The 144,179-nt window shown below is 41.4% G+C and overlaps 4 protein-coding genes and 1 long non-coding RNA gene across 9 annotated transcripts in view; 2 read left to right on the top strand and 3 right to left on the bottom strand.

Moving 5' to 3' along the window:
- Positions 1-3,720: 3,720 nt before the first annotated feature.
- Positions 3,721-79,262, bottom strand: POLR3B (RNA polymerase III subunit B). Its single transcript, XM_069002948.1, has 28 exons — positions 79,064-79,262; positions 77,548-77,580; positions 76,953-77,009; positions 76,806-76,870; positions 76,363-76,438; positions 73,278-73,378; positions 70,566-70,657; positions 69,813-69,930; positions 68,671-68,779; positions 61,045-61,167; positions 59,443-59,559; positions 58,815-58,949; positions 53,646-53,807; positions 50,280-50,480; positions 49,469-49,631; positions 47,362-47,515; positions 46,000-46,074; positions 45,138-45,236; positions 41,472-41,599; positions 34,376-34,585; positions 32,347-32,505; positions 30,792-30,909; positions 30,203-30,345; positions 20,310-20,413; positions 19,249-19,415; positions 16,851-16,964; positions 11,579-11,752; positions 3,721-7,460 (listed from the first exon to the last, which is right to left on the bottom strand). The coding sequence occupies exons 1-28, from the start codon at positions 79,127-79,129 to the stop codon at positions 7,331-7,333; spliced, it is 3,393 nt and encodes a 1,130-aa protein (XP_068859049.1). The 5' UTR covers positions 79,130-79,262; the 3' UTR covers positions 3,721-7,330.
- A 990-nt stretch (positions 79,263-80,252) lies between these two features.
- TCP11L2 (t-complex 11 like 2) lies at positions 80,253-95,924 on the bottom strand. 4 transcript variants are annotated; one of them, XM_069002951.1, is made up of 11 exons: positions 95,832-95,924; positions 92,978-93,099; positions 90,839-91,011; positions 89,442-89,574; positions 89,084-89,204; positions 88,144-88,364; positions 87,105-87,241; positions 85,923-86,110; positions 84,408-84,589; positions 83,515-83,687; positions 80,253-82,931 (listed from the first exon to the last, which is right to left on the bottom strand). In XM_069002951.1, the coding sequence occupies exons 3-11, from the start codon at positions 90,972-90,974 to the stop codon at positions 82,687-82,689; spliced, it is 1,536 nt and encodes a 511-aa protein (XP_068859052.1). In that variant the 5' UTR covers positions 90,975-91,011; positions 92,978-93,099; positions 95,832-95,924; the 3' UTR covers positions 80,253-82,686. The 4 variants fall into 4 exon arrangements, with proteins under 4 accessions (XP_068859052.1, XP_068859053.1, XP_068859050.1 ...); XM_069002952.1 differs by having other exon boundaries at positions 83,515-83,684; positions 89,442-89,577; XM_069002949.1 differs by having other exon boundaries at positions 89,442-89,577.
- A 4,616-nt stretch (positions 95,925-100,540) lies between these two features.
- On the top strand, positions 100,541-109,328 carry CKAP4 (cytoskeleton associated protein 4). The gene is made up of 2 exons (XM_069002954.1): positions 100,541-101,791; positions 106,262-109,328. The coding sequence occupies exons 1-2, from the start codon at positions 100,916-100,918 to the stop codon at positions 107,591-107,593; spliced, it is 2,208 nt and encodes a 735-aa protein (XP_068859055.1). The 5' UTR covers positions 100,541-100,915; the 3' UTR covers positions 107,594-109,328.
- An 18,347-nt stretch (positions 109,329-127,675) lies between these two features.
- On the bottom strand, positions 127,676-132,881 carry LOC138104726 (uncharacterized). Of its 2 annotated transcripts, none has more exons than XR_011148236.1 (3): positions 132,813-132,881; positions 131,314-131,562; positions 127,676-127,875 (listed from the first exon to the last, which is right to left on the bottom strand). It is a non-coding gene; the product is annotated as an uncharacterized lncRNA (long non-coding RNA). The 2 variants fall into 2 exon arrangements; XR_011148237.1 differs by lacking the exon at positions 127,676-127,875 and adding an exon at positions 128,201-128,362.
- Positions 132,882-133,053: 172 nt separating this feature from the next.
- Positions 133,054-144,179, top strand: part of NUAK1 (NUAK family kinase 1) — a 47,170-nt gene continuing 36,044 nt past the window's right edge. Inside the window, exon 1 of the mRNA XM_069002955.1 lies at positions 133,054-133,395. Within this exon, the coding sequence (XP_068859056.1) occupies positions 133,096-133,395 (300 nt within the window). The 5' untranslated portion in view covers positions 133,054-133,095. The remainder of the gene's footprint in view (positions 133,396-144,179) is intronic.

Below are 144,179 nucleotides of genomic sequence, written 5' to 3' on the forward strand. Positions count from 1 at the left end.
TCAGATGATGCATTTTTAGTGGAGAGGGATTCTGCTGCTATTGTGAAAAGAATACTACTTCTATACAAGAAAGAATACAAACTTGTGTTGGTGCAGGAGGGAAGAGCATGATCATTAAGAGAACAGAAGACACATTCCAGGGTGCTGAACAACTGGATGCAAAGCTGACATACCATTTTAGGTGGCCGACAGAAAATGAGTTTCTTTTGATGGTTTAGCAAAGCAGAGGCAGACTGGAAGCATGATAGTTTGTATCAACTTACCATCCACATATTTTGAGATCTTTCAGAAAAACACATTTCTAAGACTGTCTTCCACTCTGCAGCTGTCTGTGCCAGTAGGGTGTGACCACACCTTTTTTGCTGTAAAAAGCTCCTTATGCTGGTATTAGACTCGGAGAATCTCTACTGAACTCTAACAAAAATTTTGCGGGAAAACACTAAGAACAGAATTTTCAACAAAACTACTGGCACAGGAACAAAAAAATATAAACTGTTATCGATTAATTTAGGTAATTCTACTTAAAGGCAACTTTAGGCTGAAGTTCTACAGAAGTTTTCCCATAGACTATCAGAGACACCGGCCCGCATTAGTTTTAGGAATGGATGGGAATTGCTTGTGAAAGGAGTTACATAAGATGGTTCTTTGCCATACCAGGGATCTGAGTTCAGTGACTCAGGGGATCCTTCTGGATCCGATGTATCTCTGTGCAGGCTGTAAGACTGCTGGCAACAGCCAAACACACAGTGACACTTCATTATTTTAGCAGTGGCTGCAGTCTGTGAGTGGTTCCATATTTTCTTGCCTGAGCCAGCAGCCTCCTCCTCTCAGTATGAACCCATGCTTCTGTCAACCCTCCTTCCCAGCTTTATTCCTGTTTCTGCTGTCTTCATCTATTGGGCAAATCCCATGGAAGAAGCAGAGAAGGATCTTGTTTCTGTACTGGCTTCTCTTTCCCACTTACTCATCTTTATTACCAGAACAGGAAATGTTAACTTTATTTTACATATATTAACACCCCGAGGAAGCTATACGTATAGGTGAAGGACAGGATATGGAGTAAGCTGACAGATGACTTCTGGAATCAACTCTGTGTCTGTGCTTGGGGAACACGATGCTGACAGATGCAGGAACTGGGAGAGGAACATCAAAAGGCTGCCTAGGTAAACACGTGCACCAATGCCTTCAAAAGCCTTTAACTGACACAAGCACCAGGAGAAAGTGGCCAGGGCAGACGCATATGCAGGTGTCTGGGAGAAAATGAGCAGAAGAGCAGAGGCATGCAAATGATGGATTGCACATGCACAGGGCAGGGGGCACCTTCCTTGTAGCTGGGAAGAAAAGTAACATGAATTACAGCTGGCATGCTGTTAACTGTAGATATTTCTGAAGCCAAGTTTTGTTGATGATGAACACAGTCAGCTTTCAATGATCTTGTTTTATTAATGTCTGTGAAAGGAATTTTGCTCAGCCCGAGCTCTCTTCTGTTTATAAAGTAGTGCAGTGACAGTGTTGCCAGAAGTGATCAGTGGAAATAGCTGGTTCATGCTGGCCACTGGTCAGTCTTCATGGAGGAAGGGAATTTACTCTCCTGGGTAGTAACAGCATCCATAGGAGTTGAGAAGAACTGCTGCCCCAAGGGGTGCTGCCCAGAATGCTCGGCCTGGGAGACACTTGCTGCCTTGAGTTTGAGAAAAGGGCAAGCAGTCATCGATTTCCGAGCTTACACCAGATTTAGCTGGCTTTTGTTGTGTGTGGCTGGTACTAGTTACCAGAGGATTTGTACTGTGTGTTGGAAGAAGAGCCAGCCCTAAAAGCTATTATAGACAACAGACACAGAAAAGATCCATTCCAGACTGCATCTCAGCTGCCGAACAACTGGATGTGAAGCTGTCATATCCTCTTAGATGATCGACTGATAATGAGCTTCTTTTGATCTGCCTGAAGCACAGAGATTACCTTCAGTGCCTGCCTCTGACTGGCAGGGGGAGGCCTGAATGCAGAGTTTAAGTTTCCAATTCACCAGGAGTTCAAGGGAAAACTGTTTCCATTATTAGAACATAATTTTAGCAAGAAATTAGAGCTTCACTATTTAGCACACCAATTTCTTTCTTAGTTCTTCAGCTACTTCTCTGTTTATAATGTTTTATTGTCAAGCAGACAATAACTACCATGCACTGTCTGGAATGGTAAAGCATATGCATAGGTCAAGGAGCTCCCCAAAACTCGGGCTAGTGAAAGACAAAGGCTCTGCTGCAGTGAGCAGCAGGGAATTGCTTTTGATTTGGATCTAACATGCTGTTTATATACTGACTGGGAGGAGGGGACAAGGACACTCACAACAAAGTTGCTGGAAAAAATACATGGTCACTGGAATCACCTCAGAGCTACCTGCCTCAGGAAACACACAAATAAATGGGTAACTGCAGTTAGGAGAAATATATAGTTGTTTTTTCTCCCAGCAGTGAGATGCAAAGAGCAATGGGCAGCTCAGGAGATTGGAAGTTTTTGGAAGATGGAACAAAGACCTAAGTCTGTTTGCTGGGTAGACAACAAAAATCTTTGCTGTTGATTTTGAGACAGAAAGAGAACAAAGCCGTATAGACCGCTTCTTTGAAAAATTCAGCTTCAAAAATTCTCTGTATTAGCTCTGACCTGGGTTAGTAGAGTTTAACTGAGAGTTCTGGTGTTTTGGGATGTATATTCCCATGTAAGGAAGGCAGAGGGAGTGTATTTGCCTCCCAGGTTCATATGGTGAATTCGTAAATGATTGCAGAGAGGCAAAACTGATTCACACAGTCTTGGCTACCTGAAAGCACAGAGTCTGACTGGGGCCACATATTCAGAGCAGAGTAAGAATGACAAAAGTAGTTGTCCTTACTCTTGGCACCTTTCTACCCCTTCCCAGAGAAAGAACCCCCCACCGAAACTGGTGGGCCCATGCTGAGATGAAAATATTTCATGACAAGGATGGACTGAAGTCAGAACTTGTGCTCAAACATGTCCAAGTTTCTAGCTGCATTTAGGTCTAAAACACGGATCCATTTTCTGGGCTTGTGAGCCTTAGACACAGAAACTGGAATCCGGATCCTCACCGTGCCTTGCACACGTTAAGCCTCTCAGCACTGGTCCAGATAATAGCAAAGAGTCACCATCTGGCTGGATTTTACGGTTTGATGAAGTGCTCAGTTTTAAGGCAAGCACGTGTCTGGCACCTGGGGACCGTGGAGCCCTGATCCCAGTTCTGGCACGGTCTTTCTGTGGCCCTGGGCAAGTCACGTCCTCTTCAGAGGAGGGAATTCATCAAGTGCCCCATGGCCCTGCTGAAATGGCAGTGGGCTGTAAAACAATCCTCAGCTCCAACGGGAGGAGAGGCCGGCTGGGGGGCGGGGGGTGCTCTCAGCAGCACTAAGCCAGCTCCCTGCCACACTCCAGAGGTGCTTGTGCTGAGACATGGCTGAGGAAGGCTCCTGTGGGTCACTGTGGGAGAGCTGCAAGCCCTTGTTTCAAGGCTTATGCTCCCTCTCACTAGAGCCATCCTCATTCTCAAGAGCCTTGGGGCAAAGTACAGACACATTTTCAGCCCCTCTCATTTTACAGCTATGTGACACCAGTCACTGTCAGGCTTTACAGGTGTGGTCTGAGCAGGACTTGCAAATCCATTGTCAGGTGCACAGCACTTTTCATTAGTTTCCCATTTGTTACCACTAACCAATGAAATAGTCTTCAGTCTTTATAGGTTTTTAATTATGACAGACTCCCATTTTGCTATAAATAAACCACAGATACTTTTCTATTCACCATTAGAAAACATGGGAAAAGACATAGAGTAAGTTTCATCATCATGAGTCTATGTTTTTCATTGGTTTTCCTCCCTGTTTAAGCAACAAGTAAGGAGTGGAACGAATTAAAAGCTCTCTTTGCAGCACATTGAAGCTTCTTTGCAAGGAAAACTCTTAACAAGATATGGGCATTACAAACAAAACCAATTGTGCTTAGTGGGAGCCCTTTCCATTACTTTCATCTTAAAATTATTACATCTCAGTATGCCTTTTCTTCATAATATATCCTCTTTGAATGCCAAAATTGGCCAGTCTGGTTTAATTTTTCTTTATAGTTTGTTTTTCTCATTTCTATGTTTGGATACATTTACCTTAAAAAAAAAAAAAAGTTAAATACCTGTAAGGGGTATGTAAATGATTTGAAGTGAAGCTGTTTTTCTGAACTCTAAACTAGTGACCTGTGTTGCCCACAGCTCCAAAACTGGCCAGAAGCCCTGTGCTTTGCTCTCTACCCCATAGCCTTCTGCAACTCAGCCCTGGCTTCACTCTGTTTCTCACAACCAAACAGTTGGGCTGGACATGTACAGAACTCAATAGGGTACACAGCATTTAACCTTTTGTCTGCAAAGCAAGTGGCAACTTAAACATACTACACGGAGTTCAGTGTCGTTTCCAACAGCAGCACTCACCTCTAGCTCGTATCAGAAAATGTATTGTATTTGGCATTTTAGCTGGGACTGATGCTCAAGACCTTCTGGCCGAACAGCATTTCTAGAAAGCTTCTCCTGGACACTATATACAAGGAATAAAGAAGTTGCAATGGAATGAAAGCCTTATGGTAGTTTTCTAGCCACAGCTCCTTGTACTACAGCCTTCAGATTTTGTCAGGTGTTGTTCAGAATATGGTATCTTAATTCGGCAGTTAGACAGTGATGGCAGGGTTGATCTGGGCAAGGCCAGCTCCAGCAGTACAGCCATGAGCTGCCATAAGACCTCTTTGTGAAGGCATTCACAGCATAAAAAGGGGGGAGGGGACGTTGTCTGGGAAGATAATTCAAAGGGCTGCAAGGATGAGGCTCACCAGAGGAAAGTAGAGTGACAGCTCTGGGGTTCTGAGAATGTATTTTACCTCATCAGTCCATGCACTGTAATTTTTTCCTGACTGCAGTAGGATTCCTTCCTTGAATTGCAACTTTAACCAACCATATTCCAGGAATCCACAGACATTTGTTCTGCTTCTGCTGCTGGTTTTGTAATGCTTATTCCATTGCCAAGAGATTACTTGCAGGTGTCAATTATGATGGGACATAGGCAGCCTCTTAGAGAGAGGTAAAAATTAAGTATCAGAGTTTCAACTCAAATCTGCACTCAAATAAGCCTCCAGTGTAGGCACAGGCTTAGATTAGGCAGCAGTGATGTGTAAATGCAACTGATGTAGGTATCACCAGAGTGGCAGATAGGGGGTAATGCTCACTTACTGCCAGACATGTCTAATTTCTATGCTCTACTGGATCCATCATTCTTAAGGCTGCCCCTTTCTTCCTAAACCTCAGCTATTACAGAGGATATCCTTCACCCTCACAAAACCCATTCATCCCCACACTTTCATCAGCTTGAGGTGAATGAGCTGCAAGGTTCCTCCTCAGGGCTGCACACAGACTTGTTCTCTCAATGGGGTTACTCATGAGCTCATTCCTTTGTTCCTCCTCCATCTCTGCTGTAACTGCTTCAATTTCCACAGGTGTAATTGTACACATTGCTTAGTCTTTCATGCCCTGCAGCTCCAACCACCCAACCTAGGAGACCACTTAGGAGAGGACTAGGGAGCAAGGACCCTTATCCTCAGTGGGTTTGCATGGTGCCCCACAGCAGCCGCAGCCTTAGAGGCTCACTCCCTCTGCTGGTGCTCCCGAGCCGCAGCTGGGCCATCTCAGGCACCAAAGCAGAGGTTGTTCATTTGGTTGGGGCTTTTGTTAACCTCTTCCTCCAGTATGAAGCAGCACATCACTCTCCTAAAACTCTTTTGTAAATAACCCTGAGCTGTTTGGATCCTGGAAGAGGTACTTCAAGAGGTTTTCCAATCCAGTTGTGCTGTGATGATATGTGTTGTCATGAGTCCAATTGCAAGAAAAAGGGGGGAAAAAAAAGAGAAGAAAAGTAGAATCTATTTCTTCAGGCTTGGTTTTTAAGCCCAAACACAAAAGTACTAGTTTAAGCATTTGGTGGAAGGCTAAAAAGAAACCTACTCAGGCTGATATTCATCTGTGTTCCTTAAGAGCTAAGAAAACAGCAGCAACATGACTGCATGAGCAGTGTCAGGACCAGCACAATCATCAGGATCAGCACACAAAGTTCAGCCATATGAGGAGCCAAAGAGCATCTCAGGACTTCTAGATCATAGGCAGTGTTCTGTATCCCCACTGACCCAGAGTGCTGCTTTTCACTGGAGGACAGGTGAAGTCTGCGCATGTTGATGTCCTTTGCTTAAAAAGTTAACTGCATGCTTTAGTTTAGGTTACTAAATGACTTTTAGTTCATCTACTGCTTTAGTTCTAGGCCTTAGACCTCATGAAAAAATCCAGCTGTTCCCTTTCTAAATCCTTTCATGTCATTCAAACCTGCTTCACTGTCAGTGAAGGATTGTTGTTCTTCATAAGTCTGGTTTTGTTTTGTTCTTAAAATGTTTTGGCTATGTCCATATTTTAAAGAAGTTCTAGAGTCCTCTGTCAGCACACATCATTACCCAGTGTCTGCAGCCTGTCTTTTCAGGGCTTTGAGCCAGTGTATTATCAGATCTACTACCCTCAGAAGGAATGGAATGGATATCTGTGTGCTGTATCATGCACTTGCTACATATGCAGTCACCTCCTCCCCTGACCTTCATGGAAACTGCATACATTTAGTTGAGAGCAGATCACCTGTACAAGCACACCACTGCTTGCACACAAATGCACCCACATGCCGAAATCTCACTCAAAATGTCTCATCTCAAGCTCTCAAGAAAGTAGTTTCATTTCTCTAACACTGACACTACTTTAGAAAATTTTAACGCTTTAACAAACTGCTTTAGGAACAGAAAATGGTTTAGACATTATAAGGCCTTACCATCCTTACACAACTATCAACATATTCAGCCAGTATTATTTAAAACTTTTATTACGTTGGTTTGGAAAACATTTTTAACCTCTGTGAATAAGATGTGTATTTAGCTCTGCTTAAGCCCTAGTCCAGCAAAGACCTTTTCAAACGCAAGCATGGGATTGTTTGAAGTGATCCAAGTGCTTTGCGGGACCATGGCCTTATTCCACAATTCCCAGATGTCCTGTTCATGACTAATCAAGGCTTCAGAACTGCTCCTAGTATATTTTACTGACAGACTTTTCCATGTCAGCTTAAAAACAAGGAGGATATGTAAGAAAATTTTCCTACTGTCTTGCACCTCCCTTCACTCAGGTTTTAGTTTGTTCCTGTTCACCAAAAAAACCTCCCAGTTAGATATGTTGAATTTCAATTTCTTAAGGTATTTTTTTGGGTCTTTTTCATCCTGTTCATTCATTGTACTTAGCTAGTTTTAGCCTAGGTATGATGTTCATGGACTGCAGTTCTTGGAATAAGAGTTTACAGGCATAAGGTATGCGCAGAGAAGACACGTGACAAGATGATTTGCAGTAGTGGCACCTAGGGAAACAAACAAAAACAAAGTTAGAGTTGGTCCATAATTTCTGCGAAAAAAAAACCAATTACCACCAGCTACTGATGTTTTGTTCATCTGCATTTAAACACTGGCCACAGTCCTAGAAGCACCAAATGCCTGAGACACATTTTAGTGCTTAAGTCATAGCTTTAAGCCCTTAAATAATTTGACTGAAGTCAATAGGAGCTTAATGTTAAACCTGCACTTTTCTTGGAGAGCAATCACAATGCTCAGGAGCTAACAGGACTGATTTCTGCTTCTTCAGCACTCACATAAATGTCAACACAAATTCAGCACTGCATAGTGACAGAAAGGAGGTGAACATAGCCAAGTGTTTATGAAAAAAATGGTTAATGGTCCAATTTCTGTGTTATATATATGTCACAAAAAGAGTAGTCAGGAAGAAAGAAGGTTTTTAATATGCAATTTCACCCTATAATGTCTCAAATTATTTCACTTTCCAGAATAGAGGCACTTCTCATCTTACATCTTTAAACTTTAGTCAGGATAGAAAGCCAGTAAAACTGCTTTAACACATATTCTTGGTGCTCTTTGCTCTAATGATCTTAAAAATCAGGGGCGAAAGGATTTTTTGTCATCTAGATATAACCTTATATATAAAGAATATATAGGCTAGTCAGCCATCTTTACAGTATTGGGACTCAAATTCAGTGGTGGTAGAAAATGTTTCTTATAAAAATCAGTTTCCAACCTCCCTATTTCTTCATTCTCCTGTCTATTCCATCTTCTGGTTTTGGAGATTTGAGAAAGACACTCCTTTGGGAACACAAAAACACAGCACTTCCTAATGGTCTAACAAAGCTCTTTTTTTGTTCCTGTGCTTCAAATTTGTATTTCTGGCATAAAGCCTTAACAGTCTGAAGATCCAATTAAGGAAGAATTAGCAAAACTCCTGCAGGTTTCTGTGGTACAGAATGAGGCTGACAGTAAATGCAGGTTTATAACTACTCCCCTAGTCTGTATTTATAAGGATAGGTACATTTTATGGTGGGAGAAGTGACCTAAACGGGAGCCGTTCTCCAATGATGGGGAGGAAGCAGCTGCTCTCAATGGGAGCAGCCTTGCAGGCCCTGGAAGCCTGATGAGACACAACCTTTCTGCTATGAGCACATGTCTGGCATCTGATTACAGCTCCTAGGGACTGAGGAGGAGAGACTACTCACTGCACCCAGGCTCAAAGCTACATGCATCATTCTGGGCCTGCTTTGTACTAGATGGGGACCACCCAGAAAGGTGCACAAAACTCCATCAAACAGAGATCACAGAAACAAGTACTTGAAAGACCATGGGGGTATTAGAATTGACACTAAACTGGTCAGGAAAAGGCAACTGTGCCATTCAAGGCTGAATCTGGACTAGTAACAAAATTTTTTCTTCTCGTATATTTTAAAATGCACATACTGGAGAGATCAGAATAACTCCTCAACTTATCATCAAAAAAGGACCAAATTCTGCTCATTGCATTCAGTGGAGTTCTGCTCCTGAGCACGTGCACAACAGCAAAGTTGGAAAATTTGCATAAACCCAGTAAATCATAATAAGTTTCAACTGCATTTTTTACAGGGATAAATTCTGTCACTGCCACAACAGCCCCCTTCCCTGTGAAAATACCAGTTCAGGCCCCAACACTGATCTGCTGTTACTATCTTGCAGAAAAACATACCCAGGGGCTAGTCCTTGTCTGAGAGGACTCATCCTCCACAAGACAAGTGCCCTTAATGCTAGCCAAACAATGTTTCTAAAAGGTTTCTTGCAGCAATGTCTTATTAATGCCTCAGTCACTGAAAAGGCCCATTTGGAAGTTTCTCTTAATGACTTCGTCTCTACTGTGATGCTCATTATAGGGCCACTTGCTTCAGCTACTGGTAGACACAGTATAAAATTTAGCAGAAACTCTCTTATTGATTACTCTCACACATCAGACAGCTTTTCACAGAATCAGATTGCAAGAATGTCTGACTCTGTCTGAAACAGTAGTTTCTTTCATGGTAATTTAAGGAGTTACTAAACTTTGCTATGAACTTCAAAAAAAGAAATATATTAGCAACACTTTAAAAATAAAATGTAGCGTTACTTCTAAAGTTCAAATTGCTAATTTTTTTCAAGGTATTTTTACATCCTGTGGACTCTGAAAATCTTGAAGGACTGCTCTGAAAGTCAAGGTCTTATTGAAAAAATAATTGAGCCACATCTGCATGTGAGAATTTTTAAATGCAATGCTTTACACAGCTACAAGTGGTTGGTTCCTTGACTTATGGCATGTCCTTCCTTTCACACTACTTCCTACAATTGTTATTTGCATTGCAGTAGTTTTAAGAGACCTGGGTCAGAAAAAAGCCTCACTTCTTACATACACTGAACACACACTAGAGAAAAACAGGACTCTCAAAAGAGTTATGGCACAAGAGCCAGTAGGACCATGCCCAGCTGAAAATAACCAATCACAACAGGATGCCCAGAGCAAGCCTCATCTCTGCTCTGGATTACACATATTTACCCACCTCCGTCTGAACCTTTGCTCCACCAGGAGCAGAACTGCTGCTGCTGTGAGCAGACAAAGGTGGTGCTTGGCTTCTGGCCAGAAGCCACATGCTTCAGAAGAAAGGTCTGACCAAGAGCAGAAACAGTAGCTGTCACTTTTACACATCTACAAACTGAGAATACACCTTACTTTCCTACTTCATTATATCATGGAAAAATCACTCTTGAGGCACTGAAGTGAATAAAGTCCAATTTCCTGCCTCTCCCAATAGATTGATACTGATATCCAAGATGCGGCATGTTTCCAACTGTGCTCTTTTGAGATTTAGAAATTAATCTTTCTCCTCCTCCTTCCAACTCTCCATCTTTCCCCAACATAAATATTAGAGTAACTTGTAACTTGAACCATTTAGTTTTTCTTCCCTTAGTGATGGGATTTCAGGTCACCTGTTTTTGCAAAGCTTGCGAGAACATTGTATCTCAAATTCCTATTGGTCTCACATGTCTGTTTTCTGCTTGGTTAGAACAAAACCAGGTTAAAGCAGAACACTTCCCTTACCTCCAAGACTATAAAAAGAAGCTTGTCTATCTTCTAATAATAGTGGTGTATTTTCAGCATGCTACAGGGCAACTTTAAATCTAACATCTCAAAATTGCTGAAGAGAAAAGATGGTTAAAGCAAAACCCAGTGTGCTGCTACCTGTGGTGAGCTCCACACAGCTTTGACATCCAGTTTTACGCTTCCCCTACATGAAAAACCAGTTTGTTTGCAGGAGACCCAACTCAGTACTGGGTTAGGTGTCAGAGTAAGACAGCAAGACCATTGGCCAGCCTAGAGAGGTTTCCTAGGGACAAGGCATTTAGGCAGAAGCCAGCTGAATTTCCAAACAGACAGCTGCTTCTCTCTCAGGCTCCAACATAGGATCAGTGCATTTGTCTGATGCTTTGAGGAGGAACTCCTTGGTTCACAAGACAACAAAGCAAAAGGCATTTGGGACGGGCACAGCTAAAGAAAGCCAAATGCATGGGATTATGAGCTCCATAGCTAGAGAACAGAAAAGCAGGGAATGTTGCTTTCTTCTATTCTTCTGTGCCCACTCTCACTCTTCAGCCCTGGGAGGTTCAACATGGGATTGTACCAGAAGATGTGTGACTAGCCCAACCAGTAACCTCATTTCTGATGGCAGAAGCATCAGGTACGTTGACACCGCTGTTTTCCCCTTTTCAAAAAATAGATGATATATGGGATTGGGTGTTTGATAATCCTTTGCAAGGGTGGGATGGAAAGTCAGCAGTGGGATGGAAGGACAGCAGACAGACTGAAGGGAACAGCCTGGCTGTGGAAGAGAATACCTGTGCCCCCACAACAGGAGAGATCCGTGGCCCATTGACTACACACTCAATTCAGTCCTAACTTCAACCAGACCACAATAAAGAATCATTCCCTGTCACCAATTTTCCAAATACCCATTTTGAACATTGACACTGCTTTTAAATGAAATGCATGGGACTGTTAATTGGTGCCTGTGAGCACTTGAAAACTGAGAAGTACTGCAACCAAGGGCAAGGTTCTATTACACAGAGGGGCTTGAAAACTTACCAGCCAGAGTACCCCAGCAAGCCACACTGTCCACAAACATCCACTTCGAAGGCATCACTTGAAATCATCAGTCTCTCCAATAAAAGCATGCTGGCTCCATAACCTATCAAACAATCCCGTTCCATCTCTCCAAGACGTAAACCACCATCACGGGATCGACCTTCAGTGGGTTGCCTTTGAAACAAGTATTTGAGAAAATGCAGTAAGCATTCAAAAACATACATTTATGACTCTAGCCTGCCTTCAAACTGCAGGAACAGCACAGCATGAATGGACTTTACCAACCAGAACTGCTGATCTCACAAATGTGTTGCTCCTGTACCTGCAATACGATGCGGTTCTGTAAAGTGGCAACTGCAGCATCAGGCCACAGCTCTTTACCTCACATAATGTAGCTGAATAAGCGAAAACAAAAAGATTTCTAAGAGTATCCAAGACAATCTGGACACAGATTTGGCACTCTTTCTTGATGAGACATTATCGTTTGTAGCTTACAAAATGAAACAATTTTCAGCAGCTAATGAATCAATCATCAACCTAATGTTTCAGCTGAACTACAGCTAAGACTAATTTCTAAAATAAAGATGGTTTTGGTATGTGAGAGAATATCAAAATAAATCAGCAAACAAATAGTACACATATTGCTAACTCATGACTGAAACACTTTTTTTTTTTAAAGTGACATTTATCTAGTTTATTTTTTTCATGTATGATGGCTAATAGACTAATTTTTGTGTTCTGTAGGTTCCTCTACACAAGTCAAACTCTTATTTACTGTCTGGGGGAACTCACTGTCCTTATGGTGCTAGAGGAAAATTTTAATAAAGCAATCAAGTATACACTAAAGATTTTGAGGTAAGAAGATAAAGTACCATGTATTATCTAACATTAAGACTGCTTAAGTCAATTTTTTTGTTGGACACAGTCAAAATTTCTATCCTCATGTTTGTCATACTGCAAGTTCATAGTATCAGTTCTACTCTTATGTACCAGCACAGTGATGTAGTACTTAGGTTGCAAATATTAGAGCAAACTATGAGGCAAAACCAGTCCTGAACTCCTGCAGCACAAATATACTGCATGCATTTTAATAAATATTTCCGTTTCAGTATATTCCCTGAAACATGACAGCAAAGAGAAGGAATTTAAAAGATGTTACTGAGCTTCACTGCTCCCTGAAACCTCATGTTTATGTGCTGTTTCTGACACCTGTAGTAGTGTAATGCACCTAAAATATTCAATGACAGATCTGGCCCAATAGTTTTGGAGTATATTTTGTTTCTATTATTTCAAACAACAGAATTTGTTAAGCTTACTAAAGATATTAATAATAAGGTTTTGCCAACTTACTGCAACTCAGAGAAAAGAATTTATAAAAGCCTTCAACATCTAATAATCTTTTGTAACATGTAAAAAGTAAGCCTAATTACCCGAACAAAATATCTTCTAAAGATGCAAGTTGTATTTGCTTTTAGGGGGAAGTAGTTTCTCTTACTCTGACCCCACTGGAACCTTAAAACTAATCTGCTTCTAATTCAAATTGTCCTTTTCATTCATATAACCCTCTGTTTTTCCCATTGTGGGGAGAATGGATAGAAGTTGTTTACATCCTGATTAAACTCCTCAGGGCCCCCTCCCCAGATGATGGCACCATCATTGCTCAGATGCTGTTTTAAAGGACTAACCCTGGGGTGAATGCAGTTTCTCTTCTGAAATGCCAAGAGGCAGATTTTAAAAGAAGTTTGGACCTCTAATGAATCAGGCATTTGCTACAGTGCTAGAAGTGCCCAAGTTATTTTTATGAACTGACTTCAATAATACTATTTAATGCACAAGTCTGCTTTCAGAAGTTTCACCAGATGCTGTTCTACAGGACAAAATGACAAAATAGCTTTATAAATGTGAGCCCAAATAAAGTCTCAACTCAATTATGAGAGGATAAAATCTCTGGAAAAATTATGGGGTCTCAACTCCATGGGTAGATATGACATGGGTCTTCAACAGATAGAGGGTGAAGATTTTTAAGGAAGATGAAATTCCATTTAAAAAAATACAAAAAGCTCCCCAAACAACAACAACAAAAAGCCACAACCAAAATAAAACCAAATTTAACCTTTAGCTGTTAAGTTTCACTCCCACTGTCAGCATGATCTCATTGTAAGAAAACAAAACAAAATCCTGCCTACCTAAAAAGTAGTTTTCTAAAGTACCAAAAATTTCAATATTATTGAGCCTTTGAAATGAGTCTATCTTCTGCTTCCTAAGATTATCAGATTCTTCTTCCAGCTCACATGAGTTTTAAAATTCCTCATACAAAAAGTTGTTTAAAATGTTAAAACAGTACTTATAAAGCATTTGTCCTTCCCCTTTCCCTCTATACACATGTACACTGCAGCTGTTGCCCTGGGCAACTAACTTCTTTCTTTACTCTAAATATAACATCAGAAAACAAAGCAGACTCCTGAAAATAATATTGGGAGTATCATTAAAAAGAGATATTTTTAATGTTAAGGAAAAATGTAAGTTCTTAAAATGCTAAATAAAATGCAGTGACTCTTTAAATAAAAAAATTAAGTGATCATTCTATTTAACTGCTGCCTTTAGAAAAAAAAATCATAAACAATTAACTTCAGTGTTTTTAAGCACATTAAGAATTTATTTGCACTAATTCTGCATTTTCTGCAAGAACAGTGGGTTCAGCTGAATGGTCTTATTCCTTGTTTCACTAGCCAGTGGGGGAAATAAGACCCCCATGGTCTCAGCAGATCTCCCTTGTGCCTGCCAGGGATAGCTAGTGGCTAGCTTGAAATGGAGTTGTTTGCTGAAATACTGATCTCCAAGAAGTGGAACATTACCTAAAAAACACTGCCTGAAGGAGGAGGGCATCCTGTGCTTGCAGAGCCCCAGAGCACAGAGAGGAGCCCTGACCGGTGCTTGTCCCATTGCTCCCCTGCAGCACAACAGGACCTGGCACATCTGACATGTCCAAAGGACACACAGGTGGCAGCTCTGACAGTGTCCATCGAAACAACTACACACACAGAAAGCTGATATTGCTCTCTTGTAAGAAACATTAACAGCAGCTTATCTATTAAAAAGATTTAGCAGGACTGTGTATCAGGGCAACACCACCACTGTTACACATTAATTGTCAACTACCCACAGCATTGAAATTGAGGATTGCATTTCAAGTACCAGTCCAGAGGGCAACATCCTGGTGGGTTTTGACCGTGTTAACAAAGAGTTCTGCTTTGCAATTCTGCAAAGTCTTGTTTTCATCAGAACAATAGTTAGAATCAGTGATGATCAAGAAGCTCCAGTATTCTGCCTTATTCCAGATGGAAATACAGCTTTGCTCTGTCACTTAAGGTACATTTGATATATAATAAAATGCATTTCAAGGCAATGACAGCCAAATTCCACATTGGAAGCTGTTATATGATTACTTTTAAAATCAAAAAAGAATGTTAGATGGAATCTACTCTCCAGGAAGTGCAAAGGATGATAAAACAATAGCGAATATGAAAGCTGGCAATGCAGACTCTCAAGCAGAGGCAATGGCAATAACAAATGTTTAATTATTTGAGGAGAAAAAAGAAAATTCCTGAAAGACTAGTCAAGAGGCAGCATAAATTGAACATCCACTAGCTTTCCTGAAAGTCAAATAAGGAGGCCTAGTTACATAGTATGATGCCAGTGACTGAACAAAGAGTCTGCAGAAAGTAAGGGGTGGGGGAAATCACACAACCTTCATCTTTACATATAAACATTACATTGACTTGGTATTTAAGTTTCATTTAAATTCAGTATCTCTAAACAGCTGAGAAGTTGGGGAGGCAATACAAAGGCAGATCAAGGGATTTGGGTAAGCCAGGAGTTCCAGTAAATCCTGTGTACTGTAAGCTAAGACAGGGAGTTTTCATTTTCATGTGAAGGACCAATATAATGCTTAACACACTGAAGAACAGAAAATGGGGCAGACAGCCTATTATTTGGGAATATAATTTATGTTTATCTAAGCAAGCAGCTGTGCTTGTGCTACACCTGCTTTTCTCAATGCGGTTGATGAAAAAGTTCAGACAAGAATTACAAAACCTTTTCATGATTTCTTTCCCAGTTCAACCATTGGTATTTACTTCCATGGAAAGCATGAGTTTGTCCTATAGACAGTGTGAGGTTGGAAAGCAAAAAGGCATGGGAAATATGCAATGAAAAGCCAAAGAGGAAGATACCTCTGTATCAGGTACAGCAGAGACCTGCCCCTCCATTCTCTAATAGCACATCAACAGATAGAAGCTGCATTTATCAAGAGCTGTTGTGCAACCAGGCAAAGCAAAAGAAGTGGATCCTCACATGGCAAGAGGCATAAAAATAAACTGAAAATTAAAAAATATGAATCACGTTTGTTATAGGGAAGAGTAAGGGTGGGATAGACATGACTGTGCTTGCATCTTAAAAGCAGTACAAAGATTTCTATGGTCAGAATCAGTAGAAATTTTGACTGGTCACAAAGAAGAGTACCACCATGCAGGAGGTGAGGTATAAGGGTGTACATAATAACCCAGAAAGACTGTCAAAGCACATTTGGAATAATCTTTGCTAGAATATTCAAGATTAGCTGGAATTTAATTTTCTGTCAAGTTTTAGTAAATAATCCTATTGTGACAGAGAGAGGTGAACTAAATGACCACTTAGAAGCATCCCCAAAGCAAAGCCTGTGGCACTAAACTCTTTTTTGTGAGCAAGGAACATCAGAAACTTAGAACGTAAGTGCAAGAAGACATAGACCTTGGCTTTAAGGAGAAAAAGTAAGTAGCACCAGTAAAAACAGGAGGCTTCAATTTCCCCAAAGGGTTTATCAAAAGTATGTTGAAATAGTAGACCATACTTAAAAATTTCTCCTTCTACTCATAAGTGATTTTGTAAAAGCACAAATGTTAAAATACCACCTAAAATACCTACGATATGAGCAATTTGACAGGAAGGGCCCACAGTGTGTACTGTGAATCAGCAGATGGTGTTTTTACCAGCTGCTAGCAGAAGCTTGAGAAGCAAACTCAAGTTTTGGATCACATAGAGCACACCTGGGCCTTTAGAACAACCTCCTGCCACAGTCTACTGGGAGAATTTTTTGTCCGCAACAGTGTAATAACAGTTCTTAGCATTTTGTGCCAAGTATCACAAGGTAAACAAACTTTGTTCTATAGCCATCAGTCAGCCGGGTGTACTTCTGGATGTACACAAGAATTTTGTGCTTAGCCTGTAACAATACCTGGTGAGCACTGCTCTGGGTCCTCGAGCTCTTGCATGCATTTTATCCAACACCATGTGCTTCAGTTTCTGGTAATACACAGGACCAAAATAAATATATGCTTCCAAAGGTTCTCTGAAAGAATAAAAACCAAACAAAACCAATATCCACAGTTAGCACACATTTACCTTAAGAGAGGCAAGAGTGTCATGTACAGGAGAAATATTAAACCATTTGGAAATCATGAGTCCTAGAAAAATGTGTTTGGACCTTCTGGGCAATCATTCTGAAATCCCTTCCAGGGAAATCTTCTGAACACAGGGGCAGTACAGTGCCAGCACCACATGCTGCTGTCTCCACTGCAGCAAGGAACACGCTCCTGAACTCTGGTCTTACGTTGTGCAGACATGCTGCTACAGCTGCAGGTACCTGTTTCAGCTGTCCCATGGTAAGTCCCTCCTCCGTCTGTATCCATACAGGAGTGTTTCAACAGTGTCATCAGTAGCCAGGAAGGACTGTAAATGTGTCAGACCCTGAAGAGTGACTTAGGCTATTTCTGTTTACATTCCTTCACAAAGGGAAGCATATATGTAAACAAATACATCCAGCATAAAGGCTCAAACCATTCTTTTTGTAGGAGCACTTTAAGAAATTTGCATTTGCAGGAATCGCTTAGCACTGGCACACTATGAGCCTGACAGTGTTCTCATCCACTAATTCTCCCTGCACAGCACTCTGAGGCACAGCCCAAAACCCAGATGGGTGAAAGCCCTCCTTGAGTGGCTGTACATCAGCACAGCTGCCCCGGCAGCACTGCTCAGCAGCTGCATCCAGGGGACAAAGATCACCGCCCTGGCTGGCACTGGGGGCTCAGATGAGCTGGGTTAAGGGCTCTTGAGAACTGTATTTAGGCACTTTCATCAGCTTGAGAACATCTGTAAGCAATACAGAGGGTGTTACTCCATTCTGTGAGCTGGAGTAATGGCTAAAGATTTCTGTGTTTAAAACACCCCCAACTGTAAGAAGAGTGTAAGTGCCTAAAGATCAGAAAGCAACAATGAAAAGCACTCAGTCATTTCCCAGCTACCACCTTCACCCAGCTACCACCTTCAGCACTAAGAATGTCCAAATTTAATGCAGACAGACAGACAGACTCAGCATGGCCACTGATTTGTTAGAGAAAAAAAAAAAAGGTATGTGCAATGTAAAAACAAGCAGGAGACAACAGCATTGCACTTCCCTTTCAGAGTCATTACTGACATTATGCAGTGTTATTCCAAAAGTTGACCATTGAAGAAAATAATAAAACTTCATTAAACATTTGAAATCTGAAAACTTTCACATTGTTATGAAATCTGCCTTCAAATTTCATAACAAACAGATTAAGCCTGTGTAATTTGCTTGGAAAAAAGTATCAGTGTCCTTAAGCAAAGTCTCTAAATAGGGCACTACAAAGTTGAAGTTGGGGGATTTTTAGAGCTAGATGATTTTATTCTCCCTAGGGATCATGATTAGTCAGATTTTTTAAAAGCTATCATGATATACCAACAGGAAGTGTTTCGAGCACCAGGATATATATGTTGACATACAATTTATGGAATATGGAGTGAATAAGGAAAATAAAATCGTATCTACGAAACAAAAAGAGAAGCAACATATGGAATAAGTTGGTAGGAAAGGCAATTAAAATAAAAAGTATATAAAAAAAACTTGCAAAAGAGATCTAAACTTGCTCCTTGAGAAGAAGGGGACTGGAAGGATAATAAAAATAGCAGGAAGGTAGGATTAAGATACATTTTGGAAGGGCAGGCATGTGAAGCCATATGGCCTTTTCCTGTTCCTAAACTATCTTAAGTTCTTTGAACTCTGTGTCTCAGAAGCCAGTCTGATAAACACAGCAGGAAGTTTGCAGATTAGAGTATTATGCCAGACTGAAACATTGTGTAATCAAAAGAAAAAAAAAGAAAAAAGGAAAAAAGAGCACACAAAGAATATTGCCAAGGAACAGACGCTTGCCTCCAAATCCATATTTACAGTACTATTAAAGTCAACATGAACATGCTTATCTGATTCCAAGCATATGTAAGACTTTCTGCTGACAGAAACCTGAAATTTCTTACTATCTCTCAGAAAGAAAGTCTTGATTTTAGCTTTTTTGCCAGGCAGTAAAACTTGGGAAATTTTCATATGTACCACAAGGGCCATTCCCATTACAGCCACACGTACACTAGCGTGGAACCACAAAATGCTTCTAAGAAAAATGCACAGTACTCTTCAGCCCCTTTTCTCAGTCTCACAGAGCAGTTTGCATACAAGAGAAAGTTCTCGAGCTCTGAGACATGAGAAGATTCTTCAGATGTGTCTCAACAGGATTTCCCCACTTTCCTGAAACACCTTAATCTAAACAGCAGATTCTTACCCAGTGATCCCAGATGTTACGTAGTCCTTCCCTAGGTAGTTATAACCATGGCGAATAAGATCTTCACACACATCCTTAACTTTACTGCCGCCAAAAGCTGTTCCATAGTGAAATCTGCCATCAAGCACCCCAGCCTTTCCAGCCAGGAGTTCAATCAACTTTCCTACCTGTGAAAGAAAAGCAGAGTTATGTTGCTTCTCAGCCTGGTCATTAGGACAGGCACATTTCTGGATTGGGCACAGCACAAGTTAGTCAGGCAAAGTGACCCAGATGGCAGCCTGGGCTATTGCATGCAACAGGAGGAGTGGAAGAAGCCCAAGAACTGGGAATATTCCTGTGTAAAGGGGGAAAACTGGACTCATCACATGGTCTGGGAACATCTTTAAGGTCCCAAGTCAGGCAGTTCCACTTCTTCCAGTTATCTGAAAAATGGGCAGGATCCAGCGTGGCCATCTGCTGTAGGAAACAGCCTTGGAGACTGACTCGCTGCAGTGCAGCAGGGGGAACAGAAGGGAAGATGCTAACAAAGGAAGAAAGGTCAGAGGCTCTATAAAGGAAGCACTGAGGTCCCACACAAAGGCCAGGTATTCAGTGTGACCCTGAAGCACAGGTGCAAAACTTGCCTCAGTTTCAGGGAGGCGTGTATAATTTAAGAAGTTTTATAGGTCTGGACCTATAACTGAAGCTCCTCTACAACCTTCACCTCACGGTCTGCCCCAGCCAGACTAGTGGGCACAGGCAATAGGGAAGGAAGAGGAAGAGCAAGAAATTTACAAACAGAAGGGGTGTAAGTGAAGTATTCAGTTGCATTCCTCTTAGCTTGACACAGAACAAAATGAGAACGATGCACAAAGAGCCTGCAACCCTACTCCTTTTACAGTAGGATGTTTCAAAACAGTGAAACAGAGGGCTGACTCCTCATAGCAGAACAAATGTATGGCATGATGACTGGGGAATATTCTCAGTGAAATCACGCTTCAAGCTTTTTTGTCTCTAGTGGCTGATCCCCTTCTCTTTCCGTCTTGGGGGACGTGTCTCTTGAATCGAGCAGCACCACTCACCGTCATACGCGATGGGAAGCCATGAGGGTTCATTATGATATCTGGGCAGATCCCTGTATCACAGAATGGCATGTCCTCCTGAGGAACAATCAGTCCACACACCCCTGCAGAAGAGAAAACATTTCAATTCACAAAACAGCAAACCACCAGCAGGGCTGACGCTCATCACCAGATTTTCTTCAGTGTTTTCCTCCTCCTCTCTTTCTCATGGATCACTTTTTACCCGGATTCATTATCATGACCAGTACTCCCAAACTGCAGAGTAGAGGAGAGCCCTTGTGACAGGACTGACAAAATTAGCATACCCTTGCATAATGCTCCCAGTGATTTGTGAGTGAGCAAATTAGGGAAGAAAGCTTTGGGTCCTATTTTCAGAAGCAACTAGAAACTTCTATCCAGTCAAACTGGAATATCTCAAGGGGGACCTAGTTTTTAAAGCTGATGCTATAATTTCCTGAAAGAAAATAATTAAGAAATTTGGCCTCTTAGGTTACATCTTTGGACATACAAAATTATTATTGATTTGAAATTTATTTATCATATGTATCCCTGCTAAATACTGTCAATAAAAACATATCAAATGGGACGTTGACAGGGACTGAGAAGAGGTAAGTAGCGGAAAATGAATAAAAAAACAACAAAGATTTTTTTCTGGTAACATCTGTTTGCTGAGCAAAGGCTGCTATCGATGAATTACCAAGTACAATCCACTCCACAGACTGATTTTACTTTGTCAGTCCATGAACACAAACTGTCCCTTTAAAAGTTTTGGAGGCTTTTTTCAGTCTCTATCAGTATTGGATATAAAACAAAGAAAATCCTCCAAACTCTAAAACTATTGCAGAAAGAATAAATAGGAACACGAAAACTCATTTAAAATGGTCTATCGTGCATCTCAAAACTTTCCTTCCAACCCTTACAACTTTCTATAGTAAATTCTGCAGATCAACATACTGCAGCCATAAATGATCAAGGGATCTAACATTCAAATTCAGGTGCTAAAATGCAGCTGCTTAAGCCCATACTCCTTTGAACCAAAGCTACTGTTTCAGCTGGACAATTTCTTCCAGAAGCCCTTAGAGCTGAAAAAGTCTGCAAGCTATTTGAGATCAGCCTGCTGCAACTGTGCCAGAGCACGCTTTGGGAACAGTCTTGGAGTGGAGGGGGCTCCTGGAAGACTGAGGGTACTGGTTACATCCCTAAAAAGGCATCCCCTGACCAGCCAGTTCACAGGGGGATATTGGCGTCTGCTCAGGAGGGAGCTCCTCTTCCACTGTCCAAGCAAGACAGGGATAGGTGTATGGGACAGTAGTTAATAGAATGAGAATGGTAAGTATGGGGGAAGGGAGCAGAAAAAAAACCGTCTGGGGCAAGGGTGTGTGTGCTGTTGTATTTAGTTTTTAAACCTATTGAAACTAATTTTCATTGTTCTACTGTGATAAATCAATAACATCCTTCCAGCCCTCCCTGCCAAGCAGGAATCATTTGCTGAAAATAAAAAAAACCCAACTCAAACCAACCCACTATCTCTTCCTTGCACAGCTTTTTTTGTCCTGAAATTTTATACATAAATACTCCCTTATATGTGTATTATTGTGCATGCATTCTGCCTTATTTGCATTTACTTCTAAGAAAGCATTATGTTGCATCTGGACTTCACGGCACCTGTAAGCCAAAAATTAAATCTTAGCTAACTTAAAATTACTTTAGGCTCTGAAAACCTTTTATATGCCAAGCTGGTTCCCATAGCAGACAGCCACTGTGTTGTTTGTTTTGTGTGAAAGTGAATGATAAAAGATCCATGAAATCGACACAGAAAGGCAGAACACCAGAAAGAACTGAGGGCTCTCCATCATAGCGGCTTCTACCCTCCGCTGACTTGTGTAACAATAGGACCTACACACCCAACTGCAGATCTAACACAGCTGTGCATTTCATTAGATGAAGAGCACTAGTGACACAAGTAAATAATTAACTTATTCTGGTCCGCTGACTGTGGTTATGAGACCAGTCATAGCTGACAGATTTTAATACAAGTTAACACAAAGACAGCATAATGAGCTTAGAAGTTAAAAACAAAATATTTAGACAGAATCCAGCAATGTGAAGCTCACTAGGCCATTTATAAAGTTTCTATTTTACAGAGAGGGAAAAAAAAAGGGAAAAAAGAAAAAAAGGGAAAGCTATAAAGGCTCAGTTCTAAGCTTCTACATTTTACAAAGTTGCTGAGCCTGTAGCAGATCTATAGCATGTCTGTGTGTATTTAGAGGACAGGGAGAAACTTCTTCGTACCCTATGTTTTAAGAAAGTTCATTCAACCGTTAAAAAAGCTGAAAGACACCTTTCCTATATACAGTGCTACTTCTAAAAGCAAGTAACTGCAGTTTATTTCAAAATGTAAACCTGCTTTTATTTTGCAATTGCTTACTTTCAGAAGCTCTTTAGGAGACCAATGCTTGCAGGTCTACACTTTAAGCTCCTGAATTTGCTACTCTTTTTTTTGCAGTAGAGCAGTACCAGGCAAGCAAACAGCTGCAAAAAAGTGATCAAGTGAATTAATCCATGTAAGTGGAATTATCACTTGCAACTGGCTAATAAAACAGTAAAGGAGTGGAGGCTGGATTTAAAACAGCCTCAAGTTCTAAACCCTGCTCAAGTACAAGCTGCATTTCACAACTGAGCTGCTCAACTACTCCCCGTACAATATTCATAAATAAGGCACACTTGAACTAGGAGACTGTTTTGCTCTGTGGCTCTTACTAGAGGTTAGTATTTCTTAATTGTTACTGATTTAGACATCACATGAAAATTGATCCCCAGCATTCATAAGAGGACATACAAAATAATTTGGTTTCATTCATTTCCCTCCCTCTAGCAATTTTTATATGCTGCATCTGAAATCAAGCAATACAACTTGAGACTAAATTCTATACTGCAGTGGGCCTGAATGGCTCTCACCTATACATTCTGATGTCTCATCTGGGACCAGAATCAAGTGTTAACAACCAGAAAAGGCTGCAGCCAAAACAAAAAACAAAATGTGTTTTTTAATGTGGATTAACAAGAGAGTTATGTGCTTGAGCAAGAAAGCATCTAGCAACTTGCTACATCTCATTTCCTTTCAATTGAACAACAAATTAAATTTAAGAAAAAAACCTTTTGTGTATAAATTTTGTAATGTCACCTTAGAGGGAAAATCAGTGAAAATGCTAAGAAATTCTTTTATGATATGAAAAAGAAGAAAAAAAAAAGTGGATTAATAAGCATGGCAGCTTAATGCAAGGGTAACAGTTTAAATTAGAATAACCTTAAATCAGACATTCACAGTGGTTTTACATACAAGTATAAAACAGCCATAGGCAGTGTTTTTCAATGCTATTGTATGGCACCCAATAAATGACAGCCCCCTGACTACGCATGATGGCCCCCAGCCCCACACACGCTATCAGCATCAATGCTGACAGCATCTCAAACCCATGTACCTCCACAAGGCACTGACAGCATAAAGAGCCCCTCGCCCCTGTACTTTTGTCTGAGTTTCTTTCCCTAATCAGGAGAAACTCAGGTTTCCAGAGTTGGTACCTTTCGTGTGGTTGCTTTTACAGTTTGCTGACAAACACGAGCGCAGCCAGACTTGTAAAACCTCGGTTCGGCGCGGAGGGGGAAGGGGGGCGGCCGGGAGGGGGCAGGGACAGAACACAACAGTATGGGAAAGTTTTTCACCAGGCCACGATAAGGTGCCTTCTATACACACACATGCCAAATGAAAAAAAAAAAATCATCAAATAAGTCAAAACAACCTAATATAGAAAACTAATTACTACCAGCAGGAGGGACATTAGAAGCAAAGGAGACGACGTGAATAGAAGCAGCAGCAATACCAGTTTCTATCAGCAAGATAAAAAGAAGCGCATTACTAAACGTGCTTGTTTACTTATTCTAATGATATGGTGGTAAAAGAGCTAAAACTGACTTGAAAGGCATCTATTTTAGCTTTGCCAGTTTGCCAGAATTTGGAAATACTCTTGAGAAATAAGACTACGTCACATAATTAAGCAAAGTTGTAGCTGTAACGCAGCGCTGTATGTTACGGATAAGTGACAGATTTGCAAAAATTAGTAAGGCTGAACAAAAAATGTACAGCTGCTTCAAAACTCTCTAATTACATACTGTGTTGGCTAACTAAGCATAAAAGAAGTCTAGAAGAAAAAAAAAGTGCTGCATCACATAAGCTTTGTTCAGTATTGAATCATTCACTGATCTATCATATCACTTGCTACATCCCGTTTGACATAAGAGGTAAAGAACAGAATTAAAATTAACAGATAAATAATGCATAAGTAAACTTGATTAGTTTTCTTATTAAAAACATCACTCTAAATGAGAGGAGGTGCTAGAAGACAATACAGTTTGTACACTGCTTTCCCATGAGCTGCTGAATGGTCTGATGTGATAAATTTGCATAGTCTGAAGCACACAAAGAGCTGATTAATTGAAACCCTTACAATGCTTCTGGAAGCAGCTATTGTAAAACAATAACCATAGGAACTTTACAAAATACACATGGCTGAATGAGTCAAGAGCTTAATAAAATGTGTTTTCAGGATACACTATTTGGAAACAGAATTAGAGATTTTTATTCTGTGCCATAAAATGCTAAATCACCCTAATTTCAGAGGTTCAGTTGAGGATTTACTGAAAAGGTCAGAAGGTTACCTGTTTGCTGCTTGAGATAAAAAATGCAGTTATTTTCTTCTTAAGACAGCAAGCTAAGCAGCAGTTTTGTTAAAAATAAATAGAACAAACAGTATGGGAAGTTTTAATGGCATTCTGACATTTTCTCAAATTCAACTTCTGAAGATAAAAATATGGCAAGAAATCCCTACCTTCCATGATGCCTAATAACTACTAATCATCCCACATTCCTGCAGTCGATTAAGAGCAAATTCCTTCTAATGCCACTTCAACCATTTAATTGCTATAAAACCACTGATGCTCTATTAGAGATAAAGTACTAAGTCTGACTTATAACATGGGGGGAAATGACACAAGTAGCCATTTAAAACTAACATTTCATTTTAAATGTTCTGCTTATCTGTACTGTACAAATGCCCATTAAAAGGAAAAAGATAAATTCATCTCTGCTATGAAATTAGGCAAGCAGATGGAGGATGATCAAGCTAGTAAAAATTTCAGAAAGTAAGCAAAGTCAGACTTGCTTTGGTAGACAAGTGGTATTGTCATGAAGTTTATGTAGTTGATAATGCTGTGAATGGATTTTGTTTTGACACTAAAGAACATGGTTCATTTAGGAAAACAAAGACCATCTTTCATGAATTTAAACTTGCTTCCTTGTCTTTAGAGTTGTTTAAGTGCAGATACTTCAGAAAGGTTTAATCCTTTATCTTAGATCTTCAGCTATTAAAAAGCTTCTGTTTGCCAGTTCAAACAATCTCTTGCTTAAATACAGTTTTTCCACTCCTCAGGAATACTGTTCAGTATTGCTGCTTAGTTCTGTGATCTACAGGACCTTTGTTGGAGGTGTTAATCCTTTTTCACATGAGAGACTGAGAAATGTTCTTTCAGAGAAGTGTTATATTGCTTTTTTTCACATCAAAGGAGCCCAACTTTTTCCTCATTGTGACTTGTAGCAAAGCAAGAGGAAATCTGGAAATATAATAATTTACTTTGTATGGAACTCAGATGAAGCTTCTTTAGCTTAACAATCCTTTTGCCTTCTGTGCTTTGAAAAGTGACTTTGCTTGAGGAATACAAGATTAAAACAACAAAATAATTAACCAAAAAAGTTTCTTTATCCTTCTGGAAAATATATGATGCAACACAGTGAAAACAGAGTCCTGCAGTTCAGGACAACTACCAGAGGGGATTTATCTGTGAGACACTAGAAGCTTACTGACTTTACAGGCTATAGAGACAGTCCCAGACCCAAAGATCTTATTGCAACATCCAGTTTGAAGATGAACATTAAAATAAAGCAAAATATTTGCATTTCAGAAGACAACATGGTGGCCTCATTTGCTTGGGTTTTTTTCCTTCTCCCCATATACTTCTTTCTTGAGAGGCACTGAAGGACAGGCAACCTTTTCCAGGCATCTTGGAAGGAGTGTACTTAAACCACGGACGCACGTGAAAAGAGGGTGTGGTGGACAGGCCAGAAGTGGTGACCCTTGCCAATACCATGTTGACATGTGAGAGGACACAAAGAAGGCAGCAAACACAGAGGCAGTGACATAGATCTGTATTATTACACAGGCCTACAAAATCTACCTACATATTTAACGAAAGGCTTTTCTGTAACAAAAGGCTAAAGCTGGTTTGTGAGATTTAATCTGTTGTATCCCAGACACCTTCTAATTCCCTTACTCTGCTTCCTTCTGCTCCAGTGACAAAGCACAGCTTTGAAATACATATCAATTTGGAATACAGGAAAAAGCCCATCAAAAAGTTTGAGACATGGTTTGTGCAATCTCTTATTTTGCACATATTTCATTATTTAGAACCCACTACTACTACGATTCCCTGAAATCAAATCTCATCTTCATGCATTCCTTCTAGAAAATAAAAATATTTCACAAAAAAGACGGCAATGCAGATAGACATATGCTTTTCCTCCTTCTCACTGAACCAAGGTACTTGCTAGTTTAAGCTCATTACATGTTTAAGTGGCCCTATGACAGGCTTAAAGATAACAGTCACAAATTAAACTTGAAGTGGTAATCACCTGCATTCAGACCAAGACGAGAGAATAAATTCAGAGCTAATTAAAAATTCTCTCAATAGAAGAAGTTAAACTGTTAGTATTATAATTTCTGTTTCATGATTGTCTATATTCTTCTGATATGACTGATCCTTCCCCCAGTTTGATGTCAGAGGATGGTACTAGATGCAGTGTTAAAAAGCTCTCAAAGGAGATTCTCCCTTTCCTTTTCATGCCTTTTCTCCAGTTCTGCTATTGTCAGCATTGGCTTCCTCATTGTACAGTTAAGCTGCAAAACAGTGAACTCCACTGTTCTTGTCAGTATTTTTTTCTTAGTATCTACCAAAAGTTATCTTCTTCTTTCTCCTGTTTAGTGTTACATCTTTTTCTATAATGCACTACAAGCCAGTGAACTGAGAGGTTTATTGCCAGGAAGGCTAGTAAATGAGTCCTAGTAAAATGTAATAATTTGGAATATGATCACTCCTCTGATCACAAGGGATTACTACAGATTGATGTACAGGACAGCTACAGGCACATGCCTGCAAACTCTGTAACAATGTAACTCTGTTGCAATGTTCCTGCTCGTATCTCCAAAACCAAGCTGAAAGCGACATTCTAAATAATTGATGGGTTTGGCTTATTATTACTATAGGTCCCAAGCACAGACACTGGGTGATCAGCCACTGTTAACCTGATGAAATGCCAGGCATAATTATAGGTGCCCTTAAAGTTTCCTACAGCATTTAGGATATTGCTTTTCATCACCCTGGGATTTCCACAGGTAGTTGCTTGCTCTGGTCTGTTAGATGTCTTATGTTCCTTTTGTCATATGGAAGGCCCTTAGCACCCTAAAGCCATACTGCAGCCTACCTGACACAATTCTGCTTCCTTCTGTCATTCTTCCACTCATGGGTTCTACATTTGTGGAGCACTCTTTTTATTAATTTTTGGAGGGATATGAAAATCAGTTCTATTTACATTCTGTTCAACTATGTCAAATAGGTGCATTTTAATAGTTTAAACTAGGAGAAAAACCTAACCTGCTTAAATTTTTCATGCAAATCCCTACAAATATTTATCATGATTAACCAAGAGGCTTCTTTAATGTAATTCATACTTTAAAAAAAAATTCCTATAAGAAAATTTGTCCTGCACAGTACTGATTGTACTGTTATATAATAACTTGCTGCTAAAATGCTAAAATGCATACCACTTGTAAGGAGAAGAGTCCAATTAGACAAAGCTACATCAAGAAATAGGTGTTGCTCTAACAGTGCTCACAGGCTTTTAAGCACTGCACAACTTCACCGTCTATGAGACTAAGTAAGTATTTGAAAGAGAATCTATACAAAATTTTCCTGGAGGAGGATCTTCCTTAAGAAAAGGAAAGAATGGGGCAGTTGAACCATTCCAATTGCTCGACTCTTTCTGTTTGCCTCTAAAGCTAATAATCCCTCCTCTCACTTACCAAAACTATTCTATAAGGCTGTAGGGCAAGAACTTGACTCAATTTTATAAGGAAAGTCAAGTATGCATGGCTGCATCTTTACTTTTTTAAAACCTTCAACAGTACTGGTTTCCAAATCACCTGGGGACTCCGTGGGAACAGCTTCGTATTTTTAGATTAAAAACCATCTTGAATATAAAATCAAAATATTTCAATCAAAATATTTCAATGCTTATCAGAAGAGTTTCTCTTCCTTAATAACAACAGAAACAAAGGAAGCATTCCCTGAAAATACAGAGCTTCAAAAACCAGTTCTGTGGGTCTGTGGAAAGACACTGTGGAATTACAAGTGGGGAGAGAGCTGGAAGTACTGACAAAGTATTAGCAAGTATTAGGTACTCTTAACAGATAACACACAAACTTGAAGCAACATCTAGTAACAGCTGTCACTGCGATCAACTACTGCCTTTTGCACCCATTTTACCTCTTCTGATTGACAGGTTTGCTGTAGGTAGATGTCCTGACCACCTAACCTGGACGCTACAGAAATGTGGATTACTGTGGTTAGCTCTGTATCTCATGACACGGATGCAGCCTTTCACTTCAGTTACACCTGGCTAGGAGTTACTAAGACAGGATCACAAGGGGTGTACAGGCTGCAGTAGAAAGGATTTGGTAATATCAACCTCTTTGCCTCTCCATCACATCTGACAAGAGACCAAGGAATGTTCTCAAGCCAAAAAAAGACCTAAAAATTTAAGAAGATTACGATGCTCAGGTAATAGCATGGCACATACACTAAGGCAGAAGGTCATGCTGCAAGTACTACCAATCTCCATTTTCCAAGAGTACAGAATGATGAGAACGTGTCAAAACCTGTCCCACACTGACACCAATAGGAACAAAACATGCTTTTAAGTTGGTTACAGTCAAACTGTTTTCAGTCACTTCTTTCTTAACACTCTTCCAACTCTTTTGAGATTCAGAGGATGATCTGAGACTCATATTTTTTTACATTCAGGTCAAAGGGAGTTCACTGCTTTTTTTCAGCAGATATGGAAGAAGGTTTTCATTTTCCTAGTAACATTAGAACTTGAGAACTGCATGCCACCAACAGCTTCCTAGTAGGTACTATTTTCAGGTTTTGGTTTGAAGATCCAGAGGTGCTCCAGATCATGTCCCAGGGGTATTTTTAAAAAACATTCTCCCTTTCTTTCTGCTCTCTGCTGGTGCACTCCTAGTTGTGTTCCTGATTTGCTTCCCTTTTACACCATGGTCCTGAGCTATCTACCTGCAGTCTTGGCTTTAGAGCAGAATGTCTGTACCGACCTGCAAACATTTCAGTTTCATCTCTCATCTTTTCTGTCCATTCAGAATCTCTCCAGTCTCTCCCTTGATAACCCACTGACAAATCTATCACCTAAACCCAAATTCTCACTTAGGAAAAAAGCCCAACCAAACCTCAAAACCTGTTCTTGTTTAAAATGGGCAATTCCTGTATTTTCCAGATTCATAGATCAACCAAGAGTTGTTTTTGCCAATACTTCTCTGTTTCAGTAACACCATTGCTAAATTAGGTGAACTTAATCAAAAAAAGGGATATGGGCTTCTATCACTGTATTCGTAAAAGATCTGAACCAATCAATGGAAACATACATGATGATATTATGTATGTATAGTAGGCATATACAACATGAATTTATTTTTATTAAATGTGTCCTTTACCTTTCTGCCCATGACGACTGCTAAATTTATCTCCAATTTCTGGACGTCTGGTTTGCCTCAGCAACATTTTGATCAAGAAAGCATCTTCTGCATTTGATGAAATCATTACTTTTTCAATGTAAGAATCAGTGGCGCCTTTGTAGCTAGTAAAAGAAGCCAGAACATTAGTTTTACTTCTATGAACCAAACACAAGTTACAGACAACTATCTGTATTATACTAACTTGGTAGGCTCCTGACCAAACTGTAATCTTTATGGAACTTATATATGGGGAGAAAAGATTATATATATATATATAAGTTTCAGAGTACAGCATATTTCTGGAAAAGAAAAGTTTTAAGAGCTACAATAGGAACTAAGGGAGAATTAAGCTGAACTTGTAAAGAACACGGTATGTTTTTTTTCACATGGGCTCTCCTTGACAGCAAAAACTTTCTCATATATTGCAAATTTCTTGATCTTCCATTAAACAAACAAAAGCCAAATATAGTTATAGTTGAAGAAGGGAGTTTTCTAGAATTGAATATTTTCTCAAACACCTCTCTCCTTCATGTAATTTGCCCAGCTCTAAAGTTATATTGCAACATACGTTACTGGTACGTCTTTGTACTGTGGCTGCTGAGGCACACTGCTTCCTTCCAGAGGTGTCTGGGTCACAGTTGGCATAGATTTGTTCACAAGGACTTGCTTATTTTCTACTTTTTCACCTACAGAGAACAAGAAGAAAAAGCACCATTAAAATGTGTCTGTGTTAGAAATATATTTCAAGCTTTAAAAAAAAAAAAGTAAGATGGAAGACAAACTGGAAGGAATATGCCCAAGAAGTATGCTCTGTTATTTTATTAAATATTGAATGGTAAGAGAATCACTAAACCAGCTTTCTTTGATAAACCAAATCCAAACAGCTAGTATGCTGGGTGCACTATGAGAACAGCTATTCACCATACCCTGGGTCAAAAGACTGCACAAAAACATCTGAAGTCATCTGCTCTAAGTATGGAGAAAATTAACAGGGAACACTTTAAAGGATAAATTTTAGAAATTCACACCTAAATTTGGGAAAGCCCATCATTCCACAATGAGCTGTGCAAGACTACTCTCAATCTCTCCTTGCATTTACATATTTCTATTGATACTGGTGTCATACACAGCTTTTCCCTGCTCCATTCCCTTATCCTGCCCTTTACATTGAAAACCAGATCAGTAAGATGCCCAATGATACAACTGCACACCAAGTACCTACCTCCCACCTCCTCCACTAAATTACACTGAACTTCAGCCTGTTTCTCTTCTGTCCACATGAACTATCTCAAATAGGTTTTTACCTACATGCTGAGAACAGTCTTAGTCTGGAGTCCAGCCCAGTCCTATCTATCCAATACTTCAGAAGATTCTTGCCTTTTTTCTTAATTAACTTTGAAAGCTCCATTGTGATGTGTTGAAGAGCAAAATTGACCCAATTGTGCTACTATAATGGAATTAAGTTTAGTGCCCTTTAAGACACATTTCTTGCTAGATCTTAGCAGATCTATTAACCCATTTTCTAACTAAAGGATGACAGTATGGGAGAATTCTTTCTCAAATCTATTACCGCTGGAAAGTCATACACCTATCTTTGTATTTCTATTTATTTATTTTCTTATCTCTCTCAAAACATCTTTCTAAAGTGTTAAAACCATAAGGTTTTACTTCCTCAAACAACTGCATTCACTGATATCTTGCTAGGAGATTTTGATACATGAAATCAAAATAATAAGAAATCTATCTCTATCCTTATGAAAACAACAGCACATGACAGACAAACAGGATAAAGCTACAGTACTAAAAGCTTGCCAGTTTGGGAATATAACAATGCAAGTTCTAATGCTTCACTAGATTCACATTATTAAAGATTCACTCTTCTAATTAAGTATAAAGCTACCTTTTTTCATGCATAAACCACCCCCACCCCCCATCAATGACTGGTAACATGCTGCTTTCAGGAACCAACTTTTTTAAATTTTCCATTACAATGGTGTCATCTTCAAGACAAAAAAACTCCCCAAACGCTAACTATAAAACAAGGTGCACAGGAAATACTGACAGAACATTAATTTCCACTTAGACAATGACCATGCCATGAGTGAACATGCAGTCTGACCTACCTGGAGAGCAGATACCATCAGCATCTAAAATCTCGTGGCGCCAGATTGGTTTACGGGTAGCTGCATCCAGCATCGGCCCCATCACTTTATCAAATGTCTGGTTTGTGTAACGCTTCAGTGTACACTTGGCATTCTTGTACACAAGACACCTCCCGAAACCTAAAATGGAACACAAACTCATCTGCCTACGAGTTCAAAGATCCTTTAGAACACATGATCAGAATGAACCAAGAAGTCTGATCCACCTGCTGAGCTACAGAATATGAAATATTTTTCATTAGTTAGATTATTCATTAGCTTGAATATGCATAACGTTGTACATGGGTACCTAGTGGTGCACAATTTAAACATCAGATCGTGTATGCTACTTTTTTTAGACAATGCACTACAGTCTAATCCTGAGCTGTGCTAATCTGCTTCTGTATCTCTGCACATACATGCACACATCATTTCCCTTGAAATCACTGACTCTCTTGAATCGTTTTTGTGGTCTCCAGGAAGATGTAACATGGGAGAGGAGACTGAAACAGGGGGAGAGCAGCACCTTTTCCTTCCACAAGGTCTAAGAAACCTGAACTTTTACTCGTGTTTGTGGCTGGCATAAGATAGTCTACCAGGAGAGTACTGACCAAGTGTTTAGTATAATCATCCCACTACTCTTTTTTCCCTCAGCTGAAAGAATTCTGAATTACCTGTTATTCTAAAATAACAGGCTTTGGGCTTCAGATGAGAAAAGTAGGATCTCTGGAATTTCTCTACAAGTACAGCAACTAACCACGATACTAAAGACTTTAATCACATTTAGAATTACAGAGAGCCAAGAGCAAGGCTTGCTAATAATCCTGCATTATTTTAGTTCATTTGAAAGATGGTTGTGGCCACATACAGTACATCTATATCTTTAGATTATGTCAAGTAATTCCTGACAAGCACCACAGTCCCTGTTAAATGTTACCAGTCTACCAGAAAAGAAAACATTCAGTTTTAAATCATGCCTGTTGTTGTTTTAGAAAAGGAGGCATAAATTAAATGCAGCAGACATTAATGCCAAAGATACATGTCTAGGAATACTATTATTGCTGCCTAGCAACTAGGAGGAAGGGAGTTGGGGAGGGGGGGAATAAAGTGATGGAAGAATCTGATTTTGGCCACCCGAAACTAAAACCAATTTGATCACTGCACTACGCCTGCTCTCAAAGGAATTTATTTAGAAAAGGGAGAGAAGAGAGACTAAGTTTTCAGGCAACTCTCCTCCAGCCCTCAGCAGCATTTACACGAAGTGCTGAAGAAGTGTAGAGAGAGTGAGACAGGCTAGACCTACACAGACATGGGCCTCTGTTAGTTAACCTTCCCTTTGGTACTTATGTACTTTTAGTACATACACTGCACTACAGATTTGGTATTTTAAGGAAGCAGGTTAATTAATTTGGCTCTGCATAAACACTAGATTATTTTGCTTTAGACAATACTATTATTTTCTCTCAGAAAGTAGGCAATACTGCTATTGCGCCCTCAGAACACCAAGCTCCCAAAGATACAAACTGCCTCGGGTTGTATTCCTTTCCTAAATACATTCACAAGTCTAATTTCATCTACTGCTTTTGTTACTGGTGGAAATAATGAGACCTCTCTGTTAGTAATGAACAAAGGTTCAGGCAACCATCTAAAAAGCAAGCCCAACAGAACAGATTAACTCATGCCTTATGCTTTTGGTAAACTAAGTATTTACACTTTTTTATTTGAGGTCAGAAGTTAGCCTTTTTGTCTTATAATATCCAGACTCAGAAGTTTATATGCATGTTGGCAACTTCACCACACTATTGTATGCATGGAGTTACAATCAGAAAACTAATACAGAAAACAAACAAAAGCATTCAAAGCAGTTTGGGAATTCAATTTCTTAACTGCAGATCTAATGCTCGTAACTGCAATAAAAGTTACTAAAGGATAACACAAGGAGAAAACAAGTTTATTAGAATATATATTGGAACACACACTGGAGAAGTGGGAAAGAGTTGATGGATCGTACCTCTGTCCAAAGAGGCCTTATTTAAGACAAGAGCATCTTCAATATCATAGCCACTGTAGCTCATCACAGCGACTGTGGCATTCTGTCCAGCAGGGAGTTTCTCAAAATCAATCAGTTCTATTGTTTTTGTTTTTACCATTGGCTTTTGTGGATAGGCTAGCAGATACATCAGAGTATCTATCCTGTTTCTTTGGTTGTATCCAATAGTACCTGCATGTAAAAGAAAAACAAAAGCAGTGAACATTAGTGACTATTCTAGAAATGTTTTGGCTAAAAAAATCACCAAAAAGCAAATTAATTAAAATCACACAGAAATTCTTCAAGAAAAGAAGGGGAAAAATAATAAAAGAATCCAAACCAAAACAACTTTACATTACTATATTTAAATAAATATATACGTAGTTTCTTAATTTAAGCTTCCAGAAGAATTATTCATTTTCTCTTAAAGAGGAAAAACGTAAACATCAATATAAAAAGTACAACAACAAAAGAAATAAAAGCTGTTTGACTAAATGCAAATAAGATGGGTTTTTTTAATCACAACACTGAATGCTGCAAGTATGAAGTTTCCTTTTATTGTTCTCATAGCCACCAGGTTTGGGTTTTTTTGTGGAGTTCAACTTGTCTTCCAGAGACCTGATCCAAAATTTCATGAGAATCAACAGAAAGACTATTGCTGAGTTCAAGAGAAACTGTGGATCAAGCTCTTCATCTTCAACATCACATTTCCTTCCTTTTTTGGGCAATAATTAGTTCAACAGCAGCCTGTGTTAGAATGTGACAAAGTATTAACAAAGCATACCACTAGCAGCAGCCAAGTCTGATTTATTTTCTGAAATTAGAAGCATCATTGATAGAAAGACTACAGTAGAAGTCCACTCGTAATATATTTGTCTTTTTACATGAAATTAATTTTAAATTTACAGTTCAGAATTCAACCCTTTGTATAGACCTCCCAGCTTGAGACTGAAATTTTTGGCCCTGTCCCATCAGAATGCCAAAGTGTCTCCTGAAATCTGAGGAAAAAATAATTAACACCCAGCAGGGAAACATAAACCGTTGTGTAGCAGAACAAAAGTTAAGGCAATCATATGTTATTGGAGTTTGCTGTACCAGGACTATGCTAGATCTCTAAGCAATTAAGAAACTACAGTCTGAAAAGTTAACATTTTAAAGTTTTAAGTGCTAAATATTCTGCAGTACTTGTGCTTAGGATGTAAGTCTTTCAAAACCCTTCCATTTTCTCCTGCAATTTCAGTCTGGCTGCTTTCTTGGAAAGGTCAAGGCAGCCAGTGTATAAGGAAGACTTCACATAGCCCGGAAGCACATCTGAACACAAATCTGCTCACTAGGGAGGTCAGCTTCACATCTTACATGCATCTACTTGCAATTCCCATTTACATAAAATGTCTAGAAAATCAAACTCTAAAACCATTTCCAAAGACCTATCCTGTCCTTGGCACTAAGCTCTCTCTCCTAAACCACAACAGGTCTACCCTTCCCAAGGATAAGAATGGAGAGAGCTCAACAGCTACTGACTGAAAATGAACTGTTACAGCTGGCCTGGACTTCCCCTGGTTCTAGAAAGTAGATTCAATGACATGGGCACAGCATTTTCAAAAGACAAGAAAAATCTGGCAGAGTTGACAGGCTTTACTTGCCTCTTGCTTTTTAGCAGTTGCTTTTCTGTCTTTTTCTTGGATAATCATCCTTGAAAAGTATTTTTTTGTCTCCAGTAAGACACAAGCTGGTAGGGCCTGGATTCCTCAACACTGAAGGCCTCTGCAGTCCCACCCTGCAAGTCCCACCACGTGAAGGCCCCACTATCTCTGATATTATCTTAGAATTCAATTAAACATTGTTCCCATTCTACTTTTGACTCAAAACCCCTGGTTTTCCTAGTATACAGATAAGAAAATATACTTACAAATTAAAAACTTAAGAGGTTTAGGCCATTTTCCCCCTCTGTATCTAGAATGAGTAATTTGTGTCCTTTCAGGATAGGTTGCAGTGAAGCTCAGCTTAAATGTTTCACAGATAGGTACATTTTCCTGGTGTTGAGAGAACTCTTTCCAAGAGAAAGTCACACCAAACTTCACTTTCAAAACGCTTGCAATTTTGTTTTTCCTCTGAGATGCTGTACCTGCTATGGTTCACTGTTTAGGGATGCTAAGACAGGATGAGGTCTGGAGCACCAGTTTTACCCATCTTTTACACTTTAAGGGTGTCCTTTACACCCCAGTAACAATCTGTGGAAGTCCCCTATACATCAAGGATTTCAGATGACACTTTTACATATTTCAGGTAACACAAATGATTTCTTTACAAATGTTTCACGTATTTCAAAACTGGCATTTTTCTCAGCAGTTCAGACAAGCCTAACAGAACTGCTACTATCTGGGAGCCAGAAGCAACTGACATTACTGAGATTTTGAGCCTCAATAATGAACTGTATTCAGGCTATTCTTCAGGAGGTGAATGCTGCATCAAATGGAAAACATATACATATATATCAATGACAGATGTCCTAGCAGGAAAGACACTGGTTAGAGAGTGATTCTAGAGCATAAATTAAATAAATTAGCCAAAAAGCATGCCATATATCAGCAGTATTATTCCTAATTGCTAGGATTTAATGGTTAGACAAATAATGCTTTCTCTAAACTGGGCTAACAAACCACAGCCTCAAACCACAATCTGCTTATTTAAAATAAAGCAGCAGCTCTCTTCAGAGGACTGGTGTGTTAGGACGAGCCCTCTGTGTGGGCGCTGAAATGAAGGAAGTCACTAGCTTTATTTCTGTTTTCTCTCTGAAAGAACAGAGCCCTTGTTTGCTCCAGCCAAACAACCAAGCAAAAGTAAAGTATAATTAAAGTTCACCATAACAAACCCTGCTCACAATGACTCGCATTTATAATTAGCCCAACAGCAAGAACCAATTTTTTTCATTGGTAATTAGCCCTGGTTAAAGCAAAACACACAAGGTTGACCTGGATACAACAAAGACCATTTTCTTGCTTTTCTCAGTACTTGATACATTGTGAATGCACGTGTGCATTCTTTCCTTTTTTTCCGTTTCCTGACAGGTTTTTTTTTTCTTTTTAAGTATCATTTGAGTATCCTTTAGTGTGAAATAACCACTATAAAAACACTACCTACTGATATTTAGCATAAACAAGGCATTGTTATTCCGATGCTGAAAGTTTTGAGAACTCACCAGAACAAACAGCCAGCTAAAATAAGCATTAATCCAATTCTCTGGTGTATTACTTACAACACTAAACTGTACAATCAAAATTAACAAGGACACAGAAATCAATCTACTTGAGCCAAAAGGGCTATTACTGCACATGCCAAGAAAAGAATTGCTCTAATTCTGTATTTCCTCTGTTTTCACCATGGATTTTCTACGATTCTGTCCTTTTATATGAGCACAAAGCAAGAAAGGAAGAAGTACAGTTTCTAAATGCTGCGATAAACCTTGTGGAGGGGACTCCAACTCAGGTCAGACAGATTGTTACAGTACATGCATTAAGTGATCCGGACAATTAAGTATTAGAAATACTCCTTTCAAAGTAGAAAGATTAAGGGGTGGTTAAAAAGATTATGGGTAAATTAGAGGGGTTGGGGGGGAGTAGTTTGGCTCATTTCTGCCTCAGTACCTCTGTGCCTACTACCGAGGAGAGGAGAGGTGTCAAAACGAGATCGTGTCGCAGAGCACAAACACTCCTCAAAGAGCAGTGGCAGAACAGAGCTGTGGCCACAGCACACCCAGATCCAGCTGTGATGACCAGCAACAGCTGGTTTTGCTTTAAGGTTTGTTTAGATTCTCTGCCTCTAGGCTAGCGGTACAAAATTTGGGAGGACTCTGACTCTCAGTCCACCAAAGAGCTTTCACAACTGTCAAAAACCCCCAGGACTCAGTTCCTTGAAGTATATTTATCTTCTCAACTCAATTTTAATGCATTCAGCTGGCTACAGTGTGAGGCAGAGCATCATATAAAGGACTTTCCTACTTCACAGAAGCAAAGCAGAATGTACATGATACAGTAAGAGGCTTTTTCATTGTAATATCAAAGTTTTTGCTTCACAATAAGCTTCTACAACAAAGCTCTCACCCACTTACGTTGGTCCCCTCAAATACTTCCTTTTCTTTCAGAGGCTAAAGTAACAATCAACACCCAAACCTTCCTTTCCTTAGTCAAGACTTGTGTTATGCCACTTGGGTTGAAGCTGCAGTGCACAGTAGGGCTCTGAGTGTACAGCTTGCTTTGTGTACCCACACCAGCACTTTCACAGCAGCACATGTGCATGTGCAATATGGGGGATTACTGGCAGGAAAACTGTATGTTTTCATTCCTCATATTAGGCTTTTACACAGTCACAGATGTACAATGTGTAAAACTGACTGGTTTTTTATGTCTTAATGGAATTAAAAAGCTCAATTTAGAACTATTTCTCTAACTGTAGAAGCCTTTGATCCTCTTAAGCGTTATTTCACCAACACATTAAATGCAAACAGTACAAACTCTTGTCTTTTCATCTTAAATATTGCTGAGATTTTAAGCTACAACTGTTAACCTTGCACTGAAATGTGAACGTTCAACTGAGGTCCTTGCAGCTGCTGTTGTATTTACTAGCCAACTTCCTCTCAGTCTTACAATTCAACCTGCAACATATGGTAAATTATCTATGCCAAAAGTGAGAGATTTAATTTCAATTTAATTTTACTGAAATCCAGTCTGGTCACTCAGCACAGCCCTAGTCCTCTAACAAGATGACTCATGTACCCATGAAAGGGAGGTATTTTTCAGGCTATGTAATGCTATCCTGAGGAAACATTGATATTTTAGGACCTAACACTTGTCAGGGACATTTGATTACAGGCCTCACTGGAACCTCTGCTGTCCACTCTCCATTTACTTGTGCTTTCACACCTTTTCCTAGCTTGATGTTGCTTAAAAAGAGAGACTTAAAAGACTGTCCAAAGCAGCTGGCAGAGCCCTGTGATGCAGCCAGAGGGGATGGGTCAGTGTTGACAAGCACAAGGCTCTCCTTTCCCAGCCTGAACCCCAAGACTCCCTGCACTGCTCCAGGTTTTGACACTCAAGGGAGTGACACAGAGGACTTGGACATGAGACTTTCCACATGGCAGTGTTGGATGAGGAGCTGCTCTGCAATTTCAGTATAAGGAAAGAAAGCACAAAAAGTGGATGGTTACTTAAAGGTTGGAGTTTGAAGCATTACATCACATCTCTTCACCAAAATAAACAGAAAAAAGTATGTGCAATGTTTCAGGAATACCGTCTAGGTCTCATCTGATCGGTAAGTGTACAAAAAAATCTTCTCTGCCCCTACATATTGCCACTCATTGTGACTTTTTTTTAAAGCAGTTATTAAAAAAAGCTTCAGGTGTTTGCAGACACTTCAGACAGAGCAAAATACAGCTCAAGTCATGTGCCAACTTTTAAAATTTACTTTTATCTAGCTGCTTATTCTTTGAGTCAGGTGTTTTGTCATAACAAACTGAAACAAAGGCTTTTTTTATTGCTCAAGATATTCAATGGCTTTTGTGTTCCTAGCGTCAGCAGGAACGTCAGAGGATTGTATCCAAGGAGCTAAATGTGCAAGACCTAGGGTCAAAGCAGCTGAATACACCAACCTCAGAAAACACAGACAATGAATTGCAAATGACACTCAAAACAAAACGGGAAAAAAACCTTCACACAGAAAACTACAAAAGAACTCCACAGATACTGAATTGGCTTTCTGTACACACTGATCCTGCTTAACTGTGTGTGGTAACTAACCAAACCTTCTGAGACTAATAGTCATAAAATAGAGACTCAGGGGTGGGGGAAAGATAATGGGATGGGGGAGAACTGTAAGGAAAAAGATTGCATTGCTCTTCTTTCCACCCACCCTTTAAAAAAAAAATTAAATAGAGGACATGTCTTGCTACTTTCTGCCATTTTCATGCGCTCAACATGACAGTTCAGCATAAGGCAGTTACTTTGCTATTAATTCTGATGGAGAAGTCTCACAAAAGGTGCAGTGTTTCAGCTTTGAGCACACAGCACAAAATAAATGCTTTAGTAAACCTAACTGAAGTGGCAGTTTCTTCATGACACAGAGTTGTGCTACTGTAGCTCCCAACTTGCAAGGAAGCCATCAATTCAAGGCATGAAACTGGCATGTAGAGCACCAGTCTGAATGCAGCTGTCTGAATTGATGTACGACTGCTCAGGCTCTCCTTGGGACTCACTCTGCCTTGATCACAGGCCATAGGCTTGGACACTTTAATGCTGGTTTAGCTGAGTATTAAAGAAAGGATTAGAACTTATCTGCTGTCAATTACCCCCAACAGCAAATTTACAAAACAGTTGGGTTTTAATGACCACATATGACATTGTCAAATGAAATAATAAGTGATCAGAAAATTAGTTTTGTTTCAGTCACTTTGCTGAGCCATTACTCAGCCTCTTCATGCAAAACAGCAAAAGCCCAAAATCTAAACTATGGCTGCAGAAAGTGTTCAAATAACTAACCACTCTCTTTCACACTTGATTCTTCTTGTTCTCTGATATCAATGCTAACTACTGATACATTTATTTTTAGGACACTTACTCAACCAGTCAAGGAAATGGTCTTCAATCTGTGCTCTGTCTCTCTTTGTGAGAACACTTTTTAACTCTTTTTTGTCTGGAAACACACAGCACATTGCAGCATAAAGAGAAAAAAATCCCCACTCTGCCAATCCTGCAGATATGCTGAAAACTTGAAAGTCAGGATGATTTCCAACAAAACCCAACAGAAAAAGCAAAAGTGTCCCAGTTTATTAAAATTTTCTTTTAAGTGTTAAGATCTGCAGATACGGTCTTTATGAAGTAAACCTCACAGGTACTTTTTCACATTAAGTTTTTCAATTTTCAGAGGTAAATTCTTTTTGTCTCAAAGCTAGGGAAGTGGTCTTTCACTTTTCCTAGCAAAGTTTTTTCTGTGAACCAGGAAAGAAAGATTTTCTGTTTGTCACTTTTGCTACATAGCTTCAAAAACTACATAACATTTCAAAGAGGAATAAAAAATGAAGTCTTACCCATGGCTTGTTTCCCCATGGCACACTGGTAAGTGTTTCTTGGGGACTGGTTGTGGTGAGGATACGGAATCAGCCCAGCACAGACGCCCAGAAGCGTGAAAGGCTCAATCTCCAAATGGGTTGTATCTCTTAAAAGAAAGAGTACCAATTATGGCAGGCTTATGAACAAACAAATTCTGTAGAATTTATTTAAGTCAGCAATATCTCATAACACTCCAAATTCAATTCTGTTCAGGAGAATGTAAGTCAGTAGGACCTCAAAACATGGATTCACTACAGGATTTTTATTTTTATTACAAAAACCCAACAACTTTCTTTTGGCTTTAAGTGTTTCCACATGAAAAGAAATGAAGGAAAAATAAATCAGGATTTAAGAAATTCCACAATGGAGAAAAGCCTCCAGATAACGACAACCTGAGGGAGCTCAGTAAGATAATAAAACATCAGTTTATACAGTAAGACCCAAAATGCCTTAAGGAATGTCTTCTCATGTAATGAGAGCCCTCTGCATCAAATTACTAATCTCAGAGATCCAGAAATCCACTGGGGAGATGGAAGAAGGAAGAGCACAACAGATTCAGGTATTAAAAAAGCTGTTTTAGTTTTCCAGGGTCAGCTATATCAGTTAAAGAGAAAACATCTGTCTCCAAACCAGATCCAGTGCCATGGGTACATGACATAATACAACACTACTTGAAAAGCTCTGCAAATATTTTGAAAGTGATTATGTTATTAAAAGACAGTATTGATGAGAAGTAAAAAGACAGGGAAAACAAGTAAGACAGAGAGACAATTTGTTCTACCTGGCATGAGCTTCAGAAGAGAAAGTCCTGCTCAATGAAGACAAACCATAGCATGCACTGGGATGCAAGTGGAGAGATTAATAACTAAGGATGAAGTGTACAATAATGCTTGGTTGGAGCAGATATGAATTTAAATCAAGATAAGTAATTAGGAAGCGGGGAATTATGAAATACAGATGATTATAACTAAACCTATTCAAAGCCTGTCTTTTATGTCCTGGATTTATTACAGAGAGCTTGGGTTATTGCATACATTGCTTCTCCCAGACATCTAAACCCAATACATTCTGGAAATCCCATCTTTAATGTTTGACTTCTCTAAGTCATTTGGAAGACTTTCTTTTAATTATTTAAATAAATTAATTTGATTACTAAACTTTAGGACCTTGCCAAAGAAGTGACACAGAAGTCTTTATTATGGCAACAGTCAAAAGACAGCCAAGCACGGTAAGCTCACAAAGGCTAAGGAATTACCCACAAGCACATACAGACTGAAGACAAGTGCCAGCAGGAACTTGGATAAACAACATATGTACTACTGGAAGAATAATGAAATCTGAAAGCTGAAAAAAAATAGATCTGGAAATCCTAAGGAGTATGCCAACAAAGCTATCTATCAGTCCTAAAAATCTTTATAAATCACAAATATACCTGAGCAACCTAAAAATCACCTGCTGGCCAGAGGACAGCCACTATTTTTCTCCACTTGACAAAAAGCTGCGATGTTAACTAAAGCCTGTCTTAAGAAAATACTTATGGAAGAACCCAAATTGCAGTCAAGTAACTGCAGAATGGTCTCAAGAACAAGTAGCAAACTTGAAGCAGAGACTGCTCCCCCATTTTGCAGAACTTCACAGAACTGCTGACACTTTTCAGACAGCAAAACCAGAGGCTCGAGACTTACTGAAGTTTGCAAATTTCTTCAGTGGGTAGGAGTGCATGGAACTAGATATACATTTGCATATAGGGTACTCAACACGAGTCTCCTTCCAGTGAGGTCAATCCTATTTCAACCGAAGATGATTCAACCGACACAGATTCTACTACCTCATGAAGTATTCCACAGTGCTAGTGGGAGACCTTCAACTTTACAGGGCAGTTCAATTTCTGCAGGTCAAAAATGCCACTGCTGGAACAAGGGCCAAGAAAGAAAGGCAACCTCCTAAGTTTGAAAAGCAGAGTTACAAATGTGTAAAGAAGAAACTGAACGCATCAGGAGTCAAATACTTCCAAGAAAACCCCTCTAATTGGATTGGAAAAATAAAGAGAGGATACTGTAGCTAAAAGAAGCTTATACTACAAAAGCAGGAATGTTAGTGGGATATTTACAATAGTGGGTTGTATCAGTTGCATTACCAGAACAAGTTGTACCAACATGGTCACACCATTTAAAACACAAGATGATCATCCAGGGAAAGGGGGTACACAACTCAACTGTTAAGGATGTAGGGAATATCATTACCAAACATAAGGAGCAATGTGCTCATACGATGCAACCTCAGATACTTAGGGCACTGTTAGCACTGAAGCCAAACTCAAAACAATTGATGGACAATACAAGAATCTTCTGAGCTTCCTGGCAGTTGTTGTGGAGTCGTTTCCTCACACTGGTCTACTGGAAGTTCACTTTCTCCTCCTCTTTTGGACTAAACAGTGATTTCATATGATGCACTCCCATTAACCTTCCCAGCTGAGTCAGTGGTCCTGTAACTTAAACTTTCAGCTCTGGTGCTTTGTGGAAGTTATTTATTTTGGCACAAATGACAGCAATTGTGTGCGCTCTCCTTTGCTCATGTATACAGAACTCAGTCAAGAGCATGCAAGAGTAATTTCTTAAAGTGATGAAGTCTTCAAAAGCCTGGGTAGGAGCAATGCAATTTAATTAGCAGAGTTAATGCATTACATTTACCAAAGGTTAAGGATAATTGAAGGTCTCATCTAGCTCCACTGAAATCAATGATGTATTTCTATTAGCTTCCAGGTGTACTTGACCAGGACAGTTTATTTAGAAAAAGAATTTTCTGCATAAATCTACTGATCAAACATTTCATGGAGATAATTTCTAGCATTTCATGTGCAGCCTGCAGTTTACAGGATATTATCAGAGAAACATTAAAAACCATTAAAAAGATAGGAGGAATTAAAATTTTAAATGAATCCTTCCTTTAATGTGGGCTCTTTATCCACAGTCAGAAAACAGGAGTGAAAAAAAAAAAGAAGCAGGTCCTTCAGATATGTGGAAAACATAACATATCTGGAAACCTTTCTGAACTAAAATCACATACCAAAAATGATCTTAAGACATGTGGTAAAGAATACACAGAATGATGCAGATATTTTTATCAGGGCCTATTTTACATCCAAAAGTCGAAGGCAAGGTCTCATTCCAGCACTTCACTTATTGTAAAGTGGGTGTCTAGGGTTCCTCTACAGCCAGAAGAGAAATTTCCAAACAACAACCTTGATATGCTAACATAATCAAATAACATGTGGAACCATTTGCCTTCCGGATACCTATTGGATAAAATTACTTATGATAAGCAGTCCAATGAACAGAACAAAAAAAAAAAGTGCCACATTCAGAGAAAGAAATAATATACCTTTAAGTATTTAATATTTTTGAGAGTAAGTAGCAGGGATAGATCTCCCAAAACCTAAACTATTTTTTGTAACTTGCCATGGATAATTTAGGATGTGTGCAGACAGATTTCTTTCTTTCTTTAGCTTTCATCTGGAGTAGTTTCAACCACTAGCAAGGGAGCAGTGTGTACATGTGGAAACAGTAACATTATTTATATGTTTGCATTTCTGAGAGTTACCCTATGAAAGTTTTTCCAGTACCAGTTACTGAATGTGTACTTACTTATTGATTGTATTTTCATATAGTGCAATGTTACAGTCATTTTCTTCATTCACATCCAAATATTCGACAAGGCCTTCATGCAAGAAGTCTTCAAAATTCCTACAGATAAATTAAAAATTACACTAGAAGTACTGTCTCATATTTCTGCAAGCATAAAATACTTAGTACATATATTAAAAGAACGTAATATGTAAAGTTAAACCAAATAAATACTTCTACATGTATAGTTCTGTGCACATTGCATATTGAAGAAAAATGTATTTTTTTAATTAATCCTGTTGCCCATTCACTGCTTCACAGTCTGACAGGTGAATGTTACTTACTTGAACAACTCAAGAAAATCTTCCCATATGTACTCATCATCACTGTAAATGTAGGCAAATATAGGGATAATCATGATGAGAGATTTTTTTATGATGGTTTTTTGAAATTTAGTTAGGCTAAATTTAAATGCCTTTCTCTAAGTGTGGTTTTCTTAAAATACACAAACTAAGAATTTGCAAGGACCTTCAAAAACTCTGAATGTGCCTAATTTAGGGCAATCAAGTTGATACTCCTGTGAGGTGTTTGATTTTTCAATCAGGAGAAGGATGATACTACCTCAAACCTTCCACTTGCAGAAAAATGAGGTTGTAAGATGCATTTATTCTGTGTACCTACCAAATCTCACAGCAGTAACAAAGTAAGACCACTGGCCTTAATTTGACTTTAAACAGAAAATCTCCAGGACAGAGATGATGAATTTATATAGGAGAGCAGACTTCCCTAATTAGCTAACCCCAAGACTGTGAAATACTGACTGACATATTTCCACACAGTGTTTACTTGGTGAAGATGAATGTGGCCTGCTGGAATTGTGTACCTGTATCCCTGAGCCAGTTCTTCCATATGCTTATTCGTAACTGCAGGTTTTTGCTTCTTGACAATTATATAAGGCCTGAAATAAAAAAAAAAAAAAGGATTGTCATAGCAAACACTTAGGCAGGTAACTTAATTTATACTTACAGTAAGAACCCTGACTATGCACAACCTATTCTATAAACTATTTAAAAAATTTACCAACCTTTAACTGATAAATCCACATAAATACAATCAGTGACTATTCAGACCTTAGTTTGATATAACTTTAAAAGTGTATCAGAAAATCAAGCCTTAAATTTTGACGTGAAAGCCATTTTTTTCCCTTTAAATCTTTAAACTAAAATTTTCTAAGTTTCACCTATAGATTTTGATGATGGCTTTAAAAGATTTGAGATTTCCCAACCTACGAAGCTACGAATAGCATTTAGTACCATGGTTATTGCAGGGATTTTACAGAACAGCAAGTGAACAGTTTGTGCTCAAGTGTCCATATGCAAGGTTGCATTCTGCCATTGCCTACATGATGTAGAGTACAGGCATTTACTATGGGTGATCTCTGATGAATCCATAAATTTCAACAGCACATGGATCTCTGAAGGCTTCCCTACCACACAAAAACACTGACACAAAGGATGGCACGCAAGAAGGCAACGTCAAAGGCTGTTGCTGTTTGGACAAGTTGCATTTATAAAGAGCAGTAAATAGCCACAAGACACTTGTGGAGTCCCCTCTGAAGTCTAAATAACTGTTAGAAGACTAATAAGCACTTTTAAATGGTTGATAGGGATATCTGAACAATTGCAGGGTGAGGGGTGCCACAAAGCAAACTTGGTAAAGCCTTGCAAATCCACATGATTTCCCTTGCTTTTATTTTAAAAATTGGAAGCTTTACTGCCATCTCCCAAATGACATATATTAGCCCTGACTGGAAAAGTAATTTCTCTGCCACTGAATATGCCCCTACTCTGGATGTCTTGACCAGGTGTGACTAATTGATAGTTTGTACATTTACTATTTTGGAGCCTCTGACATGCCTCAAACTGCTTTCAACATGCTCTGAGATTCATTTAATTAATAAAGTGGAATGCCACGAGTAGTGGTGACAGCTGCTTTGCTGAAGTACACACAGAATACGCACACAGCCAGTCAATGCTAAAATATGCATATATTCATTAACCTGTTCTGCTTCTTCCAACCTCTGTCTGTTTTGAATCAGGGCAATTTAAGGAGCAAAGAGATGCTCAAGTCTTACTGAATTTGCTTCAATCTGTTCTTGTGAAAGTCTTAGCCCAGTGTATTTACAGCGCATAGAACAGTGTTTATAACCAGCTCAGTAGTGAGGTAATTCTGATGAGAAGTTTACCTGCACAATCTCCCTCCATCAGAGGAGATGTAGACACATCTGTCAGACAGATTTGTAGAGATGGAAACAAATTCATTGATGTAACCCGCTCGACGCATTATCCGAAAGGTGTTGACTAATTTCTGGTGATCACGTATGACACCAAGGATGTTACCTGTTCAGAGAGAGAAGAAACACCTGGTGCATCCTTTGCACATCCAAAACTCTGTTTACAAATTCTGGTCATGTGTAACATGCACAGAAGTACTTCCTGCTTCTTGCAAATAATGAGTTGCTGTAAAATTTCCCTTTTATAACATGAGTAAGAATTGGCTCTTTTTTCCTCTCAATTCAGAATTGTCAGAATTTCACAAGTCATCAACCTGCATGCTTCCGAACAGCTTGAGAAACCAAATGATGTGCATCTTCAGCTTTCTTCAAGTATGTTTCTGCTCCAGTGCCCATTCATCAGTTGGTGCAAAGTTAACAACTCTGAAGTCTGCAATTTCACCTATACTGAAATGGATTCAAGGTTTCCAAGAACAGACCAAGGAACTGTTCTGCTGCCTTGTCAGAAATTTTAGAAAGTCCTGATATTTTGATATATGCAATCACTCACAACAGCACCGGAATTTCTCTTTCAGGTACTTAGCTCAACTCAGCTGTCTTAGCAGGGCACTTCAGCTCAGACATAAGTATTCTGATGCACAATGAACAAACAAGAGAGTAAAAGTAATTTGAAGAGTCATCTGACTAAAGTAATCTTAATATATAAAATAAATAACTGTGGTCACATTTTAAAAACTTTAAAGAAGACAAAGGGTGATAGTTCAGGGAGCTTGTAAGACAACAGAAACAATTTGTACTTAACCGATCATCTGCCTTCTTAGGTCGAAAGTTTAAATCAGGATCAAGTCAGCTATCCACAAGTTAGAATTTTTTATGGATTAAACCCACAAACAAGTGGATTGAACAGTAACTTGGCTTGCCTCACTTAGTACTAATTCATCTACATTTGGGAACATACTATCTTGTCCTGTACTGCACTGAGCTTGTGAAGGAAGAGTCCAATATTTTGGCTCTGCACTTCCCTCTGGACCATAAAAAAAGACAGAAGAGAGTGCATGTGGTTTCACTGAACCTTATCTTTAACATACTGCTACAGAAAAGCAGAGCAAAGGAATGCAGTTTGGTCAAGTGTTGCTTTTATGTTACTGGGAAAAGGCAGGGTTGAAGAACAACTGAGGTTTAATTCAAGGGTAAACGGAGAACTTCTCCGTGGTGACAGACGTTACACACTAGTCCCTGGAAGTGGATGCTGCTGACAAAAGGCTATTTTGAAATCACAATTGTAGTTTTAAAAATGTCAGTATTTTGAAATCTGATACCATAGTACCTGTTGTGTTAGTAACACTCAAAGATCAGTTGTAAAAGGAACATGAATGTGCAGATGCAAAGCACGTGTGCCAAATCATCCCTTTATAACAAAGAAGAAAGGCTTGTTTTCCCAGGTCTAATTTTTCTAATCATGCACAAAGCAAGATGCCCCTTCAAAGGTAATTTTAAAGAAACTAGCACTGCTAAACTTTGTAACCAATTGATGTTTTGATGTTTTCTTTCTGTTTTTAAAGGCACTTTAAAGTGCATGAATACATATAAAAACATATAAAGATTACAGGAAACGAAATACTTCCTGTAAATGAAGATCTGAATTTGTAAATTTATTACAAATTTAACAGTTATTTTCTTTTAAAAGTACTTTATTAATGGCACCTCCTTTGGCCAATATCTGAAAAACCAAAAAAACCCCTGTAGTTCACTGTACATATTTTTGTGCCTATTTATGCAAGTGAGCTTAAAAACAGGGCTGAAATTTGAGAAAGCTTCAATTTCCCAGCTACACACATCTGCACTCAGAGTTCTGAAGACACAACTTCATGCAACTAAGTGTCATCATCTGGCCTGTCTTTTACTTTGCCCAACCCTATCAAAATATTTACAGAGGAAATGATTTGCACGTGGAAAGCAGCATCTGCAGTTGACTGTGCTTCAAGAACTGATGGAGGGTTTCTGAAGCCTAACTCTCCACCAGCAACAAATCAGTCAGGACTGCTGAAAAGTAACATACCATTAAGGAAAACCAGGAACACATTTGGGTATGAAAGTTCTTCACCACAGAGCAAGTTGACATCTTCAACTCCAAGATTACTGGCTAATTTAATAATTGGGCCATCTTCCATATCCGTAGTAATATGAGTCATGAGGGCCAGGTTTTTAACCAAACCACAGGCCTAGGAAAAAAAAACAAATACAAAACCCCACATATTTTATCCTTTCTCTTCCTATGTACTAATACCATACTTACATTTTCCTCCCCAAACTGTACTTCTGACTGACAAAAACAAAAAGATGATGAAATTTAAAGTGAAAGAAATTAAACAAATTAATTACCCTAAAAATCTGGAGGGGACAAAAGCAGAATTTTCTACATCACACTAAAATGCAATGCTTTAGCACTTACAAACTAATAAAAAATACAGGCACTAAAGTAGATTTTAAGTTAACCAACCACGTATAACCCTATATTTCTCTCTTCAACTACTCAGCAACGTACTCTCTTGCTGCTCTCATCAAAAGAGAGCAAGTAGTTCCACTGCAAAAATGGGGGCCCTCATGTCATTCTCATATAGCCAAATGACTTCAGAACTGTTTCCAGACAGTTCATGCAGGAGAAAAAAGGCAATATAGTAAAGAGGACCAGGATGTAAACAGGTAGGATGTCAGAAGACACACAAGTTGTGTTATCAGGCTGAAGATAGCCTCTCCAGAAACCTCCTCATCAGAATTATTCCTCTGATGGAGGACCACCTGCTTCAAATTAAACAGCGTCTCCATTCCTCAGGACAAGAAACACAGAAACCAAACCAGAAATTCCTCACCTCTCCCTCAGGAGTGTCAGAAGGGCAGAGCATCCCCCACTGAGATGGCTGCAGCGATCGAGGACCACTCACTTTCCTGGTCTTTTCGAACTGAGAAGAGATCCTGGTCATCATTCCCAGAGCAGATATGTAAGACAAGCGGGACAAGACTTGTGTCACGCCTTGGCGGTCCATCTTGAACCTCTTTAGAGACCAATTTCCCTGTAGAATAAAATTAATGTTTCAAAAGAATTTATGCAGTTTGTCCTTGTCTTGACTTTGTCCAGTATCTAGACAGAATGATATCTGAGGAGCTTTGCAAGACAAATGTTGTCCGTTTATATAAACCATGTTTCTACTACCTATCTGCATATAAACTCCTAATAATCTCTTTCAGATGAGAGGATACTTTTGCTATTACATATCCAATCACACAAATATCCTTTTTCATCTGTCCCTCACAGGGAAATCAATACTCAAATTTAGCTACATTAAATGGTTTTCTGGTTTTGTAATATAGATTTTGAGTATTTAAAAAAGAAAAAAAAGGTCTTTTGAGTGATGTAACACTTTTACAATAGATCCACGATCTTTGTCTTTTCCATGATTTGTTGCTTTTGTAGGAAACACAGACATTTATGCTGCAGAAGTCTGACATCAAAGCCCTCTGTACTTTCTTGAAGCCTTTTGTTTTTAGAATCCAGAGGAAAAAGACTCACTGAAGTGTCTTCTCACAGAAGATTGTGTGTGTGGGAGGAGTAGGTCTACCCAACTTCTCTTTGGATAACATGAAGTATGAAATGCAAGATCCATGCACATCTCAGAGGTATTGTGTTCCAGGACTGTCACAGGCACTGTCACTTGGGCTTTTAATTAGGAGACCAGAGGAGATCAGACCATGTTCTAGGACACAAATATGTTTCCGTGACAAGCAGATTTAATAATCTCTACTGAAATCTTGAAATATGGTGCTGCAGTTTTTGTCTTCATGACATTTACTCCATATCCAGTTCTCAGCACCTGAGTCAGTGGATACAGTAAATTTCTGTCTGAAATACTATTTACCCCAGGCACCATGTTACTGGTCAGTCCAAAGGTAACATTTTCCCAAGGATTGCCTTCTGCTAATTCTTGTAGCCTTTTTGAGAAACTCAGCTCACCAATACTAACAAATAATTTGAAGCTCACTTGCTGTACTACTCCAAAATCCTTTTAAAGGGTGATTTCCTTGGCTTTTTTATTTACACTTTTAACAGCACAATCCCACTTAGTGATCAACAGGAAGAAAACACCACCCATACAAATGATTTTGTTATTTCCTTCCACTGGAGAGACTATCAAATAGTCTCAAATTTGTAATAGCAAGTGGGAAGACATAATGACCAATGGCAAGTCAGTCAAAAGAAAAAGTATCCTGTTCATTTGCTTAACATCCTTGGGAAGGGTTCACTCACAGACCATTTCATTCTTTAAAGAGTAGAAGTTACAAGAATGTAAGTGGAAGAATGCAATAAATCAGTAGTTTTTCTTCAAGCTAGCAAGTATTGCATCTGTAGGCTAAATTAGTATGTGGTTTCCTCTTTGCTGCCCAGAAGAGTCTAAAATCAAAAAGATTGGGGAAAAAAGGGAGGTAAAAATGCTGCCTGAAGAAGTCATACAAAATATTCTTTGTGCTTTGGAAGGGACAGACTGGATCCTTCAAAAGTTGTCCACAGAAAAGAAAACCAAAATGGGGCCAGGGCAGTTGTGAGCCCACCCCCAAACGAGACCATCCTATTAAGAACTCTTAAGAATGGGAAGTTGCCCCCTCAGTGGCATCAGGTGATTCTTCAGATGCTGAAATGTCCATCAGGCCTCTGGCACTGCTGCCTGCCCTACCCTCTCTTCTGGTGTTTTCCAGGGTAAGAAGAGGACCTGTACCAAATATCACTGAGCACCATTGTACAGCTGATGCAGTAGGGCTATGAATTCTTTTGCATGCTACTGGTGTAATTATGAATCTGCTCAGTTATTTCATGCTCTCTGAGACTATCATTCTGGTGAGATTGGAGATTGTCATTTCCAAGAATGATTTTTATGGTATTTGCTTAATCTCTTGAATAGTATGCACTGGGCATTGTTCCTGAGAAATTATTTTTCAATGCTCAAGAGCAGATGGTGTTTAACTGCTTATGTGGCAGTAAAAAAAAGTCCAAAGACAGAGGAAGAACGAAGACTTTACTGAATATGGACTGAATATTTGCAGATTTATCTCTGTCAGTCCAAATGGAAAAACTGGCACAAGCTAGAAGAAAGCACTAGCATTTAGAGAAACAAATCTGTCAATTGTTTTGGTTACATGCACTATAGAGATTTAACTACATTTGGGGCACTCATAAAATTAAACAGTGATAAGGCTTTAGCACTGGGATTTGTAAGTTACAGACTGTTGGTGGTTTTGGATACAATATGTGGAATTAATTTGTTTACAAGAGCCAAAGAAAAACCTCAGTTTCATGCTAGGCAGAAAAGCCCTCTTAAGAGCACCAAAGATTAAAAATTAAGTTCCACAATTTTTACCAGCTGCTAAAATACTTAGGTCTAATCTAATTTCTTTTAAAAATCATGCATTTCAAAGTCTTTTACAAGCTACTAGCTGGATTTCAGGAGCAATCTCACAAATTGCTCTTGCAGATGCCTGAGGTGAAAGACAAACTTAGAAGCTATTATTGTTCTTGTCCACCGGCATGAATGAAAGTATCTGTTCCAGCAGAAGGCAGAAACAGGCTAAAATCCAACCAAGACAAATATTTAAAGGGTAATTATCAGGGGTTTTTTAATATTACAGCATGCAGCAGATTTCCCTGTTAAATAGATCAGTATCATTAACAGAAGTACTAACTTCTAACTAACTATGCTGAAAATTTGTTCATTCCACCAACTTCAGAATAAAAAGGCACTGCCCTCAAAGAGCTTAGAATTGAGGTTGAGGGGTTTTTTTTTTTCCCTCCTGTTCATGATGTTTTCCTGCTGTTTTTTCAAAAATCTTTTGTACAAATGATGTAACCTGACCCCAGCTAAATCCAGATAATAAAAAACCACATAGTCAAGCAGAACCTAGAAGACAGACAGAACCACTATTCTAAATTTGCCTGTTTTTACCATTCCTTCTCAAAAACTAAAACATCAGTTTGAAATAAAAGATGCTTGATGATTATTGATTCTTCAGTGAATTCCACACGCCCTGCCCACGACACGAGATTTGACGTTTTAATCCATAAAAAACCACAAAACAGATTTGCTTTTCAAACCAAACCCGGAAGATTCATCAAAAATAAATGTTCCCATTTCCATCATTCACTATGGTGGAAAAGCTTTGCATACTAGAATGAGAACACAAATACTTACTGTGGAGATGGCATTGACCATGCCGTTGGTGATCTGGTCCTGTCGCATGTGCTTCACAACATCAAACTGAGCCGCACGCTGCTTGGGGATGACCTGGTCAGCAATCTTTTTCAGCTCAGAGTTAAATTTTTTGAACAAATCTTCAAACAGAAGAGAAAGAAGCTGGAAATACAAAACAGTTAAGGGAAGAATTATACTTCTTCAAGTCTAGGAGATGGGGAAAGAGAGGGGAGATGTGTTTAATATTCCTACCTTTATATGCTTTGTCAGTTAAAATGTAACTTTTCTGTTTCACAAATGATAATTTTTTATCACAAGTTTTTTGCCTTGTTAAAGTTCAATATTAGAGAACTTAAAACAGAAATTAAGAATATTGGTCTAAGTTTATGCACTTATCCCTTTTTGGTTTGCTTTAGTCCTTCCTTCACAATATTTTAGCACAGCCATATGTCTCTACGCTATCCAACTATTTTCTCTAATCTGCTACATTACAACCCACCTGATTTACTTCTTCCTAAAAGAGTTACAAACTCTTTTAAAGATTTAATATCCTAAATGTACAACCCTGCATTACACACAAGATTTGGAGGCAAGAATGGTTTTTACTCTAATACATATCTCAGGTTTCATAGGCAGCTTCCTTACTCATACAGACTTTTATCCTGCTACTTTCTGCCAATCACAATCTGTGGAAAACCAATTACACCCACAGAAAAGTTCAGCTGGTTCAACATCTGTCACTGTTTTCTAGAACTGCTACTGTCTAGAAAGTGCAATACTCTTCACATCTCTCCCTTATAAAAACCAAACCAACAACCCAAAGTCTACAATTCAAGCAACAAAGCTGCATAACTCAGCTGAATAGGGAAAAAACCAACCAAACAACCCAAAATGAACCCAGCAACAGAACCATTCAAAAGTGCTGCCTTTTAACAATATTATTTCCTGTATATGTATATTAATTACTTCTAGTTCTTGAAACAGCCATAAAAAGAAAAGGCTACCAAAGTCTGTGGTCTGACTTTTTTCACTCTCCAATCTGCTTTGCTTCTGCAGTTTGCTCAGCCTCTCCTTGCAACACTAATAGCTTTCCAAAACATTTAAATCTGTACCACATGATACATTTTAAGTGTTCACAATGATTAGCTTTGCAAGCAAGCACTGTAAACAGTAAAGCCTGGCAGTCCTGTCCTGGGACTTGAGTCTAAAACAGCTCCAAGTGTCAGAAGAACCAAAAATGCAGCTGCTAGCAGTGCCAGAAATGGTAGTTCCCAGTGCACAAAGCATTGTAGGGCTGAACAAGCCCTACATCCATCACAAGCTAAGACATTCTGGAGTCATTTGTACCATATAATTTTTGTATATGCAGAATTAAACTGAATTTTAACTGTCTGCATGAGACACAGTCCCCACCTTTCCTTACCTTCTGGAAACTAGGAAGTAAACCACACTCATTCCTCTGTCCCTGGGATGGGCCACTAACTTTTAATTGCTTTATTCTACCTATGTGCTCCAGCTGGGCTGACCAAAGCATTTGGCAAATGATACTGTAAAGCTGGTGACAACACACACTGCATGCTAACCCTTGGCAAAAGTCGAATCCTATTTCCACTCTGGACAGAGAGGTTTTTACACCCAACCTTGGCATGAGAGGAAGACGCTGTAGACCATCTTTCCCTTCCTGATGTTTGTAATACCATTAACAGTTACAAAATGATACTCTCTCACCATTGTCAAAAGAAATCCAGTCACCTGTGATGTCACAGTTAATTTAAATTAGATTTCCACCAGAAATAAAAGCAACTTTTATGAAGCATTGTATCAAGAAGGAGAACCCACTGGGGAAGCCAAAAATAAGATTCTGAGGGAAGAATTTCAAAAGTAGGGAAAAAGTAAGAGGAAGAAATGTGTAGTTTTAAGATGGTTGATAGTCACATTAAATAAGGACTAAACTATTTTGAAATTAACTACAGTAAACATTTGACCTCAGCAGGTTTGAGCAGGATTGAAACATTTAACTAAACACTTTAAAAAATCACCCAGAACACATTTTCATATTTGATTTCTTCATCAAAAACTGCAAGAATCTCGTAATTCCATATACCGTGGGGATTATAAAGGCACACCACCCTTCCTCTTCTCTAACTAATAAAGTCAGTTACACCCCAAGTACACCAACTTGTTACTGTTTGCCAGCCTGGAAAGCCTCATACTTTGCTAATTTCACTCAGACTCTCTAAGAGCTCTGACTATCTGGCAAAGAAGAATCTCACAATAACCACATTATTTAGGTCAAGAGCAAGAGATTAAAGAGAAAGGATGGAATGCCACTGATAATATTCAATGGATTTCATAGTTAGTCCAGGGCCTTTCAGCCTGCTTCAGAGAGGAGCACTAAAGAGCAAATTATATTTAAGGAAAAAAAATACTGACAGCTCATCAATTGATTTTCATTGAAAATCCTAAGAAAAATTAATAAAGAAGTTAAGCTGCTGAAATACAGTTTCAGCAATTAGCTTAATGTCAGAGAATTCTAATTAGGCGCCTTGAGATTGCTATTTAGTGTCTAAGCCTTTAGAGTGCCAAATTCTCCCTTTCACACAAACTGGTTGCAAAATTAAAGACATTAGGCAGCCTTAATTATATTATCAGAACAGCTGGGATTAGGCAATCTCTGAAGTCAAGGCGGTATTCTTTTGTCACAGGGTAGAAATCCCTTGCTTTCCAGGGTGCCGGATTTTGGTGGTGTTCCATATCTCACCCATACAAAGCAAGCTGCATTAGAAACAAAAAAAAATGAGGACAAAGAACAGAGCAATGCTTAGCAAATAATGAACACATTAAGGGAAGAGAAAAGGTAGGTGAAAAGATTAAGCCTGAAATCGGTAGGTTTTGCTAACACCTCAGCTGGCACCTGGCCTACTGAGCCTCTAGTGGCAGACAGACTAAGAGAAAGCTCTGTAAACCAGCTTGGCTAGTGGATACAACTCTGTTATCTAAAGCTAAAGCACATTTCGTACTCTCTTGTCCCATGGGGTGTGAAATTAGCAGCTATTGTTTTCACACATTTTTATAAAGACAATGTCATTTATGTCTTTACACTGTTTAGACCGCTATGTTTTTCTCCTCACATGGGAATATTTTCTTTTTTTTTTTAATTTATTCCAATTTTAAATCAACAGCGTTTTTATTCCAGGAACATGCTGGCATTAAAAAAAACCAAACCAAAACCAAACCACCACCAACCATTTTATCCACACAAACTTTAGCTAAACACAAACATCTAGAAACCGGCAAAAAAATCTCTACACTATTTAGTCTGCAATCCAACCAAATTACTATTTCACCAGTAAGCTGGCAGAGGGGAATTCAATCATTCATCTTGAAATGAACATTTAAAATACCACAAGAGAGAAAGAACTACTCTTAATCAATTGTTACAACCCCTGTGCATAGTTCTCCTTGATGTAGAAAAAATATGCATTGGCTTTGTTATGATGATCCTCTACATTTAAAACCTTTTCCCACATAATTTAAACCAACTTTGGTTGTTAACATCTGTGTGAGCAGAGGCCTTTTTCTTACAGCTTGTAGAAAACTCTTTACCTGTTCTACTTTCTGCCTCTGAAAGTATTAGGAAAAAACAAACTACTCCTTCAATCCAGTTAAATAAGAACAATCTGATGACAAAGCAACAACTAATTTTGCTGATTACAAACATACAAAACTACAGCAACATTACCGCAGAAACCAAATAAACCCATTACAGTGTAAAATATTTATCCCATTAGAATGTTGCACGAATGCCCACTTACTACTCCTTACACTTTAAGAGATATATTCCGCCTCAGCAACAGAGTAAAAATTTGATGAACACTGAACATATTAATTTGAAGAAAGAATTTTCTTATCCTAAAAAATTAGGAGGTTTTATTCCCTTGTATTTGTGCTCTGAATGTGTTCAAGTGTCACCCTTATTTCTTCAGAAAACTAGGAAGCAAAGCATGTGATTTTTACTGTAAAATGATTGTTGTCTCTGTGTCTGTGTATGCGTTCACATGTGCATGGAGGGCAGGGCTGGGTGGAAAGAAGGAGTATGAGACAATATGCAAGCACACATCTTAAAAAGTACAATAAAATCAGAATTTCCACTGGACAGGAAAAAAAAGGAGCAGATATTGTTATACATGCTGCAACAGAAATCCCAATACAAATGCTGTGGGCAGCAGAGATGCAGTTTCTGCAATCCAGTGCATTTTGTGTACTTGTCTGAATTTCTGATGCATGATCAATAACCAGAGGTGATACCAACTACTGAAACTCCAATTTAGGTTAGTACTGAGCACAGCAAAGTCCAAGCCTAATATAAACTGTTTAAGCAAGTAAGCACATGTGGCTTACTTGGAAAATCCATGCCATATTAGCTAAGCAGTTCCTTCACCTGACAGGCAAATTCCCATTGCATTAGGAGAATGCAGTTTGGCCAACAGCTCTGAACTGCCACCCTGTCTGCAAAAGAACTGTGCCAGCCAGACACCTCAAACCATTCCCTCCTTTACAGCTTTTTGTTACTGCTGCTGCCTCCAGTGCCAAAATTCTGCAAGCAGAGAAGTCCACAAAATCCACTTTCGTTAGTTGCTCAAATTAACTTTGAGCCCCTCATTTTGTTAATTCATGCTACGCCAGAGAGGCAGCTGACAACAAACGAACGGTCTTATGGGCACCAAATTACAGGAGGCTTGAGTGGCTGCTCTGTGAGCTGCTACACAAGCTGGGTTCTCCACAATGGGACAGCCTGGACCTGACATGCAGGCACCTCCTTTGTCCCAGTTTATTCCCTTACCCAGTTGCTTAGAGGGGAACACTGGAGGATGGCTCTTACTGCTGCCTTCCTGGCAATAGCAGTGTTATATCACAGCTAGAACTGATGCTATATTTGCACTGCTCTGTCCTTTTATCTGGTGTAAAGAGGCAATACAGAAGTGAGGATATAATGTATTAGTCTCAATCATGGAAGCAGATCTATGAGTCAACACAGAAAAGCCAACAAAAATAAAATGAGAGGGAAAACACTTCAACTGAAAAGACAGGGATACTCCTTATTCTGCATCTTTTAAAAGGAGACCGTAACAAAACCCCAAAACACTTCGTTCTGAAGTAAAAACTCACCTGCCCTGCCAGTTCCAAACGCTTATTTCCGTAGTAGTCTCTGTCATCTACCTTATTTTCTCCTTGAGCCAAAATTACTCTGCGTACCATCACTGCTGTGTATATGCACTTGGCACGAAAATTGAATTCTTTCACCTGTAAACAAAAAATCCAGAAAAACCAAACAAAACAAAAACAAATGTTTCAGGATCATCTCCTTAGTTCTTATTCAGATGAACACATCCATTTAAATTACTGTTAATCTGGGCTGATGGAGGAGTTACAAAAGGGATTTGAGCGCTTTACTTTCTTTAAAAATGCAAAAAATACACATTAGTGACTTTGAAACAGATAGCAAATGGAAGTAAATCAGCATAAAGGTATAGGTCATGAGATGAAAGTCCTGAATTAACACCTGATACTGCCTGGCTATGCAGAAAAACAATGCATAGTTTAATTAGTTCAATGATACAGCATCTCAAAAAGATTTCTTTTGACTCAATCCAAGTCTTCCCCTTTATTTTGAGGATGATTTACTTTATCTCAGCTACAAAGCCATCAAAGACATTTTTCCCTGCCAACAAAGCTTGCACCATAAATAACCATACAAGCTTACTCCAGTTTATAAAACCCCCAGAACGTTACATACAAGAACATGGGTCAGAATGGTTGATGCCAGCAGCTCTCGGGCTTCTTCCATCTTTGTTTTCTTTGGGCCTCCCCACATCCTTTGCCTTCGTACTTTGTTTCCAATGTACTTTAATGCCTGCGAAGGGGGGAATTAACCTGAGTTAATATCAGAACTGTAACCCAGACAAATATACACACACATGGAGTTATGTGTGTACTCCTCATCCAGTGCCATCTCACCAGCTATGGATGATACAAACTCCAAACAAACTGCAAAATAACAAAGGTGTAAGTGATACTAAGAAAAAAATTCTTGAAAATTGACACAATTGACTAAATATACATGTTTATCACAGGTTGATAGAATTTGGAATGGAAAGGGGTGAAAATCCACTATTACTATAATATTAAAAGAAGGGATATGGCAGAGATATAGGAAAAAAGGACTCTATAAATTCCAAAGATACCTAGTTTATTTAATTAGACTTTTCACCTTCAGTTCTTTTGTGCACTTGCTAAATTTCATTCAGATATTAAACCATGAGGTGGCACTCACAGTTTAATATCCCCAAAAGCTACTGTGTGGCATCCACGTCTGTCTCCAGGAGTGCCTTGCAATGGATTCCTCCTCTCCTACCAGTTGTCAATCAATCTGCAGAATTCCTAGTCAGATAAGTCAAGAAACTATCCAAGTCCACACAGGATAAGCCATGAAGCTACGTGAAAGAATCACTCTCTCCAGTAAATGACAGATTATCCTTTCCATCTGTTACCTTCTTCCACAAAGAACTATCTCTCCATTCATTTGACATTTCTTGCACAATAACTTCTGTATTTCTGTTTTTCTACCTTCCTGAATGCTTCGCATTCCTCTGTGCTGCTCCAGCTCACCATTTTACTCACCTGATTCTAAATTAGGAGCTCTTCAAGCTAAATGGAACCCTCAAAAGCCCCCCAAAGATGAAAACCAGGACTTTTCACTTTAAAGTTTTCACTTTAAAACACTAAACATCACACATGGAATGATTTGACAAAGTTTACAATGAAATAGCAGAAATAAGATTAACCTCCAAAAGCTGCTTCTAGCAGATTAACATATTGCCATTTGCTTCTAGCAAAATGGCCTATGTTCTGGCTAACTAAAAAAAGTACATGAGCTAAGAGAATTCTGCTGAGTCTTTAGCAGGACAGAGGGTGGCTACTGTTGTAGGCTTTATACAAGTGACTAGAATAGAACATCTACTCATGATGAAATGGTCATAGCCACATCAATGGGCTTCTGCCAAATGGGGCATGCAATTCCTTTTTTAAAAATGTCTTCAACAAACCCCCCTAATTTCATGGATAGTGCTACTTGTTATATACAGGGTTATGCCATTAAAACACAACCCTGGGCTTCTGAAAACAAAGCATTTCTTGACTGATTTTTTCTTCTCCAGTTTGGTAATGAGAGCGAAGTCTCACGTTTGACAAGTCCTGACCCTTTAAAAAGCCTCAGCTTAAAATAACCCCCCCAAAACAAATCTTAAAACACAAAGTGTATGTCCACTGCTGACACAGCAAAGTGGTCAATACCCCCTCTCTAGATTGTTATGGCCTCTGGCCATGTGAAAAGACACACCTGCATCTGTGTAAAAATCTGAGCTTTTTGGCATTCTTCCAGGCTAGGAGCAAATGCAGCCATCACATGTTCCTCTGTGCCAATCATCTGTACAATCTCCTGGTCACTCTCAACACCCATGGCCTAGGAAAAGAAGAAAAGAAAGAAATAACACAGGCTTTATGTTAACTCACTGACATTTGCTTATGCTAATTTGGTATTGTTTGTCTGCATTACTACTAAGCAAGAGCTAGTTCTTCTCTAAGAAACTGTGCCATCTGGCACTGGCAGCACATATTCCAGCTATGGAAGAACGTTAAATGGAAATCTTGATAAGCAGCAGGAACACACACACACTTTTTGGAGAGCCCTTTTTTTGTTGGTGGTGGTTTTTTGGTTGTTTTTTTTTTTTATTCACTGACAGGAGTTAAATTCTGTGGTTTTTGTCTTAAGACAAAAATAAATACTAGGTATAAACAAGCCAAAGTGTGTAACAATGAGAATCAAATCAGAATCTACAATAAAGAAATGAAGGTGAAATTTCTTAAAAGAGTACTCAGTCTCTTACCACAAGCAATTTTGCAAACTCAGTTGACTGTGATGTAGCTCATGATATTTGAGAAATGTTTACAATTTACCCCCTTTGCAGCTCTCTGCATTTAGAAGATGACTTCACTACACAATTCCACTTGAAAGACATTCTACTATTTCACTGATCCTTGGACACCTTGTTAGACTTTATACCGCGGAAAAAGCTTAATAAACTAAGAAAGCGCTTAACAGGTTTAGTAAAATCTCTCTATCAGTAAGTGTTTCAAGGTGGCAGCCAGCAATGAAGGCTTTTGTGGATTCCAGATGGTGCTAAAGCTTCCCCCCCCTTCACACATTTGCCTGGAGCTCTGCCATATCAAGAAATGGAATAATCTCACTAAACCTCTTCTGGCTGAGTTATAATATGTTTCTCAGAACTTTGTGAGGAAGTTACGTTTGCATTCACATTATTCTCCAAAGTGCCTGCCACAAAGACCATTGTAAATAATGGCCTATGCAGAGTCTACTATTCTGGTTCTCATTAAAAACTGGCAGTACCCCAAAAAGTCACATTTTCCTCAAAAATGCAGAAATACCTTCCCTTCTTACTGCCTTAGTGGAGTGTCACTTTGCTTAACACCTAGCTAACGCCATTCACTTGCAAAACTGTTGCTCTAATTGTGAAGTATTCAGCTTCTTTTTTTCTTTATTTCTTTTTGAACAAAGAAGTAGTTGAAGCCCCTTTAAATTCAAACTCTGTCTTTTCACCTTGTGGTTTATTAGAAATTAACAGCACTGCAAAAGTATAATACATCCAGAACAGTGTGAGGACTCTCCTCTTTTAATACAAAGCCCAGATGACAATTCTACCATCTCAGACAGACTTGAGTGCCAAATCAAGATACAGGTACTTCACCAGGTAAAGAGTGTTTCATCATAGTTTGTTCCCATTAAGTAGTCACCCCTCTGATCTCAAGGCTCTTTTCAGAACCAGAAGTTGGCCATGTGATGTTATTGTGGTTGAGATCTCTGTTTTTCAAATATCATTACACTTCCTCACCCTTTTAAATAAGGTCACACAATAGTTAAAAAACCTCAGCAGAGAAGCTAACAAAATCCCTCATGACCTGAGAGACAGACTCACAAGATAAGTCTACAAAGCATGAAAGCTTCACAACAGTAAGTTTCCATGTGTGTAGCTGACCAGTAAACTAGTTTAGGAATGACAACTAGATTAATACAGTTATTGCACTTAATCCAGAAATTTTTAGAACAGAATTTTTGTGCCATTCTAGGCACATATACCACAAATACATTTATCTCACCCGCAAGCTGGTATCACCCTATTTCTGTCCGTCAGGTTAATTCTACAATGGCAACCAAACCTTAGGGGTCATATGAAAAGTGGGGGAGAAAAAAAAAAACAATCCACATTTTTACTATGTTTTTTCATCCATTAAAAACTGGAAAGCCACCATGAATTAAAGAGGGTTGAGGATTTCTTCTAACTTAATGAATTCTCTGATCAAAAGTCTTACAGCAGAAGGATGAGTACAAGATAGATCTTTAAGCCCATGTAGATTTTCTAGCTGGACTTTGTAGTAGCAAAGTCACCTGAGAACTCTAAACGTCTGAGTGGGAAAGGCCAGGATCTGTAACCAAACCACATACACTGTGTTGTTAAATATGTGAAAATTGAAGGAAATGAATTTATGAGTAATAACTAAAACTCAGGCAAATGACTGAAAAAGATGTGCTAACACAACAGCCTAAAAGTAAACCTATTTATTCTCCTCTATACTCTCAACAATCCTGAGCAGAGTTGCATACACAAATCCACCTACACACAACACCAAAAGGACAAGCAGCAGGCCCATGCTGCTATCAGAGAGATTTGTAATCTAAACACTTTGGTTTTCAGTAAATTCGGCCCTGATGTTACCCTTCCAAAAACAACTAACCAAAAAACCAAACCAATACAAAAGAAGTACTCCAGAATTAGCCTGTAACATCGTTAGGACAGTAACAAAATATTCCTTGGCTGTTGCTTATGTTACAGAAACACGGAGGACATGCGATAGAGGAATGGGCCCTATGGTTAGAGCACTCACGGTCCTAGGACACAGTTGAGGGAAAGGGAATTAACATAAAAGCAAAGCAGTAGACAAGATGTTTCTTTTTGATTGGAAGGCAATGTCACAAAGGGATAATTTTATGGGGGAGGGGGGAAGGAGACATTGTAAAAGCATAATTTAACAGTGGCAGTGAAAGGATGAGGAAGGAGACAGTAGGTGAAGATTACGGTTGAAGGCTAGCAGTCAATGGACATAAAACAGAGAAGGCAAAGCAAGCATTCAGAATATTCAGATCATCCTGAATTCAAGCGGGAGAAAGCGGTCCAAGTGGGGCCAACCCCTTCCTGGGACTGGGGAGCTTCCCACTGCCTAAATGTGTGTGTGTCCATCTTTGTGTGTGCACACACATACAGATGAGAGTGTGAGCCCAGCTCTTGCTCCCCCAGCTCACGTCTTAATGATGATGTCTAGGCGTTTCCATGGCACTTCCCTAGAATGCAGTTCTGCAGTCCATCAGGCTAAATTACAGCACAGAGACAGGCAGATGACTGGATTAAAAAGATGTCAGGGAAGTTCAAGGTTGACATCACAGACAGAGTTGGTCTGGAGCTTTCATAATTCAAAAGATACAAGCTATGAAACAACAGCCATGGGAACCCATAATCCTGCAGATCCAGTCAGACCACCATCCAGCTGTTCCTCTAGAGCTGCACCTAACAGCTCCAAGGCTAGCACAGGTTTGTAAAAATGAAACTTGACTTGCTGTTCAAATCTTCTGCCGCAGGTCCTAGAGCAGTTTCTCACAGCTCCCACACACACTAAAGATACTTCATCCAGTGATTCATGTCATAAAATTCAACTTTTAAGTCCCTGTAGGGTTACTTACAATCTTCTTCCTTCCTTAACCGGTTTCAATGCAGCATGCAACCTTCACTTACTTCAGCTCCCACAGCTCACTCAAGTCTACCAAATCATAAACTCACAAGAAAAATCACAAACTCAAAAGAAAAATAGCCCTTACCTTTGAGCAGCTCTAACTCCCTGCAATTTAGGGAGCTTTCTGCAAAAGCAGCAGCACCTTCTTACCTCTAACCCAGATGATTTTCAGAACAGAAACACTCTTATATAGAGCACAAATATTCCACACCTCCTCTAATGCCCACTGCTACCTAGAACTGTCCAAGCCCCCCAAGGTAAAGCATGTGTACCTCCTAGCCTGACATACTCAGAAGAGCCACTGTGCACAGTACACACAGTCCTATGAGCTGTGCACGACTGACACAGCTAAAGAAAGGTCTCCCAGAGTTGCAAGACAGCTCAAGATACCATAAATACCCCTGTGGCCACAATGTATCTTAACTAATGAAGAAGTGTTACAAAGTAAGCAGGAAGCAAATTAGCTGTGTTTGTTTTCCCATTAGAAGGCAGTTAACAGCCCTTTAAAAACTGACACGAACCCATACTTTACGAGCAAAATTGTCTGATTTCTGCCACTACTTCAAAAGTAAAGTTGCATTTCCATATCCAGTGACTGCACAAATGCTTCTGTCACTTATAAGAAGATGGGTTAGGGAAAACTGTTTAAGCTAGCACAGCTACAAAGCTCTAACTCCCCTACATCTAAAGAGCAGATACCCCAAGTCTGCCCTAGAATAGTGCCAGGCACATGCCTTTTGTAGCCTATCAAATTTCAGTTAGTTGTGGTCAATGTGCTAAATTCCACGAAACCACAACTTAGATGTGTTTGGCACAACTGACTGTAAAACATCTGAGCATGCCCATCCCGAAGATCCCTACAGGTCTGGAAGGCAGATAAAACAAAGCAGCAGGACAAGGTCATTCTGGCTTGCAGTTATGAATAAGGATGAACTGAAAGGCACATGCCTCCTTTAGGGTGACCCCATACAATCCAGTCCCTATCTATCCAGATCAAGGGACCTTTAGATCCACTCTATTTCCACTGCTCCCCACAGCTCATGTGCCTGGGCTTCATTCCTCACCAAAAGCAAGAATGGAGAACACTGTGTTCAGGTCTTGCCCTAGCATGCAGCTCAGTCCATGACTTTACACCTGAAATACAAGGGTGACCTTAGATTCTAGTCTAGGGAGCTCTAGGAATTTTAGGCCTCAGCTCTATCAGTTGGTGGTGTTTCTAATGTTTTGTATTTCACAGCTTTTGACAAAGATGTCTAGAGGATATATTAGTACACCTCAACCCTACAGTTGCAGTAGCTTTAAATCCACATTAGATTATAGCTCTGCAATACTTGCTTTCTATTCTATAATGCTACAATGATTTTCTTACATCACATATAGAACACCAAGTCAGTTAAAGCTATCGGGACTAGAAAGACAATCCAAAATTGCTCACTGTCTCTCAGATAACCCCTGAATCTTAGACTACCCCCTCTAGCTGGCCCATGCACTGAATGGCAACCCTCTACCTATTAATACTTGTTTTCTTAGTCAAAAAACAGAGGTCTGTGGAACTTGGTAGTAGCCTGGATGCTGGTCTGGGAAGAAATGCAGAGCGATAGATTTTTGCCATTGCTTTATCATTTTAGTTTTTAATTAGAAATTATACATGTAGCTGCTCCAGGACAAGTTAAGGATTCAAAGGCAGCCAAAACTTGAGACCTCAGATTGTATATACAGCTTAATTTTGTCCCTTGCAGATATGGATCTCTATATCACAAGAAGAACACCTACCAGTAATAAGGAAGTCACATGCTTCATGCCCAAGGCTTCAGTGTTGGCAGAAAGGAATTATTCTCCTTGTTTTTCCAACAAATCTCCTGTGTATAATACTGCCATGTGAGAGAGCTGAAGTTAGACAGGCATCCCTAAGTTTGGGATTCTCCAGGTTGAGAGCTATTGCATTTCTAATCTTGCTTCTAGTAGTTAAATAGAACAAAGCAATACCACACTACAGCAATGCCCAAGAAAGGAGAATCAGAGACTGGTGACTGCTTTCATTTCCAGCTGGACACTCATCAGAAGTAGACAGAAGATCCCTGAATTTCATGTCATTAAAGGAAAAGTAAAAAAAAGACCACTCATGAGAACAGCTGGAATGGAACATTCAGAACAGTTGTGGTGGGTGTAGCTGATTTGCTACTGTACTAAATCAATATGAATCATTGAAAAACACTACAGCCAAGAGCTTCTAACAACTGGAACCCCTTATTCAATTAATAAATGAAAAATTAGGAAACATTATCTAAAATATAAAAGATACATATGAAGAGGATGATAATTATAGCCAAGCATTGTCAGATGGTAATAGTCAGTACAATTTTGCTTAGAAAAACAAGCCAACAACCAGCTGCTCAGACAACAACCCAGAGCAGTTACTCCGCGTGAGCAGGTATTTATCTGTACCAGCACAGGCTGACAAAATGTAATAAAAGTCTGAAGTGAAGGTGGAATCCAGCAATTTGGTACTGGAGCAAGTGGATTAAGAGCCACATTAACACTTTTCTGCAACACGAGAGTTGTGAACTTAATCCTGGCACTTTTATGTGCATTTCTGTCCATAAATAACGTCTCAAACTCCTTGAACACTGGTCACTAAAACCAGACAATCTCCTCCCTTATCTGAAGAGATTTGCTTAATCAGAGGTAACAGCCATTTATTTCTCAAGTCTAAACCCAATTATTAAACTATTTTCTAGTACCAAGGCACACCAACCACTGGGGTAATAGGGACAAAACCCACAAATAACATCGGTGCTGCGGGCACGACCAGCTCAGATGCTGCGAGCACGTGCTGCCCTCTCCTGGCACATCATTTCCTCTCCCAACCTTCTGTGCCATAACCCACTACAGAGAACACAAAACCAGAGTTTTGCCCAGATCCATCCAGTCAGAGGCTTTTTCATGCCTCCAAGAACGCAGCCCAATTTCCTCATGCACACACAAAGGCAACATCAAAAGCATTACAGGACAGGAAGGAGCTCCCAGCTGCTGGCAGGACAGGTCCCAGCCTAAGGCCTGGCCATGCCCTACTGCCTTCTCCAGCAGCTGGACAGAGCATATCCACCCACCACCTTTCCTGGCTGTAGTCCATGCATTTGATTCCACAGACAGATAAGCTACCAGCCTGCTTCTGGTCCTGCTGGGCAGCTGGGGAGCCGTCATCGTTATGTCACACTGATCACACACTCAAGAGTGTGCACCCTTGAGTGAATTAAAATGAAAGGGAGAAGCAGAGAGTGAAAGGAAGCAGTTTGGCAGTTTCACAGGAGATGAGGGTCAAGGCATGACATTGTCACCAGCTCAACTGGAAGGGCAAATACTCCCCAATTCTCATCCATACTCAGGAGTGGATGCCTCTCAGAGCCCTCTGTCAGGAATTGCCTCAAAGCTATGATGCCAGTCCCAGCCTTCACTGCCCTCAGGATACCAGTGAGTGTTCCTGAACCAGGCAGGGCTTCTGAACTCTTTGGACTGAGGCACGGCTCATTCACAGGGGAAGCAAACTGCTAAGAAATGCAGGCCACTCTAGTAACCTTACAGGATTTAGGAATAGGTCTAAGAATTGCAAGACTTCCCCAGAGGCTCTCAGTTTTGTTTACAGTTATGACTGGAAATCATGCATAAATGAACTCATGGCTAAGTCATGTCCCTGAACCTGAAAAAGGACATCAAGCTACTCAGCACTGCACAAGTCAGAGCTGGGGACAGGCTGAAACCAAAACCAGAAACAAAGACCCTTAACACAACTTACAGCATAGCTCGTAACAAAATAAAACCCTTCTGACCTATAGCAGCAGAGGCACCTCACAAGGCAGAGTAAGAGTAAGCAGATGGCAGGCATTTCTCTTGGCACAGCAATGCTCTCCTTGCAGAAAAATACAGCACTTATTCTCCTTTTTGCTGTACAATAAAGATGACTTCCCAAGGGAGAAAAGCTTGCAATATCTAAGCCCTGTCAAGTCCTTCTGTACATATTAACTTGAGAGCTGCTGTTGACCTTCATTCTTGAGCTACAGCACAGCATTTTTCCCCTTTTTTTTCCCCAAACAAACAGCTGTGTTACCTTAAATATGATAGCAATGGGAATATCTTCTGACAGAGTGTTGTGCCTCAGGTAAAATCTTCCTTGTTTCACAACCATATTTGTTCTGCTCTTCTTCTCATGAGTGGAACTGAAGTCAAAATAAAAATAATATTATGTCCAACAGAGTGTTTGCACTGACTCCTAGAATCTTTTGTATATAACTTAGCAAACTTGAACAATCTTTCAGCTGAATGAATCTCACTTTCTCCTCTTTTGAAGATTACATTAAACCAGCCAGAGATCAGCCTGTAACTCCAAGGTAATAGGGTGTCATCACCTGTGCTGGGGACTATTTGGCATATTTGACTTGAGCAAGTAGAAGTCTGTACTTTTTAAAATCATCTTTGCATGCTTTTATAATCAATTTTGATGTAACCAGCAAGGTCTAAGTGTGAACAAGTACTGCAGCAACAGTGGTAATGACATAACAGTACTTGGTGGTACATTAACCTCATCCAGGCTTACTGAGAGACAGTAGAGTAGTTAGAAGAGACATGAGAGGCCTCTGGAGAAGTAAAAACAGCCCTCATACTGAACAGTGACATACACCATTATTATACCAGAATGCAGCTTAAAAAATAAGAAACAACCAACCAAAAGCTGAAAAAAATAGAAACAAAACCTGATCAAGGAGGAAAGGCCAAATTTAGACTACCTTGCCATTTTCAGTAATTTGTGTAGTACAAAAATATTTGCTTCCTCCTCAGCTGCCTTTGCCTTTAAAAGTTTTTATGCCAATTTTATGTAGAGAGGCAAACAAAAGGTTACATCCAATTTCCACTGCAGTAGCTTCATGTTACTTGCAGCAAACTGAGACCAAACACCATCAGTTAGGAAGTGCACTTTGTTATATTAAAAATTAGAACTTGCTTTTCCTAATCTGGGATGAATCCTGGAACACATGAGCAACTCGCACTGGTTTTTGTGGGAATACTATACTATTTAGGGATTGAAGTTTTAGCATACAAAATGACAGTAGCTAGACAGGAGCACTGAATGTCTACAGCTTTTTCTGGTTAAACTACACTAGGAAGAAAACTCCACAGCTATTTCAACTACAACAATGAAGTTCCAAAGCTTTGGGTTTACCTCATTTATGTAATGGTAGGAATTTATCATACCTGGTAACAGAAGCGCCAACCGTGCCTTTTCTATCAGCTTCCACAATGATTCTGTTTTTGGATAACTGCTCTTGAATAAGAATGACTTTCTCTACACCTTTGACAATGAAATAGCCACCTAGTTAATAGAAAAGAAATATTTTGCATGTCAGTACCCTTGCACCTTACTTGCCTCCTCCAATACACCTTTGAATATAAATTATTAGAAAGTAAACCATAAGTACACAATGGGAGAGTAAATTCTCCCTTAAAAAAGTAAAGGACAAACTTGACAGATAAAACCCAAAGAAGTTGCTCGTTATAAATCTTCATCTCCTCTCTACATATCAAATACTACCATGTAACATGTAACACTTTATTCTTGCTTTACAGAAGGCAATGACAAATGAGAGTTCCCACTCTGGAGGACATCATACTCCACTCTTCCCTGATCTGTTTAATTTTCAATGAATGAACTCCATCTTTTTTCTCATATAACACATCACCGTACAACACTACATACAAATTTCAAAATAAAATACTCAAAATGTTGGTGCATTGTTTTTTGTGGTTGAAAATTGTCTGCAAATACCAGCTATTCATGTACTCAACCAAAAGCCTGACAATTTCTTTTAGTTGCAAGCACACACTTGCGACTTCCACAAAGACTTCATGGCAGCAAGAAACGTACCAAAGGGGTATTTCTTTGCTGTAAAAGATTTAAAACTCAAAGTACAGATGGGAAAAAAAAAAAGACCATGAGTGAAAATGTACCTGGATCTAACGGACACTCATTTAGTTTGGCAAACTCTGCTGGAGTTTTCCCAGTAAGTACACAATTGGAGCTACGCAGCATTATGGGCATTCTGCAAGAAAAACAGTTACAATTTCACTTCAGACTCAAGACATAAAAATATGAATAGTCAAATTCAGAACAAAAATTATGCTGAACAAACTGAAAAAAACACATTTAAGGTCATCAGAACTCATGCATGCTGTGACCTGTGAGCAGGTTTTCATTTAAGCCCACCTTATTTCATAGAACATGGAACTGAAGAGAGACCCGAAACTGGACACCTACAAGCAGAAACCACACACTTCCTATTTAATTGTATGCAGCTACTCAGGCATCCTGACAAGCAGGGCCACCAAGGCCAATGATAACTGGTGCAAAGACTCCTGGTCCCCAAAACAGTCTGCAGTGAAGAACATGCCACTGCAGATCCACTGTTACCAGTTTTTATTAGATAAAGTTAGTTCATAACTCATTTCCCACACAGGAATGACACCTTCTGGCTGCAGAGAGATAGTGCCTCTAATTCATAACCTAAGCATGAAGGTTCCCCAGTGTTAGTTCTGATTTCTCTGGCGACCTAGCAGAGAAGCCTGCAAGCAAGCATTTCGTGAAGCAACATGCAGTGGAAAGATATTCCAAGAAATTAAAAACAAATTCAGTGCTTAGGGAAGCAAAAAAAAGAGAAACTAAAGATGCCCAGACTGAATGTGAGGCAAAACTTCTTCACCATGAGGACAGTCAAAGAGAGGAAAAGCTGCACGGGAAGCTGGGCAGCCTCCATTCATGGACATCTTCAGGACCTGACAGGATGAAGCACTGAGCAACCTGGTTTGATCACAGAGCTGACCCATTTTGAGAAGGAGGCTGTACTAGAGGCTGAGCAGGAGATTGTACTCTTTCAACCCAAATTATTCTATCACCCTGTGATAAATCAGGAAATGTTCACTTTCAATTTGGCTTATTCAACAACTAACCAGCAATGATTTTGCAGTTATTATTGAAAAGTGTACTTTTATAGTCAGCTTCATAATGCACCTTTTCACACTCAGATTTTTGAAAGAGAAAAACTGTGCTCTCTTTCAAAAGTTATTTCCAAAGAGAAAGCTGTATTTTGCATAAGATAAAAAGAGTTTACCACTACATCTACCAAAAAACCTCCATACCCCTTAGCTTCTTCTACAAAAAAGCTGGCTTTTGATCCAGCTTACAGAATTTCCCTCGTTGGTGGACAGCCTTTGCAAGACCTGTGTTCCAAATCTTTTCTAAGACAGATGTTGACAAAAATTATTCATGAGTTCTACTATACAACTATTTTCAACCTTTGAGATTTTTCATTCAAATTTACTTCAACAAAAACCACAATTAGGCTATATTTCTTGTATTTAAATCTTAAAATTATTTTAATTTCTTTGCTGTTTTCATATTCTTATATATTAAAAGAAAACTGATGAACTCAAATTCTGTATTTCTGCAGAGTGAAAAAAAAAAACTATCTTGTCACTATATTTCACTGAGGAAGTGTGGATACAAAAATGCTGCTAGCAAGAATTTTTCTTGCTACTCTCTAAGTCCGTGGGATACTTTTCTCTCTCACAGAAGATATTTGCAGAGTTTATAAACCATGAACACCTGCGACCTTGCTGACCTTTGTTTATAGTACAGTAGGAAAATATTTTGACAATGGATGTTTTAGGATTTTAGCCAGTCACCCCCAAGGGGGGTGCTGATCCTTTGTCCAATTAGACTATGAAGAAAAAAGTCTATAAAAAGAGTTTGTAAAATAATTAAATACATCAGTCTTGCTGCACAATTCCTGCCTGCTGGATTCTCTTCTCCTCCCTACGGCTGCGGGATATGATAATATTTACTGCGCTAATAAGAAAGTACTTCCTAGAGGTAAGAAGCTTCATATGACAAGCAAAATCTTCTATCACATGTAGTAAGACCTTAATGCATTGGCTCTTTATACCAGAAACAGGAAGCAGTTGGCATAAGGTAACTCAAAATGGAATACTCAAATGCCATTACTGAAAACTCCAATGAAACATCCATCCCAATCTGAACTGCATGTCCAACAAGAGCACTGGCCAAAGGAACAAGTATAATACTAGGGACAGATGAGGAAAATTATTTCCCATGGAAATAATAATTGGGTATTAACAGTTTTTAACAGCAAAAAACTTTTTGCATGCATGCCCTTAAAGCCAGTCTTAATAATGTAACTTTAATTTTTAACCAAAGCAATTTTAAATGAAAGTTTAACTTGTGCAGCAGAACTAATGCTTGCTTTACTGGTTTTACCATCCACCTTCTACAGATGCTACTCTACATATTATGTATGAAAGACTGAGTAATTTGGCTACAAAGCAAATATGCCTGATTTCATTTTACAATAATGTGACTTCCAGTTCCAGGCATGCATTTTCCTCTTTGGTTTTCTATCAGTAGAATCACAGACAAGATTCATCCTTATATCCATCCTTCTTTGGAGGGAGACATTATCAGAAGCTTCTGCATAACAAAATCTTATAAGCTAAAAATCCTGTACAGCTGTTTATGAAGACTTGCCCGCTCATTGCTTCTTTTAACAAGGAAGCAAGGCTGGCCTGCATCTGTTCTGCAGTAAGAACTCTTCCCAGCATGGCAGCAAATGAAAACTGACAGCAGAAGGTGAGCACGTGGTGTCTCACCTGCCAATGGGTAACGCATTGCGGATGATCCTCTGGCTGCCTCGGGTGTACTCAATATCCACGGTAATCGGCGCAGAATAGGTCATGTCCCTCAGGCGGCACTGAAAGGACAACAGGCACACGGTCAGGTGTTGACTTCAAGCTGAAGAATCTCCTGTGTTTGCCCTGCGTCCTGTAAATCATCACAAAGAAATCCAGCAAAGCAAAGCTTCAGCAAGTTCTTCATGGTACCTGGAGAACGTGTGACACTCTCCTGTCTAAAATAAAATCCAAATACAATTACTATGATTTTCAAAAGCAGCCAGCAGATCTGTGCCTGGAGAAGACAGCACTGCAGAGCACAACTTCTAAACTCTCTAATTAAACAAACAGGTCTAATTAAACAAACAGGTCTAATCAGCAGAGCTGACACAAAGACCACAGTGCGTCTGAGAAGTGCTCAGCTCAGGGACATTTCTATAAGCATTCTCAATAGCTGAAGAGTTGTGCTGCCATATGAAGTCTGACAGGATGGAAAAGCACAAGATTGAGAGAGACACTGTGCTACCTTATTAGAAGAACAAGCAAACCTCACTGTGTGGTACTGTTTCTAAAGATGACTTACTGAAGGCTCACTACAGAATCACTTCCTGTAAAGACTCCCAGAATTTGTCTGCAAATTCCTTGGAGCCCAAGGGAAGCAGAATAAACATATCTAGGACATTAGATATCTCAAGGTTCAATCATTTCTAACCCAGCCTTTCTGATCTGCTCTCCCCAGCCTCACTGTAAGAGGTTGCCAGCCCTTAAGGTGTTGTGTATCTTCATGCAAGACAGGCCTTACTGCATTTGCTGAACACAACAGAGCAACTCACAGCAGGTAATTCGTGACCTCACTGAGCATGTTTTACCTTTCAGCTCCAGGATTTCAGGTTTAACAGTATTCAGACTTGCACATTTATGGTTCTGCAGTCTTCCAGTATACTGATTATGTACTAATAAAAGGTAGTTAAGATTGTGCTGTGCATTGAAGATGCAACTGTATAGAAAAATACAGCTCAAGAATCATCACAAACTGGATGCTCCTCCTCTTCACATTACAAAGTGAAGCACTTCTCTAGCAATAAAATACTGATGTGCACCAGCAGCTTTCAAGCTGTGCCTTGCAGAAAACTAGGTGCTATTCTGCTCCCAGCAACTACATCCAATTTAAAAGTAACTGAGAATATTTCCATATTCTAATTACTTTAAATTCATCTGTATGAACAGTTCAGGAAACTCCTGTAAGGACTGGAGGAGAAAGAGTTAGACAGCCTCTTTAGTACTACCTGGGAAAAAAAGGCCTTGGGATTCTCTGTGTGTGCTTTTTTAACACAAAACACAGATATAAAGTACAAATTACAGTGTAACATTCCACATGTGTATTTTTGTATCACCTTCCTTGAGGTAACTTCTAACTATAGACACCTGAAAGTAAAAGACAGGCATGACTTGATATATACTCAGATCCTTATAAAAATCTGATGATTTTAGGTGGTTTTGGGAAGGAATTTTATAAGCCTTCAACAGAGAAATATAATGGCAGATCCCTAACTATCCAATCCTTTTCTTTTTTCCAAGTGCACCCTGGCTTGACCTGAGAAGCATCCTATTTAAGAAAATAACTGTGGCCTCCATGTGTGTACAGCACACTGAAAATAAAGAGAAGCATTTATTTTGCCTTCCTCTGCATATACAGTCACTTTAGCTATAAAGTAAGGAGGCATTTTAATACCTGAATTCTGGAATACGAGTTGTTGGCCACAAACAACTTTTTGCATGCAGTTTCATTCATACGAAAGAAATCTTTCCTGTTGCATTTTGTGCACATTCACATCTACTGATTTAACATTAGCTACACATTTGTGAGATGCAGTAACTATCACATATGACATCTGGCTGAGTTAATGGCTTTATTTCAAAGCTTTCCATCAAACCAAATGAGATTTGAGTCAGGTCACTGGAGACAGAAAGAGGCTATGCCCAAGTGGCAGCCACTGGACAGCCGGTTCTTACAGAATTCCTCCAAAGCACACAATGTATTTCATGATGAGATGACAAAAAAGACATTTCAACTTCAAGTATTAAGTGGAAATAGCAAGGAAAAAAGCATCTGATATGTGAACTGAGTTATGACGTTGACAACAGGCTAAATGAGTGCAAGTTTCAAGCTCAGTTCCCCCTCCAGAGGCCAAAAAGAGGTGGTCACTACCTCTGTTGCAGTGGTATAAATCTCAAAGCACAGTAGCAGGAGAGAAATACTGTGTTCCTGAGCACTTTGAAGAGAACTGAATGGCACATGAAAGCATCCTAAAAAGTTCAAAGGTTATGTTAGTTTATGGCTTTCTCATACATACAGAAGCTACCTGATATCCTGTTGGTCAAAACCAATGAGCCGTTCTGATTTCAATCACAGCAGCATCTGTCCTCCAACATACATCTTTATTCCAGAAGTACACAATCCATTTGTTAACCTACATGCCTACAGCACTGCAATGAAATTAAATATACTCCCCATAAGGCTAATGTTCCTCTGCAGCTTCTTGTAATTTTAACAATTTCCATCTGTTTCTGCTTAAAGTTTCCATGTTTGCTTTCTGAACCAGACTTAAAAAATACAAGCAAAAAATCAGATATACATTCCCAAAGAAGACTGGAAGGGAAACAGAGACTGAAGTGACCTATGGTGCAGACAGTAGCAAAGCTAATATTAGAGAGAAGTTAATAAAAATATCAAAGCATCCTACATTATGGCATGAGGACTTCAGCTCTGTCATAAGGAGAGCCACAAAATTAAGCAAGAGAAGTACTTTTCACTACTTTCATGGAAACCCACTCAAATTCAGCTAACACAAAGCACTGAATACAGCAAAAAAAAACCCAATTTAAAATAAAATTAAAAAGCTTTATTCCATGATGCTTAAATCTCTGAGGCTTCTTTTTACAGTGATGGTGGAATGCATTGCACTACCTAATGTAACATGCATGTACTCAAAATTACATGCAGCTATTATCCAAGACATTCCCAAGATAAAAACCCGAACAAGACAGATGCAAACATCAATACCTCATGAGGTGATACAGGTCGTGTCACATTGAAGCTTTCTTCCACATCTGGAGTACCCACATAGATATTGAGGTACCTGTAATACAGTTTCAAAATAAGCAATGAGGCAAATATTTTTCAGGCAACCTGAAGGAAGCAAAATTTTACATACACTGAAAAATGAAGTTACTTTGATGAACACAAGCTGATTAATAACGAGCAATGATTCTTCCCAAAGTAACTCATTGTAGTTGAGTTGTGGTGTAATTAGTTAAAATTTAGCCTGCATGTGCAATAAACCTTTAAATCTTCCCATCTTTCATTACATAAAGTAAGAGATAAGTAATAGAAAATATCCTCCTGATTTATACCTACACAAGCACCTATAAACAATTTATAGCTGATAACAAACCCATGAGATAGTACTCATGCAGCTACTGATGTGGAAATCATCTCATGCTTACTTCAGGTACCACATTGGGTCGGCATCACTTGTAACTTTTTCATTGGCCTTCATGATTTTCTTTATCTGGAGGAGAAAAAGAACAAAATGGAACCACATGCCTTTTCTGAGTACTAAGAGCCACCCTCCTTCCCCCAACAGAGCCTACCTCAACATTGATGAAATAGTTGAATGAGTCTATGTGCTGCTTCACCAGCCCTTTCACCTGAAAAACACATGCATGCAGCAAATAAAATCAGCTTCAATAACATTAATCACACGAGGCAGAAATTAGGATGCAAGCATTTATAACTACTTTTGGATAACTGTGTTAATTCTTTCAGTTGACAAACTTCTGGGAAGTGGCTGGACAATCACTCTGGTTCTACACTACATTTCCAAGTTCACACCAGAGCTGTCATATAAAGAGCATGGATAGGGTCTCCAAGTGCCAGTAAACCAGGAAAATAATCTGGAAACATTACATATATACAGCATGGATTGAGAACAATCATACAAAAATGCAAACCTCTAGGAGGATGTCTCCACAAAATAATCTGTAAATTAATCAAGAAAACAATCTATGGAACTAGTCTATTGATAACTGCAGAGAACTAAAAGAAAGGCAAAATCCACAGAAAAGTGAGGACAGATATTCTGGGAAACAGTATCAGTACAGATATCAGTAGAAGCTAGAAGAAAGGAATGTAAAGTTAGAAAGGAGATGAAGTATTCACACCATGAAATGAGTGTGTAGCACTAACCTTCAGAAATGCTGGAAGAAGTCTCCATTTTTCCTGAAAACAAAAAACAGTTTGAAATAGCTTTCCAATGATAAAAACCCATCTGTTTGAGCTTTTTTGTCTGCATCTTTTATTATTGTTGTTTTTTAAACAGTAACATAGTTTAAAATCAGATCCATTTAGAAAAAAAATGAAGATTGTCTAAAGCCAACAGAGATGGATAAAAATGACCTGGATCATCTTAGTAAACCCTATGTGCAGTATTTACTCAGGATGCAATGGCACACTGCCTTTCCTAAGACCAACTTACATGAAAATATATTTTTCTTAGAAAGTTCCTTAACACCATGTCCTCATTTAAGATCAACTAACTTTTTTTTGGTTTTGTTCTGTTAACACTGTAAATTATATTCCTAGAAATGGAAGATTTCCTACAACTTGCACTTTACAAAACACATGAAAGAAGCTCAGTCTTGGAAGCAACACTTGTAGATACAAGTCTCTGTAACACTTACCAGGACCCTAAATCCTACAAAGATTTAGCAAAAGTACTGACAAGTGCTAAGTATATCAAGGTTCCTACAATTTTTCCCCTATTTCTAATCTTCAGTGATCACAGGGAACATCTGTTTACATCAGCCCCACTTTCTCCCACCACGGCAGTGCAAAAGCTTGCATGTATCTTTGGCTAGAGACAAAAATCCTCTTACTTAGGATGAGTGTCCCCAGCTCTCATATGCTTCTCCATCTACTACCACTTAAAAATACTACAAAATGAATAACCAAAAAAACCTGTAAAAAGTTGTTAGCTTTCTTATACCCACAGAAATGTTGATAGTCCTCTTGGTTTTCAACCTTCACTGCTGTTGTTAATCTACTAATCTTGCCTGTGATCCCAATTTAACATCTAATAATGGCAAAGCTAATGCAGTAAGAAGACACACATGCAGTACAGTGTAGCTTTTACTACTGGTTCCGTGTGGTTTATATACAGTCGTGTTTACAGTCTGGGAAGCTGAAGAGCAGTTGATTTCAGGTTTTTATTATTTAAATGTTATGTTTAAAATGGGCGTCTAATCTGTTAAACAGCAATGCAATTAAACTGATGACCTAGGGATGAGACTAACGATTTTAATCTTAAGTAAATATTTCAAGGCCAGGCTGGATGGGGCATTGGGCAACTTGGTGTAGCGGGAGGTGTCCCTGCCATGGCAGAGGGGTTGGAAAGACATGAGCTGTAAGGTCCCTTCCACCCCGGACCATTCTGACTCTGTGCGCCGGACACAGGCCTTCACATCCCGGGAACGGGATGGCACCTCAGGAGGCCAAGCCCGGGTTCATCACGGGCTGCTCAGGGGCCGCTCGGACCAGACAAACCCCCCCCACAAACACACACCCCCCCGAGGGGCGCACCACGGGCAGAGGGGAACTCCACGTGTGCGCGGGCAGGAGACTCCTTCCACCCCAGCCCAGCCCAGCCCACCCCAGCCGCGCTCCAGGAGAGCCCGAGGCGCGCCCGGCCGCTGGCCCCGCTGACCTCCACCGTGTTGACCGGGGCCGCCGCCTGCTCCGGGGTCAGCGCGCCGAGACCCAGCGCCTCCATCGCCGCCCGGCACCCGCGCACCGCGGCGCTGCAGCCCGGCGCGTCCCCCCGCGCACCGGCGCAGCGCCCGAAGGTTCCGGCCCCGCGCAGCCCTCGAGAGGCGAGCGCTGAGGGCGGCCAGGCCCTGCAGCCCGCCCCTCCCGGTGCCCGGCCCCTCCCGGGGCCCTGCAGCCCGCCCCTCCCGGTGCCCGGCCCCTCCCGGGGCCCTGCAGCCCGCCCCTCCCGGTGCCCGGCCCCTCCCGGGGCAATGCGGACCGGGCAGCGCCCGGGTGTCCCCCCTAAATCCCCGAGCCGGTCACCGCCCCCGTCGCTGGGGCAGCCGGGGGGCCAGGAGGCGGCAGAGACACGGAGCAGTTGGGCTTTAAAAGGCTTTCCTGCAGTTTTAGCGTGTAAAGCAACTTGGGGCATAAGCTTTTAGCATGTTTATTATTAATGCCGCCTTCTGATCTTGGATGCTGTAGCTGAATCACCTACAAATTTATTTGTTTTCCTTTACAAGGGTCGGTGCTATAGAGACACCAAAATCCCAGTCAAATAGGGAGCTACTCATCTGTCCCAGTTCAAAATGAAGCAATAAGCACTTGTAATCTTCGCAGATTCCTGTAGCAGTAAGTTTTTGGAGATATATATGTAGATACATATATCTATATAGTAATAATTGATAAGTTTTAAAAGCAGAGTGTGAAAAGAGACCCACACGCGCCTGCTGCGGCTGTTTCCACACAAGTAACATTCACAGGGTTGTGTCTGGGCTCCACCGACCCTGGCCAATAAGGCCGCTACCCTAAAGAGGAGTAACATTTTCAGACCACTTACATTTGGTTTCCTGCCTGAAGAGCAGAGTCAGTGGAGAATTTTTTTAATACGTGGCAATCCATGTTTAATCCAAGCAAGTCCTCTGTTGAACACGGGGGAAAGCTTGGAGCAGCTGCTAACAGAAGCCACTGCTGTAGCCACTGCTGTTCCCCCCCAACTATGCCATGCAAACCCAATACATCCTTCTCCCAAGTAGTCAGATTTGAGCAAGCAAATGCTTTTAATATTATTTGTACAGCTGGGTTAAAGTCACTACTCTACAGGGGAGCTGCTGATGAGAAGTAACAGAAAAACAGTCACAACAGAGTATTAGTGGAGTCATTTATCTTTGGCATTTAACAGTCCATTCCATTTAATAAAGTTTGTATAGATGACTTTTCACCACTGATGGTATCACAAACAAGATTTAATGCATACAAACCCTCAAGTATTTGTTTTTTAACAAAGCTGCTACAGAATGGCATCTTGTTTCACGAGGACAACTTCAGAGTAGAGGCAAGTGCATTTCAGCCACAGCAGCATGAACAGCATGCAACACATGACATTAAACAGATGCAATGTCCATGTTTGAAACATTAAATTAAAACATTAAACAATCACTTGAAACACAGGCCATGCTATAAAATGCCCTTTGCAAGTCACCTTAATCACCAATCCCCCCCAATAAATGCTATCTTTTGAGTATTTACTGGTAAAAACTAGTATGACAGTTTCCCCAGTTAATTAAAAAGCTGTAGTTTGATATTTATTTGTACAATAGAATGTATATAAAATATTATAATAAAAAGTTCATAATCATGTTAGCAATCACCTTCAAATGTTCATAAAATCCTCTTTTGCCTGAAGCTCAAAATCATGTAGGTATTTCTAATGATGTAGCAAATCACCAAGATTCATTTCCCCTACCTGCTTTTGAAATGCATTCTCTCAATGATTTAGGACTGCCTACCAAAATTCCATATTCATCAGAGCAAGCCTGGCTTACCTAGTGGCACAGTTATTAGTCTAAGAGTTCCTTTCTGTCAGGTTTTCCAGGAAACAGTTCCCTTTATAGTATGTGTTCATCTTGATTTTGTGCAATGTTTTAACAAGGGATAGAACAGAAGTGCACTAGAGAAATTTCTCTAAAAAGGCATTTTGAAGAGAGTTTTCCTTAACATGTACATGTGACCAAAGTCCTTGGACACTGAAGAACAACTGAAAAGAAGTAATTTCCTTTGCTATAAACGGTATAGAATCCTGTAGAAATGGACTACAAAACCACAGTGCTAATAATGCCCAGGTTTTTTTAGACCTTTATGACAGACACAGTAATGTACATAAAGAATTTGTGTGGCACATTAAGCTTTTACAGGTTATTTTTGTCTCTTCATAAAAAATAGATTGTAATATAAAATATTAAAAACAAGCTCTAACTTGTACCACACTGAGATTTTCTATATATGACATCTTAAAAGGAGTATTATATGGTAATATATTAAAATATCACTTTCAAGTAAATTATTCAATTTCATAGACAAGAACATGTCTATAATATGTATTCCAGCACTATGTAATCCCAGTAATCTGAAATATGCAAAATAAAGCCTGTGTAAACTTAAAGAAGTTCACTTCCACATTTCTCAATTTCAATCCTATTCATTTTCTGTATGCAAGATTCCCAAGGCCTTAAATGGGGACTAAGCACTGGGGCCCAGTCCAAAGGAATTTGAGGAAAACAGGAGCATTTCTCACAGACTCCATGAAAAAGTGAAATCTAATCACATTTTCAAAACCAACTAATTGCTTGGGTTCTTGCTTTTCTTGTGAAAACCTTACATTCTGTTGGATGAGGGCATGAAAGGGGTACTTGTTCTGTGGTACACTGTAAGGTCAGTCTTAAGTGCTTTTGGGAATAAAGGTTAGAAAGACCTAACTTAAAAATACTCAACACCCACCCATTAAGATCAAAGATCAGTACATACACGTATTAAAGATCTGTATGACCTCCACTGAATAAACAAAATGCTTATAAACATTATATACAGAAATTTACTCCACCACCCCCCCAAACATCATGTTTCTTAGGTGTTTATTGTTAATCTCCATTACATTTGAGAAGTTCTGAATGATTCCTACTTGAAGTGGTGAATGCTGCTTCTGTAACTGCTATTCTGCAAACAGCTTATAACACTGGCATTCCTTAATGTAACAGAGGCAAAGTTCTGGCTCCAGTAATTGCAGAGTACCCGAATTTGGCCTAGTATGAACCTGGGTTTGGTTACTAAAGCAGTTATGCTATACTTTTTTCTTCAAAGTATTTTCAGAAATGTAATTGTTGTCTGGGATGTTACTCTACAAAAATACAATGTTAAGCATAGTGCATTTTATCTACAGTTGCTTTGTCATTTTATAATATGTATTGCTATATGTAGATATATTTGAGTTGAAAAATAACATTGTTTTGATGGTGGCAAAACAGTAAGTACATTGCCAGCTCTTTGCCACTGCAAGTCATAATAAATGTTTGCTATTGAAATTAATAATTTGCTGGCTATTACATGTGACAATCCATTAGACAAATATTTTTCTTTTAAAATACATATATATATGACCTTCACATTAATTTCTTTACAGTGAATTTCAGAAACAATCTGTATAGATTTTACAAGACCTTTTTCCATCAACAGTCACTGGAGTAGGCTGTTCTTAGTGACGTGACTTCCCCACTGTCTTGGAAGATTAAAAAAAGGGTACATTTTTTAATTGCTAGATGTTTCTGCTTCTGTTTTCTCCACTGCTGCCTCAGGAAAAAGCAGTTTTCTAAGTATGTTTGCATAGAATGGCCCGTACACTTTTTTATTGAAGTTTACAATGCTTGCATACTGAGATCCAAGCAACTCCATCTCTGTCTGAATCACAGAAAGGCCTCCTGGCATAGTAGGCATACACTTCTGAGAACTGGGTAGAGCAAGCAAGCTTCTCATGAAGAGCTGGATTCGTTTGTCTGAAATGGAATATAAAGTATGCTCAGAACAAATGTAAACCCAAGATGAAGCCATAGTCACTTTATAAGCACCCTGCACATCAGCACAGCAAAAAATCCAAAAATGTAAGCAGTAGCTCTTTCCCAAGATTGTGTTGGGATGACAAACAATACTATAAGCGTCTTAAATTTGGCTACTGCAAGGTGGACACAGCATAAACCCACTGCAACAAGTTACATTAACTAATATGAAGTAGACTCAGAGTAAAAAAAAAAAACAAAAAACCAAAAAAACAACAACCAAACCCCACTAGGTTTAAACCCAGAACAGACACAAAGGAGACTGAATAGCACTCATTTTTCTAAATTCTTCTCCAAAATACTAGGCTGCCCAGGCTTGTCTCTACAGGCACTTTTAGAATTATTTCTAGCTGTGACTAACCATGCTCTAAGTAAACAACATTTCCTTAGGTTTAGCTGAGCCAGTATTTTACTGCAGTTAGAACATGCTTTTAGAAGATAATTAGACAGCCTATTAAGCTTGCTAGAAGTAAATTTATAAATAGACACATACAATATGACAATTATGTAGTATCTTACTAACCAATCAAAGAACAGACAGGATTATTCTTCTCAACAATATGAGCGATTTGACCCATTAGATTACTCTGCATTTCTTCACTAAGAGTGGGAAGACCTCTTTCACTTAGAGACTTGTTCACTGTGCTGCAAATCTGGACACCAATAGCATTCAGAGCCTCCTTCAAATCAAAACTTCTGGAAGAAACAAAAAAGCATTAAATTCTGCAGTTTCTGTAGCATAGGTTGTAAAGACTCTCACTTGTCTCCTTTCCCTTTTATTTTCAACCTGGTCTCTGCAATGAGAGAATTTTGAAGTTTTCATCTTTTGCTGGAGATTTATGTAAATCTACAGATACAAGAAAACCTCTATGTGGAAGATAAAAGAAGGACCTAATTGTGATTCAAATGGGAAAAGTAATTTCAAGTGTGCAGCAGCGACACCAGTTCACTTTATCCTTGTGCCTAGGTGTTTTCCTGGGTCACGTGCATAGCATTTCACAAGAAAAAGCAGAGTGGAAAACTCTCTTAAAAGAGAGTCACATACATCAGACTTGCCTGTAGTATAAGCAGCCAAAGAAATAGGCAGCCAAGTAACTTGGAACTACCTACAACAAGTTTGAAGCAACTGGCGAGAAAATTTAGTGAATGCATTGTCACAATCTCTCCAGCACTGGAGTGTATGAATGAAGTTTACTAGTAGGCTCCAGAATCTGCACACTGATACTGAGATGAGATTTCATTAAAATCTAGCTTTGAAAACACATGTCTAACATATAGTGGCCTTGTATTATAAAGGGAATATATAGATTAAAATTTGCTATCTTCCTATTAGTAACAAGCACTGGCTATGACACTAGAATTGCTTCCAACTGTTTCCTCTCAAGAAAAATAAGGGTAAAAAAAAAAAGGCCTTACTTCTTGTTCATGCCTTCAAGAAGAGGAAGGGAGATCCTTTTCAGATGGTCAGCAAAATCAGGCAAATCTACAATTGCTGCACCCACCATGTTGTTTGTTATGAGAGAAACACAAGCTATGATTTTTAATTGATTGAGCTTTTCTCTCAACTCCTGAAGACGAACTTCATCTGTTATTAGAGTCTAGAATTGAAACAATAATACTAGTTTAGGAATAAGGAAGGAGAGATACAGGAAAAGGACAGGTCTAGGATATAGTTATGAAGCATTACTACTTGTAATCACAAATACACAAAGCCAGAAGTACCCTAAATATGAAGTATAGCATGAAGTGGCATTATGTTACAAGTTCCAGAAGTAAGCCTGTGGTGGGAAGGAAAGCAATGAGGAAACTGAGGACATTGCATCTTACTCCTCATCACTGCTGACAAATCTGCAACCAACAATTCAGCCTGTGACATGGAATGCTCAGAGGACCCACAGAACATTGTAATGACCAAGTTACAGACAGAATAGTCTTCTGGATTTGGCTGTCTTTTGAAAATATGCCAAGATTTGTAACTGATGAATAATGATGAACAATTGTGTTTGACAACCACCAGTTCAACCAACAGAGCAGGTTCTGCAAGTGATACATAACCCGCTCCAGGCAAAAAGCCAGCTGATCATACCAAGAACATAAGTAACTCCCACAGCAAAATGTAGCTGGAGTTAATTTTAGGTTAGAAAGAGTTCATCCTGAGCAGCATGGGGGCATTAACATCCAGCCATTTCATAGTACTAGATCCACCAGAGGATACCTGTGTGTGGTTCTTACTCAAAACTGTTTGCAGAAAGGTAAGAAAGTGGTTTCCCTTCTGTCCCCTGACTGCGAACACCAAGAGCATCCCCACGTATTTAGCAAATTCTCTGCCAGGCCACCCTATGTGTAGCTAAGGCCCTCCCTGGAAATGCAAATTTTAGCCCTGACCGATGGCAAATTTCACAGTGGCTTTATGGAAAGTTGCAGAGGTCGGTAATCAGGAGGTGAAGGGAAAAACTGAATGCTGATTCTTGAAGGAATAGTTTACATGCACTGAGAAAGGGTAAATACCTACTTTAGAGGCCTTCAAGTTTTTACTGATTCTGTTCTAAAGAGTGATCCCACCAATTCCTGCTGCTGTTAGGGAAACAGGATGCTACAATCAGTTCTTTTAAAGATACAGAAAGCCAAGTACTGTCAGTACAAGGCCCAGCCTTTGACCACTGCCAAGGCTGCTCTTAGGGTGGAGCTGGTGAGCTGTGATTGGAAAGAGGGAAAACAACCTTTACCTTGCTCTTTTCTGGTTGTTGACTTGCCCATCTCGAATTTCAGAAGCTGGACTAGAATACAATCTCCAAATTTCAAACTTACTGTGCAGAAATTTATGGAGTGCAAGAGAATATTCACTTACTGTCATCAATAGCAGGATTAGTATATCACACCAGTTATTTCATATAGCTGGTAATCTGAAGACACCAAAATATAACTTCTTACCTCTGGAATTGTTTTGCAATAATCCCATTGTAACAGTTTCAAGTAGCCATTGTTTAGCACCAGTGTAGGACTAATAATTGGTTTTGAACTACTGTCAGCACCAGGGGATGATGAAGACTCATCAGAAACAGATGACAATTCATCTTCTATTGATTCCTTTATCCATTCTGTTGTGAGATTCAGGGCACCTAAGCATTGCAAATAGCACAGATTTACTGCGTGCCTTCATCAAAATAAGCACTACCTTGAGAAGAAGGTTGTATACCTAAGAGAATTTAACTTCTGAAGACTTAAACATAATGGACAGCTGAGTCTGACACTTTAATTCCCTCACTCACTTTCTTCCACTGATTACCTTGAAATTCTACCTAGTTTGTACAAACCCAGCCACAAATTATTAGACTTCAGACAAGATTTTTAGGTAATAAAAGCCTCAAAGTTTAAGTTCCCAAAGGACTGTTTTCCCTTTTTCAGAGAGGCCACTCATCAGTTGGGGCATAAGACTGAAAAGCAGAGGTGAAGGAAGATTAAAACATTTGATTTGTTGTAGTAGAGGTTTTCTCAGGCTGCATATATGAACACTGCAGGCCCCATCAGTGGCTCAGGGCTCCCATTTTAGAAGCCCCTGCTCTAGATGTTAGTAAGCCTACTTACTCTTCTTAGAGGATGTATTTCTGAACACTGTTTAACCACATTACGCAAAAATCTGTAATAGTGCATCAAGTTGACTTTGTGCCATCTAAGAAATTTTTTTCAGAGCCTGCCTTTTGTTTATTAAAACATTGATCTTACCACTTCCACCTTTCAGGCACACTAACTGTTTTTACATGTTTACTTCACACTAACAACAGAACTGCTGCACACACAAGAGAGAAAAGTCTCATCTTATGTAGGGCTTCTGCATCCAGACAACAAGAGTCACCACTTGTTTGTTTTTCAGACACCAACCCATTTGGTAAATGTAAGTTTGTCTGAAAATGCCCCAGACAGACAAACTAGATAGCAAGTTAAGCAATCACCCAGTGATAGCTTGCTTGTCAAAAAACTTTTCCCTTATTTAGATACAGACAAGAAATTGAAGTTTTCCTCTAAGTTAACTGCAACTTACAGATTTTTCAAAGCACACATTTAAATAGTCTTTTCTTAAAGAGAAGTTTAAATTAAAAATAGCATGGTACATACTTGGTGTTTCTTCAAGAATTTCCTGGAATTTTGTTCTTTCATAGTCCACCAAGTTATGCCAGAGGTACGGTCTAAGGCTTTTAATTGTGTAATTTGCCATATCCACTTTCATCAGGTCCAAAACATGGAATATTTGTCTGAAAAGAGAAATTTAAAATTTCCCAATTTAATTTATTCTATTGGTTTTCACCAGCACATGTGAAGTACCTGTACATTATCACTTTAATTTCAATTCTGGGAGAAGTGAACTCCTTCATTGGTATTTCAGAGTAACAGGTATGTTACCTACCATCTGGAATTCCTGAAGGAGTAGTGTTTATAAGGCTTGGTCTAAATTAGAAAGGACAGGACTAAGGTAGCATCACTAAATGCTACATCCCTGTAACAGTAAATTTTTCAAGAACTACATGAATTGGTACATTTCAGCCCAAATGAACAGATTTTAACTTTTTGGTCACTGATTGCATTAAGAGAAACAATCCTTCTGACCTAGTTGCTTTGATCCCTGCATATGAACGAACAGTAGAACAACTACCATTTACTATTAATACTTCAGTGTACCTAAGGAGCACTGTTTTCTGCCCTGTTGTGCAGATGTTTTGCTCAAGTTCAAGTAATAAGATCTTAACTAAAGTGCTTTTAAATCCAAAGTTCGGCCTTCCAGAAGAAGCATGCAATTAACTATTCAAGAGGGAACAGTACAAGTCTGCTGCTTACACTTTGTAAGAATGAACAAGACAGAAAAAAGTTTCTGAAACACAGATTATTGCAAGAGTTGTTGTCTTAGATATTCAGAGCTGCCTGGTTCCATCTAGGTATCCTACCCATTTCATTACAAAGTAAGATACACAATATGGCCAGTGTGTCAGAGCTCTTTCCCTTTAATGCTTCAGTAAGGTTTCCTACAGTTTGAGAACAGGTGTTATGCAAACTGACACAATTTTAGACTTCCTTTCCTTTACCCCTCCCCCTCTTCTACTGCTCAATACACTTTCAGAGGAGAGATTTTTTTCTCTAAAAACCACACTCAAATACCAACCTCAGTAACTCTACAATATTGTCAGTTGCTTTTAACTGTTGTATATCATTGTCTCTTATTGGAGCACATAACTTTCCCATAGTGTTGATGATATAGTTAGCTAGCCCAGGAATATCAACAGCATTGTGTTCTGCCTGCTGCCTTATAAGATCCGTATCTAGAACTTCGCAGATTTGATTGTGAATCCTGTTTGCTCCAGGAGTCAGGAAGGAAAGAAGAATCTAAATTAGAGAGGGGAAAAAAAAGAAAAGCTTATCAATAAAAACCAAACCACTTAGTAAGCACACTTGAGTGAATTTTAATATTAATGTCATGTATATAGATGACAGATTATAACCAGACATTTTAAGACTGAACATTATCAAAGGTAGTGGGAAAAAAAGGACTGTTTGAAAAAAACCCAAACCAGTACAGTTCTGCAAAAATGCTCAAAGCCATTTGTGAAACAAAAAGCAAGTCAACAACTAGACTCCTTCAAAAGGGAGGCTACCCTGTAAAACAAACATTTACTAACTTAAAATTCTGAAAGACTTACTATTGTGCCAGGATTGAAGGTTTGTATGCTCACCTGTGCAATAATCAAACAATGAAGTCTAAGTAGGCAGGTGCAGTCATGTTTATACTCCTGTTCATGCCCTAAGCTCACACTGTGGTTCTGTAAACAGGCTAGTAGAGATGTGAAGCGTTGGGAAAAGAGATTACTTTCAACTCATCACTATGCAGCTGAGTGAACATGCCACTGTGTGTTTGTGGCCATATTACTGGTTAATATAAATATACTACAAACAGACATCTATTTTCAGTTCTGAATAATCGTGGCTTCATATTATAAAAGGAAGAACTAGAAGGTGTTGGCTCAAAAGTTAAGTAGACCCTTCAGCGAACTAAGGGACTCTCAGAGCTAAGCTGACAGAACAATACAGAGAAGGAAGAACATTACCTCCCTAATTTCCTCAAAGAGCTTGATAGCATGTTCATATTCTGGAGGATCTTCATTCAGTTCAGATTCCAAATGATCCCAAAATGCCTTGTGTACAATTTGTTTCACTGTGCCTGCAAAGCTGTGGGGTAAGTCAATTAGATACAAAAAAGACTCCCAACTGGCTTTCATCCTTGTAACCACTTTAGATGAGACTGATCACTTGTTGGGAAACACACCTCCCCATATATTATGCCCTGCAACCACATCTTTCTTTGGTGCTGGATCATCAGCTCCCAAAACACGGTCTAGACTGCTCCATTCATTTCTCCTCTCTTTCCAACACCAGTGCTGTTTTTTGCAAAATTCAGGCTCTTACCTGTTTTGTGGGTAGTCTTCATGTTTTATGCAAAAATTTGCATTTACAGCAATTTCATGAGCTAGAGTCCAGTTTGACAGATTTCTTGTAGCTGCCATCAGTTCATCAAATGTGATAGCCTTGGGAGGGCTTGCTGCTGGAACAAACAAGATCAATTAAAGCCAAATATCTATAGCTGATAAGTGCAATTGAAAATACTACCCTAAAAATTTACTTCTTGCTAATTGGGCTCTAGTACTCTAGAAGAAACAACCCAAGATTACCAAGTCTTTATATCTTTTTAAAACACTAACTCAGGAAACTCCTAGCTTATCAGGGGTGTGTGTGTTTGTGGGGAAATACCACACAAGCCTCAAAACAGTTTGAGGAGCATTTTCATATTTCTGCATCTGAACGAAGATATCTTTTTTCCTTTCAAACAGGATCTTGCATTCCACAGATTTCCTACTAAATGTTCTGTCAAAGCCATCCAATCAGAACCATGAGCAGTAAGAGATACCAGATGTCCATTATAATTCCGAGCACATGATGGCTATATTGCCTGTTGAGAAGGTTCTGAAGCTACTGACTTGAAAACCCCCCCACTTATGATCAGCAGATCTTTCATCTGTTGTGGAATGTAAGTTATACTCATTTCTCTATGAGTTAGTAGTAACAATAAAACAAAATCTACATTGGAAAACAAAAGCAAATTCCCAAAGTTTCTAAATCCTCAAATTCTATCATTTAATTTAGTATTTGGAAGACTGGTAACCAAGAAAGACAAAGAGCCAGCTGCCACTAACAGCTCCACTAACAGCTCCACTAACAAGCTTATTTTAATGTAAGACTTCATTTGCATAGATGTAAGAGGTATGCACGGTCTGCAAACGCTTACAGACACACACGAACCACATCTTAACCAAGGTTTTATTTATCATTACTCAGATTATCTTCCTTGTGCAAATGTGTGTTTTCTGTTTGATTCTAATATTTATGAAAGAAAAATGTAAATTCAAGATTAATTACATGTAACTTGATACAGTATTACAAATCTGTAAGTTACAGAATTAATTCTTTTTAAGTGCAGGGATCAAACAGAAGAAACCCATCCTTTGCACAAAAGCATATCTGGTTGAGTGGGAGGCTGCTACCCATGTCAAGGTTAGGAAGACCATGGTGACACACTTTTCTTACGCTTTCTGAAGGGAAGGAGTGCACAGGGAGACCCCCATGGATACAGCTGCTGCTGGTGTTCCACACACAGGAGATGCACTGCTTCACAGCAGAGTGATCTCTCTCTTAATACTCTTAAACAGATTCAGAATCCCAGGCTCTACCCATGACAGCAAAGAGAAACAAGGTAAGTTAGCCTTATTGGGCCATGCACAATGCAGGTAAGGCTGAAATAGGCTTACACGCTGGGGAGCTGGGTTTGCTTGAAGAATCACTGTTAAAGCTCTGCCTGGAATACTCCAAGTCGCTGGAAGAAGCTGTGCTTTCCGAGAGGCGTGAAGAATCTGAGTCACTGTTCTGGTCATCATTGAGAGGCATTCTGATTCCTTTACCTTGTTTACACAGTAAACAAGACCTGGAAAGGCAAACGCAATTCCCATAAAACCAGCACTTATGTCTTTTGTTTGTTTCTCAAAAGTCAGCTACTGATCATTATGTTGTGGATGAAGACCAAGTAGTTGCCTTTCCTAAAGGGAAAAGCAAAGGAAAGGATCTGGCTTGACATGCAGAATCATACCATTATCAACAAACTATACCTTTTCTGTAAGAAAGCTTTGTACCTTCAGCTGTTTCATACCTTAATGATTATTTTGGAAACAGTCACTAAATTGGTTATATTTTAAAAAATGAAAGACTACCCACATGAACCCCTGAAGCTGCTTGTTGCAAGAATTGTGGTCGTTTTCAACATCCATAAAGGCATCTCATGATGTTACCATCCCCCACCCGACTTCACCAAGCAGCGGTGTTTAGCAATGAGTTTCCTTCCACAAACAGGCTGCACCAAGTGCAATGACTGTGAAGCAAACACAGAAGTAGCAGGGGCAGAACAGGCAAGTAATTCAGAATATTACATTTCTGACAGGGTGTAGCTGAAAGTCTGGCCTGCTGCTTTAGCTGGGTTTGTGCTCAGAATCAGATCAACAATGGCACAGACCCACAAACTACTCCTCCTAGGGGTGAAGGTGGATACGTTTTCTGGTTTGAGTCGAAGGGCAACTCTGAGCCTCCAATATTCTATTTAGTACAGACAACAACCTCCACTGAGAAGTGCTGTGCTTCATAGTGTTTCTATGTAAAGAAACTGCCTCCCAGGCAGATAATCTGCAATGGCAGAAAACGTGGACAGCTGCACAGTGTGATACAGATGATTAACAACTGCATGACAGGAAGTGAAAAATATGTGCATAATAGTATTAAAATGAGAAGCTGGAAGTCAGCTACAATTACTACTAAAGGAATTTGGCCCAGATACCAAAAGTAGCTGTCTATCTCTGATTATGGCCATGAAGAGACATAGCCAGCAATGGTTTCCATCAGCAAATTTAACCAATACAACTTCATTTACGATTAAGCCACACCAACCTCAGTAGGCAGGGAATACCACACTTTGCAACTGCTGAACTTGGAAAAAAGCCACTTTTGGCAATAAAAGGATGATCTTTGTCTGTACGTATGTGAATCAACATATCGTGGGGTCCTGGGATAGACTAAAGGTAGTGAAAATGAAGACTTCTTTATGCTGGCACCTAGTTACAGCTTAAAGCATTTGATTTTTGGGTACCAAGTCATCCTGAATAGGCCTTTATAACTTGATGAGCCACTACACCGATGAGCACTCCCCTGTTAATTGAGATGATTAACATTTCTTAAGTGTATGTTTACTCTTCCTCCTCTCCTAAGAGGAAAGAGGATGCACTTGAGCACCTTATTATTTATGTCATACTTTATGCTGGGGTTTTTTTTGTGAAAAGAATTGGTCATATTAGCAAGAACACTGCTAACAGTTTATCACTTTACTGGAGAAGCCAGTAACAGACACCTGACTAGACCATAGAAGTCATGCATTCAAGACTTGCAGCATTATCTGTGATCCTGAGCATCGTAACTCTATTTGAACAGCAATTTTATAATTTCTAACAAGAAAATATTTAAAACAGTATTGACTAAGCAAGACAGAGTTGCAAGAGAACCTAAAAAACCCAAAACGCAGAGATATTTTGGCTTGGAAATTGTATTTAAGTTACAATTAGAAATGAGTCACTAGTTAGTGCTAGAGAAGAGACAAACTATTTCTTCAATTAAAATCTGTGTTACAGATCTCAGAGTTAACGCTGACCAGAAACTAGTTGTGACCAACAAGTTGTAGAACATACTCGAGGTTCTTCATGTTGAACTGCTCACTTAAATACAGTAACACTGTACAGAGCCTGCAAAGTTTTTATTACCCTCCAACTAATTTTTTTGATCAGTATAAGAACACTGTATTTCCAGGCTTTAATCTTGTATAACACCTCTTTATTTACATACAAATAACTAACCTCCAAAAGATTAATGTTGCAGCATGTGGTCCATCGAAGGATTTGATTAACGTCGTTAGCAGTGTAGTGGCCCAGAGCCTTGCAAGTTCCTTGCCGAGTGTGAGCACTTCAAGGTGTGTCTACTACTTCGGTTCAGGTGTTAAGAACATGGAAGAAGGTAAATGACCATTAAAAACCCCAATATTCTCACACAATTTACACATCATTTTATGAACTTCCCCTTACCTCAAGGTATGATAATGTTAATAAATATTCAGGTTTGCAAGGTGCTCCTGAGAGAAGCACTAAACCAGCCATGAAGGCAAGCCAGCACCGCCATTTTCCACCCCGATCTTGACTTCCAAGAAGATCAAGGGGTTAAGGTAGAATTAAAAGTCTATATACATCAAGTCCTTAAGTGCTAGTCCCAGCAAAGGATCTTTTGGCAACAAATACTTACATTTCAAAGACACCCATGACATTTTGATGTATCAAGACCACATCTGCTCCTACAATGTAGGCACACATACAGACAGCAGAGCTGTCAGTAGAGTGCTTTAGAAGCCTTCATTTAGGCAAGAAGTTTCAACATTGCAACAGGAGATGACACACAAAAAACCACTGCAATCTTTTGCCACGCTAAATACATTTCCTAGTAGAATGCTTCAAACACAATGGGAAGCAAGAATGGGTGTACTCTGTGGATTCAGAACATTATTGCTAAATTCTAAGTTTAAAAGATAAACACATCAAACTAAACAAACATGAATATACAAGAAGAACCTGCAGGTGCCCTCTAAAACACTTAGGCAAAAGCACAGTCATTGAGCATATGAAAGGTAAGTACAAACCAAAAATGGCATTTCTAATTGTTACAACAATAGACAACTGAGTCACTTAGTCCTTGCTTTATGGCATACACTGGAAGAGCTGATTTTCCTTACACTTGTGTAGACAGCACAGAAGTTCTCATTAATAACTAATGGCCAAGTTCATATAGAACTTTAAATTAGTATAACAGCCACATAAAAATATTTCAAAAAGCCCTTTAGCCTTGCAAGAACTCTTTGTAACTCACCATCTTGGATAAACAATACCATCTTGTTATTTTTTTATTTGCTCATTACTTGTTACATATTAGTCTTTTGTTTTAATACACAGATTAATATCCAAACTGTTCTATTAAAGGGTCAGCCTGGGGTTACAACCCGCATTACTCTGCTTCATTAAAGACTACCCACATTTATATTAGGTTGGACACCATCACAGAGGGCTTCATCCCACCATTTACCTTCTTTCAATCAGTACTATTTGTAGGATTTTTTTAAGGATAAACTCTATGGGAGACCAAGCTAAAAGTATCTTCTAAATGTACCATCCCCAAGATTCTAGCTAATTTAACAATGAGGAAATAAATTCTCATGTTTCTGCTATTTAGACAGTTGAGGGTTATTCTTTTTAGTAAAAAGAAAATAAATACAAAACTGTAGATGCTTAGACGCATTTTGCTCTTAATCAGTTACCACAACACCCAACTCAATTCTTCATTTAGAACTTATCAAGACTGCAAGATCAGGTTAGTTTTACAAGACACAAACACACTTTTTATTTCTGAAGATTTGCTTTAGAAGTTATTTTACGAAGCACCTGAGGGGGAGGAGAGAGGAAGACAGTTTCAGTTTGTTGGGTTTTTTTCTTGAGAGACCATCTTCAAGGAAAGGTTTTCCATAGCCCTGTTTTGTTCAAAGGAAGTGTGCATGGACACAGAGACTTATGAGTGCTCTGTCCAGTTTTACCACTATGAAGGTCTTAACTTTGCTTACTCTGCTGGGCTTACATTCTTACTATCTTCAAGCTGGCACCGACTGAATCTCATTTGGTCTCGAGTTTCGCTTTCACTGACTCCACCTCTGCCAGCACTCACAACACGAGAACAGAAAAGAGCCTTTGTTAAGAGTTACTTGCATTTCCTCCCGCCTCATTTTTCACAGCTTACAGTCGACATTTCTCCCCTTTAGCTTGCTAGTTCCACGGCTGTTCCCTTTGGACAGACACTTCTCTTCGTGAGGGCTGAAAAACTGTATCGGCCAGAGTGAGATGCGGCCGAGTGCCCGCAGCGCTGCCGCGGCAGTGACCGCCACCCGAGCAGGTCGGTGATGGGACGAGGGGCTGCGGCCCCCGAAGCGAGCCGGGCCGCCCTGCCCGCTCCCCTCCCCCGCGGGGGGAGCGACACCGAGGGGAGCCGGCGGCTCCTCCTCTTCCTCCATCTGTTTCGCTGCCTGTCTCCTCCTCCGGCCCCATGTTTTTAACAGTTAGCAAAGGCAGGAGTTTGGCACTCGCCGACCAAAACAAACACCGTTTCCAAGGACGGGCCCGGGGGGAGGGAGGCTGGGGGAGAAGCAAGAAGGGGACGTTCCCTGTCAGCCCCAGAGAAGGCGAGCCCGGGCACCCGCCCCTCAGCGCCCCGGCCCCCATTCGCCGGGGAGGTGTCGGGGTGCCCCTACCCTGCTGACCGGGGCTGCAGCGGGGGGACCCTGAGGCTGCGCCCATCGGGGCGGATCGTCCCGGCGGACACTAAGGGATGGCAAAAGCCCAGGAGAAACAGGGCAAGGGGAGCACTACGGACCCAGCGCAGGAACTGCGAAACCCACCTGCTGCAGTAGGTGCCCCACCGGGGCAGCAGAGCGACGGGCCAGTCCGCCACCTCCCTGTCACCCGCACCACACAGGACGGTGACAGCCCCCGAAACAGCGCTGACCCGGACTCACCCCGCGGCTCATCGCCCGTGCGTGCCCGGACACCCCGCCGCGTGTCACCACCGCGGGCCGCTCGGCGCAGCCCTGCCCTGCCCTGCTGTCCCCAGCCGGTCACTCACCGCTGCCCCTCGCCGTCCTGCACAGCGCTCGCCGGGGCCGCACACAGATTCCCCCCCCCAGGCTTTAAAGACCCAGCCCGGACTATTAGTGTCTTCCTCGGGCACGTCCATCTCTGACGGTGGAGTGGGGGAGGACCATCACCTTTTCCTGCCTGCCAGCAGCGAGTTATCCGAGGCGCTTGGGCCAGCCTCCGCTTATCGCCCTAGAAGCTGCACACATCTTCTCATTCTCCCTGCGACCGAGCACTAAGCGTTGAGAAAGATGAGGCGACACGGGGAGACGCTCCGGCGGACTCCCCCGCGCTGGCAATGGGCCGTGCCGGCGTGCGGGGGGTAGGCCGGGGACGGGCTGGGTGGTGTTTACGGAAGGGCCCCGTCCGTCCGGGCTGGCACCGCCCCCGCCCCGCCTCAGGGACGGGAACACCGACCCCGCAGAGCCGGCGAGTGAGTGGGAGATGCACCGCAGGGTACGGGGCAGCGCCTCAGGTCGTGTGTGCCCGCCTTTGTGCACTGCGCTGCAAAGGGAGCTTTAAATATGTTCCTGCCCTGGTTCCCATACTCTCTCGATGGGGGTAGTGAGGCGCCCCTCCACGCACCATCTTGGCCCCCCACTGCCACCCCTGCCACCTCAGCTTCAGGGGAGCCACGGGATCGCGCCGAGTTTAGTCACCCGTCTCGCTCATGGCTGTGGTGTCCGGAGGCCGGCTGAGCGCCCACTGAGGAACGCAGCATAGGGCAGTGCAGCACTATCATTATAAATGTTTTGCTTATTGCTGTATTGAGCTCATGCACTGGGCAGCTTCACGCACCCACTGGGCCAGCAGTACGTGTCAGGGCCATCACCTCTTCCTGTCACAGGAGCTACGTGCCATCACTGCCTCAGCCACCAGGAAGCACGGAGGGGAAAACACCGGCAGTCATCTCTGAGACCCGAGCTCACCAACGCCAGCTTTGCCGGTCGTGCAGACACAGCTCCCCTTCCTGCAGATAACCTTTAGCACACGTGGTGAACTACCCAGAAGAGGTGTTGTATTCGGGTAGACCAAAGCCCACTGTAGGTCCCGTTAACCTCTGCTGCAAAATCAAGGGCTCGAAGCAGGGAATGGAGTTTGGCTAGGCAAGTGCCAAGTGCCCGGCTGGAGAGCAAGCGCTTGCTTGCAGGGATACAGAGCACCTGTCAGCCCTGCCGCTCTGAGCCTGGCCTTCAGAGACGTTGAATGGGATTAAGTCCAACAGCCTAATCCAATAGCTTCTATAAAGAAGACAATGTTTTAAATAACTCTTATTTGTACTGCTTTGTCCCACTTTGTGCATGTCACATGGCAATCACAGTCTGAATGAGGCTCAAAATGCTTTGGAGAAGACTGTGATGATATACAGATGGACTGCTTTATACAGAACTGTTATCACTTCCAAGGACATTATTTATTATTATTTTTTACATCCATTTTTGCTTAGATGCCATCTGAAATATGGGGAAAACACAAATTCTTGCTGTAATGTCTGCTGGTGCTTTTTATTATTAACCAGCTAAAACTGCACAAAGAGTACTTGCAGAAACACCAAGGCTAGTGACTCAGGGTCCATTTTGTGTCTGTGTGGACTGGCAATTGTGGAAACCCATGCTGCTCAGTGGCCTGGTTTTCACAGGGAGGGAAAGGGGTGCCTCAGCCCCACCAAGTAAAGTCACTTCTAAATACTGATATGAAAGATAAATTCAGGGGGAAAGTATCTCAGGGATATCACCTAAATCATGGAGTAAGAGATGAGATTCCAGAAAGGGATGGCTTTAAAACAATTTTTTTTTCAGCTATAGCAGTGTCCTTCTCTCACAAGCACACCAGCTGTTTCGGAGTCCATTCTTAAGTGCATGGCTTGCTCTATCTATCTACCTTATCAGAGATGTACATCTGTATGTATAGCTGAAGCACCAAGGACATGCTTTGAGATTCTTGTCCAAAAGCCAAGAATAAGTTAGACTGAGTACTGCAGTACTCAGCACTTAACCTCCTTTTTGGTTTCAATTCTTTCCTGATCCAGAAGCTATAGGCCACTATATGGATCTTGAAGTAGATGACCAACTGGAGACATTTTCTCCACTGAGAAATGCCACTCATTTCTCATTTTCTGGATGTCCCCAATGTCAGCCAGAAAAATAGTTGTACAGCCTTTAAATTTGTTCTGCTCAATTAAGAAGATCAATGTCCTTGTGTCTTTTATAAGACATGCATGTATGTCCTGGATTTGGCTGGGATAGAGTTAACTTTTTTCCTAGTAGCTGGTGGGTGTCAAAAGCTGGTGGATTTGGGCTGAAAACTGTTGATAACACAGGGATGCTTTAGTTACTGGTGAGTGGTGCTTACGCTGAGTCAAGGCCTTTTCTGCCTCTCGCCCCACCTCAGCAGACAGGAGGAAGGTGCACAAGAAGCTGGGAGAGGACACAGCCAGGAGAGCTGACCCCACTGACCTGAGGAATATTCCATACCATATCGTGTCATGGTCAGCAATAAAACTGCAGGAAGGTTGGTGTTGGGGCACAGCTTGGGGACTGGTTGGCCATCAGTCAGTTGCTGGTGAGCAATTGTTTTCATTTGCATCACTTGTCTTTCTTGGGTTTTATTTACCTCTCTTTGTTATTTTCATTTTTATTACAATTTAATATTATTTTAATTTGTTTCAATTATTAAACTGCTTTTATCTCAAAACCACAAGTTTCAATTATTAAACTGCTTTTATCTCAAGCCCACAAGTTTTCTCACTTTTACCCTTCTGATTCTCTCCCTTATCCCATTGGGGACATGGCGGGTGAGAGAGAGCAGCTGTGTGGTGCTTAGTTCCTGGATGGAGTTCAACCACAACAAAGGTACACACTTGGAATTTTGACTAGTGTCTCAAGTCGACTTTAACTCTTGGCCTTTCACTACAGAAGCACTGTTAATTGAAATGAAGGACTAGTTCGTGCTCAGTCTTTGCAGCAAGTTGGTTCGTAACCTTCCTTACTGTTACCAGTAAAACTGGGAAAGACAGTAAAGCCTACAATTAATGCTCTGCTTTATCCAGCAAGGCAGCTACTGAGTGGATGTGTAGCTGCATTTGACCCTGCAGGTCAGAAATGTCCCAGTATATGGCTAACTCATGGTTAGTGTGGGAGGAGAGGGAAAGGGCAAGGCATGCTATAGTTTATGCCAGGCCCCAAGACAACTAAGTTGAGAACATAACTTGGAGTCACAAGACATTTTTCCCTAATCCTAATAACTGAGCCAGGCAGACTGGCTTTAGCGCTAACAGATGGATGTTAAGACTCTGGGTTGACTGAGATCATCAGGCCCAGATTTGATAATAGGCTCAAGGGCAAGACAAAAAGACTACAAGGCAGGTGTAAGGACTCTTTCTCAGCTTGTTCTTATGTGGAGTTTCCTGTATTCCAAGGAAAAATAAGTGAGAGGCAAACTGGGTTGCTACTTCTCCCCACTGAAGTATTTGTCTTCAAATTCACACAAAGGCAAAGCAGAATATTGACACTTCTGAGAGAAAATGGTACATCAGTAGCTTCCCCAACCACACCAGTCTGCAATGTCTAGTGATTTTACCACCTCAGCAAATTCCTAAGGCACACTCCCCTCAGCACTAGTAATTGGTCTTTCTGTACAAAGGAAATAAAGAGTTTGACCCACTGTGTCAAATACAAAAAAAACCTATTTGTAGAATGGTACTCTTGGTCAGAAATAGCTTGAATTGCTTCCATGGTGAGAAAAAGCTTTAGGTAGTACATTGCTAACATTTTCCTTGTCACTACCAAGCGAAAGAAGGAGAAATAGTATGACAGTTACCTACACTGCCTTACTCTCTGAAACAGATTTACATCCCTTGATACTTAACATTGATGATCCTCTTGACTGTTCTCTCTGATGAAGTCCATATGGCTCAGTTCTTACAGTAAACTCTGAAATAAACAGCTTCAGGGCTAAAATCCTGGGTCTTAGGGTACTGCTACAAATCCTAGCCTTTCTAGGCCCTTTCTAAATAGAAATCTGATATCTCCTTCTCATAAAGTGTGAGAAAACTAAGGCTGTGGCTAGGTCTTCACTGTGGAAACTGCTATTTTAGCTTTCCCAGGGTGTTTTGTTTGCTGCTGAAGATTTTTACTCTCATGGTATTGAGGAAGACAGATTATTCTGAGGGTTCCTCACCTGTTTTAGTGCAAGCCCCCTCATACCAGCTTCAGCCAGTTCTGGGATGTGTTTAGGACAACCTCCTGACCCCATGCAATCTCTCTGTTACTAGTTAGGGTCAGGGCAGTAAGTTCTGTTGTGGTGCCCATAATCTGCAGTCACTCCAACATCCTCTCAAGTCTGTGCATTTGACAGAATTGTGCTGACAAAACGCCTGAGACAATTCACTCTAAATTCTCCTCTTATCACCTATTCTAGTAGTCACTCACTGGAACACCACGTATAGACCAAAGAGTTCAGTTCATCCTAAGCCTTGGCAGAGGTGGAACTGTATTTGCCAGGCCTGCAGCAAATCAGGGCCTGTGATCCTGATAACTTTAAGATTCACTGTTTCTACATAATTCTCAACCTAAAATTTATTTTTTTTATATATATATCTATATATATATGTAAAACAAGAACAAACAGTAATCAAAGGGAAGACCAAGAAAAGAAAACGTCTTCCAAGACAGCACTTGGTTTAATTTATTGTTGTAATCAAATAGAGGAACAGATACATTCAGCGCCCCAAGCTCCAGCTGGAGCCCACGGCACAGGGGAAGGCCTGCTCAGCCTTTCCTTTCCTGTCCTGTGCTGGGACTCGCGCCGTGGTGAAGATGAAGGCAGCGGGCTCGTGTCGGCGTGGTGAGGCAAAGGAGCATGCTCGGAGCGGAAAGGCTCCGCGGGCAGACTCGGTGCTGAGCTCCCGATCTCTCCGTCTCGGACGAAGCCGTCCGTGTCCTGCCAGGGGCTTGCCTGGAGCCAGAAGCGCTCCTGCAGCCAGGGCAGCAGCTGTTGGGTCCCCCGGGGCCAGCCCGATGGCAAGTCAATGCTCTACACGCACTACAAACGGGGTGAAGAGAGGGGTTACGGATGGAGAAAACTTTTCCTCCACGCCTTTCTCCCAGTCACTCCGGAGCTTGCTGCAATCATTCCAGCCAAAATCACAACCAAGCAAAACAGAAGTTGCGTGAGACAGAATCCCGCCGTGTTCTGCCACCAAAACTACGCGCGGGGCTAAAAACTGGCAGAGGGACCGGGCTGGGTTGGGGGACGCCCAGCGCCGAAGGCTGCGAGGGTGGAAAGCGCTCCCGCTCCGAGACCCCCGCGCCGGCTTGGGATAGGGTCTGTCATCGCAAGGCTGGGCCGGGCCTTCCCCGCCGCCTCGCGGTCCCACTGCTCCCCTGGGGCCGGGGCCGGGCCCCGTGCGCCACGTCTGCCCCCCGGCAGGGACGAAGCCCATCCCCGTGTGCGTGGCGGCTCCCCGGGGCGGGGGCCGGGGCGGGGCGGGGAGCGTTGCGCGGCCCGGGCCGGCGCCTCCGCCTTCTCTCCATCCTCCCTCCTTCTCTCCCTCGCCCACTCCCGCTGCTCCCGCTCTGCGTACGACGGTGGCGGCGTCCCGCCATGTCGGCCGCCAAGCACCGGGGCGCTAAGGGTGGTAGCCCGCCCGTCGCCACCAACGAGAAGAGCGCGCAGCCCGGCGGCGCCGAGGAGCCGCCGGCGAAGAAGCCGGCGGCGGCGGGGCACGGCCGGGGCGGCAGGGCCGGTGGGGGGGGCCGCTCCGGCGCCGGCCCCCGCCGCGGCTGGGCGCTGCTGCTGGGCGCCGTGGCGGTCCTGGTCGCCGCGCTGCCCGCCGGCTGGTACGTGCTGCAACTGCAGGAGGAGGTCGGGCGGAGCGCCCGGGAGGTGGAGGCCTCCGGCCGGCAGCGACAGGAGCTGGCCGCCACCCTGGACACCGTGGTGCAGAAGGTAGCGCGGCGCCGGGGGCGGGAGGGCGGGCTGGGGACCGTCGGGGCGCTCGGTGGTGCTCGGCGGGGCGTGGGGCAGCAGCCGCCCGTGCAGGGGGGCGGACACGGACGTTCGCCCCTTAAATAAGGAGCTGTGCAGCTGTCCCGCCTGGCTTGCGGGAAAGCGAACGTGTCCCGTTGCCTTCCCCTCCTCTTCCGTGCTCCCTCAAAGATGCTTTCATGGCATTAGTGGGGCAGATGGAGTCAGGGCCGCAGTGTTCCCCATGTCTGCAAACGTGGCCCCAGAGCAGCGAGAAATCCCTGCCAGGCAGCGTAGAGCTGGGCGGGACGGGGCGGGACGAGACCCCGCGGCGGTGGCCGCAGCCCCCAGCTCGCTTTTCCAGGGCCTGTGCCTGAAGCCATTTTATGGAATGCAGCCCGCACGCTGCATTACGTGTTGGCAGCGATGCAGACCTGCCGTTCCGAAGGAGCCTGCTGCCCCTAATTCTGTATCTTCGAGGCCCGCAAATCACTTAACCTAGCGGGGCGGACGAGCTGCTCGTCGCTCCCTGTCGAGTGGGCAGGTGTGCACGCCAAGGGACACGGGGTGGCAGCGCTGTCAAAATGGGGCAGGATCCTGCCTCAGCGTCCCCACACTCTAGAAAACAAAACCCATGTCAGCTTCACCGAACAACAGAGCCTGTGCCAGAAACACTGCTGCTGTACCCTGCCTCCCACGTTCCTGCTGCAGTCTCTGGCCAAGGGAGTGAGACTCGCAGTGTCCAAGGCAGTCCAGGACCATGGAAAAGCTGTGAAGTTGTTGGCACAGGTCTGTGGCTCAAGTGAAGTTAAATAAAAGCTCGTTTCTCTAATTTTTTTCACTTAGGCCCTTATTAGCCTCCCAGCTATAGTTTCACAAATAGCACTGTCCACTTGGATACATCCTGGGGTGCCTAAACCTTTAAAAATGGCCTCTGTGATTGCATATCATCAACATACAATTAAGCTAATTTCCTGGGAGTAGGTAAATTGGTTGGAAGACAGTATATAAAGTTATGACTGAGTCAGATCAAGGAGTAGGAAGTTCCTGTCTCAACTTGACTGCTTTCTGCATGGCAGACCACTCAGATTCTCTGTATTCTTCGTGAGCTTGGGCCTGGGCTGGCAACGGGGGGACAGGCACTGGCAAAGATCTTCTGGCTGTTCAGTGTTGCTTCCAGAAACACAGTGGCCTGCACGTGTGGAGATTATATCGTCAGTCTTGGCGTTTCCTGTCCCATACAGCAAGAAGGAAAAGGAAAATTCACATCAGCAGGGGAGAAGAGTTGTAAACTTCAGGGTTGTAGGGCTGTTTCTCAAGCTAATTTTAAATCCTGGGGGTTTTCCTCACTGATGACAGGAGAGCGATTTGAACTAGCAAAGGTTGTTGGTTTTTACTGATTTTTAAGCCGTTTTTATAGACTGTTTGTAAGAAGGAAGAAATTGCAATGGCAAGATGTAAAACTACAGTCCACAAGTATAGAACTCAGATGTACGTGAAATGTATAAGCCCTTCCAGTCAAAGGAATGGGTACGATTTGCTGCCTTCCATCTCCATGTCATTGCAGAAAAATCATGTGTTACATATTCTAGGAGAGGAGTATATAACAGAAGTTTATAAATAGTTGGTTTCAAAGACAACTGAAACTTACTTGCCTGTGTATAGCTGGTGGCTGCAAGAATTAAAGGTGGAGGAAAGAGATCACAGGGTTTCGATGTAACCCTTGAAAGCGCTGGCTGCTGTGGTTTGGTGACACAGGAATGTACTTGAGGGAGAAGAGAGCAGGCTGTATTTCATTGCTTTACAAAGGTGTAGGATCCTGCGTTGTACTTGCAGAGTGCCATCAGCACAGGCTGCTGTTGTGTGACTTTGCCCTTCGTCTTTGACTGCAGAGAGCTCCTGTCAGGAGTAAGCATTATATAAAATCATCTGCTTTACACATCGAGGAGAAGGGAAATGATGTGAAAGTTCAGTCTTTAACATAGCACCATTCTCAGGCCAAGGTCATTTGGTGTTTAAATGCAAGATAGCATGACCAGTTAGAGAAAAAAGTAGTCATTGGCTGAAGATGCATTTTTATCTGCTATTTGTGATGTTAAATCTTCCAAGGGCTACGGCTTCAAATCTTACCAGCCATGTATGCCAAAAAGGCAAAGTCCCATGTAGGTCCACACACAAACCAACTGCTTTGAAGCTGTGAGTTTTTCTCCCTCTTGTGCAAGGGTATTGCTTTGAGCCCTGGTGGCTCTTGGTTAGGACAAATCAGATCAGAAGCTGGTATAACTTGAAGACCCCAGTCCATTTTATTATATTAGAGCTCTCTGATCTTCAAGTGGCTGGCCCACATGGGGAATAGCTTCAACTTACACCATGAGCATTGCCTGAATGCAGTGGAAGAGCAGGTATAAAGTACTTCCACTGTGTGAGGGGGAGGATCCATCTGTCAGTCATATAGTCACAGAGACCCAGCCCTCTGGAGAGTTCTGGCTGTTTCTGATTTCTTAGACTAAAAAGATAGTTACTTGCAAATATGAATTTGGTGATTTGGTTGAAATGTGTCACTGTAATAGGAAGGGGAGGAGAACTTTCCTGTGTTATCCTGTTAGATTTCTGACCTCCATTTACAGTGGTACAGAAAAAGCTTTCTGCTCTCTGTGGAAATAATCAGAATGAATGACAGCTAAGATATAATGAAAATGAGGTTGGTAAGTCAGTCTAATGACTGGTGCCCAGCTGCAATGTGTTTGGCAGTATTACCTTCTCCACCCCTTCCCCTTAGCTCATTTCTAATTTCCTATGGGAGCACTAGAGAATACAAGTATAGGGAGTGTAAAGTCATTAGAAACCTTTTTGCTGAAGAGAGGGAAAAGAAGTCATCTTTATGAGTATTCTTCAAACTGCAGGGATCTGTTGGAGCAAGGGCAAGTCTCATGGCCAAACTCTTCGATCCTTACACAGTGTAGACTTTCATGAAAACGAAGGAGGATTTGGCCAGGGATTTGCAAAAATACATAGAAATAACTTAATTTCTAATTAGAACATCTGTTAGGTCTTTTGAAAATAATTTTTAGGTTCAGAGTCAGTCATGAAACTGCTGGAGCCTGCTTCAGTTGAAAAAAAAGAAGCTCTGTGTATTTCTTTCTAAAACCATATAAAATATGCTTCATTCTATTTATAAAATAAAACCACCCCTCCGGCTGTGTATCTAATCAGTAAACATGGCAGCCCATGTGGCATGGCTGATTAATATACCCCTCTGATACAGGGAGTAGTGTGAGGCAAGGCAACATGCATTACTCAGCACTTGCCATCCTGCCAAAGCCTTGAGGTATTTTCTCTGTGATGGATTCCTCTTGCAGTCAGTGGGAGTTCTTACGTTGCTTTACAACGTTTAAGAAAGTACAACCCACACATGCACAAAAAGATTTCTCCACAGTCTTAAGACAGATACTCTGCTTGGCCTCAAAATTAAGTAATGTGTGCTTCCCTGGCCTGGATCTTACCTTTAAATGTGAGAGCAAATGAACGTGGTAGCCCCTCACCCCTTGACCTTTTCCCTCCGGCTGCTACTAAAACCAGTTGTAAAGATAGTTTTTCTAATTGGGAAGTTTCATAGCGTACCTGATGCAGTGGTAGGAACTTTCTGTTAACCTGAGCTAGATGCAAGGCAGGCCCTTGGCAGCTGCTGTACTTTTGTTCTCTCTGTGTACATGCATGCACCCTGCTCACTGTGAGCCTGTGGGTGTATGCAGGAGTGGGAAAAACAAGCTGCTAGCTATTTAGAACATTAAAGACTTTCTAATTTTTTCTAGTCTTAAAAAAGAGTTAACAAAAAAAATCTCTTGTGTTTCCATTGGTGTCTAGGAGCAGCAAAATGTCATGATTACTATTCCCATTCCTCAGCCCATCCCAGCTCTCCTTTCCCCTGAGTTTTTCCTGTCCCTCTTTCTTGTCTACCACTAAACTTGTTTTTCATGGTCAGGAATTGGTCTTTGGTATTCTTCCTGATAAAATCTAATCCCAGCTTTTCTGTATTCAGAAGCTGATGGTAGATGTTCTTTTGGTTGGTTTCTTTTTGCCCCCTCCCTTTTCTCCCTTATGGACTTGTGGTCTTTAGAACCAGGAATCATATAGAGGAGGGATGGTTCAGGGGGTCTGCATGCAGACTCTGGAGACCTGGGTTCCTTTTTCACTGCCACAGCTTTCCTGGTTCATCAGTGGCAAGTCAGTGAGGCCAAGGACTCTTTTAACAGAAGGTGTATGTACTATAGAGCTGTAAGGCTCTAGATGCTGGGGTTTTTGTGCCTCCCATAACTGTGTGCCACAGGGTCACTTCAGGTACGGGGCATGAAGGATTGCAAGGTAATAATATCGTTTGGTGACAAGGGCTATAAGGATCTTGGACAAAAAGGGTGAAATTACTGGTATTAACCATGTGTATTTCTGGCCTAGGTACGTTCTCTTCAAACCACATTTGGAGAATTTGAATCCATGATGAAAATTGTTCAGCAGAAGCAGGAGGTTAGTGAGAAGGCTGTTAAACAAGGGGAGAGTGAAATAAACCGGATCAGTGAAGTGCTTCAGAAGCTGCAAAATGAAATTTTGAAAGACTTGTCTGACGGCATTCACATGGTGAAGGATGCAAGAGAACGAGACTTCACATCGCTGGAAAACACAGTGGAAGAGAGACTAACAGAGCTAACCAAGTCTATAAATGATAACATTGCTGTATTCACTGAAGTCCAGCAAAGGAGCCAAGATGAAATCAACAATATGAAAGCAAAAGTTGGTTCACTAGAACAGGCCGATGTATATAAACATGAAATTAAGGCGCTAAAAGATGCTTTTGATGAGATGCAAGCATCCATGGAAAAGAAAGAAAAGGACATAGAGACCTTGAAGAGTACAATAGACTCCATGGAGTCTGATGTGTACACTGAAGTGAAAGAGTTAGTCAACCTCAAACAAGAACATGAGAAGTTCAAAGAGGCTGCGGACACTGAACACCTTTCATTAAAAGCTTTACAAGAGAAAGTTCTGAGAGCTGAGGATTCTATTATGCAGCTCCCTAGTGACATTAAAAGACTTGATGAAGATTTACTGCAACTTAAAGCCAACCTCAACAAATGGGAAGAGAATGAACTCTTAAGAAAAGCATTAGAAACTTTTGGGAAAAACAGTGAAGGATTGGAGTCTCGATTTAGGCACATAGAAGACAACCTAGAGTCTCTAATATCTGCTGCTGCTCAAAACAGTGAAAAGTTGGAATCTTTCCTTTCCAAGGAGGCAGAGTATGAGAATAAGCTCAATACCCTAGAACAAAGCATTACCACTCTTCAGGGACTCTCAGGTACAGATGTAACTTCAGTCACAGATGTTCTGAAAAATCTTGGTGAAGCACAGACTTCGCTGTACAACGACATGGAAAACTTAAGGAGAAGCATCAGTGACTTGCCATCGTCTGGTGCTCTCCAGGATGTCCAGAAGCAAATTAGTACTTTGTTGGATCAAGGAAATCTTCAGGCGGGTCAAGCACATTCTCAAGGCTACCTTGAAAAATTTTCTTCTATGGAAGGCTCTGTAGATGAACTGAGATCTTCTGTTAGCCAAGTTGATTCCGATTTGAAAATGATAAGAACTGCAGTGGATAGTTTAGTGGCCTATTCAGTGAAAATTGAAAATAATGAGAACAACTTGGAGTCTGTGAAGAGCTCAATAGATGACCTGAGGAATGATCTGGAAAGGTTGTTTGTGAAAGTAGAAAAAATACATGAAAAAGTTTAGGCAGTGGTGCTCCTTGGGCAAATAATGGGTTAAGGAGAATAGCTTTTGTATGCCCTGTTTTTTACTCTTTTTAAAAGCAATTTGATACCTCCAAAGAGAATAGAGACAGTTCTGCTTATTTCCTTTATTTCTTTTCTGTGTAGTGTTTTTGGAGTTTTTGTTGTTTGGTTTTTTTCTTTCCCCTAAATTTTGTTTTAAGAAAACATGAGTTTAGTTGGGGGTTGAGTTTCTTAAGGGCTCATCTTCTCTATGAAGTTGTACCACTGTAGTGGTGTAACTAAGGCACTACCGCCTCGTTAGCATGGGCACGTATTTAATGGCATGAAGGTGTTTCACACTGACACTAGATACCCCACACACAAGGGCTACAGCTGTTCTGGTACCCAAAGCATACTGCTGCACTCACTGAGGATTTTACCGGGATGTTTTGGTTTAAGAAACAAATGAGTGAAACTACACCCTATCTTAAGCTCTTCACTGTGGTGAACTTAGGAGCGGAGCAGGTGTGGAGCACCTCATCTGTTTCTGCAGTTCGGGACTCAGATGTGTGGTCAGTTTAGTAAGGGTCAGCTGAGCTGTAGTGTGTTTCTGTGAGACCTTAATCTGTACCAAGGAACTAGCAAGGTCTGAGGTAAGTGGCACTGCCTGGGGCTAAGGCCTAAGAGGTGTTCCACCACGTGGCTGGAGGGATTCATTCTTTGTGATCCCTGGCTTCTTTGCCAGCATCTTCAGCTGCTGGTGTAGAAGATCGGTGCTTAAAAGGGACACCTGAAGGATGGGATTAATTTCAAGAGGGTACAGTGATATTTTTGTCATACTTTTAGATTGTTTATGTGATTAGGCTGTGTCTTTCTTGGAAAGATCTAATTTGGTCTTTGATACGGGATTTTTCTGTAAAAATGATCACAAATTTGAGGAAAGAGAAAGACCAAAATTGCACCTTTGTTGTGTTCCATATATAACAAGCATGCTAACAACAGCAATAATACGCTCCAAAACACACAAGAGGGAAAATCACCATGAAATCAGCAGAATTGCTTCTATGGCATATACATTTCCAAGTTTTCACACAGCTGACAGTGACCTGAACTTTTGTTATGCATTCAGGACTTGGTGCCTGATTCTTGTCCTATTTTTGTCACCAGGTGTCTGGCTGGGGCATTGGTAGCAAAGGATCCTTCTAGGAGACCCGCTCTAGGAGAGTGGGGAAAAAGTGTCATGATTCTGTAGATGGTCTTTTAAAAACCACTTTCTTGTGGAGCTTCTTTGGTTTTCTGTCTTTTTGGAAAGGATTTCTAATATCCCTCCTTTTCAAGTTTACTTTTGAACTTTATCCAAATAATTGGTAAAGAAGTCTGCACATTGGATACCTTGGAAATAGGCCATGGGCATCATGCCCACCTCAGCCTGGACCAGACAGATCCTTGACTGTGTTAGATGAAAAATTCCTAGAAATAGCATCTCCCAGAAATGGGAACAGCACAGGTGAAAAGGAGTTCTCCTAGGTAAATAAGACACTGAACCATATCCAGTGTTGTTCCCACTCTAAACAAGAAAGTTGCTGACAAAGAGGGAGCCATGGCATTAAGGCAACTGTTGTCACTGTTGGAACTGCACTGTTCTTTGTTGACTTCTCAAGTTCTTGAACAATGTTGTTTAGGTTACTGTGAAATGAACTGTATGGCTTATTTGCAGTATTTTTAATACATAATAAACATTTGGAATATTCTTTGCACCTTTTTTTTTGATTGCTGCTTGCTTATTGTTGTGTTTCCCAGGGTACTTCCAGTGGGGTACAGGGAGGTGCTTGGAGAAGCGCCAGATGTGCTGCAGCTCTGTACTTGTTCTCAGCTTCCATGGGGGAATGTGGAGGCACTCTTGCCTGCTGTGGTTACAAGCCAAGTCTTGGAAGCAGGGTTTGAGTCACATCAAGGTGTTGCTGTTGAACAGTGGGCTCAGAAGCGCGAGATGGTGATCATGAGGTGTGACATACTTGATCTGTGCCATGAGTGAGTTCTGTATCAGACACTGCCAAAGGCCTCAGTAAGACTTCCTCAATGCCCAGAGCTTGTAGAACAGAAAAAATATGCAGAAAGAACCTGTGTAATATTTCCACAGTGGCTGCTCCTTTTGCTTAGCTTGGAATGCTGGACCATCAACTGATAGCATTCTCATGATGGATAGCTGCCTTTCAAAAGTTTGGGAAAGGGTAATTTCAGGAGTATAGGCATCATCATATCTTGGCAATTTTTGAGGCTAAAGTCACAGAAATAGGTAATAACTCTTTAATTAAACTATGTATGCTTGCCAAAGCAGGTGAGCACCCAAGCCCTTCTATCTAAAGATACTTGATGTAACCTATTGGCAGCAAGTTGGCTGACAGCATGCAGTGACTTCATAGTAGCTGTGTGATGCTGGAACTTAGGCTGCAAAGCCAGCAGTGCAGCTGGGCTGTATTTGATCTCAAAGATTAAACAAAGAATTACTAATTACACGTCTAGTAACTGAATTTTTATGGCAAGCTATTGAAATTATTTATTTCACTAAATGAGAATAATAATTCTCTGTAAATAATAGCATGTCTGGAGGCAGGCACAAGAGACAAGGATCCCTTGGCAGGCCTGTGGCTCAGCTTTTATGTCTGGTTTGACATTTTCATCCAATACAAACATTTCCTAATTGCCTTCAACTTTGTAATAAAGCAGCAGAGAAGGTCTTAGTGAGACAGACTGGTTGCCATTGTTCCTTTATACTACTGGTAGTTCATCAGTAACATGCTGTTACAGTAACAAATTTCAACATTAATTGTCTACCTGATTGATGAGGTACTGATTGGGCCTGTTCATTAACACTTGCCTTCATTTTCAGCTCTCATAAATGGAGAAGCCATTACACTGAGGCACTGGGGACTTGGTCACTCTTGAAAGGACTTGCCCAAATAGCTGCGCTGGTAAATGTGATGGAGATAAATCTTGGGTTGCTGCAGAGACTTCTCCCCACGGGAATTCAACCACTGTCTCGAGCTAAATTACTGAGAGGGGCATCTGGTGGTCTCAATATGTGTGTTGGAAGTTTCATTAAAGCATGGGTTAGTGATTTAATGTTTTTACTGCCTTTTTTGACCAGCTCAGCTGGTACTGTAAACAGCTGCAGAGAAGTGAAATGAAAAGACGAGAAAAAAGTCTGTCTGAGAGATACAAACACCGAAGCAGCCAAAAAACACCCAGCGCGGACCTTCCACTTATCTGGGCACTGCCAAGGGTGCTCTCTGTCCAGTTTAGAGAAATGCAGGAAAGGAGTGGCTGGGCTGGAGCGACTCTCGAAGACAACAGTGGCGATGATGGGAGGTGAGATGTTCCAGGAGAAGAGACTGAACAAACGACATCGACAAGGGGGAGGAGGATGGAAGGGGGAGGCGGATGGAAGGGGAGATCGAATCCTCTCCGCTCCCGAGGCTGAGGGCGCGGCGCGGGGCGGTGGCGGCGGGCGCCCCCCGGTGGCGGCGGCGCGGCGGCGCGGCCCGGGCTCTGCGCCCGCCCGTCCGTCCGTCCGTCCGTCCGTCCGTCCGTCCGTCCGTCCGTCCGGGCCGCTGGAATTCCCTCCGGGGCAGGGGCCGAGAACATGCCCGGCCTGACTCACCCAGCTGGCAAAGGCCAGGCGCCAGGTGCCCCCGCCTCCCCTTCCCAGGTCCCGCAGTGACACCGGCCCGTGTGCCCTGTTTAATGCTCTCCTGAGCTACCGCCGCCCCGAAAAATCCTTCATCCACTGCGGGGCTGATTCTACAAGCAACTGCCACTTAACCTGCCCAGTTTTGCCATTTGGCTAGTAATGGCCCTGGCCCATTTGTCGTGTCATCACCTGCTTGGTTTATACGTGTTTATGGAGGGGGAAGCTGTGGCTCTTTTGGGTTTAATATCAGCTCAATGGGATACTTAGCACTGTGAGATGCTAGTCCCTGTTGCTCCTCTGAGTACTCGTACATTACTGCCACCCTGGCCTTCCTGCATGCACTTTAGTCATTGTCATCCTCTGCCAGCCAAGAGCAGATATTCACCAATGTCAGAGATGCTGGTTCAGAATATTTACACTCAGTACTTTTTGAACACCTATTTGTAAATCCTGGCATGAGGTCAAACACCAAAAAAAGTGATTCCCTTGGCAAGAACCTAATTAGTCTAACACTGACCAGGGATGCTCAAAGGGCAATTCTGCCTTGGACACCAAAGCAAGAAATTTATTTTCTGCTTGCTCACATAGCAAAACCTTCCAGAGTCTCTAGTATACTATCCATTGCAAGTTCCCAATATAATGTAATTTGTCCAGAGTCAATGCTTGCTCATGCACTTGGAAAGTGAAAGAACTTGGAAATCTCTTTATGTGAACAGAGCTCGGTAATTCCTGCATTTATAATGCAAATACTAAACCCCAGAGCTATTCAGGGTTAATACAGCATCACAGTTGTAGCTTGCTAGACCTCAGACAAAGAGATGCCTGAACTCTGCTTTTTTTTGCTTATGGAGCAGGTGTTCCCTTGGCTGCCACGGATTTGCAAATAGTACATCTCAAAATCTATTTCAAGATGATGCTACTAGATGCTGTGCTTAGCATCAAGGGGACAAATCTTTTCTCAAAGGACAAATCTTCAAGTGATTCCAATTTCACTGCAAGAGGACTAAAAGCCAAAGAACCAATTTCTCATTTTACTGTATATCCTGTTTAGAAAACAAAAAAATACTTTGAGGAAACAGTTACTACACAGTTAACTCCTGTGCCTCACCCGGGTGTGTGTTCGCAATTCTAGAGGAAGAAGCTAGTTCAAATAAGGGTGGCTTTGTTCCACTCGGAAAGACTTTCCTTTGGCACTCTCTAGATGTAAATATGTCAAATTCCAGTGGATAATCCTTTCCTGTCAATACTGCTTAGGTTGGGGTTGGGATGGAATCCTAGAATTATGAGTAAGGATGGAAAACATAACAAGTGGAGAAAGAATCAGGGTTACCTTAAAACTTTCGAATTTTTTTATTGCTCTGACTTTCAAAGTTCTGATAATTTTTTCTTTTTCCCTTGTTACTCCCTTTTCACCAAACTTCTCAACTGTATATACATAGCAGGGGAATACAGAATATTATGCTTAGATTTTAATCGATTTACAAGTAAAAATTTAAGTCACAAGCAAAACCAAACCTTAAGATGAGAGCTACTGAAGAGCTACTTGTTTAGAGAGAGCACTGCAACTGACATGATCTAAACATAGGAATTGACATCCTTGTCAGTGGCAGGTAAAACCAAAACTTTGCTGTTCCCAGAGTGTGTTTGAATAGTTCACACCTCGGTGTCACTCAGGGCAAAAAATCCTTACTGACAAGTAGTTCCCTGCCCTGGAAACTCAAAATGCTCTTCCAAGGGAGTGAGATCTAAGCTGCAAGGTGGCATGCCTGTGAACCGGAGACCTGGGAAGGGCAGCAGACTGCCTCTAGTCTGCTCAGCCTGGGAAGCTTTTCTTGGACAGCCTCTGCTGAGTGTGCAAAGTCTGTAAATTGAAACAGTATGGTCAAAAGAAAATTTCCACCCAGATGGGAAACTTATACAGAGTGACAAGGGTCCTGATCCAGATCCCACTCAACTCAGTAGCTAAACGCCCCTTTTCTTTCCTGGTACAAGATCAAGGCCAAAGCACTTCACCCAAAGTCACATAGAAAATGTGTAATATACCCAATAATTTCCAACACCTCAAGTTCAAAAAATCCTCTCCTTTCCCCTGAGTGCATCAGAGTTGCTTACCAGAATACCTAATAGCTAACAAATCTTCCCATCCTGAGTGAGGCTTTCCTTTTTCAAGATCCTTTCTCAGGGTCTGGACACAGCAGTGTAAGAACATTATCAGAGGAGGTAGTATTGGCTCATATGGTTTATGGATTAAAAAAATATGGTTTGTGGTGTTGGGGAAGCAGGCTGGGCCTCAGGGTGTGTTTATTAGCTATTTCTGCTCAAAAGATTAACAAGGTAGATAGCCCAGTGCTCACCACTAGGCTCTTCACTGAGGGACAGCCTTCTCCACGCTGTTGTTTCCAGCTGCCTGAAGTTTCAGGCAGAGCAGCTACCTGGTACCTGTTCAGCTGATGCCTTCAGAGATGCCATCACAGCCCTCAGAGCTGGAAACAAAAGGGACATTGATCTGAATGTGTGCCCTGAGTGAATGAAGCTGTTGTTATTCCTATATCATGCATATAACACCAGTGTCCAGAGGTTTGAACAGGTGCTGGATGAGAAAATTTATGTAGGCACCTGTCAGCTGGGCACCAAACCACTCTCCCAAGGGCATATTTTTTAGGATTAAATGTGGGCTTCAAGCACCCCATTCTGATAATTTTTGCCTCATCCCCATACCAGATTTCTAACAGCATACATTCACATCTGAAGATGGTATTGGTCCTAGCACATCCATTGAGGATTCTACATTCTTAGGGTGGTTTCTAAAAGGGGGAAAAAACCTCTCGGTTCTGGCTGATGTGTTTAGCATTTAAAAATAAGATATGCAACAAAAAAAAAGCAGCTTTTCCATTCAGAAAGAAGATATTTGTATTGCTAAAAATAGCCCTACTAAGCTTTTGTGACCTTGAGATTGATAGAAGGATAATTAAGGTTTGCCAGAGTCTGAATCCTTACATATAATTAACTGAGGTGATAATAACCTCTTAGAGCCATGCAAAATACCTCTGTAGTTGAATGCATTCAGTGATCAAACTGCATTACAGCATCCCAAAAGAATGTCACAGCCTCCCAGTGACTGCAGTTTGGGGACACTACTGGAAAAAGCCCTGTACCTCCTCCCTAAGTCACTGTGGTTTTAAAGCCACAGCAGCTGTAGAGACAGCAGGGTGACTCCTCATGGCCTCCTTTGGGTTCAGAAGAACCTCTTTGATTAAGTCAGACTGGGAGACATTGTAGATCTTTCAGAGTGTATTATCACACAAGCACATTTGGGTTATCCGGTAACAACATGGGGAAAAACTTAGGGGTTTTTTTGTGGAGCTGTAGGAAGTGAGGGTGCAGGCTACAGTTCTACTTTGTGTCCCTGCTCCTTCCATCCACTGTACGGACACCAGACCCCCTGCCCAAAGGAGCTGATCAACCTAAGAACGGGGAAGGACAGAGATGAGGTGTGCCAAAGCAGTGAGGCACACAGCAGAGACAGCCACTGGCCCACATGGCTGGTGGAAACCACAGCACCTGTGAAATTTTTATAATCTTAACTTTCAGGTGTTTCTGCATCCTCTCCTGTCTCTTGTAGAATCACATCTTTCATGTGATATGATCCAAGGCGTATGGACATAGATAGATCCTCCTCTGTTGATTTCTATGGTCATTGGAGTAGTGTGTGTGGGACAGGGAGAGGGGTAGGGGAAGAAGTACCAAATAGAATAGATACCTGCTGCTTTCCAGCCTTCAGCCCCATGATATATTTTCCAGTATTTGGGGAGCTTTCTTAGCTTATAAGCCTTCCCAAGGCAAAGAATCTTCTATTTCTTCTCTCCATTCTTTTAGTATGGGTAAGGAATACTTATAATGAAGCTGGCAATAGATAGTGGTGTTATTTGTTGCATATAACCCTTAAAAATAGGTTTTGGTTCAGGTCAAGGAGTAAGATCAAGGACTTTAAGCATTACGACCAGAAGTGCTGGTAGCTCCATAAATGCAAGACAGAAATCACATGTTTGGACTGCATAGAGTGAGTGTATTTTCACCAAGGTCCACAGGAACCACCAAGGACAGGGTGAGGGGTTGCATTCTCATCTGGTTCAGGGGATCACTACTCACATGTAATCTTGCTGTTGTTGTGGATGATCTGCAAGTACTTTTGGCAGAGAATTACACGTCTCACATGACATCTTAGGGACCTGCCCCTTGCAGCGCACGTGCTGACTCTCTGCTTATCGTAGCTCATGAGCCAGGTCTGCCCCAAACCTCAAACAGTTGGAGTAAAGGCTGAATCTATCCAAGAGCCTTACTACTTTGTCCTTTGTTCAGATCCTGATTTGCTTTCACTTGCCTTCACAAAGCTCCTCAGTTTCCTCAGGTTTAGTACTTCACATTCATTAGAACTGGTATAATTTACTACTTTACCTATAAAATTAATTAAACAGAGCTTCTGTTTCAAATCGTTGCACAGAGCTAAATCCCTGTTTGTGAAAGTATGTGAAATATAAAAAGAAGCACATCTATTAAAAAGAGTTTTTGGAGTGCTGTTTATTGTTCCTTTCAATTTTTTTTTCATGTAACCTTAACAAAAAGTTCTCCTGCTCCTGAAGAGCAATCAAATAAATCAAAGTTCTTACAGACTTCACAGCACAACCCACATTCAGGACTAGGTGTGCTTTCTTACACTGGCAGAAGAGAACTGAGAAAGGATGTACTGTAGCAAGTGAAGTTCAGTGTTAGCATTTTTGCCTGAACTATTTAGAGGCAGCCCTGATTTCAGCATTTCCTGGACAAAATCTGGAGACAAATTTATATTGGGATGATGGCTGAGTTTAGAGATCAGCACTTGATTCCTGCAGAAAGGAATCAAGAGCACAACATGGAAATGTCCATCCCCAGGTGAATCCTGCTCACCTCAGTACTGCTGCCTGCAAAAGGGAAGAGAGTTTTGGAGGGTGCAGCTATACTGTACCTTGAGTGTGAGCCCAAATTTCCTTTATACCTAAACCATTTGAGCAAAAGCCTGGGCTTGGGAGTGGGATTAACTACAGATTTGGGCAGAGGAACCCAGAGGAGCTCTTTCCCTCTCTCCCAGTTTGCATCCAGAAAGCAGAAGCAGGGAATTACTATGGGTTTATACAGGCAAAGAGAGGCTTGAGGGGTCCAGCTAGCAGCTAAGTCTCCCAGCATCAAGACAAAACTCCTAGCCAAAGTGCTGACTCCCAATTCAAAGTGCTTAGGTCCCTCTGAAGTTTGTACTGAGTAAAGATAAACACATCCTGAAGTGATTTCTTAATACCACAGGGACGGGTTTGACACAGGGACCAGGTCTAAGAGAGGAGTTCTTCACTACAAATGAAAAAATCTAGTCACTGGGTGATTTATTAGTCTCTCTTCAATGATACTTTTGTTTTAAGAGGGCTTCAGTTACCCTCTGCTGACTGGAATTTTTCATTTTTGTTGGAGAAGTATTGCTCCTTGACTTGAAAAATTACTTCCAGTGAGCAATAAATGCTGTGGGCCTCATCCTGTGGCTTTGGGCATGACAGCTCACCACCGGTCACTTTGCCACGGGATCCTTGCCATTCTTTCTGTTTTCTTTTTCTTGCCTTATGCTTTACACATGTTTGTAATTAACTCCTTTTTTTTTTTCTTTTTTTTTTTTTTTTTAAGTTGCCTTGTTACATCCCCCTCTGTTCCAGGCTGTCAGCTACAGGTTTCCCTGTATTTAAATCCCAGACATTCCTCATCAATGTGCTTGCTGAAATGCTTTTACTGCTGGAAGAAATCCTTTTCTCACATTGTTTCCAGTACATGTGGTAGAGTGAGTCCTTACAGTCAAAGAAAATTCCCTCCGGTGAAAGATCCAAAGTGCAGTGAAAGGCTCAAGACCACCAATTAACCTGCTTTCAAAAAGAACAGCAACATTTTAGGTGTAGCTGAAATTCTTCTAGTACATTTTGATGTTATTTGCATATTTCTGACAATGAAACCTCTGTCTGGCTGTATTTTTGAGTCTCCTGTGCAGTTATCAAGGAAAAGGTTGGATGTTTTGGCAGATTTCTAATGTAGGTTCTATCAGTAAGCTTTTTAAAAACAACTGTTTTCTTTAATATGAGTCCTGGTCTTCTGGAGAATCTTAATATTGCTCTGCTTTATAAGACCCTTGGTGTAGGGATCTGTGGGGTCTGCTTGTTCTTGCCCTGCTGTCTCCTGCTTCTCTCAGTAGGCACATTTGGCAAAAAAAAAAAAGCTGTATTTCAAGGCAGTTCAACTCCACTTACTCTTTTCAAAGTCGAAATGAAACCATTTTAAAGTAGGGTTTTTATTTAACAAAGCAACTCCTGCATACTTACAAACAAGAAGAAAACAGCACATTGTTACAATGCTGTTATTGTGTAAGGATGTTAAATGTCTGTGAGTAAGCAGCTGTGTGGGACACCTTCCCAGGGCACGTGGGTACAGCAGGGTGCAGAGCTTCACCGCTGCCTGCTCATCCTCCTGCACTGCCTTTGCAGCAGATGCCAAAGGAAAACTGTGGCACCCTTAGGACAAGGTGTATTGCCGAGACCCCTAATTCCACAGCTTATTTTGTTGAAATCAGAGCCCTCTCTCAGACAGTGTAAATGTACTTTAAAGGTAAAACAGTTCCATAATAAGTCAAGAACTATTGCTGAAGATGCTGGGTAGAACAGGTCTGGGCTAAACATGTTGATTAACTGCCTCTTGCTTCTCAAATGCCACAGTGTTCTCAAAATGGGGCAGAATTTCCTATTTGCTGCCCTAGCAATACATAGGGAAACCAGCTTCTGTTGGCCAAGCTTTCTGTATAAAAATGTACAAATCTTGCCAAGTACAGTTACCTTTCTAGCTGATTTTCCTGTAGAGATTTGGACAGATCTTCAACACTTTGATAATATCTTCTGACAATGCCTGAAATTCTCCTAATTTTTCTGACTATTCCCTTATATCCTTATACAGGATAACGAGAGTTGTGCCTGGGGATCCTTCCACAGCATCCAGCTCAGCTACTGCAATAGCAATGAGCAGTACTCACTCCTGTGGGAGTAAACTTGCCTCTTGCTTCATGCAAGATTTAGGCTTCAGCTTTCTGCTGAGCCTTCTTCAAAGGCGGCCAGGAAGAGCAAGGTTGCCAAACCTCACTATAACCCTAATGGGATTCAGTCATCCAATTCCTCATAGCAGCTGTGAAATCCCACTCCCAGCTCCATATCTTGCTCTTTGCATAATGTTCACACCCCCATGCTGCAGCCTGGCTAGTCAGTCCCTAGGCAGCAACTTGTCTTTGGTTGTCTTAAAGGGCTGCAGTTTAGGTTGATGTGCCCAAAGGAAACATAGGAAACAGATTAAGGAAGGAAATCAAGAGAAAATCAGATAACAACACTCATCCTCATTACCCTGAAAGAAATGAGACATAGAGGAAATGAGATGCAGAAAACAGAAGGAGCAGCCACCAACTAAATAGGTCAGGTTGCCAGCATGAGGCTATTTAGACAGAGATAGCAGGAATGGTGATCAGATATGCAAAGCTTTTGAGATGTAGATTTAAATTCCCCTGGTCAATGGCTCCAGATGTTCTCTAATGTAGCAGGGCACAATTTTTTCCAAAGTAATCCTGATTTCTCCTCCAGGTTTCACTGACCATAAACTTTTCATGAGTACCCTTAACATGAAGCACAGAAGTCTTCAAACTAACACCTGTTGCATCTATTTTTATCAGCTGTGGGACTGATCAGTTCTACAGGGGATTCAAGAATAAAACATATTTAGTAACCACAAAGGTTTTCTATTAACTTTATGTTTCTTTTCCTTTCAAAACTTGGGACTATAGAGCCTATATGTGCCACCTGCTGCTGTTCCTATTTGACATAAACCTCTCTTTGTTTTGCTCCTTTAAACTCAGTGCCAAGATTCTGCTCATGCTTGTGCCCTTGTAGATCCAAAATAACTCCCTGGGTACTAATGGTGCCATTCCAGGCTCTGTCTAGGGTAACTGAGAATAGGAGCTGGCCTTTGTCGATTCAAATTTACCCTCGATGCAACTTCATTGAGGGTGAAGGAGCTGCCACGAGGGTATTTTGGCCTCACTGCCCCGTGACGCTGAGTGCTTCCTGCAGGCAGCAAATGGAGTGCTGTCCAGCCAAACGTGGTGAGTGCAGCAGGTCACATACCTCTCTCATAAAGCTCTGGAGCTAAACTGGGTCAGTGGAGGCATGACAGTCCACACCAGCTACAGAGGGGCTTGTGTTGTTTACGTGAAGCAAGAAAAACATGTGCGAACGCATCCATCCAAATCTGTAACTGGAACTGACAGAGGCGAGGGGAGTTCCCCGCTCCACTCTCTCATCAGATATCCTCGGTAATAACCCCTGACAGAGAAAGCCTCTTCCTGGGCAGCTGCGGATTTAATTCTGGTCTTTGTCCAGCCCAAGCAGCTCAGATCTCTAAAGGAGTGGATTTTCTATACAATAGAGGTGGGATGCACCGAAGCGTGAGGAGGAGGCGGGATACCAGGTGTCTATGAATGAGCTAACCAGGAGCCTGAAATGCCTCTGTAGCCCTCCCCTGCCCCTTGTTCTGCCCTTGGACTGTAACACGGAGCAGCACAATGAATCAGTATTAGCCCTGGTGCAGCTGCGAGAGGTCAGGCCCTGCACTTTTGTACCGGCATCTTTAATTTAGGCTCCTCAGGGACTAATTTTTAAACTGAGAAGAGGGCTAATGCTCGAGCTATCAGGGGAAATTACATCAGTTGGTGAGAGGACAGGCTTTTAGGAAAGACAGCTTGTACTTTAACCTCTCCTGCCACACCCTCGGTGTGATGCTTAGGTAGCCTTTTCTGCCTCGGTCTCTTTTAAGCAGCCTGTATAAAGTCAACAATGCAGATCTGTTCACCTATTCTTCCACGGATCTTCAGAAATGCGAAAGATAAAAAACTTAAAGGAATTGCTTTTGGTGGCACTCAGAGCAAAGTTAAATCCAGAGACAAAAAGTCTGACACTAAAAGAGGCAGGGGTAGATGTGTGCTTTTGCTAACTGCATCATAGGGAGAGTTCAGATTATCTTAATTCTGGTCTACACTCCTGACTGCTAAATATTAAGCCCTTTACTTTGGCTCTGATGCTCTGCAACGCTGCCTGCAACCTGGACTCTACTATTTTGTACCTAGTTTTACTCACAACTCATGTTTTTAACTGCAAGCTGTTTCTCCAGGGAAAATAAGGTTATCCAGTCAACCCACAAGGAAGAGAAGGGATGCCTCATGCACATGAAACAGGACCCCTCTGTCTCCAGTCTTTGAGCAATTAACAAGCAGCATTAATGAACTGTGGGGGGCAGCCCTTCCTGGCTGGAATGGTGGTGGTTGCAACAGTGGCAGGAGGGAAATGCTGGTGAAGGCAACATGGCGATCATTAGCAACAGGACTGGGATATGCACTGGGGAAAAGCATTCACTTTAAGGAGCAGGTACTGGATGTGGGCACTGAACACCTGGTTGCCTTTTGTTTGAGACTATGCAAATCTGCAGTACATGTAAAAAATCAGAGGAACAGCACCTGCAGAAAAAGTGCAGTAGGCTAGGAAAGGAAACAGGCTATGAAAGTTGTCAGCCACCATCTGCGCTGAAAAGCAAAAATACAATTTTTCACCACTTATATAAATTAGTATTATTCCTACCAAAGTGGAATTACACTGGCATAAAAACAAAGAAAAGGGAGTTCTCATAAAGAACAGCAGTCCCTGGACTAAATCCATTGCTGGTGTAAACAAATGCATTCCATAGACCTCAAAGGATCATGCCTGCTTGTACACACAGTGAATTTGGTTCATTTTCCCCAGAGGCCTTTTTCCATTTTAAGTGTAGTGTGCATGCAGATGGCCAGAGCTGCAATGGGGTGTCCAGCTTTGTACTGTAACAGGCAGCTTGACTTCAGCTTGAACGTAGTGCTGTGCTCTGCTGTGATTATATTTTTAAAGTTATGGGAACAATATTTCAACTCCTCGTGAACTTTGACTTTTAGATCCTCAAGCATCAAGATAAACATCAAAGGGCTTTTAATATTGATGGCTAGTGTTGACAGGATCCCTACTATAGCTGTTCAAGCAATGTGAGCTTGCATATGTACATACAGACAGGTATGTAGATATTACCAAACACATTTTTATGTTTAGATATATATTATATAAATTTTATATAGTGAAACATATTATGTATATGTTTATGCACATTCATATATGCATGGATTTGGTATATCATGGACACACATGCACAAATGCAAAGAGTTATTAATGATTATAATAATCCCTCAGAAATTAAGACTCTCCCATGTGTTTTGCCTCAATTTATCTATGTGCCCTCAGGATCAATCTAGCCTTCTTTTCAGGAGTGCTGAATAGCCACTGCTCCTGAACACAGGCAGCCATGCATAATCACCTCCTCTGAAAACCACACTGAGTTCTCACAAGCCTGCTTATGATGGGTCCTGGTCTGTTGGTGCTTCTCTTCAAATAAAAATATTCCCATTATTTGTCTGCAGTATCATACTGGAGGATGAGTCCAACAACCATACCAGCAGCTGCTGCTTTTGAAATGGAGCTGTGCGAAGTTTCACCTCAGGTCCCTTTCATCTTTGCCTGTCCTGCTAAGAAATGTATCTTTGAAAACATATCTCTGTCATTAGGAATGCTGAGTCCTTCTGCTGCTTTTCCAAACAGCGGCACCTCAGACATCTCTGGCTGTGTTGCAAGTTTGCAGGCAGGCAAACAGAACGGCCACTAAGCACCTGCTTTTTTTAATTACAGAAGCAATAGCTGGTACAGAAGGAGGTGGCCTTTTATTCCTGCTGGGGCTCTTTTCACTTGGGCAGCCCCCATGAAGGGCAGAGATACCTTTGGTCCCTGCCATTCCTAGAGGTAGAAGGGAGCTAATGCTGCTGTGGCACTGCAAAAGGTCAGTGGTGAACACAAGCCTCAGTGTCCTGCTTTTTGGCCAGAAAATGAGTAGGGATCATTGGCCGAGACCTAATGATACCTACAGCTGATGAATGCAGCAATTAAAGGAGGACATGATAGCTGAGAGGAGAATTACACCATGTGCCTTTCTAAGGGCTAATCACAACAGCCACAAAGGTTTTGCTCCTGCATTCAAACCTACTTAAATCCATTTTACATGGATGTAGCCTGATGGTCTGGTTCCAGGAGCAGTACTTTTAGTCTTTCCACGAGTTGGATTTGTGGGTTCAAAAATAACCTGTGAGCAGGACAATGCCAGTGGCTTGGGCTCCTAAGACAGATGCTTCTTTGCTCCTGAGAACCGTGCTGGGAACCAGGTATTACAAGGGACATCCCAGGCAATCCCTTTGCCTGGAAGTCTCTTTGTAGCGGGGGTGAGCGTGAGCAACCAAGCTGTTACAGGCCTCGCTCCATCATAAGAAGACTCAAGGCAAAGGAACCCTCCTTGAGTAGCAACCCTGAAGGTAGAGCAGCAACAATTTATGTGTATGAAAGAGTTTTCACTGATCACTTATCACTGGCAAAGGGCAATTTTACACCAGGAGTCTTTCATGGCACCAGGAATCAGCCCCCATCTTTATTTGTGATCATACACCTTTCATAGCTGTTCGAATCCGATTTATAAATTCGCACAATTTTTTTTTTCAGAAGAAAAGTAAATTCTGCTAAAAAAGACATTACATGATCTTGCCTACCACTGATTCTTGATACCATTTCCCAGTGAAAAAAACTGTCGAAGAGAGACCTGTCTCTCACTCTGTGCCTGTAGCACTCCTAATACATCCCAGTCCTGGTTTTCACAGCTCAAGACATCTGCTCACCCACACAAAAACCAGATAAGCATTAAGGTTTTGTCACTCTTCTCCTGACAGCTTTGAGTGCAAGATATCTGATACTGTCTTCACCCACACTCTGGTCAGCTTCAGAGAGGACAATCTCAATTTACATCCAGGTTTACAGACCAAAAATCATATTTACCACTTACAAGACTGTAAAGTAGTTGGAAAATGTTGCTGTGAGGCACTGCTGAGGCTGGTTTTGCAGACAGGTTTTTCCCAGTGATGCTCAACCACTTGGTGGTGCTACAGAAAGGGTCTGATTCTCTTTCTAAAGCAAAGCAGATTTCTTCTCTTTCATCAGCAGTAACCAGAGATCACATTAGATAAAGCTGTGGCTAGAAGCACCTTTCTTCCTTTCTCTTTTCTCATTTGAGTATCGTCATTGCAGTGGTCAGGTTGAAATCTTAGAAATCTAGCTATTGTGTTTCTCCACAGAATGTGTGTGTAAAGTTACAACCTCAGCCAATTCATTTCCCTCCGTTGGACATTTGATCTACATATTTCCAATGGAGCTGAAAACTGGAGGAGAAGTGGTGCCCTGGGAGAATTCACCCATTTAAAAATGAATGTGCCCCACACTACGCTTGCTTTTCTTGATGATCCAGCTCTAATTTTTCTTTTTCTCTGTCACTACCACTGGCAGGAATCAAGCAGATTCAAGAACTCACACCTCAGTTACACAGAGCAGAGGATGTGTGCCACTTGGTGCAAAACCAATGAGATCTGGGCAATGACACCCCTTCGTCTCTTTGGAATACCCCAGGCATACTTTAAGGTGCCCGCTTGTACACAGGGATGAAAGGTGAAACCCTTCTTTTTTATGAAGCCAGGGCAGAAAGGTGATGAAAACCCTAAGGGAGCAAAGTTATTGAGGTTCATGTCTAGGTCCTAAGGGAGGAAATGTCCTCAATAAGCCTGCTGCATCTGTCCCAACAAGTGAAAGCGGGCTGGGGACTGAGGGAAGGGAACAGAAGGATGAGACAGAAGACTTCAGACAGTATCATGATGAGGGGGCATGCATATGAAGGGAGAAGATTAGTAATTTCCAGCTGTTTTGCAGCAGCATCTGGTTTATTCTAGGCAGCGTAACTGGTGTCATCTTCATAAACTTCAGTGCTGGCAAAGGCTCCTGTGTGTGGAGCCCTCATGGAGATTAGTACAAGCTGAGGTAAAGTGAGAAGGATTTGGTCTTTCTAAAGCAATGGTAAGTATGCAGAGGTCATGTTGCTCCTCTTATTAAATTTGAGTACTTTTTTCATCTCAGTAACAGACCTTCAAATGTGTGCTTTGAAAATAACTGTCCTGTTCCATTAAAAATAAATCTCTTTCTTCCTTATAACACAATTAGTGTCAGCAAAGCATTCTGCAGATCCAGGAAGATTTATTTCTGCATAATTCTTGGGAGGCAAGAAAGAGTATTCTAGTTCTTTAGGAGAGATAAGGAGACACTAGTTTAAAAGTGTTTTTAGGCCCTGGGCCAGATTTTCTGATTGGCCATAGAACATGAACAAGATGGACGCATCTCCTCAAACCTCTGTGGACTTGCTGGGGAGGGTGGCTCTTTCCTGCAGCTAACATTGCCCAAAATGTTGTGTGCTTTGCATTGGCACAGGCAAGCTGATGGCATCAATGTGTTGTCTTGCTTCTCCCTGGGGGGTTGGGACTGTATCTTAAGGTCTGTGTTGTCTTTTTGGGGTTGTTGGACTGTGACTGTCTGTGGTTTCAGTGCAGGCTGGAAAAACCTGGGAGTGGCTGTCACATGGACCAGCTACCATCAGCTCCAAAGAAAATGACCTGTCAGCATAGCAAAAACACATTCTCCCACCCTTAAAGCCCTCCACCCCGGGCCTGACACTCACCTTGCTGTGGGCCCAGCAACGAGGACAGTGCTGGAGTCAGAGGGGCTGTCACTGTCCTCTTGGATGACAGTGCACGAAGAGATGGCATCCTCTGCCCCCCTATGCCCACTATGGGGATTTTAGAAATTTGCAATTCCCTTTATGCTGCGTGAGAAGCACAAAGGAAACACAGAGAGTCACAAAACCTTCCCTCTCATGATTCCCTAGCCAGCAAAATGAAATTTGCACGCATAATGAGGCTTTGATCAAATTTGTCACTTAGCCAATTTGCTATTGATTTAAAGAGTCCTCTCTGCTAGCAAACAGGCATAAAGAATGGGATTTTAAAAAGATCTAATAGAAAATTATATTTGGTTCTTGGGCATCTATACACAAACAGATTCATTTTCCATTTAATTGCTCTTTGTAGTTTGCTGCCTGAGAATTCTGGGTATGTCTTTTTCCTGTGAAAGTCATGCTGGATTGTTGGTACACATCCTAAAGCCATAATATTCTGTTTACATCTTTCTAATCACTTGCCATAAAATTATTATATTGCCATTAACATTTTTTTATTATTTGACCTAATTTTTTCACAAGTCATAGAAAACACTATTTTTTAAAGCCAGGAAGTGGCTGCAGACAAATGAAAAGTAAGCAAAATAAAGCTAAAGGAAACTGGCAGTCTCTGTGCTGAATCTGTTTTCTAATTTAGTATTGTTTTGACTTTGACAAATTAATGATCAGTGAAGGAAAAATACAGCCAGTCTTACAGCTATGAATTCCAGTATTTCAGTGGGAATTTAAAGGGAGGCGGGGAGGAGGAGATGATTTCTCCATGTAAGGTTGTATCCCTACCATTGAGCCTGTGGCAAGGGTGCAGAGTTGTCCCTATTCCTCTAAAGGGAAAAGCACTGCCTTTTGCCTTTTTAATTCAGTCCTTGCTCCCCTTTGTCTGTGGAGGGCAAGGAGGTTACCACCCAGCCTGCAGCATCTGTGGGCAAAGAGGGAATAGAGAGCCATGTTGTCATCTATTCCCTACAGATTTGTCTCCCAACAGGAGTCAGGTGGCACACAGTCCCCATTTGTCCACTCGATTTGAACTGCATACACACACTGCCAAGGGAAGTGATGCATGTTATCAGTCAAATATAACAAATGCTGCTCTGTCTGATGGGGTACATTGTATATCTATCATAACATGGTAATGTCTTGGGGTCCATTTCTGGTAACTGGGCAGGATTTGCTGTCATTATCCCTGATATCTGCCAGTCAGTGACAGTCTTGGGGAAAGGCTTGTTCAGGTGTATTCAAAGGTATGAACATCTGGTAACTCACTGGTGTCACCTGCAACGTGACTTTTAGCAAAGCATCTTGCACTTAATCTTCTTCACTCTAAAAATTATCTATATTTAAGAAAAACAGAGATACTTATATCTATGTCTTTTTTGCTTCCTATATTATTAGAACAGCTTTAACCTTATATTTCCAAGAAGACGGGTTACACATCAAATAGCGTCATGAAAAGAGCGATACAATCTAGACACAGATCCACAGACCTCCACATGAAAACAAAAATCTTGTGCAAAACATACTTTTGGTTTGCTTCATCACAGGCGTCAGTGCAATGAACGCCACACAAAAGCCACAACTAAGGCTAATACCTCTCTCCTTGTAGGATCTACCCAGTGGCTGTGATATCTCCATTCGATCGGACTGGGCAGGAAATCCCAGCGTCCTGGAGGGATGTATCTGCCCCATCTCATCCGTGAGTCATGCAGGATGAAGGGGTCACAATGGCAAAAGTTCATGCTTCCCCATTATGTTCCCACACAAACATCTCCGAGCGAAGGCCCTGAGGCGCGCAGCTCCCCGGCACAGCCCCCAGCAGGATGACGCCTGTTCCATCACCGCCTCAGCTGCATTTCACTCCCCCCTCTCTGCCCCAGCTGCCTTCCAGTCCCAAACCAACCCGTGGCTGCACAGCTCCACCCTTTTCCGCCACAACCCACAAGCACCACTGAACACCACCTGTGTTTACAGGATAAGGGCCTGTGGTTTCACCCCAAAACCCAACAAAAAGACACCTCGCTTGCCTGCACTGTTGCACTGGCAAGTTGGGGCTGGAGGAATTGAGAGATGGTGGCTGGGGCTGACCACTCGTGGTGATGGTTTGGAAGAGCTGGTGTGTGTAAGCTACGCCGAGAGCAGTCATTCCTGGTGTGTGAGCTGGCGGTGGGCAAAACGGGCTGGGTGCAGATCTGGCTGCCTGCACACGGCCTAACAGGCTGATGGCAGAAAGCGATGCCCTCAGTCAGTCTCTCAAAATAAGAGCAAAAAACCAGAAATGACGGAAGGGACGGAACTGAAGGCAAAGAAGGGAAGTGATGACACAACAAGAGCACGCTGCTGAGTGACTCAGCTACATTTTAAATGTCTTTTTTTGCAGTTTGCATTGTTGGAATGCACAACCCACTGACCACGACCCAACACAATTCTCTGCTCACAGTGTTGCAACTTGCATGAGAGTTTTAATCCTGAAAGGATTAATGTGCAGGGGTAGGGAGGGAGCTGGTAATTTGGATTGCATCGCTAATATATTTAATGCAATTAATATAAAGTAACACAGTAAACACACCATCACAGAGTTCTACTGAAAGAACGTCTAAACTGAATGAGAAATAGGAAAGCAACAGAAGGCGGCACTGTGTGTGCTCAATCCTTCTCGAAGCTGTGCAACAGAAAAGATGCTGAGCCTCAAGTGCTACATTTCAGTTTTGTCTCCTCTGCAGTTCAGGTTGTTTCATCTCACTTCTCTGGTTTTGAGGGTCCCAGTGCAGCAATAACAGTGGGGAGTTTTGAGGAAATGTTGACTGTAAAAAAGCAGATTTTTCTATGGATAAAATAATGTGATATAAGCATACAGGTACACATGTGCACATGTAAATGAATTTTCAGATCTGGAGATGTAAATTGAGCAGGTGACTGCTATCCTCTGTGCTATGAATATCCCCATAAAACATATCAAGCAGAAGAAGAAATTAACAGTATTACAGGTAAAAATTATAACACATTAATTGTATAAATTCTTAGTGAAAGCCACAGAAGCAAAAGCTTGAGGCTTGGAAATGGAATTTTAAAAGATATTTTACAGACATACAGCTCCTCTCCTATTCAAAGTCTTATAGTCTTATGAAGGACCCCAATTTCAATTCCAGAGTATTCTCCAAAAAGGTATTACAAGTATTCCTCAGTTCTTCACTGCTCATAAAGCTCTATACTGGGTCTGGGATCCAGACTGAGAGGGCTTAATTTCACTTAAGTCTTTATTTTTCCTATTGCATGGACATCTCAAGAGTCCTAGAAGCAATCAAAGAACAAGAGGAGACACATGAATTTAGATGGAATTTTCTAACCTCTGAATCTGGGCCCTGTCAGTGATCATTACTTGACTAAAGTATTGTTTTAATAGTGAACTGACATCTCTGGATGCAGACGAGACACACCTCAAAAGACCACTACTTGTCAAGGCAAGGTTTTTTATATGGCTCACTACAGAGAAAATCAGCATTACAGTCTTAATCCTGAACTTTCTTGACTCCTGCAATTTTCATAAAGCATGCAATTACAAGGATTGGATGTGATCTGCCAGGGCAGATAATATACAGATACCTGCCCCAGCAACCAGATGGATGCCAGCTGTCTCTGCCAGTACTGCTTTCTAAAGGATAATCCCTATCCTCGAGTGGAACACATTAACAAGCTTTCACTTTATCAGACCAAAAAGCTGTCTCTCAGCAGGTACTTAACACAGAAGAGACAGCTCCATTGAGAGAATGTCCTCCAGTTTTGCCTGCCAGCATCTTCCAATGATTTGAAAGTCATGTCATCTTTAGATTTGCAGTCTGGACAGTGCTGAACACTTAAGCTTGGTCCAGCAAATGCATACACCTACACTTAGCTTGATCATCAATCATGACCAGACAAAGCAACTCAAATGACTTAAAGAACTATGGTTATGTTTTTCTCCACCTACAGACTATGGAACTCAGCAGAGAGAACTGCAACCTAAGGCAGCAGCATATTAGTATTCAATGGACACATGTCCATTGCATCCAGGAATCCCTTCAGTACTCACTTCTCCCCTTTCCTCTATCTTACACTGTAGGGAACAGTCAAGGAACATATTCCACCTCTTCAACAGCCCCCTGGAAGCCAATCACTGCTAAACAATTCACTGAATGCTGAAGAACAAAAAGTCTCAGTACAGATGATACCGTCTCACCAAGTCAAGTTGCAATATGCATAATCCTTGCACAGAGAGTACCTGGCCTCAGTTTGTAAATTAAGTATTTTAGCAAGTATTTTTGAGATCTGGTTTTGTTTTGTTTTTATTTCGCTCAATACATGGAATGAATTAACATCAGCTCTATGAAACTCATGTCTCATTACAGAAGCTGTCAATTCTTTGACGAGCCCTAAATATTTGACTGATTTCTATTAAGTGAGTGGGCTTTTTTATCCTGGGTGTCTCTATGCCAGATAACAAATAAGTTGTGCTGTTTTGAAAGTTCATGGCAAAATTAATCCTAAAAATGCACTGCATTTTATAATAATTTTTTACTGCTCACGTTACAATCTTTTAAGATTATTTTCCAACCCACACCGGTTTTAGGAAGGTAAGCCTACTGAAATCAATGGTTTTTTGTCGTTACAGTGATTATCTGTATAGTTTAGATTTGGTACAACATATCCTCCAATACTGTTTTGCAAATTAGAGCCTAATCCTATTTCCTTTGAAGCTGGCTAGCAGAAGTCTGATGGTTTCAATGGGAGGATAATTCCTTTTTGTGAATAAAGAAAAGCAGTTACGTAAAATAATACTGTCAGAAATGAAGAATATCCTAGTGGTGCCTATAAACTCAAAGAACTGAAATTCTCACCAAATGTTTATCTCAGAAACAATGAAACACTACATGTTTTACATGGACTTGCTAAAAATTGAAAGGAAATATCTATGTATGTTGGTGATACATTCAAACATATGTATACTTCTATACTTTTTTCAATTATCATTGCTATTCCATATGAGCACAGAAAGTTTCTTTTGTCCAGTTTTAAATTACATACTTGATTTGCTTAATGGCCACTGGCTTCACATTTAAGAGCATGGAAATTTAAAAGGAAATGTGGTATTTCTAATGCTACATACTACCTGTGCTTATTCCATTACAAAATTGGCAGTTTCAATTTTGGAGTTTCTGGTATTTTCTTATGCTATCTCTCCAATCACAGTATATAGCGATGATTTATGACATATTTCCTTGGAACTGATGATTTCCATGAAAATGATGATGTATGCTTCCAAGCAGCTAAAAGGGAACGCTCTTGGGGATATTAACAATGCTCATGTGTACGACATAATGAAACCTGTTTTCATCACGGGCATTCATGCTTCTCTTCTATTCAAGGGGCATAAAGGACCTGAATACAGGCTATACTGAGTTTCAGCCTGAAGGGAGCTTCCAGGCTGTCTGACAACCACAGCTGGACACTTCCCTGCTGCCTCTGGGGGGCCCGAGCCAGTCCTGAGCTGCTCCTGCAGCACGGTCAACTGGCACAGGTCAGAACAGGACCCGGGCTACTCTCCTCTTTGGTGGGACTACGGCTTGCACTGGACATGCAAAACCACCAGGCAGTTGTCACTGTCATCTTGACAGACTGCTGCACCCCTGGCACGCTGCAAGACTGAGACTGATTTAATCTATTTTAAGTGAAGCTGTGCAGAGGTGAACACATGCCAGGAAAATTTTTCACTTCTCCCAGCAGTCAAAGGCACCCTTCATGTTTCCTGTGTCACCAGCCCCTCTCCTAGGTCCCTCCTGCCTCTTGGTGCTGCTGCATTCCCATCCCTGTGCCAGTCCTCACTTGCAGCAGGTCTGTCCCGCATTCCTTCACATGGACGTCTCTTGAGGCATCCCCTCAAGTGTGAGAAGAGCTACATAAGTGGGTTTCAAACTGGGGGCATGGAAGGCAGCCAGGGCAGTAGCAGATGTCCCTCTGTCCCTCTCCTGCATGTTCAGGTAGCCTAGGCATTGCTTTACTCTGTGCCAGCTGGGGGGAATGCAGTAGCACTTCAGAGCATTAAAATAAAACAACAAAAACATCCAAGCTACAAATGTCATTTTACTTCTTACAAAGAGAAGGCCACAGAATTTTTGTCCCTTCCACATTTAAGATAAAGGAAGGGGCTTTTAGGTGTGCTTTATTTTATTTTTTTTCTTATAGTAACAGAGTGAAGCTTCCCTTACCTTTTCTGCTTTGGAATAGCCACTTTGTGGTGCACTCTGTGAAAGAGATGTTAAATTTCAGGCTCCCAGGCTTACACCCAATATCAGGCTTCCAAAGATCAAGAAGCCAGCACAGGAGATGTTTCTTCTGACTGCTGCAGGATTCTTGCTGTCTTCTTCGACCCTTGTGGCATGGTGCTGGCTCCTGCTGGGAACAGGGTACTGCACTAGGCAGACTTGCCGTGGGCCAGCTGGACACTTCTGCTGATCCTAAAATTAAGGCATAGTAATGTAATTACAGAAAAGCTTCCGTTTTCAAGTTCAAGTCAGAGAAGCTAAGGCTGCAACCTCAGGACAGAGTGTTCACAGTCTCAGGAAAAAGCCTTGCAGAAGTCCAGCTTTACACACAGGCCCAGTGAGTTAGAGGAACCAGATGAGAATCCTCGCCAAAGCTGGTGCCTGGCTATCACCCTATCACCTTGACACTCCAGAGTTAGTTACCTTTGACAGACCTGAGCCTTTGTAGGAGCCAGCCAGAGAAACTGTCTGACCACATGGATCAGCTATGCTAACACTCCCCCAGCGAACCAGAGGGATGGGGCTATCGACTCCTGAAATTCTGTGCCTTGATATTGCTGTGACCACAAAGCGGAACCCAAGATTTCAAAAAGTCTGTGTGTTATCCTTGCAGAGCAGGCAATCCCAGCTGTAACTTGCCCCTTAAGAACAGTCAGCAGGGGAGAGATGCTGAACCAGGGCTCTCACTTGAAAGTTGTTGTGTTGGTCCAGAAAACTGGCCATAGTGGAGCATGCCAGAAGGATTCCACCCCATGCACATTTCCCATTTCTGCTACAAGAGACCATCTGCCTTCTCTGGTCATGCACTTGGGGATGGCTTCTTTTCTAAAGAGAACATCCGATTCGTCTTAACCTTGGCAACAATTTGTATGTCTGTACTGGTTTAAGTTTTCAAGCTGTCTTTGTGAAAGAAATAACCCTTACTTTAAAATGAAGAAATCGTAAAACTGATGCATTCTTTGTATTTCAAAGATCCCGAAAGCAGACACGAGGTGTTCCTCAACTCTTGGCGCAGATTTGCAAGTCAACCACAACAGGCTGGGCCCAGGAAGGTTTCTCACCGGCAAAAACCTGGAGCAGGCGAACAGCGCCTGCCCATGCCAAGGACAGGCGGCACCTGGGTGTGCCTGAGTTTTTCTGCCAGTTCCACCAACATGGAAACCGTACAGGAAACCCTCGCCCGCTTGGTGAATGGGGAAAATTAGATGTTTTCTGGAAAAACTTTCCAGACCTAAATTTGGTGCAGGCTCGCTCAAGCCCCTGCCCGCTGTCTCTGCAGGTGCACACTCCAGACCCGCGGGGCCGGTGCCGGTGCTCCGCCTCACCTCAGCCCGGCCCCGGGGGGCGCAGGGGCTCAGTCCGGGGCCGCGGCGGCCCGGGGCTCGGCCCCGCTGAGGCGCCTTCCCGCGGGCCGGGAGAGCCGCCGCGAAACCCCCACCTACCCGGCGCACAAAGCAGGGCCCGCAGCAGCGCGCCCCGCCTGCAGCTGCCGCCCCCGCCCGACCCGCGGCTTTCGGGGCGGGCCGGGCCGGGCGGAGGGGCCGCCCCACGCCGGTGCCGCCGCCGGGGCGGGCGGCGGGGAAGGGGCGGAGAGCGGGGGCGCCGCCGCCGCCGCCCCCCGGCCCGCCCCGCCCGCCGCGCCCCGTGGTGCCGGCGCGGGCGCGGGGCCGAGGCAGAGGCGGCGAGGCCGGCGGGGCGCTCACACCGCGCCCGCCGCCGCCGGGTATGGAGGGCGCCGAGGCGGCCGCCCACGGCAGCAGCAGCAGCCCCAGCCCCGCGCAGCCCCGCTGCTCCTCCTGCGGCCCCGGCCCGCCCGGCGGCGAGGCGGCAGCGGCAGCGGCGGCCATGGAGGAGCCGGTCGGGGCGGCTCTGTCCCCGGAGGAAACGGCGGCGAGGAAGCAGCAGGGGGTGAAACGGCATCACCACAAGCACAACCTGAAGCATCGCTACGAGCTGCAGGAGACCTTGGGCAAAGGCACCTATGGCAAAGTCAAGCGGGCCATCGAGAGGTTCTCTGGCAGAGTGGTAAGGTTGGCGGAGCGGCTTCTCTCTGCCTCTTTATTTTATATATACAGGTATATATAAGATCAGATTCCAACGCCGATTTCGTGTCGCAGGCGGCCGGGTGCATCCCCTCAGGAGCCTCGTCCTGTGCGGGGCTGGCGGGTTGTGGAGAGGCGGGTGGCTGGCGTGGCCGGCAGCCCGCGGGACCCGCTCAGCATCCCACCCGTGCCTGCGGTCCGGGGCTTTGTTCAGAGTGCCAGCCCTGCAGAGAGACTTCCATCTGGGAGAAGTGGTGGAGGTACTCTAGTAGCACATTGCTACATTTTGAAGGGATGTGTTATTATTGGAAAAATAGGGTGGCTTATTGTTTTTGTTCTGTTTTTTTTACATGCGGGTCTACTGTGAATAGTTGTTTTTTTTTCCCCAGTGGAAATACACGTTTTGGAGAAACCTGTCACATCCCCTGGCTAACCAACGCTGCTTGCAAAGTACTGTCAGAAGGGAAAGCGTTTGCTTCTCTGGTTAAAAATGCCGTGATTCGGTCATACTTTTGTGACCTGAACTTTGCTGACACCTAAAAAAATTGCAGGGACTGCAACCCACCCCATTGGTTTTTACGATCCATTTCACTGCTCAGTGGTGCCGGCTGGCTCGAGACTTGAAGCAGCCCGGGGGTTATCCAGCAATAACTCAGCTTCAGCATTTCCTCACTGGTGCAGCGCTCCAGCCGGGCGCAGAAATGCAATTGAAGCAGTGTACACGTTAGTCAGAATTATTGTCATTTTTCCTTCCCAGAAATATGTAACTATCCACAGAGGGCAGGCAAATGAGAGGCAGGCGTTGTTGTGTTAGAGATTGCTCAGAGAAATAGGTGGTTTTCTACAGAGGTCTTCGCCCTGAAGTAGACTAATTGAGTTTTCACTAGACTTCATCTAAAAGCAAAGCATTTCCCTAGTGGTATTGCATTTATCTTTCCCTTTCGGTTGCTGAGGAGCTCAACACACACCCAGAGGCAGAAGGATCTGTAAAACAGAAAATGAAATTTCAGATGCTATGACTTTAATAAGGAACACTTAACTTTGCAACTGAATATTTTTGTGTCGACAGTGAAAATGAGAGTTTCAGCCAAGTTGTAGAGTCATATCATATATGCTTTCAGTTTATTAGCTCATTTGGAGGCTGGCTAAAGAGAAACCAGAGATGGACATCTCTGCATATGCTCACTCTAAGTCTGTGATTTTTAAAGTTTGCTGTCTTGGCTGTTTTACAACTTCAGGCTAACAAAAGCTTCAGGGCTATATTATATGCTAACTATTATTTTTAAAGTAGATTAGTTTTGAGTTGCATTATAAAATGTAGTAAATAAGCAAATAAATTGAAAACATCTTTTTTCAAGGAGTTGAGAAATTAACAAAAAAAAGGTGACAGTAATGTACCATGAGATTTGGCTTTGGAAGGAGTCCTCACAGAGGAAAGGATGCACAGTAGATGTGTGTCTCATCTAACTTAACAACACACTAGGTCTTCCCATATTTTGCTAAGTGTCAAGCTATTCAGCTGCACAGCTAAAGGATACTTTGATGATATGGTCTGAACTGAATTTATATGGCTAATGCCATCTAGAAATGGAGAGAGCGAAAATCAGAATGCCTATGCAATTTTAAATGCAGTAAAAATGTAACATTCGCTGTATCAGCTGGTATGTAGAAGCTGAACAAGTCCTTACCAGAGTGTGAGTTTTTTACTGGAGTAATGCAAGCCTTGGCATGTGGCACTTCATAATTATTAACTAGTCTGCAGGCAAGTTCTGGTGTAACGTGTCTATTTGAACTGTAACATCTGTGAGTGTATGTAAAATATCCACAGTTTGTCTGCTTGCAGAATAAAAGCTAGTTGTCAGGAATCCAGCCAGATCTCGGTGAATGGCAAACACTTCTTGTTTTCTGACAGTTCCCTTGTCTGGCTGTTACAGTGAACACTGATTGCTTTCTGTGGGCGAGATAAGAGAACCGACAGGATGACTGATCAGAGAGGGGCAGTTTTCCTTTGTTTTTTCCACCTCTCTTTCTCTTCTCAGTTCTTATTAGTGGGCAGTGTTTGCATCATCGGTGAGCAGGTTGGACCAGATGCTGCCGTGTCCAGCAGGGGATGCACAGAGCAGGGAATGTGGCCGGCACTGTCTGTTGCACCACGTCCAATGCCAATCCTATTGCAGCCGGCAGCGAGAGTCCCAAGGTTGCTGTAGTCCAGGCTGTTTGCTTCCTATTCTGCTACTGGTTTAGCTGATCATCTCTTTCTTTACTCAGTGGTAAGCAGGTATTTGAAGCTGTATGGTAACAGATTGCAAAGCTGGACCATGTGTTCCCATTCATCAGTCTTGTTCAAGCAATTCTCCTGTTTGGCCTTTCCACTTATCTTGTCTGTCAAGAATTTCTTTAGCTGTATGGCATTTAATAAAGAGATTTGCGTGATTAGCCAGGCTTTTAATGTGAAGCACAAACTTTGGATTTGTCATCATCTGTATAAATAGAGCTCAGAAATGAAATAAACTGGCAGGTTTGGGTAAATAAAGTAAAACCAAGGTGAGAGGACAGTTCAACGCAAAGTACAGATATGCTTTAATCCTGTGCCATTGGAAATCAATAGCAGGATTTCTGTTGACTTGAATGAAAGCAGTATTTGGCACATGTTAGCAGGTTACAGGTTTATTCAAATAGTTATTCCTCTTAACTTTAAATTTATTGTCTTTCCTTATAATGCAGTGGAACGTGATCATAAAGTTTCCTGCCATAAAGCTCCGGGGTAGATTGTATGATACATTTGGTTTGTTATTGGAAACAACTTATGTGAATTTGTACAGTAGTTACCACAGTGACTACAAACAGTATTGCATGCTGCATGGAGCAGTTAAAATGTTGCCCAGTATATGATGTGTGAGGTGCCTAATTTTGCCAGCAAGGTTTCTTCATTAGTACTGTCTCAGTATACACAGTTGTAACTTACGACATTTTAAATTAAAACACCTGTTAGCAAGTGTAAGGATGAAGAGATGATATCTCAAGCCTGTGAAGTAACACTCATGTTGATGTTTCTGTGGGTGTTTTTTCCACTTGTCATCTTGCACATGTTAAAGCAAAGAACGGAACTTTTGTTCGTGTTATGTATTCAGTGTTTGTTAGCCAAGAAATCCACAGTTACGCTTATTTCAGGCTTATTTAAGGTGTGTGTTAACCACCTCTGGCTGATTCTGTGCATGGTGCATGAAGATGGTAAATGCTGCTGGATTCTTCTTTGAGTAAATGATTCCACTGGAGTAAATACTCACTAGAATGCAAATTTAAATTACAGATAGGCGTTTTCTGTTTGTTGTTTGCAAAAGCCAGGAAGTTTGTCTTCCTTTCTCTCCTTAGGCTGCACTTGGGAGGTGATGGGGAGTAGTTGCAGGAGCCTGCCTCTCCTCCACCTTCATCTCCCTCTTCTGCCTGAGCCACGACATCGTTTCTTCCTCCTCACCAGCAGGTGGAGGAAGCACTATTCTCCTCCAGCCGTTCCTTCAGAAAGTTAATTATTTTGGGAATTGATGACAAGCAGCAGCCCAACATGAAGAACAGGCACGTGGTGCATATTTGGACAGGCATGTTATGTGTGGTGGCTGCTGTGTGTTATTTATCTCAGGCATAATAAGTGCACGTAGAAGGATGTTGCCAAATGAAATTGGTTTCTGAATCAAAATCTTGTGAAAAACCCTCAAACTTTAAAGCAATCAGTCTTTTTATTTACAACTGCAGTGCAAATCTTTGCTTTGAAACAGGTCTGCTTCTTGATGAGTTTGAAGGGTTGCACAGGGTCTTTGAAACCTGGACCTGCAACAGATTACACAAAAGGAGGACCTTTACTTTGCTGATTGTATTTCTCCATATCATGACAAAATCAAAACGTGAATACCAACAACGACAGCTCTGTCATGTCAGTAATTAAGGCCTTGTTGGCCACACAACCATTTGTTTGTTTGCGGTGTGGTTTTTAAGGGTTCCTTTTAACAGAATAAAAGTGTGCTTGTGGGTCACTGAGGGCAGTGAAAACCAGGTGGAATTTTTGTTCCGGTTCTCTCACCTGTGCTGCTGATATCACAGAAGATGCCAGTATCCCTCTGATGCATGTGAATTCTTTTATCTTTATTGCTATATTTCCATTTTTTCCCCTGAAAACTTCTTCAGTTAGCACTTGGGTCACTGCTTCATATTGATTTTTATCTTGATTGCTTAGTGTGCATCTTCTGCAGGGTAATGTCCAAATCTGACACAGAACTGTTTATTTCTTTTGAGGTTCTTTGTTGCTCTCACTAAGATATCTTCCTTTGCTGCAGACACAGGTATAAGTATCTACACAGCGTTGCTGTGATGTGAAGTGTCTGTACAGTACTTTGCACAGCAGGTTCCTGATTCGTGAATGTGGCTTCCACAGTTCTGATAATACAGTCGAATTATAGTGACAATAGCTTGTATTGCTACCCTTTCTTTTTACATGGGAAAGGGAAAACTTGCCAATTAAAGCTAAAATCATCGTACGTTTCAGCTGGTTTTGAGTGCACAACCTAATGCCTGATTCGTCCAGACACTTAGAGTACGTAACATCGGGGTCCTATGGATGACACCCTCTTCCTGCAGAGCTCAGTCTGTCCTGCCTCCTGGCCTCTCTCTTTAGGCAGGGCTTTTGTCCCTGTGTGACATCCAGCTTCGGTCTCCATTCCTGGCCCTTTTGTACTCTGCTGCCTCCTGCTTTGTTGTGTGTGCCAGCGCGGTGACCCGCGCAGGGCGGGCAGCTTTGCTCCCTGCTTCCAAGCTGGCAGCTGCCAGCAGGATCTGTGCAGCCTGTGGAGGCTGCTGCAGGCACCTCTCCTGCCATGCTACACTTACCTGGGGTCAGGGGCTCCTCAGGGCAAAAGAGATTCTTGCAAAATGTATCACCTAAATCTTAGGCATGTATGTATGTATGTATTTATTTATTTATTTAAGGTGTTCAAACTGAGTTCCTTTAGGGACTTGTAATGTGACTAAATCTGGACAGTGTTTTCATGGTGCTGAAGGCGTGTCAGTGAAACTTGGGTCATCCTCTGCGTGCATGGAAATTCTAGGTCTGGAATGAACAGAAGTTGGAAAGAGTATATGGACTTGAAAATAGTTTTGCTGTTAATTTGTTATGTGTTCCACCTTTAACTATGAGGTGTTCTGAGATTGTGGTTTTAAAAAAAAAAAAGAAAAAAAAGTAACAAACAGAGAAAAACCCACTGGAATTATTCTAATGTAATTCACAGTGAATATTGGGGGCTTATTACCATAGGACTTACTACCTGGTTGTATCAAATTGCTACAGTCTTCATATAAACACTTAGATAATTGAAATGCCAAAGAAGACCTTAACATTAAGGGCTGCAGACAGAAATAACTGATTACAGCATGAAGGTCATCAGGAGAAAGGCACTAGAACAGTTTTCTGCACTGAGAATTTTTGTTGGAGAAGCACATTTGTTCAGGGGAGTATGGGTCAGTGGTATGAAAGTCTGGATTAATGACTAGCCAGTAAGGGGTTATCTGAATACGTTAGTTTGTCAAATCTTTTACCAAATTAAACAACAGCATGTTCTTTGAGCTTTGAGTGAACATCGTGATATTCTTTCAATGATGTTGCACTTTTTTACAGGTGAAGAAATAAAAAATTTCCAAGAGACTGTCGCCTTCCCCCCTCCCCCCCCCCCCCCCCCGCATTGGATTGAAGAATTTTGGGCAGATAATTAACTTCCCTGTGTCTCAATGTATTCCTTTCTGAACGGTTAATATAGGAAAGTTACTAATGAACAGGGCACATTTTGGCTTGATACATACCTAGTGTGATTCCCTCTACATGCGAAATTTCACAACAGAATTTGAGCCAATGCTTTTAATGCTGCTTTCAGCTAAAAACACTATAAAATACCTAAGTGCTTTTACAAATGGTTTCACAGCACCATGTGCTAGAGAACACAAGAGAATGGAAATTGCTTGTACAAAATCTTTCATTAGATATTGCTAAAATGTACTGCATTTTTTAGTGGCATGTGTTCTAAAAATTATTATTATTTTTTTAGGAACCACAATGTGGATTTGCCATGTGGAGACAATTATTGTATATATTGTGGTTTGGGGTCATACATGTTGAATAAAACCGTGTGGAATGTGCAGTTCTTTTGAACAATTGTTTATTCTTTACAGAACTGTGACTGTAGTTAGTCTGTGTTTTGTCTGGTAAATAAGTAACTAGAGAGTCTTTGCTGGAGTGAGGAATTGGGAGGAGGCACACGGTGGCCACAACAGTGCCAAGGAAGGATGATGAATGCTCTACATATATCAGCCTTGAACACCAGCAGGTGAAGGAGTGTACAACCATGGTTATCCAAGTGTAGAGCATGTGGGACACGTTTCCAAAACCTGCATACCAGGCATTTGGAAATTGGTTGATGACCTTTGATTTGACATGGGCATCTGCCTGGTTCTAGTCTCTGCCTCCTGTACCATGCTTAGGTACTCGCTATCTACATGAACTGGGATGCTGACACCAAAGCACCTCCTCTTGCTGTGCAGCCATGCTCCTCTCAATAGGACACTGTTCCCCTTACTGTTGTCTTGTCTGCTTTCCTGTACAAAGCGGGACCAAACAATGTTTTCTGCCACAGCTCTGAATGATCCGCTGAAGCCAGAGGTGCAGGTCTGCCTCCAGGCTTGGGGTGGGATAGGAGCTCACAGCATGGGTAACTAAAGCCAGTGGTAGCTCCTCTGTGTGCTGGCCAGAGCCTCAGCAAGTCCTGACCTGGATAAGGCTGGAGGCTTCAGCCAGTGCCCAGCTCGGGTGTTCTGTGTTGATGGTTTGCATGCCACCAGTGATGGGCACATTGGCATGGGCATCTCTGACCTACAGAGAATGTTCTTTTTGCCTCCTCCATAAGTCAGGATTTTTCCCTAAATTGCCCAGGTGTGCACCAGACACGTTATAGAAAAACCTCTTGTCATTAGCACTGATGGGTCGATGTACTTAGGATAGTTGATATGTCAGAGGAAATGTCTCAGATGAAAAGGTCTCCAACTAAATATGTAAATGATATTTGTCAGCGTTTCCCTCAAATATCTTCCAGCAGATGTGAGTACCATGTGTGTCCATTTAATAAACTAAACTCAAAATAATTTCCACTTTGCTAGATATATGGGGAATAGCTGGGGAGGGCGGGGAGCGAACTACAAAGCAAGGTAAAAACTGCATATGTGTGTTGTTATATTTGATGACCAATTCATTAAAGCCATAAGTGTATCCAGGCTTTCAATAGTGTTCTCCTGCTGTTGCTTCCTGTACTCCCTGGCTACAAAATCAGTCTCTGTGGCTCTCATTTGTCTTACCCACATGAAAGACTTCAAGCATCTGCAAGTTATGATTTGAGAAGTATCTGCTTTTAAACAGAATATATTTATCACCGTGTCTTCACAGGCAGCATAGTACGTTGTATAAATTAGGGGATCCTAGACCTTTGAACACTGGGAGGCTGGGTGAGGTACTCCGTGTGCATACTGTGTCTGGCCATACCCATCAAACATCCTGGACCCACACCAAAAATGCCAGATGTTCAGTCGACGTGGAGGCCCTCCTGTAACCTTTGCTGTGTGCTGCAAAGCGTGGAGGGGGCAAGCTTGTAGCCATCCTTTGCTCTTCTATTGTTCTTGACTCTTACTTGAGCTCAGTAATTTCTATGTTTTGAACTATAGACCATGGGCCAATCCTCAATTCAGTCTGTTAAACTATTGCATGGTATAAGCTCATTATGTCCCTCAGCTCTCCAAAGATGGATGGGACTTGCTTAGCTCTGATGGTTTGTGAGCCATTAGTCCTTAAAGCTGCCACTGATCCATGATGTGATGGAAGTCCTGGGTCTTGCTCAAGTATGGATTTTTCCAGGCTCTGTCCTTACCAGTGTAGGAGATAATAAAATATTTTAATGGGTGGTTCCTTTCACTTGAAAAAAACCCAGTCAGAGAGCAGCTGTGGGACAAGGGATTGGCATGGCTGGCATGTGTGAAACCATCCCAGCCAGTTGTAGATGAATGCAAAAATCACAAAATAAATGCAGATCTTGTTTTTTATAAGTGTTAAGAAGACAGCTGAGGTTGCTGAGTTTAACATGCACCTAATGTAACTTAATTTCTGGCTTCCTTCTTAGCCTTCCCTTCTCACTGTCAGCATGTCCCACTTCACCTCACCATGCCTTCAGCATGGTGCCCAAGAGCCCTTGCTGTTGGGTCCCTGGGATGCCAGCCTGGTGAATGAGAAGGTCTGCTGCACCTTGTGTGGGGCTGGCTGCCTCTGTGACGAAGCATCAGTGCCCGGCAGCCTATGCTTCTCCTGTTGCCTTGCCTTCCTGGGGAACGTTGTCCTGTGGTGATCCCAGAGCCCCTCGGCTACTCTGGCGCAGCAGCCGCATGTGGGACAACTTAAGGCTGGAGCAGTGTCTTTGTTCTGAGGTCTGGTGGCTTGAGGGACTTGCAATTATCCTAATGTCTGGCTGGGCCATGGAGCTGAGTCAGCGTGTTTGGCCTTGTGCAGCACTGCCTCAGAATAATGACACTAGTTAAGGGACATTAGGCTTAAAAAAAAAAAATATTGTTTCTGTGAAAAAATACCAAGTTCAGGGACTAAATTTAGCTATTCCTGGGTAGATCAGAAGAATTGGGGTCCTGCTGTTGATGGAGATCTCAAAGCCTTCATATCATGTTTCCTGTACACAATAAGGCATTTGATCTCTGCTGATATTTCTAGTCTCTATTAAATGCCTGATGGTAAAAGATATCTCCCTTTATTTGAGGTACAAGTGTTATTTTAAAAATGAGTGTGAATATTTTTTTAATCACAAAAGACAGCAATGAGGGTTGGGTAGAAATACCTTTTTGAGCTGTGTGGTAACTAAATAAATGTTCCTTTATGTTAAACGGTGTTTTGCTGTTGACACAGAAAGGTTAAATCCTTTGCACACAAGTCTGACAGGGGAAGACAGCAAAGCATTTGTTAAAGAAACAGCTTCCAAGGCACGTGTTCAGAGCTGTCACTTATTTGCATATTTTTGCTACTCTGCACAAATCAAGAATTACGGCTTCCCCAGCAGAGTGCAGCTCAGGCAGGAGGAGCGAAGGCGCCTGGAGATACCTGGGGACACCTGGCCTAGAGGATTCAGCAGGGCAGAGCTGCAGGCTGTTGTTTTGGTGTGAAGAAATAAAATAGCCTTTGGGAGGAGGAGAGGGGAGAGTGCAACCTTCCCTTCTGGTGCACGCTCTAATGCCATGTGGCCTGGAACCTGGAAAATTCCTGTAAATACCTGCTGGAGGCAATGCAGGCTTAGCTGACCTGTGTAGGGATGTAACTGAGAGACATTCACGTTGCCCTCTTGGGAAGATACATTTTTAATTAGGACTATACATGAGGAATAGCATCCTTCATGCTACTTCCTTTGTCATGTTTTTATTCTCTTCAGGGTGCCAAAATGAGGTGAAATAATTAAATGGTGATCTGTGGGTTTAAGCTCCAACTCCTGTAGGAGCCAGTTGTTACAGCTATGCTTTGGACATCCAGGAGGTGAGTGGTTTCCCTGAGGTTCATCCAGAAAGTCTGTGGTGGAGCCACGGGGAGAGCCGAGGCCGACCACAGCTCTAGCACTGTGCTGAGCCATTCCTTGTGTGGGTATAACCATCTTAGGAAAATTGCTCTTAAAATGAATGTCCTCTTCCATGGCTATAGTCATACTTTGCAGGGATGGTGCCAATTTTTCAAAAGCCCACCATCTTTTGTGCCTTGGAGACAGCTCACCACTATTGAGCACCACTTGATACAACTTGGTCACTGTTGTGTCAGCACAACCTGGGAGGAATGAGGGCCTTTACCTGGACTCTGCAGTGCATTTGCATCCAGGCCAGAGACTAGCCATCCTTTTCAATTACAGGGTTTTTTTCTGTGTACAGTTGGAGAGTTTTCTACCGGGCTCTCTGTTTCAGTAAAACAAAGTATTCTCCCATTCTGTCTGGCATTTTATTATGTAAATGCGGTCTAAGGAAACCTGTGATAGGCCTCGTTGTGGGTTTTGCATTGCTCACAAGGAATTCATCAGGGAGAAGGATTTCATGCTGTACTTCAACCTCCTTCAAGCCTTTCTTGGATGAAAGGAAAACTCTGCAACCGTGAATGTAACTGGTTATCATTATTGGATGTCATTACTCACTCACTCTGAGCATAAAACAAAAAAATTGCACCCCTGTTATGCATGTGGGTAAAATGCTGCTCTCCGTTGCATTAACACTTGTAAGCTGAAGAGTCGAGTTCGGCCCTTTGTTTCCATTGAAATATTTGTTTAACACAGGCAAGGACTAAACAATACACTTGAAAGCGATTTGTGTTATTGTCTGTAGAGCAGGGCTTGTATTTTATGAACTGGCTGATCATAAAGACAGCATAAATCATGTAAAGCATTCTCATTTGCTTTTTCTTTCTTTTTTTTTTTCTTTTTGCAGATGGGGCTTGTAGAGTAGAGTTGCAGTCAAATGTCTGCTCCAGGATATTTTAGTTGAACTGTGCGAGTCCATTAAACAAATGTAATGGATTTTTGGAAAGAAGTGCTGCGTGTTTCAAACCAAATGTTTTACATAGAGAACATCTGGTTAGTTCTGGGTGTTTGTATGTAGAGCACATCAGACAGCAGCCGTAGTGAGTTCAGCTGGGAGGTTGCCTGGGATGTAGTTGTA

This window comes from Aphelocoma coerulescens, chromosome 1A, assembly GCF_041296385.1.
Source record: "Aphelocoma coerulescens isolate FSJ_1873_10779 chromosome 1A, UR_Acoe_1.0, whole genome shotgun sequence".
NCBI lineage: Eukaryota > Metazoa > Chordata > Aves > Passeriformes > Corvidae > Aphelocoma > Aphelocoma coerulescens.

Bases quoted from the DNA above. Each gene is read 5' to 3' on its own strand.
- POLR3B (XM_069002948.1), bottom strand. From the start codon at position 79,129: ATGGAGGCGCTGGGTCTCGGCGCGCTGACCCCGGAGCAGGCGGCGGCC. The intron at 50,481-53,645 runs GTAAGTATTTGT...TTTATTCTACAG, and splicing joins TGGTCAATGCCATCTCCACA to GGAAATTGGTCTCTAAAGAG. The intron at 45,237-45,999 runs GTACACAATTCC...ATTTATCTGTAG, and splicing joins GAACTGGCTCAGGGATACAG to GAATTTTGAAGACTTCTTGC.
- TCP11L2 (XM_069002949.1), bottom strand. From the start codon at position 90,974: ATGCCTCTCAATGATGACCAGAACAGTGACTCAGATTCTTCACGCCTC. The intron at 89,205-89,441 runs GTAAGAGCCTGA...CTTACCCCACAG, and splicing joins GAAGACTACCCACAAAACAG to CTTTGCAGGCACAGTGAAAC. The intron at 83,688-84,407 runs GTAAGGCCTTTT...TGTTTCTTCCAG, and splicing joins CTTGAAGGCATGAACAAGAA to AAGTTTTGATTTGAAGGAGG.
- CKAP4 (XM_069002954.1), top strand. From the start codon at position 100,916: ATGGAGAAAACTTTTCCTCCACGCCTTTCTCCCAGTCACTCCGGAGCT. The intron at 101,792-106,261 runs GTAGCGCGGCGC...TTTCTGGCCTAG, and splicing joins TGGACACCGTGGTGCAGAAG to GTACGTTCTCTTCAAACCAC.